At 40.8% G+C, this 106,739-nt stretch overlaps 7 protein-coding genes across 8 annotated transcripts; 2 read left to right on the forward strand and 5 right to left on the reverse strand.

Annotated features, from left to right (window-relative positions):
• The first annotated feature begins 3,017 nt into the window (after positions 1 to 3,017).
• wdr19 (WD repeat domain 19) lies at positions 3,018 to 24,103 on the forward strand. Its single transcript, XM_047365129.1, has 36 exons — positions 3,018 to 3,166; positions 5,157 to 5,248; positions 5,338 to 5,403; positions 5,501 to 5,626; positions 6,848 to 6,966; positions 7,067 to 7,182; positions 7,337 to 7,417; positions 9,255 to 9,367; positions 9,473 to 9,646; positions 9,727 to 9,797; positions 9,884 to 10,056; positions 10,149 to 10,248; positions 10,316 to 10,422; positions 10,503 to 10,619; positions 12,489 to 12,644; positions 13,013 to 13,160; positions 13,242 to 13,455; positions 14,132 to 14,291; positions 14,400 to 14,510; positions 14,634 to 14,743; positions 14,829 to 14,886; positions 15,534 to 15,680; positions 16,052 to 16,134; positions 16,215 to 16,298; positions 16,386 to 16,532; positions 17,029 to 17,153; positions 17,298 to 17,407; positions 17,490 to 17,558; positions 17,641 to 17,718; positions 19,018 to 19,114; positions 19,217 to 19,341; positions 19,495 to 19,576; positions 19,650 to 19,800; positions 19,946 to 20,069; positions 20,152 to 20,228; positions 22,800 to 24,103. The coding sequence occupies exons 1-36, from the start codon at positions 3,161 to 3,163 to the stop codon at positions 22,912 to 22,914; spliced, it is 4,032 nt and encodes a 1,343-aa protein (XP_047221085.1). The 5' UTR covers positions 3,018 to 3,160; the 3' UTR covers positions 22,915 to 24,103.
• Positions 24,104 to 24,339: 236 nt separating this feature from the next.
• On the reverse strand, positions 24,340 to 35,823 carry rfc1 (replication factor C (activator 1) 1). Its single transcript, XM_047365130.1, has 23 exons — positions 35,704 to 35,823; positions 35,189 to 35,320; positions 35,023 to 35,098; positions 33,838 to 33,945; positions 33,425 to 33,726; positions 33,232 to 33,306; positions 32,154 to 32,231; positions 31,742 to 32,074; positions 31,526 to 31,639; positions 31,253 to 31,432; positions 30,650 to 30,754; positions 29,769 to 30,192; positions 29,568 to 29,683; positions 29,373 to 29,487; positions 28,778 to 28,866; positions 28,474 to 28,611; positions 28,159 to 28,254; positions 27,831 to 28,084; positions 27,625 to 27,742; positions 25,519 to 25,664; positions 25,237 to 25,450; positions 24,955 to 25,134; positions 24,340 to 24,882 (listed from the first exon to the last, which is right to left on the reverse strand). The coding sequence occupies exons 1-23, from the start codon at positions 35,704 to 35,706 to the stop codon at positions 24,787 to 24,789; spliced, it is 3,492 nt and encodes a 1,163-aa protein (XP_047221086.1). The 5' UTR covers positions 35,707 to 35,823; the 3' UTR covers positions 24,340 to 24,786.
• Positions 35,824 to 40,230: 4,407 nt separating this feature from the next.
• On the reverse strand, positions 40,231 to 44,182 carry rpl9 (ribosomal protein L9). Its single transcript, XM_047364537.1, has 7 exons — positions 44,025 to 44,182; positions 43,829 to 43,944; positions 42,728 to 42,823; positions 42,453 to 42,585; positions 41,168 to 41,248; positions 40,753 to 40,882; positions 40,231 to 40,388 (listed from the first exon to the last, which is right to left on the reverse strand). The coding sequence occupies exons 1-6, from the start codon at positions 44,068 to 44,070 to the stop codon at positions 40,776 to 40,778; spliced, it is 579 nt and encodes a 192-aa protein (XP_047220493.1). The 5' UTR covers positions 44,071 to 44,182; the 3' UTR covers positions 40,231 to 40,388; positions 40,753 to 40,775.
• Positions 44,183 to 50,645: 6,463 nt separating this feature from the next.
• Positions 50,646 to 63,596, forward strand: lias (lipoic acid synthetase). Its single transcript, XM_047365892.1, has 11 exons — positions 50,646 to 50,806; positions 51,066 to 51,241; positions 51,783 to 51,876; positions 53,778 to 53,858; positions 57,342 to 57,498; positions 59,636 to 59,693; positions 59,788 to 59,916; positions 60,272 to 60,417; positions 60,497 to 60,567; positions 60,671 to 60,782; positions 62,732 to 63,596. The coding sequence occupies exons 1-11, from the start codon at positions 50,669 to 50,671 to the stop codon at positions 62,800 to 62,802; spliced, it is 1,233 nt and encodes a 410-aa protein (XP_047221848.1). The 5' UTR covers positions 50,646 to 50,668; the 3' UTR covers positions 62,803 to 63,596.
• Positions 63,337 to 73,478, reverse strand: ugdh (UDP-glucose 6-dehydrogenase). The gene is made up of 12 exons (XM_047365891.1): positions 73,259 to 73,478; positions 70,810 to 70,971; positions 70,201 to 70,302; positions 69,923 to 70,123; positions 69,645 to 69,842; positions 66,878 to 67,025; positions 66,579 to 66,673; positions 66,364 to 66,494; positions 65,994 to 66,133; positions 65,361 to 65,452; positions 65,155 to 65,265; positions 63,337 to 63,951 (listed from the first exon to the last, which is right to left on the reverse strand). Exons 2-12 carry the CDS (start codon positions 70,969 to 70,971, stop codon positions 63,841 to 63,843), a joined length of 1,491 nt encoding a protein of 496 aa, XP_047221847.1. The 5' UTR covers positions 73,259 to 73,478; the 3' UTR covers positions 63,337 to 63,840.
• A 7,243-nt stretch (positions 73,479 to 80,721) lies between these two features.
• On the reverse strand, positions 80,722 to 93,431 carry map9 (microtubule-associated protein 9). 2 transcript variants are annotated; one of them, XM_047364819.1, is made up of 14 exons: positions 92,978 to 93,025; positions 92,802 to 92,892; positions 89,116 to 89,274; positions 87,510 to 88,010; positions 87,243 to 87,418; positions 85,951 to 86,059; positions 85,802 to 85,869; positions 85,656 to 85,717; positions 85,409 to 85,571; positions 81,764 to 81,850; positions 81,503 to 81,664; positions 81,260 to 81,405; positions 80,977 to 81,112; positions 80,722 to 80,903 (listed from the first exon to the last, which is right to left on the reverse strand). In XM_047364819.1, exons 3-14 carry the CDS (start codon positions 89,168 to 89,170, stop codon positions 80,784 to 80,786), a joined length of 1,785 nt encoding a protein of 594 aa, XP_047220775.1. In that variant the 5' UTR covers positions 89,171 to 89,274; positions 92,802 to 92,892; positions 92,978 to 93,025; the 3' UTR covers positions 80,722 to 80,783. The 2 variants fall into 2 exon arrangements, with proteins under 2 accessions (XP_047220775.1, XP_047220774.1); XM_047364818.1 differs by lacking the exon at positions 89,116 to 89,274 and having other exon boundaries at positions 92,978 to 93,431.
• A 2,243-nt stretch (positions 93,432 to 95,674) lies between these two features.
• smim14 (small integral membrane protein 14) lies at positions 95,675 to 105,426 on the reverse strand. The gene is made up of 5 exons (XM_047366671.1): positions 105,271 to 105,426; positions 100,384 to 100,479; positions 99,696 to 99,744; positions 99,410 to 99,564; positions 95,675 to 97,290 (listed from the first exon to the last, which is right to left on the reverse strand). The coding sequence occupies exons 2-5, from the start codon at positions 100,456 to 100,458 to the stop codon at positions 97,252 to 97,254; spliced, it is 318 nt and encodes a 105-aa protein (XP_047222627.1). The 5' UTR covers positions 100,459 to 100,479; positions 105,271 to 105,426; the 3' UTR covers positions 95,675 to 97,251.
• Positions 105,427 to 106,739: the final 1,313 nt, after the last annotated feature.

Here is a 106,739-nt window from a genome sequence, read left to right on the forward strand (position 1 = left end):
TGCTGTAGTGTGGCTCCGCATTAATTTTCTCTGCCTCCTGGTTAATGGATCCTTGTTACTCTTAAATGTGTCGCGCCTAACTTAAAAGCCTCAGACAGATCAGCAGCAGGTTGAAGTGTTTCCTGAGTGAAACAAGTGTGTGAGGAAGAGGAATGCTCACAATTTATAGGTACTTTAACCTCCGGGTACAGCAACCAGCAGCCAGCTGAGTGGCTCTGTTATTTATTGCAGGAGAAGGTTTAAATCATCAGTGGTTCTGACAAAGGGCTCCCGCTGGCCCTGAGGATCGATGCCACTGACCTTGTCTCATGGCTTTAGCAGCACCTGATTCTATTACACCTGACAGAACCTCGGGGGAGACCAAAAAGTTCTGGATTCTGAGTCTGCATTTTCAATGTACTCAATGTACATCTCTGCTGACACGTCAGATATTCAGCTACATATTTTACCACAAGTGTACTCATCTGTTTTGACGTGCTGCTTAATTCATTTAAGAGGCCAGTTTCTTATCGTTCCAGTGGCACACTGTTGGGAACCTGAAAGTTGCTACAAGGACAAAAACCGAATGATCATAAGGTTAGGCATTAAATATTTGATTAAAGTTTCACATTTTTAAAGAAAATGGATTTGAAAGGCAATAAACATCTAAAAGCTGAAAAAAACAAATTGATTTCGTCAACAGTAGAAATAGAAGGTATAGGCCACCACATGAAACTTTAATGTTGGCAGATGGAATAATCATGCGTCATAACTAATGGTAGGAATGAAGGATAACTGCACTGAAACAAGTTAACATTTTGTATTAAGAATCGTAATGTACTACAATTCAAAAGCCGTTCTCATTTGGAAATGATCGTCTTGTTGCATAAAAGAGTGCTTTTTTATTATTATAATTTCTTTGGTCTATTTTTATCTTTTTGCCTGAAAATCATTCAGCTGCTCCATTCTGTGCATTTTAATGAGATTTGAGTCAGCAGGGTGTATTCTGCTTTGGCTTGCCAGTGCACACAGAGGAATATTTTTGTTACACAGCTGGTTTTTCACCCAGCTGCTTTTTCATCACTCCAGCTACCTGGGTTGTACAGAAGAAAATAAAATACAATCCATCCGTCAAGCTGTGAGAAAGCAGAAAGCATCAACATAGCATTTTCCCGGCTAGAGGTCAGGGATGAAACTGCAAATGTAAGGTATCTGTTGACCTCATTTTGCTTCATATAAACAGAGGGGTGGTTCCCTCAGCTTGTCAAGTAACGAGTAACTCACTTGCTTTCAACGAGCATCAAGGAACACTTACTGGATGATAGAAATAAAAAGATGGGGCAGAACAAGTATCAAGGAGTCTGAAACAGTAGCTTGTAAGTAGCTTCACAAAACTGCCACCTTGTGGCTCAATGGGAAAAGTAGAACAAGGGAGTTTTCTTTCAAATAGTTAATATCTTAACTGCAGTTGATAACTATTGGCATCAGTATTCATTGTAAATCCAGATTAGTCGGTTAAAGCCAATTGCTTGTCCAAGAGGACCCCATATGCCTTGAAACAACCCCTATCTTAAAAAAAAAAAAAAAGAAATCAAAAGAAGGTTTCATGCACATGCTGTTTTATGAACACTTAAACTAGGGGCGGCCTGGCGGTCAGTTGTGGCCCTTTAAATGGTTTTGTATGGCCCCTAACCACAATTCAGGAACATTACAAATTTGGTCCACATGCACTGGCAGTTCATGCATTTTGTATGTTTTAGGGCAAGATTTTCACTGACATTTAAATTGTCCTAACATGGAAATATTAGTTACAGCATAAAGTATTTATCATTTACTAGCCATGTTTGTTGTTTGAATTTCATAGTATGACCTAAAACTTTCTGCGTATTTTGCTAAAAAAAAAAAAAAAAAAAAAAAACTGGGACACATCCCATTCAATAGACATGGCAAAATACAGCAAGCGTTTTTTTTGGGGTTTTTTTTTAAGGAAAATCCTGTTCTTGCTAAGAGTTTCCTAGACAATGTTTTTCTTACCAACAGAATAAATATCAATTGAATTTTTAAATTGCCCACAAGTACTTTCAACTTGGTCATTTTGGCCCACCTTTTGACCCACCTTGGGTGAATGTGAGGTGCATCCTCTGTGGTACATTAGCTTAAGATCCATGTCTACTCTAACTCTCAGTCAGTTTCCCGCCTTTATACCAGACATGAAACAAAACGATGCAAAAACTGTGGACACCCCTGCTTTGAACCATTGGCACGCTTACATTAGAGGGTTGTTTACATGAAAGCTGATATAGAAAAAAGAGGTTGAATGCAGTGCACCATCACTAATCTACCTGTATGAAACATGTACTGATAATGGAACATTTAAAGTGTTTCCTTCAGATAAACCTCTGGAAATTAAAGTAAAGCAGAGAAAACAATATAATGGTGTTTTGAGATTACTCTGGCCTACTTTTATTATACGGTTACTCTGAGCCCACATGCTTTACATGTTTTGTGCTCATTACGTTTCTCGGGAAGATCAATAATGCTGCACTGCCTCCAACCTCCATTTCCCATAAAAATGATTATCTGCTTCTATAAAAATAACTCCCATGCACAGTAGATGGTGGTTGAAAGGTTAATAAAAAATGTTTTATAAACAGATATTTTTGAGATCTTAGTTTTTTCAAGGCAATAGAAGTCTCTTGTTTTTGGCTTCCCTTGGATTACCCGGGTTTACGGATCAATTCATATGGATTTACATTAAATGAAGACACTATGATAGTTAAATAAAGATCCTATGAAAGATATCTACTGCAGATGTAAGAAAACCTTCTCTCTAAAAATGATGTGGTGTCCGTTTAAGGGATGCAATTTTTTTTTCATATTTGTGGATAAACGAGGACTACATTATTATTATTATTATTATTAATTAACCTACATTTTAAAGAAAACAGCTCTAATGGGCTTGTTAAGTCTACAAGATTCACAGCATATGTTTTGAAGAACAAATCTTACGATTATTATTGAACGAAATAAATCAGATTAGAAGTGTGTCGAAACAAGGCCTTGATAGGCTACTCGCTGTTGCTATGACATCGCTGCAACAGACGCCTCAGAGTGAGGCATTGTGGGAAACAAACGGCGCTTTTGTTTTAAAAGAGGATTGGCGTGAATAAACTGAATCAACATGAAGGTTGGTACCGACAGTGAGAACTGCACAAACAGAAGTTTTTCTTGTGATTTTAGGAGTTTCATGTTGGCCTGTGTAACAACGAGCTAGCTACTCAGGCAGTTTCAAGGCTATCGTGTTAGCTCAGGCAACCGTTTCGTTTCTCCGTTTTGTTCTGTCACATTATTCTATTTATGTCAGATGCTAATGACAAGCCAAGTCATTGGGTCTGTTAAAGTAATGTAATTTGACATGTAGCAGCTGCCTTTCGCTGGTAGAAAATACGGTTTTACAGATGAATCCGTCGCCCTCGATTACAGAAGAGGAACATTACAAATTATTGTTATCAATGTGTTGAATAATAGAAACCGTGCGAAAAATTAGAAATGTCTCATAGTTAATTTCCTCATGGAACCTCGGTTAGCAACAAAGAAGGGCCTTCTTTACGACCTTATCATGTCTGAACTAAGTGAGAAACCGATTTGCTTTCTCCAGTTTAGCGCTTTATGATGGGGTTTACAGTACTTTAAACCAGTAATCATCCCCTTACAGATTAGATCTGTCTTTGCTTTTCTGTCACACATCAATATAATAAATATATATGATAAAGATAACAAAGACCCACAGGGTCTACATTAACGTGCAATGATTCGTTTACGTCGCTGTAGAGAAATCTTGGCACCCACTTCTTCCAAGTATTGTTTTAATTCAGTCACATCTGAGGGTTTTAGAGCATGAACGGCCTGTTTCAGCTCATGCTGCAGCAACTCAGTCTGATTTCAGTTTAGACTTCATCTAACCACTCCAAAACCCTTGTTCTTAGGGATTTATAGGTATACCTGCTTGTGTGCTTGATTGTCCTGTTGCATCACCCCAAGTGCACTCAGGATCTTACAAACTGATGGCTGGATTCGTACAGAGTATTCAGGTAGAAATCAGAATTTGTGGTTTCCTCAGTTGCCCCAAGTCCACCATGTCCTGAAGAAGCAAAGCAGTCCCAGACCACCAGACTACAACCATTATGTCATTATGATGTTCTTTTCTTGAAATGCTGTATTAGTTTTTTGTTAGATCTGATGGGATAAATTCTCTCCAAAACATTACATTTTTGTCTCTTCGGTACACAGAATATTTGATCAAAAGCCATTTTTTGGCCAATGTGACACGGGCCTTTGTGTTCTATTTGCTCAGCAGTGGTTTTTGTCTTGGATCTCCATTATAGATTACTGTTCTGGTAGAGAGTGACGTTTGTGTCAGTTTCACCAGGAAGTTTTGTCTCCGCTCGATCGCAGTAGTTTTCCTTGACCAAGTACAGTCATCAAAAATCTGTATTCAAAGAAACTTAATGCTGCCCTCTCTCTCTACTGCACAGTTGCTGATGCAGAGGACATTGTGCTCAGGTCGTGACCTCAGGAAATCGACTTCTTTTGTTTCGTGAATTAAGGATTCAAGTCACCATGCCTTTAAAAAAAAAAAAACAGTATTCAAATGTTTCACCTGAGCCACAAATGTTGTTCAGGCTACTGTATGATAAATTTGCACCACACCATTTCAGCACTGGATATCCATGAAAGCTGTCATAATCCTGCTCTCATTCAATTTCACAAAACAAAACAACATATTAGATATGATAAGTTAAATGACAAATTAAGTAGAGATGCACCAATAAATCAATCAAAAATGAATATCTGAAAAATGTCCCTTAATTGGCAATGCCTGGTGATTGGCAGGTTCATTCGTCCATCCATTTTGAGCTTTTCTTCTCTATTAATTAAATGCATAAAAACTAAAGACATTTCTCTCCATCATAATGTCTTCAAACACATGGACATGCATATATGCTGAACACTTTACTTTACAAAACCACCAACCATAAGTAAAAATGGTCATCAAGCTACGAAGACATACAAACTAAACCTATCTGAATTTTAGCTGATTGTAAACCTGAAGGAGTTAGGTATTCAGAGGTATCAGAAATCATTTTAAAATTAAAAAGTCCTCTTTGTGTCCACAGAGTTTTTTTGTTCTTGCTGACAGAGCCTGGGCAGGTTCTTGTGTTCTGTACAAGTGGCAGAAAAGTCTTGGAAATTACATTGCTGTTGCTGGGTGAGTGACGGTGCTTTCTAAAAGCATGCGACAATCCACTTCTCATAATTCAACATCAGAAAAAAACTGACACATTATTTAAATGACAGACAGGACAACTCAGTGAAAATATTTGATCGACATGGACAGAAGTGGACTGAACTCAACCTTCCGGGGTAAGTGTGAGACTATCTGTGGGACCCACTAAAGCATTTACCTGTTTAAGGTTTTCACAGAAGGTTGACTTCCTCTGTTTCTGTTGCTTCCTGGTAGGCGCTGTGTGGGGATGGACTGGGACAAGGATGGTGACATTCTGGCAGTGATTGCTGCAAAGTCCAGCTCCATCTTCTTCTGGGATGCCAGCATCAATAAAACATTGCAGATAGACAGCGGCATGAGGTGTGACATATAGAGGCGTTGGACAATGAAACTGAAACACCTGGTTTTAGACCACAATAATTTATTAGTATGGTGTAGGGCCTCCTTTTGTGGCCAATACAGCATCAATTCGTCTTGGGAATGACATATACAAGTCCTGCACAGTGGTCAGAGGGATTTTAAGCCATTCTTCTTGCAGGATAGTGGCCAGGTCACTACATGATACTGGTGGAGGAAAACGTTTCCTGACTCACTCCTCCAAAACAACCCAAAGTGTCTCAATAATATTTAGATCTGGTGACTGTGCAGGCCATGGGAGATGTTCAACTTCACTTTCATGTTCATCAAACCAATCTTTCACCAGTCTTGCTGTGTGTATTGGTGCATTGTCATCCTGATACACGGCACCACCTTCAGGATACAATGTTTGAACCATTGGATGCACATGGTCCTCAAGAATGGTTCGGTAGTCCTTGGCAGTGACGCGCCCATCTAGCACAAGTATTGGGCCAAGGGAATGCCATGATATGGCAGCCCAAACCATCACTGATCCACCCCCATGCTTCACTCTGGGCATGCAACAGTCTGGGTGGTACGCTTCTTTGGGGCTTCTCCACACCGTAACTCTCCTGGATGTGGGGAAAACAGTAAAGGTGGACTCATCAGAGAACAATACATGTTTCACATTGTCTACAGCCCAAGATTTGCGCTCCTTGCACCATTGAAACCGACGTTTGAAACAGCCGCTTCCTCCTGCGTCCACAGTTAATCCTGTTGGATGTGGTTCGTCCTTCTTGGTGGTATGCTGACATTACCCTGGATACCGTGGCTCTTGATACATCACAAAGACTTGCTGTCTTGGTCACAGATGCGCCAGCAAGACGTGCACCAACAATTTGTCCTCTTTTGAACTCTGGTATGTCACCCATAATGTTGTGTGCATTTCAATATTTTGAACAAAACTGTGCTCTTACCCTGCTAATTGAACCTTCACACTCTGCTCTTACTGGTGCAATGTGCATTCAATGAAGACTGGTTACCAGGCTGGTCCAATTTAGCCATGAAACCTCCCACACTAAAATGACAGGTGTTTCAGATTCATTGTCCAACCCCTGTAGTTAGTAGAGAGTTAAATCTGGGCATATGAACACGTTCTATTAAATTTACACTAGTGATAATTAATACAAGTGCATTTGACTGCTAAAATTGAATGCTCTGGGTTTGTTTTCTTGTTGGTTTTAGCAAAGATCTGATGACTTTCATCCTGTGGTCAAAAACCGGCCCCCTGTTGGCTGTAGGGACGGCAAAAGGAAACCTGCTGATCTATAATCAACAAACTTCACGCAAGATACCCATCTTGGGTAATATTCACACACCGCAAACACATTTTTTGTTTTGTTCTTCTTTATTCTGTTTCTATTGATTGTGTGTACTTCTCTTTTTCCCTGCTTGGTGCTGAAGGCAAACACACCAAGAAAATCACATGTGGGTGCTGGAGTTCTCAGAATCTGCTGGCTCTGGGAAGTGAAGACAACACTCTTACCATCAGCAATCACGAAGGAGACACAATAAGACAGGTAGTCATGCTGACAATCTGTGTGTTAGCGCTACACCATCCGGACATCATGAAGGTTTCATGATGGCAGTTTGTCATTAAAGATTATGGAAGTAATAAGAAGGATTAGAAGGTTGGAGAAAGTCATCCTGTTGATCTTCCTGATCTTTTGTCAGGCATCGCTTCGGGGTGAGCCTGCTGAAATATTTTTCTCAATGATGAAAATGGATGAAAGGTCCTCTCAAGGGGAGAATACTGTAAGTTATTTTCTGTATATACTTTGGTATTTTTATTGTATTTCGCACTAATCAGAGTTCCATTGTACTTACCTTTCTCTAGTTTAAGTATAAAGAGCAAATCTATCATTTATTTACTGTTTGGTATATTTTTGTCCTCTGCATCTGAACCTTGGTGCGTTCTGGTGTTTCTTGGCTATGATGTAGCCTTTTCTTTGATCCCTAAGTAGCTCTGAGGTTTTTCAGGAACTAACTTCAGTTGGGTTTTTCAGAATGTGGATTTAATTTAAGTTAAATATATAAACTCGTACTCGTCATCTTCCGCTTCATCCGGGACCGGGTCGCGGGGGCAGCAGACTCAGCAGAGACCCCCAGACGTCCCTCTCCCCAGACACCACCTCCAGCTCCTCCGGGGAGAGCCCAAGGCGTTCCCAGGCCAGCCGAGAGACATAGTCCCTCCAGCGTGTCCTGGGCCGTCCCCTGGGCCTCCTTCCGGTGGGACGTGCCTGGAACACCTCCCGAGGAAGGCGTCCAGGAGGCATCCAGTATAGATGCCCGAGCCACCTCAACTGGCTCCTCTCGATGTGGAGGAGCAGCGGCTCTACTCCGAGCTCCTCACCCTATCTCTAAGGGAGTGCCCGGCCACCCTACGGAGGAAGCTCATTTCAGCCGCTTGTATCCGGGATCTCGTTCTTTCGGTCATGACCCAAAGTTCATGGCCATAGGTGAGGGTAGGAATGTAGACCAACCGGTAAATCGAGAGCTTCGCTTTTCAGCTCAGCTCTCTCTTCACCACAACGGACCGGCACAGCGTGCTCAAATCAGGTAAAAGGAAAAAATGCAAAGTGAGAAAGGGTCTATTCCTGAAGTTTATAAATACATAATAATGAACTAACTGTACCTAGATGTGTAAAGACCCTTAGAAAGTATTTTTATCCAACTTATGTTCACTGAGTGAGAATCAAAACTGATCAACACAATTACTGGTTCCCCTGCTGTCAATTATGTGTTGCTAAAATACCCAGTGATGATCCATTTTCAGTTTTCTTTCAGAGGTCACTAGGGTTTTATTTACAATCTCCTGGTAGTTTTATGAGTTCATGATGCCATGCACTCTAACTGGGTTCCCCGAAACAGGCCCACAGCATCACAGATCCTCCACTGTACTTGGCCGTGGGCTTGAGGAGCAATTTCACATATTTATCCTTTGTTTTACACCTGGGGAGTTTGCTTTAAAAAGCTCAAGTCTTCATCTGACCTGCACATGGCACACACTTGTTAGGAGTAATAATAATTGTTCCACCAGTGATTTTGTTAAAAACAGATATTTCTTAAAATCGGGAAATAAAAATTTTATGCAAAACAAAGACTTAATTTTTGTATCAGTGTAAGATTGTGCTACTACAATAATATTGTAAATATTTAAATCTTAAACATTTATTTCCATTTGACATGCACTAATGTTGAATTTAACCTCCAAAGTCTCCCCCATCTCCCTTTCTGTGGCATGTGGGAGGGAAAAGCACTTAGAGCAGACATGAGTGATAAACAATACAAAAGTTTTCAAACCCTAACACTTATATTTTATTTATTTATTTATTTTTTACAGTTATTGACTCAGATTCTTAAAGTATAAAGTTTATTGTTGCCATAATTTAGAGATGCTTTTTTTTTTTTTTTTTTTTATGGTTGCTGTCTCCATGTGGCCCTGCAGTATTCTTTATTCAAACCCACATGCACATGTAGGTTTCTAGTCAAGCTGGTTGGTGTTATCTGGTAAATAAGTTCAAGAGTGTTGATTTTATACTTACACATGATGTCCTGAATAATGTTCAAACTTCAAATGCTGTGCCCTTAGGTGAGTATGTCTGTGGACAAGAAGATACTGACACTTTTCAACATCAACGACCCCCAAAACCCAATTGAGCTGGCCTTTGAGCGCCAGTATGGAAACCTCGTATCCCATCGCTGGTACTGTTCGCCATCCACGCTCTTCTCAACGCTGATGCAACATCAAGGCTACTGTAAATGATGATTATTGAGCTAAAATTCACTACTTCTCGTCCAACTGTGCAGGTTTGGTGATGGGTACATCCTGATTGGCTTTTCCCACGGATACTTTCTGGTTATTTCCACTCACATCAGGGAGATAAGGTCTGAGCTCTACCAGGCTCGCAACCATAAAGATAGTCTATACAGTGTGGCCATCTCAGCTTCACTAAACAAAGCTGCTTCCTGCGGGGACAACTGGTAGGCACATACTTAATTTATATATATATATATATATTTTTTTTTAAGTAAAGAAAGTAATTTTTGTGCCTCTTTTGCAGCATAAAGATCCATGATCTGTCTGATCTCAAAGATATCAGCAGTGTTATTCAGTTAGATGATGAGACCAAAGGTGACCCTGTCCTCTTTTTCCATTCAGTGAGATATTGTAAGGCTCTGTTGAACACATCGCCCAATTTTCTGCCTCTTCTCCTGCAGGTCTGGATCAGCTGAGCTGGACAGATGACGGCCAGCTTCTGGCACTTTCCACTCAGAGAGGCACGATTCACGTCTTCTTGACCAAGCTACCAATGCTTGGGGACAGCTTTGGTACCCGGCTGGCCTACCTCACCTCCCTGCTGGAGGTCACCGTCTCCAACCAGGTGGAGGGGGTGAGAATACTCTCACACACATGCAGCAACCACTGAAAAAGCATTGATTTAAAAGGACATGTGGCCAACACTGTTCCAAAACTGGGTTACAGGAGAGTCCCGTGGCCATTCAGGTGGAGGTAGAGCCCACATTCGTAGCAGTGGGACCGTACCATGTGGCTGTGGGGATGAACAACAGAGCCTGGTTTTATGGTAAAATCACATCAGAAAAGCGTGCCATTGTTTTTACCTGGTTTAAACTCTTTTGTGCATTACTTAGGTTTGTCAAAGATAAAGGACATCGAGTATTTGGGGACCATAGCCAGCATGTGCCTTAACGCTGACTACGCAGCAGCTCTCTTTGAAGGAAAAGTGCAGCTACACATGGTGAGGCTTCTGCTGTTTGGTCTGTGCTTCTCATATCACTCAGCATGCTACATCATAAACACGTCGCATGTCTGTTTTAGATTGAAAGCAGAGATACAGAGGACAGGAAGCAGATGAAGCTTTTCCCAGATGATGACAGAAAAGGACGGATCCTTTGCCACGCCCTTACTCCAGACTTTCTTTATTATGGCACTGATGTAAGGATCATCTGGTTCTTATCCTTGTCGGTTCTGGTTCTTCAAAAGGGTTCTCCATAAAGCTATAAAAGTTATTAAAATATCTTTGCACTTTCGACCACAGTGTGTTACACATTTCACATTTTCTCACACTAAAATCCTACACGATAACTTTTACTGGGTTTTTTAATCTAGGTACGTAACTCCAAGTAACTCCAAGTAGTCCGCATTTGCGAACTGGAGGGTAAAGGATGAATTGTTTTTTGATTATTCTGTTTTTAAATACAAATCACAAAATAATTGTGTAAATTGTAAATGGACTGAACTTATATAGCACCTTTCCAGTCATACAGACCGCTCAAAGCGCTTTACACTAGAGCCACATTCACCCAATTGCACTCACTAACGCTCACACATTCATACACCGATACACAGATTGGTAGGCAACTTGAGGTTAAGTGCCTTGCCCAGGGGCACATCGACATATGGCAGGAGGATGCTGGAATCGAACCCACTACCTTCTGATTGCAAGTGTATTGATATTCAGGCCCCTTGAGTAAATACATTTTATATTGTACATCCACCCTGAACTTTTTCTTGGTATGTCTCTACCTGCTTTTTACCTCTAGAGACTGATTTTTTTGCCATACTCTATTCCTTTTTAATGATTTAAGCTCATTTCAATTGAAAGATTAGCACATGTGAACAGCAGTTTTCAACTCTTGTTATAGGAGTTGAGTCGGAACTTTGACTGGGACATCCTAACGCATTGATCCGCTTTGATCTTCAGAACATTATATTGCCACAATGACTATATCTTACTCTGGGGATGGTGCGTTTAGGGTGATGAACAGAGTTAGTTCTCCTACACACATCACATTTCGCATTTATGCAAAGAAATACCATTTTGTTCCCATCTGACAAGAACATCTTCCTCCACCCGTTTGTTTTGCCCCTTACATGACCTGCTGCAAAGTCCAAACAGAACCATTATGTGGCTGCCGTTCAACAAAGCCTTTCTTCTCGGCACACTTCCGTAAAGGGCAGATTTGCTGAAAGCATAAGTTAAAATATTCTCCATCATGAGCTGTGGATCCCTGTAGATCAGAGTTATCATGATGATCTTTATTTATCATAAAGATCTTGGTTCTTGTGATTATTTATCATTAGAACCAAGGAGCACCTTTCTGCAGTAACTATGCTGTTGGTTCACAAATTTTCTCGGCATACCAGGTGGAGTCTTTTCATTAGTTATGTGACTTTTGGAAGCAATTTAGTATCGGAGTAAAGGGACCTACATACAAAACAACAGTCAACACTGCGCATTACGCTGAGCACATCACCACCACTGTCAAACATGTGAAACATGAGAGTGGATGGGAAGATGGAGGAAGCCTCAAAAGACTTGGGACTGGGATGGAGGTTCAACTTCCAGCAGGACAACAACCCTAAATATCAAGGATCAAAGCAGATAAAAAGACTTGAAAACTGCTGTTCGCAGAAGCCATTCATCCAATCTAACTGAGCTTGGATCCAATAAAGGAATGGAGCTACAATGGAACGGTTTAGATCAAAGCACATTTATGTGTTAAAATGGGCCAGTCAAAGTTCAGACCTACATGTTCCACAGTTTTTAGAATTAATTAAGTAAAATATTTAGGAAAAACATGCATCATTGTCTTTCCACTTCACAATAAGGAACTTCTTTGTTTTGGTCTATCCCATGAGACTGCAATAAAATGCATTGGAGTTTGTGGATATGTGACAAAATGGGAAAAAGTTTCAGGGGTAGGAGTAGCGATGCAAGCCAGTGTGACCAGAAGGTACGATAGTCTTCATTAAGGTATCAGTCCCACCTCCATTTAGTCATGCTAACCTGTTTTTCCTCAGCTGGGTAATGTGGTGTGTGCGCTCCTGGAGGACTGGGAGACTGTGAACAGCTACAGCCATTCAGTCGGCGTGAGGAAGGTGTTCCCTGACCCAAACGGCACATGGTTGATGTTTATCGATGACAAGAATGGAGGGTTCTTGTTCTCCCCTGCAAATGTTAGTATATATTAATGCCTCACACCTTCTAAACTGAATACACATTTGCACAAGATTAAACATGTGCCACTCGTCCAGTGTTTATTTCTTCATATGAATAGACATAACACTTGTCACAATTACTTCAGCTTCTTTACTTTCTGCTTCTATTTTAGTGTGCATTATTTACATATTCATATTATTTCGCACAAAAAACAACAGATCCAAAAGTCTCAAAATTGATTTTCCAGTTCTGGAAAAGTATAAACAATTTAAACAAGAGTGTAAAATATTTCTATTTCCAGAATTTATTCCCTATCCCACTATTCCTTCCTTCCTTCCTTCCTTCCTAAAGTTGTAAAGACTGTTGGTTTATGTGTCATTTCCAGGTAACGGTGTCCTGCTTCGAGCTCCCCAACTTCTCTCCCACCATCACAGGAGTGCTGTGGGACCACTGGCACGCAGACAGAGGTGTATTTGTGGCTTTTGACGATGACAAGGTCTACACGTACGCTTTGCATAAAACGACCATATATGGTAGGAAGATGTCACATTGTGCTCAGACACATGAGCAGTAATGAGAGGATGTTTATTTAACCCCCCTGTCACTCTGCTCAGGTCCCCAGGTGGTGTTAGTGGGGAGCACTGCACTGCTCTACTCTCAAAGGCCTCTGCTGATGTACAACGGCGAGCTGACCTGTCAGACGACAAGCGGGAAGACGAGTGAAATAGTTCTGAGCACACACTCGTTTCTCAAAAGCTCACCTGATACACTGAAAGACCGCCCTGCAGAGCTCAGCAAAGAGCTCTCTCAGGCTCTCAAGCTCAAACGGTTAGTCAGGCTGTCAAAGACTGTAAATACTTTCCTGTTTCTAGTATGTTTACATGTAAGACAGTTTCATTTGATTAAATGTTGCTTTTCAAAAACTTCCTTCCAGCGCATGGGAGAACTTTCTTTCTGACTTTCATGATGTGAAGCGAGACAATAAAAGCACCTTGGAGTGTTGATCAGAAGCATGCTTTTGTTCCAACTTTGAATCTACAAGAATCCCCAAAATACTGATACCTGGGTACAAATATGTCAACTGGTAAACTTAAATAGCTTACTGGTAAGGGGAAGGTGAGGCAGCAAGACAGTACGAGTGGAAGGAAAAAATTCTGTTTTTATACAATAATAGTAATAGTTATTATTGTTTCAAAAAGGGTTCTGGCTTTGGCTTCATACAGTACTGACACACTGATGTCCTTGGTGAGACTCTTGTAATTTTCCTTTCCGGTTTACTGTTCTCTTGTCTGCTTTTATGGCAGAATTTAAACGGAGTAAAATCATATTTTTAGAATCAAAGGGACAGTTCATGTTCCTGCAGTTACGTCCAAGAGAAGCACATAACACTGATTTCCCAGTATCTCTATGACGACACGCCTCCCATCCGTGCACTTTGACCTCCTGTGTCTCAAATTAATAACTGCCCAAAAAACAAATCGAATGATCCGATGTTTGTTTCCAGGTTCCAGGAGTCTTGGAGTCTGTGCAAGTCTGGAGGCAGTGAAGCTGATTGGGCCGAATTAGGCAAAGCCTGTTTGATCCACATGGAAGTGGAGCTGGCCATTCAGATCTACCGTATGAGTGCCAACGTGGGCATGGTCCTGTCATTACAGAGTATACAGGTTATTAGCAGTTACCTTGGTTGTTTTTGTTTTACACACTCTTCATATCAGATGTCACCTTCTTCAGATCTGATCCAACTCTCATGAATCTCACGAAACTCGTTGCAGGGTATAGAAGACAAAAGTTTACTGGCAGGACATTTGGCCATGTTCTTGAACGAGTACAACCTGGCCCAGGACCTTTATCTGTCCTCAAGCTGCCCAGTAGCTGCTCTGGAGGTGTGTTTACATTAATGTGTGATATTGTTAGCTTGTAGCTTTGGTATGTAGTAAAATCTCTGTGTACTAGACGAATAATAGAAACAGTAACGATAACATGGTGATGCACTGTTTGTGTTTAAGATGAGAAGAGACCTGTTGCACTGGGACAGCGCTCTTATGTTGGCCAAGAGGCTTGCAGAGGACCAGATTCCCTTCATATCCAAAGAATACGCAGTCCATCTGGAGTTCATGTAGGTGCAGACACACGTCTCACACACACTGTATGCACCATTTTAAAGGCTGCATCTGAACTGTGGCTAAATCTCTCTCTTCCAGTGGAGATTATGTTAACGCTCTGGCACACTATGAAAAAGGCGTGACGCACAACAATAAAGTAAGTGCGATCACAATTTCAGATGTTAAGGCTGAGGTTTAAATAAATAAAGGAGCACATTAAATGGAAGGTAACAGATTTCTTTAAAGTGCTCCGGGACAAACTGAAGCTGGTCTGTCTTTTTGTATTTTGTTTCTTTTTAACAATGTTTTCTCTGCTGTGAGGAAATGGGGGACGTAGAGAATTGTAGAGCCAAGCTACAACTAATTAGTTTTTGGAAACTTTTAAAAAACCTAAAGTCTAGCTATTCATTAAAATGATGTTGGCACAAGGATGTAAAATGTTACTGTTACAATGCACAAGAGCACAGAACATCAAGTTTTTCTTCCCTAATCCCCTTTTCCTTTTTTAGTTTTCTGAAATTAATGTTTTGTATAACAATCTCTAAGCACAACTACATTTTGGTAAACAATAGCACTTTATTAGTTTATTATTGGTCACAATTCAGACACTAAATAACAAATTCCACAAGATGTATCCTTCTTGAAGTAGATTCCATCATAAAGCACATCTCCTACCCAGCGTTTAACGTCAGTGCCAGGGGTTACAGTCTACACGCATGTGTGAGCCTTGCTGTTTATAGCACAGTGTCATGGTCCGAGACATGTTCTCTGTTCTAACCTCCCTTTTCTCATCCTTCTGTGCAGTTCCAGGAGCATGATGAGGCGTGCCAGGCTGGCGTAGCCAGGATGTCCATCAGGATGGGTGACATACGAAGAGGAGCAGCTCAGGCTATTCAACACCCAAGCAGAGTCCTCAAGAAGGAATGTGGAGCCATACTAGAGAGCATGAAGGTAGAAACAGCTATTCATCCCAAACTCTTGTCTACGGAGTTGGCATTTGCTTCTAATTCTGAAAGGACATGCAAAGGCAGATCTGCTCCTACAATAGCTGTGCTGTGCACGCAGCATCTCTCTGCAACCTTTCGTGTGTCTTGTGTTTCCAAGAAATGCAGCATTGATTTTGCATGCAATGATGGAGTGAAAGAGAAAAGTGATGCCTTTTGTAAGTTGTGTGTGCTTGTTTCCTCTGATTCTCATTTAAACTTCTTACTCGTTAAATGCGACTTCAAAATATCAACTGGGATGTTTTATGTCTGAACTTAACTGAACTTGTTTTTGACGTCTTGATTTCTGTCCTCATGCGAGATTTGTTTTCATTCTAGCAATTCTCTGAAGCCGCTCAGCTGTATGAAAAGGGGCTGTACTATGATAAGGCTGCGTCGGTTTACATTCGCTGCAAGAACTGGTGAGATACACCTCCAGCATTCAGTATTGCTTAGTCTTTTTACTTTAATGTATTTCAGCTATTTCCTTCTCTGTCCTCAGGGCGAAGGTGGGAGAGCTGCTCCCAAATGTCTCTTCTCCAAAGATTCACCTTCAGTACGCAAAGGCCAAGGAGGCGGACGGCAAGTGGGTTGTCACTCTCTGCATCTTATTCTTCTGTTAATACTGAGTGTTAAGAAGAATATCTGATGCTATATGTGCTGTGTGCATCAGATATAAAGAAGCAGCTCAGGCCTATGAGAGTGCAAAAGACTGGGATAACATGATCCGTGTGCTGCTGGACCATCTGAACAATCCAGAGGAAGCAGTTCGCGTTGTCAGGGAGACTCAGAGCATCGACGGAGCAAAAATGGTTGCCAGGTAGGATCAACAAGCCTGAAGATGGATGTACAGTCCAAAGCTGCTCAGTGTTTCCTTATTTATGTAGTAAATCTGCATTTAATTTACATCAACAAATGTTTCCAGAATTTCAACATCAGTCTGTATTTTCATCTTTATAACACTATAGTATAAACCAGCCAAAACGATGTTAGTGGTTTATAGGATGTACAGTTTTTGTAACCTTTTATTTGCTTGTTTAGTTTGTTAGTAGCCATGGTTTTTATTTTCTGAATCGAATCTGGCACAGTTCTAACAAAAAAACTTTCTTTTAATAGCAACAGCAGCTCCAAATGAGAAACTACACATTGGTTTCTCTATCACTGCTGCCTTTATTTCTTAGTTTTACCTTAAAATGACCTCGTGTTTTTTTTAGTGATGAACTTTAAAAAAAAAAAAATCTTGAAAATCTAAACTGCAGTTGATCATTTCTGTCAGCTGTTCTTCTGTTTCCATGATGCTCTTTTACCACATGCAGGTTCTTCCTGCGCCTAAACGACTATGTATCAGCCATCCACTTCCTGGTTCTGTCTCACTGTAATGATGAAGCTTTCCAGCTGGCTCAGCAGCACGGACAGATGGAGGTCTACGCAGACATCATCGGTCAGTTACTCTGTGTCCACACCATCTAGATATTATAACCTATAACTATTGTTTTCTTTTCTGCTGTTTGTGGTCATTGTTTTTCTAATTTGCTGCTCAGTGATTTTAGACTCAGTTGTGCAGAATTTGATTTGTGATCATCAGGCGCTGAAGCGACGCAGGAGGACTATCAGAGCATTGCTCTGTACTTTGAGGGAGAAAAGAAACACCTTCTGGCTGGCAAGTTTTTCCACAAGTGTGGACAGTACAGCAAAGTAAGAGGACCTGATTTATTTTGTTTACTCATTAGTCACTTTATAACCTTCATACAGCATAATGGTCGTGTTCTCCTCTCAGGCTCTAAATCATTTCCTAAAGTGTCCCAAAACTGAAGACAACCAGGCAATTGAGCTGGCCATTGAGACGGTGAGAGCGGCTTGTGCCAAACTATTATATGTATATGTACAAAACAAACTTGTGTTCAACTGGGTGTGTGTTTCCATATCAGGTGGGACAAGCCAAAGACAACTCTTTGACCAATAAGCTGATTGAATATCTCCTGGGAGAATGTGACGGGATGCCTATGGTAATCAATACTGAAATGTAGAATTTGCATATATTTAAATGATGTATATTTTAATTGGTGTTCTTTTTTACTTCTACATGTATGGGAGAGTATAGGGAATCAGGCAGGGTTTACTTAAAAGTAATCTGTGTTTTCACAGTAGATCTCACTGGTTTCTAATCTCACAAGCTCTTATTTTAGTGACTGCACTCTTTTTGGCTACCTTTTTCATATGAAGTGGAAAGTCTTTTTTTTTTTAATTGCACAGATATCTTTCTTCCCCAATGTGTTTTTGTTCCCCAGACAGATGTTTTTACCTCCTTTATACTGGAAATGGTCCTGCTCCTTGACAGATGGCTGCTAATATTAAAAAACTGGCTGGAGATTAGATCCATTAAATGTGTTAAATGCTGCCGGGTTTTTTTAAATAATAAGTCGTCCAATGAGCAAATTTACAGCTGAAACCAGATATTTACATACGGTATGTAACAAGACATATAACTGTTTGACTGAACGTTTCCTGTTTTAGGTGAGTTAGAATTATTAAATCATTTGATTTACTAAATGCCAGAATAATAAGAGAAAAATATTTTTGACTCTTTACTTAAATTCAGAAATGGACAGACATTTCCTTACTTTTTGGTAAAATTGTCTTGAAACATTCTTGGTATCTTTCAACAAGCTTGCTGGAACTTTGGTCCCATTGTTTGACCCTGACCAAACTGCTACCTTTTCAGCTCTGCCCACACATGTTTTTCAGGATTAAGATCTCCAACACATCCACTTGATTATCCTCAAGCTGCTTAGAATCATTGTCCAAATTTTAATTCCTGGCTGATGTTTTGAGATGTTACTTTAATATTTCCATATAGTGTTGTTTCCTCATGCCATGTATTTTTTGAAGTGAACCAGTCCCTCCACGGGGAGAACATGCAAACTCCACGCAGAAAGACCCCCGCCAGGATTTGAACCCAGGACCTTCTTGCTGCAAAGCAACAGTGCTACCAACTGCACCACCATGCAGCCTTCAATTAAATGTTGTAAATTAATCAGGAGCTTACACAGCTGTGATGTCATCATCTGGTCTTTTCCCCAGATTGTTTAAATGCATAAGGATCGTAATGAATGTAGGCATTTTACTGTTTAGAGTTTTGTTTTTTTTTTACGTGTAAATGTCTAGTTGTAACTGCAGAGTATGACGATCATCATATTCTCCAGGTCCATGCCACATCCATCTAGTTTTTTATGTATTTCATGGAACTAGATGGTGTGCTGAAATATATTAAAGGGGGTCATCTGAAATTTGTCGCTTCTTCCCAGGAGGCAAAGTACCTGTTCCGTCTCTACATGGCCCTGCAGAGATACAGCGAGGCTGCTCACACCGCCATCATCATTGCCAGAGAGGAGCAGTCAGCAGGTACAGACATTCACACCGTCCTCACAAATGCTCACCTTCCAGTAGCAACAGAGCGTTCCACGTGTTCATAGAAATGATTTTTGCATGAAAAAAAAACCACAGGGAACTACCGAAATGCCCATGATATGCTGTTCAGCATGTACACGGAGCTGCAGGCTCAGAAGATTAAGATTCCTGCAGAGATGGCGACCAATCTGATGATCCTACACTCGTATCTGCTGGTCAAGGTGAGGATGACAATCATGCTGCTGCTCATGCTGAAGAAGAACAGGAGAAATATCCATGCTTTGCTGTAGTCATTCAATTTGCACTTATATCTGCAAGGCTAACAGTGTAAAGAGAGAAGGCTTGTTCTCATCTTGTCTCTGTTTATCCTGTAGATCCACGTAAAGACAGGAGATCATCTCAAAGGGGCACGGATGCTCATTCGGGTCAGCAACAACATCAGCAAGTTTACTGCACGTGAGTTCATACACACACGTCTGCCTGAACATCTTAATCCTCTCTGCTCACTCATCTTTATATGTGTGTGTAGATGTCGTCCCCATTTTGACATCGGCAGTCATTGAATGCCAACGTGCCGGACTGAAGAACTCAGCCTTCAGCTTTGCAGCCATGCTGATGAGACCGGAGTACCGAAACCAGATCGACCTAAAGTACAGAAAGAAGATCGAGGCTCTGGTTCGGTGAGCAAGAAGTTATTGTTAAAATTGTGTTTTCTTCATCTTTTGCTCTTTCCAGTCTCATAATGTTTAATTATTTGGCTATAGTTTTTACCTCTTTCATCTTCTATGCTGCACAACTTGTAAGTCCCAGTTTTTATGCTCGCAGTCATCCCGACATGTCTGAGTTAGAGGAGGAAACCACACCCTGTCCGTTCTGCGGCTTCCAGCTGCCGCAGAACGACCTGATGTGCATCTCTTGCAAGAACAACATACCCTACTGCATTGTCACGGTACTAAAAACAGCACCCCTCATCTGCATTTCTTTTAACTAAGATAAATCCAACTGTTTTATTTAAATGTTATTTAAATCAGGGCCGTCACATGCTGAAAGAAGACTGGTCCATCTGTCCTCACTGTGAATTCCCTGCACTCTACTCTCAGTTCATTCTGTAAGTAACATATCCATCAAAACTATACTTACAAATGCTCTCGAGTCTCTGCTGATGACTGTTACCAACTGGTATCAATACTGAATTTTAAGTCTCCTCCCTCTTAGTCGAAGTAGTTAGGCTTTTTTCAGTTTGATTGCCTCACAGTGGATTCACCACGTACCATCAGCAGAACAAATGAACTTTACATTTAGTAGCATATTTGGAGTATATGCTATAATAAATATTAAAACATATCAGATTGCTGTTTTAAAGAAACATCTTTTCATTTCCAATGAATGTATGATGGATTTTCTTATATAACCGCCTCAAATATATGCATATGTCTCTTAGCAGGTTGGAGAGAAAGCACATATGTTGTAGACATTAGCAAGGCTTTGGCACAGTATTCTGCCTGAATATTTGACCAGTCTGTGATTAGAACTGGCAGAGCACATCAGAGCTGGTTGGTTTTCTGACACAGACCTAGCATTTATTCATGGGCCATGTATCTTCAATGGCGTCGAGGTCAGAGTCATTTCAGAAGCTGTGGGTAAGACTGCTTTATCCATTCCTGAACTTGTTTTGATGTGTTTGGGATCATTGTTGGAACTCCTAACTCCAAGTTTCCACATCTAGCTGTTGATTTGGGAGAAGTTAAAGGTAGTCCTCCTCCTGTATTATTTGACCAGATTTTGCTGTACCACCAGCACCAAAAACAGCCCCACAGCATAATGCCATCACTACTGTTCCTGACAGCTCAATCTTCATCTGGTCTGACCATCAAACCTTCCCTGTGGCCAGCAATGCACATTCCAGTTTATGATGAGCTTAAGCCTCAATTGTTTTCTTGAACAATTTCCGTTCATTGGAGGTGACAGTTTGTGTCTACGTTCACACCATCTGATGCAATTTGCTGGTGCAGCTGCACAGTGATTTCAAAGAAAGCAGCCTGGCTTTATGCTTCTAGAACAGCCCTGACTTCAAACCTGTAGAAGAAAGCAGGTTTCCAGGTCGGCAACCAGAGAAATTTAAATGAGCTCTTCCATTTCTGATCATTGGTCAGATCTCAAAATCATGCCAGATTTCACTCATGAAGAAAATGTGTCGTTTCTCTGGAACTTGTTAATGGATATTTATCCAAATATTAGTGAAGGTGTATGTATATATTTGAGCCTTTATGTGAAGTGCATCTGGAAATCTTCACGGCATTTCACTTTTTTGTTCGTTACAGCCTTTTACCAAAATGGATTAAATTCAAAACTCTACATACATACAACACCCCATAAGAATGTGACGTTTTTTTAAGGAGTCTGAAGTACATAAGTATTCACAGCCTTTACTCAATACTTTGTTGAAGCACCATTGGCAGCAATTCCAGCTTCAAGTCTTTCTAAAAATGCTGCTACAAACTTTTATGCACGTCCACATATCTCAAATACCTTCACAGAGCTGCAGCAGGTTTTCATCCACGTTGTGTCTGTATATTGCTGCATTCATCATTTCCCTCCACCCTGATTACTCCCCCAGTTCCTGCCATTGAAAAACACCCCCACAGCAAAATGCTGCCACTACCATGCTTTATTGTAGGGATGGTACTGGGCTCACAGTGAGCGGTGCCTGGTTTCCTCCAAACATTGGTACCTGAAATTCATTCCAAAGATTTTTCAATCTTTGTCTTGTCGGACCAGAGAACTTTATTTCTCCTGGTCTGAGACCTTCAGGGGGATTGCCTCAGAGATGGCTTTTCCTTCTGAAAGGATCTGTTCTCCAGAGAATGAAGCTGGAGCTCTGACAGAGTCACCATTGAGTTCCAGGTCTCCCTCCATCATTTAGTATAGGCAACCAGCCAGCTCTAGGAAAAGTCCTGATGGTTCTTAGGGATGATGAAGGCCACTGTGCTCATCGGGACCTTTAAAGCAGCAGCTGGACCCTTCCCCAGATGTGTGCCTTGAGACATCCCTGTCTCAGAGGTCTGCAGACAATTACTTTGACTTCATGCATGGTTTGTGTTCTGACGCACTGACAACTGTGGGAACTTATAGACCTGTGTGTATCTTTCTAAATTCTGTGTAATCAACTGATCCATTTAAGCTGTAGAAACATCTCAAGGATGAGTGGAAAGATAGTCCACCTTAGCTCAATCTTTAGCTTTCATGGTAAAGGCAGTGAATATTTATGTACATATGATTGCTTATTTTATTTCTAATCTATTTTCAAATCTAAAACATCATGTTGTCTTTCATGGGTTTTGTGTGTGCAGTTTTGATGGAAACATTTCATTTAATGTAGTTTAGAGCAGGGCTATAAAAACAAGATGAGGAAATAAGGAAGTGCTGTGAATACTTTCTGGATGCACTGGAAAACCTGGAACCTGTGTGGATTATTGAAAATCTACAATATTTAATAAGCTGTGCATCAACATAGTGTTCTCATTCCACATTAAAACGTTCAGCCCAAATAAATCATTAAAGCTACAAAATGAATCTGACATTCATGGCTATTAATTTCCCACCTCGACTGTAGATCAGACAGTAAACTTTGTTCCACTGTTCGCTCTCTGATCATAATTAATGAGCAACGTTGTTGCAGGCTGCTGGAGACCGACTCAGTGTGTCCCATGTGTTCTGGGAATCTGAGTGCAAAACAGGTGGAGAAGATCTCAGATTGTTCCAGGTACCTGCACAACAATGATCTGGACCAATGACCACACATGTACCCTCACCACCAAACCGGAGGACCAATTTAAAAGGAAAACAAAAAGTGGTTTGTGTCCATTTTTGTTCAGATGACACGCGTTTATTTTACCACCAAAGGGTCACAGTGAGAATTTCTTTAAAACTGTGAATTGTGTCTCTTCTGAACCTCAAATCCCAATAGTTTTAACATTTTAGTTAACTCTTGTATTCTTATGACTGTAGCTGTAAAATGTTCCTGATCAGTGAAAGCTGACCAAGCTGGTTACTGTAATAGACTCCCTGAGTGGAAATGCAGATGTTATTGAAAGAATACCCAAAGGTTGGCCCACTGTGACTCAATGGAAGTTGTGAATCAGTTTCAAATTTGTAAAATATTTTCTTACAATGTAAATAAGAATTCAATTGTTTTTGAAAATAATTGATTAGTTAACTGTTAATGTTCAGATTTGCATTTATCCAATGCCTGATCTAGTAAACTCACTCGTTTCCCTGTGAAGTAGGCAACAAGATCCTCATCTGCATATTGTAGATCGTCTTTGTCTAAAATGGATCAGGACAAATGGGTTGTCATGGTTGGAACGCCTCTTCAATGGCGGTTCATAATTTTAAGAAAGAGGACCAGAGAGTGTGTTCCACCTATCAGACCTCTCAGCAGTACCTGTGCCCACATTCTTGGCACAAAACCGAGCCCGTTTCCATTTGGATTCTGCCGGGGCTTCCCCTTGTCACCGATCCGGTTTGTGGTGTTCCCGGACTGGATCCCAAGGCGTAGTTGTGGAAACCTCGGGGTCACCCCTTTGCTTTTTGCCAAGGATGTGGTTTGCTCCAGTGCTCCTCTACATCTGAGGCCATGGTTCAGATGGATTGGTCCTTTTGGGTTGTGGGTCAGTTTCTAGGTGTCTTGTTCACGAGTGACAGTAGGATGGAGCCGCCTTGGAATCACCCAGAATGAGCTGGAGGTCCATCACTGTGGAGAGATACGTCCAGAGTTTCCCTCCATGACCCGATGCCTCTGTGATCTGATCTCAGATGAGAGGAAACACTGGACGGATAGAACTACGCTAAAACCTTGAACTTGCTAAGGGACATCTACTCAAATTAGCAAGATGTATATTTCACCCTGTATTTATGTTAATAATAATAATCTGTGTGGACTAAAGAAAATCCACAATAAAAAAATCTAACTTGTTTACCAAATTCTTGCTTAAAAATCTGTGAAGTTGTTTGTTGTGTGATTGTTTCAGACCAGACAAAGGAATGCTTGGTTAAAAGTCCGTAATGTAGATAACATTCAAAACTGTACAGCTAAAAAGGCCAAGAATGACCTTTATATTTGATTTTAACCCTTATCCCACAAAGCCATTTTACACAAGGCTATGTTACACCTGGACGGCTATTCCTTCTGTGCGTCTAGAAATAAAACTCCCAACATGTATGAGCAACATATTCCTCTATTAGAAAATTGCAATTTACAAGTAAATAATCTCCAAGGAGTAACTGAGAGACTGTTATCGTTTGCTACAACTGTAACACAGACATTTCTGTGTTACGGTTGTAGCAAACGATAACAGTCTTCCTTGTCATAGTCACGTTATTTACATCTACAATAGCTGGACCAGAACCTGAAGCCAGAAGCGATGCACACTACTGATGAGACACATACCTGCAGATGGACACAGACATGATAATGGGACAACAGGCAGATTACAAGCAGCGTCTGTTCCATATGTAGATGCTGGAAGTTAAAAAAGCAGCAGTCATTGTTGGAGTAAATGATAGATGAACACCAGCTGAGTTTCCCTTCATCCTGATGCTTAACAGATTGATTTAAGTGCAGAGGAGTTGGTCTGTAAAAGGAGTCCAGGACTGTTCTCTCCTCATCACTTCTTAGCTTTGCCTTTCCCCTTGCCTTTGCCCTTCCCAGAATCTTCCTTCTTCTCCTTAGTCGACTCTTTAGTTGTTTTGGTCTTCTTCTGCTGCAGAGAGAAACCAACCAGGTGATTAAACAGTAACCTAACCAGATACTTTCCACGTCTGAATATATTTACTTTGATCATAGCGTCAGTTTTGAGGCCCTCTGCTTCGTCATCAGACTGCTGATCATCTGGGCCCTCCTCTCCTCCCAATTCCAGGTCCCCTCCACCTCTGCGACCTTTCTTCACGGCTTGCAAAGAATACGGCGTCAGGTGGGCCTCTTTGTTGTACGCCCGTGTGAAAGCTGCCTTCACCTAGAAGCAGCAAAATACGGGTCAGACTGGGAGTACATTTAACAACTGTTCCCACAGAATACAAGGATTACAGTGAAGAACAACAACTGCCCCCCAGCTCACCTTGGAGTCTAGTTTGGCGTAAGGGTCAGGCTGCCCGCCCCAGACGCTGGTCTCCATGATGCTGTCCACGTCCTCCTTGAGGAGCTGGTAGTCATCCAGGAGCTTCACGGCCTGGGCGGCGCCCTCAGCTCCATGCCTCTGAAGCGGATGCAGCAGCGCCTGTCGCAGGTAGTGAAGGTAGTCCAGGTTCACAGCCTGTCTGCTGCTCAGGGTCCTGCAGGAGCAGTGAGCATTAAACACCCCATGCAGGTTGGATTTGAAGGAGAGTATGGTGGAACTTACTTTAAGCTCATGTGTGAGGTCAGCTCTTGTACGATGCGGGAATGTTTATTAGTAGAGGAGTTCTTGCCGAGCCAACTGGGGAACACTGGGAACTGAGACATGTAGCCTCTCATTAGCTCGCCTGGTAACACGCTGGCATAGATGGCCTGAAAACACAAACACGTTTCAAATCTTTTGGGTCTAAAAGCATTTGCTTGGATGCATTTTGGTCGACAGGAAGGATTCTGGTCAAACTATGTTAGTGATACAGTGTCTTATAATGTCACCTTCCTACAATAATGGCCAAAGTCACATCATCTCATGATTCTACCCACCTAATTGTCTAAAGCCTCAGTTGAGGTGGTCATGCAAGTCCATGCCTGTTATACACTGGCCTATGTCAAGTGTAGGACATTTTACAGGCTTTTCAAAATGGCGACTGCTTCAGGAAAAACCAAAATCTACTCAGCCACTGAAGCTATTTACATTATCCAGGACTCATCCCCTGTTGGTAAGTGATAAGGATTACTATAATAAAGGCTAAGCATTAAATAAGACATAGGTATTTAGTGTTTTAATTCTGTCTTTCAGTCAGCATTTTTGTCCACAAAGTAGCTACATTCATGAAGCTAGCATTTAGCAAAGAGTGGAAGAGCTCCAGAACCTGCGGTTGTAACAAGTAATCGATTTTTTCCCCAACTCTTTTCTTTCTTTTTAAAGATTACTTTATCAACAGTTTTTCTTTTAATTTTCCACATTATGTGATCTAATGGAGAAACATATGTAGCTCAATAAAAGGACCATAAGAAATAGCTATGTTATTACCTTTTTGGGTGAAATTGTTAATACATTTTATATATATATTTCATGACGTTTTTTGTGTTTGCTGAAAAATATTGAAAAAATGACTCGGGCCCTTATTTTAGGAAGGTGATGATAAACATACTCTAGTTGGGATTTTATGTAACAGACAAACACAAAATAGTGTATAGCAAGTGGAAGCAAAATGATCAATGATTTTCACCGTTTTTAATCAAATAAATGTGTATTTGTATTCAGTGTGCCTCAATTAATGCTTTATAGGATAATCTTTTGCTGTATTTGCTGCAAGACCCGTTCTTCTCTCCAAAGTAGCTTAAGCTCAGCTCACTGAGCTGAAAAATTATTTTATTCCAGACTGGTCCTGAGAAACTTAATAGCTTAGTTTATTTAGATTAATATCAATACATTTTAAACAATGCTCTCTAAAGTTATATTTTTTCTGCCAGTTTAAAACTCGCTCCTGCTAAGAGTTCAGCGCATGTCTCAGACTGACATCTAGAGCTATAGAAGAATCTCTTACTGTCTCTAAAACATAGCTGATGGGTCCAGAGCAGAGAGCCAAGCTGGTTCCGAAAGAGTAAACGACTCTCCGACCAAACTGTAGGTTCTCCTGTCCTATGCAAGGAGATTTTTTGGCGTCACAACCTGTTGGACCTTGAACGCCTTCCTCTTCTGAATCCCTCCATTTCTCTAGCAAACTTACTTCAGACTCCAGTCAGGTATTATGAATCCTCATGTGTGAAAACCTTGACTTGACCTTTAGAGACACATTCCTCTAGGTTTTGATGACGTTACATCAGCTAACGATTCTCCCGGCACTCATTCTCAGTTCCCTTTAAATAGTTGAATTTCACATTTGTGTTATAATCTTTACTTATTTAATCATTGGAAATCATCTCTGTGATTAAGTAAATTACAGATTTTTTTAGTGACTTGATCCAATATAATCATGAATACTTTAAATGAAGTGTGAATAAATAGATTTTTAATAACATTCTTTCTATGAAATGGAAATTAAGGCTCCCTGACTAGGAGAGTTGACTCCTTTTGGTTTCAGTCTGACAAATAATATTTTATTAATGAGACGGATAACGTTTACACAAATAAAAGTAGCCTGTCAGTTACGACAGTAAATGATCCACCATATTATGAGGCGCTGTCTATTCTCTACTTGGTCAACTAATATAACACTGAAGGTTGTGGTTGCAACGCGAAAAATTGAAAAAGGTTGAGCTGTATTTAGCAGGAATTACCTCTGAATGTAACGGTGGACCTCGGCTGAGACAATTCATAGACAGGTGTTACCTGAGTGGGAAGCAGGGACCAGTTTTGTCCCGACCGGATCCGCCTGTCCACCAGGTCGCCGTCAGCGATGGAGTCGGCAGTCTTGCTGAGCAGCACCAGATGGGCCTTCATATCTCCGCTGTGAGAAAAGACGAGTGCAGGAATATTAGCAGGACAGTTCGACAGTAGTCTCAACAGACCTGCACCGCGAGGCGCGCCACCCTCACCGAGCCGCAGCTGGACGAACGTGCGGGTAGTTCTCCTGGACAAACAGCGGCGCCAGTGAGTAGTCGTGGAAGAAGAGGTCGGACTTATCGATGAGGCTCATGTGGGCCGTTTCTTCTCCCGAGGCGAACACCTTCCTGCAGACGTCAAACGGCCCCAGCTTCATGTCCTTGCGGGCGCTGGCTGCGTCAGCCTTGCACTGGTCATACGTCATCACCTTGTCTTTGGCTGACCACATGCTCAGGTTGTGAATCACCTGCAGACGTTGACAATGTGAGGAAACAGAGAAATACCTCAACCTCATAAAGCGTGAAGCTTTGACCTTTTTACCTGTCGCACGTCCTGGTTGGAGGCTAAGATTATTTCATTCAGAGCTGGTGGAGGGATCCTAATTCCTTCCTTATAAGCAATAGACATCATGGCTCCCTGTAAAAAAATGAAAATTAGGTAAAAAAACAAAAGGACAGATCAATACATAAAATACCATGTCTTATGGCTGCTTCCTTCTTATGGCAGCAACAAAATTATAATGAAATTGTTCCTCTAATTTAGGTCATTTGGATGAATTTAACAATAACGACTATCCTTTATTTATGGTCAACCTAAATGAACACGTCCCTGTTTAACAATAGAGAGGATGCATACCTTGATCTGCTCCACCCGCGGCCTCTGGAAGCGCAGATCGAAGCAGTAATTGGCCAACGATCTGATCTTCGGATGGTTGCGGTCGTTGCACATGCAGATGATGGGAATCTTTGAGTTTTTGATCAGACCGATCATTTCCTAAAACAGGCACAAAGTCGCTGTTCAAACAGAAATATTAATACTAATTGCTACTAGTGAATATGGCCAGAGAGCCTTATTTTTTAATTTGAAATTTTCTAATCTAACAAGTCTTAAATGCAACCAGTCAGTCATCGTTAAACCTGAGAGAAAGGAGCTTCTTTACCTGGATTCCTCCACGGTCTTCATTACCAGCCATACCATCCACCTCATCCATGATCAGGACGTGCTTACTGGTCACTGTCTGAGACGTTCCTGTAGGACCAGGAGAAGCAGCTCAAACGAAGAGAATAGGTACAGTAAGGCGTTGATAAATGGCTAGATAAAGGGAAGGATGGACAGATGATGGACAATCAGCAAGATGAATGGAGGGATATACAGACTGATGGATGGATTAGATGTCAGGACAGAGGAAAAGAAAACGTCTTAAAATGTTCATATTTTTCCAGCTCTTCTATTTTCATTCTTATCCAAACCTGGAAAATATTTAAATCCAATTCCAGACTTTTCCAGACTGTGCAGGAGCTCTGCTAGGGGAAGGGGAAGAGCAATGACGCCACTTTCTAATATCTCTACTAGAACAAACCAGGAAAACATTTCAAACCAGGCAGTCCATCTTTCTGAAATAAAATGTATAAAATCAGAAGCTATTTTATAAGGGGAGAAATCAGGCATTACTGCTTTTAGCATAACTAATCATCTTTATGTCGTCTCCGAGTGTAGCAGACGTTTGTGGACCCAAATGGAAAACCGAGAATCACCTTTGTAAAAGTTCTCGATGCTGGTGTTGTTCAGTGACTCTGCTACGACTTCCTTCAGGCTGTTTTTGCTGCGGGTGCAGCTGGCATTCATCTCCACGTAGCTGAAGCCCAGCTCCTTCAAAAACACACACATATTTCATAATAATGCAACCACAGTGGGCTCACTAAATGCCAGTGTGTGCCCCTCAGACTGACCTCACAGACCAGTGCAGCAGTGGTGGTCTTCCCCACTCCCGGAGGTCCAGAGAGCAGAGCAGCTTTGTATCCTGACCCGTCATCTTTCCCTCCTCCAAATTTACTAAACCTTGCTACTGTTGAACAGAAAGCACATCTAGAACCGACAAGTTCTGAACGGCTCAGATTAGCCAATATGAGGTGAGCCGACTTTTCTGCTACCTGCAGGTTTGTCCAGGCCTCCACTGTGGTGTTTGTACCAGTTCTGCAGCCAGCGGAGCAGCTTGTTGGTGCAGCTCTGGTCCCCCTGCTGGCCGATCACAGCCTTCAGACTACGGGGACGATACTTGTCCACCCACAGCAGAGTGGCAGCCTCCCACTGGGGTGATGGGGGTGAGGGTCCTGCAGCTGAAGAAGACGAGGAGGAGGGAAGGTCCAGCTCCCTCCGGGCTGTTTGTCCGCAGCCTCTCCCAGATGGAGTGCTGCTACCGCTGGTCCTGGGTCTGCGACTTTGTGCCTGGCCAGTCTTGGAGGGGCTCGGGGTCTGAGGCGACCGGGAGTTACCCTTGGAGGGGGAGGTCTTCTGAGCTTTGGGGGTGCTCTTCGATCTCTGACTTGGAGGAGACCTAGTTTTTGAGGCTTTGCTCTGAATGATGCAAAGGCAGGAAAACATCCCAAGATAAAGAGAGATCGACTTTATTAAACAGTCCAAGACCAAGAGAACCATTTCCAGGTAGATTAAACATTCTCTTAATGCTGGTCGCTGTAGACTTGGGCACAACAGAGCCTGAGGTCACAATGGGTTAAAGAACACCGCATAGTTTTATTCTTTGTGGTTTGTAATAATAAATCATTTAAAGCTTCATTTTTTGGGGAAAAAATACCTCCTTTTGTGAACCGTTGTGCAGGCTTTGTAGATATTTTGGCAAATTGGAGATCTTTGGTGAGCTTAAGAACTTCCTGGTAAATTTCCATCAAGTTATTTCCATTTTGATTTAGCTGCTATTCTTAAGCCATAGTGGAATACGAGCCATGTCCATGTTTATTACCATTTACATACCGAGTAAAGGCCTTCATGCAGTTAATAGTGTAGAGGTACTGACCTCAGCTTCTGCAGCGATCTCATACTTGGACTTTTTTCCTGGTTTGGTTCTGATCAGCTCCAACAAACCATCCTCATCCAGGATCTTGGTGCCTAAACTCTCAGCCTAAAGAGAGCAAAACACAGTCAGAAGTGGAAAACTCATACCATAAATGTAGCCGAAATATTTCTGTAATTTATGCTTTATGTGCAATCAGAGTCTGAGGATTTCTTTCAGCCACTTTCAACATGAGAAAAACAAGAAAAAAATGCCGTTCAAGTGAGGCAGATATGTGTTGATGAGGAATATCTGCTTTCCCCATGAGGGACACATGATCCCCACGTTTAATAAATGTATAAAAATAAAGAATTTGAGTTTTCTAAAAGTGTGAGATTTTGCAACTGCAATAAAACATGATGTTAATTTTAGGTTTTTTACTAGTTGGTTTGGGTTCTGTATAAGTGTTATGGGATTGTTCCTTTTGAAACAGCAATGATATTGAAAGCGAGATCACCATCATCATTATCAGTATTATTAATATTATCAGTATGTCTGTTTTCTACTCTGGTTGTGTTTAAATAAACCTTCATCACATTACGTGGCAAAGGCTGATGGGAGGTTGACCTTCTCAAGCTTTGACACTCCACTGTCTCTGCCCTGGACCAGGTAGGTGGTCTTCTTGCTGATGTTGCCCGTCACTTTGCCTCCGTAGCGCTCGATGAGAGCTTTGGCATCGTCTCTCTCCATCGACTCGAGGACTCCCGTCAGTACGAACACGCAGTCCTCCAAACAGTTCTCTGCTCCCTGGAAAGAACAAAACAAAATGAAAGGAAATTTGGTTTTAAATAACGAATGAATGAGAAGCAGCCAATTCCTCATGGTGACGTTCCATCTTACCTTCGGGATTTCCTTGGATCCCAGGGCTCGTGGTCCGTCTCTGTTGAGGTAATTCCTGAAAGCTGAAGAGTGCATCTTCTTCTTCTCTGCATCATCAGGACTCGTACTTGTGCTCTGGTTGAGAAACAAGATGCAACTTTAAAGTGGCTCAAATGAATGGGTCAGTGTTGTCCTCTTGCTTAAAGCAGCATTTCCTTGGCACCGGCATGGCATTACCTCGGGCTTCTTAGGAGACGTTGTGGGCGCTGTTGATGTTGTTCCTGTTTTGGGTGTAAACTTCATGTCTGAAATCGATGAAGCACGGGGCTCTTTCTTTGGAGAAATTTTGTTTTTCATCGGCGAAGTGGGCGTTTTACTTTTCACTCCTTCGTCCTTCACCTCATCCCGTTTCTTCATCATAGCCAGCTTGGAGCTAGTTTTGACCGGAGCAGGGCTCTTCTTGGGCGATGGACTAATCATGTCCTCTGAAGCGCTCTGACTGGTCTTCAACGGGCTGCTCTTTCTGGGGGTCGTGGTTTGGCCCACTTTTTCCTCAGAGTTTTTGCGCGCCTGGGGAAGGAAAGGTACAAAAACATCACATTCCCTCTGTAGTGGACATGCCTTTATAAAAAGTATTGGGCTCCATTACTTTTTTGGGCTGTGGCTCTGCGTCCAGCATGGCCAACGTTCTGGCAAACTCCTCGTCCTCATGGACCTGTTTTTCCACCTGCTTGAAGGAAAAAAAATCTAAATCAAGAACAAACTGAGATAATCTTTCTATCTGAACAGTACATAAAAAAGGTTTTACTTGTGGGAGTTTCATAGTTGGTGTCATCCAAAAGTATTCACGCCCCTTAAACCACAAACTTCAGTTTATTCGGTTGTGACCTAAAGACTGACGTTTTCATCCACTCTGTCAACATGACTCAAGTCTATCGACTTTCAGGTCGACACAGGTTCTCAATTGGATTTAGGTCTGGACTTTGACTAGGCCATTCCAACACATGAATATGTTTTAATCTAAACTATTCCATTGTAACTCTGGTTGTGTATTTGGGTCGTGCTGGTAAGTGAACATCAGAACCAGCCTCAAGTGTTTCAACCGGTTTTCATCTAACATCGCCCTGTTTTTAGCTCCATCCATCTTTCCATTAACCCTGACCAGCTTTCCCGTGCTTGCTAAAGAAAAGCATCCCAAAGCGTAATGCTTTGACCTCCATGTTTCAAGTAGGGATACAGTGTAAATTTTCCATCACACATACTGTGATGGAAAATTGGGTCAAAAGGTTCTGATCGGAGCACCTTCCTCCATGCGTTTAAGAAGTCCCCTACATGACCCGTTTCAAGCTGCAAATGGGAGTCTTCTTGTCACTCTTCCATAAAGGCCAGATATGTGGAGTGCAAAACAGATGACCTTGGTTTTCTGGCCTAACCCTGCTTTAAACGTCTCTACAACTTTCTCTCTGACCTGTCTGCTATGTTCTTTGTTCTACATGACCAACTTTATCCAACAAACATCTGATGCCTTCACATATTGTATCAGAGTAAAGGGGGCTGATTATGCCACACTTTTCAGATTTTTATTTGTTTAAAAAAAAAAAATGATGCATCATTTTCCATCCACTTCACAACTCTGCTACGCTACTTTGTACCAGTCTGTTGTTTCTGCAGTTCTAAAAAGATCCCAGATCTATGTGGAAATAACCTGCAGCTGATCACCATCTTACCTCCATGTCCTCTTCCATCTGCAGCTGACGGGCCATTTCCTCATCGCTTATCAGGTCATCCGAGTTTCGAGTTGGCTGAGGGAAAACATGAGTTTTATAAAGTTAGCTTGCGGTTTAAGTCTTTATTCTGCAGAGTAGGGGAAGCATTAGAAAAGACGTCAGGGAGGATTTGAAGAGACGAAAGTCAACTCACAGCCTTTCGTTTGGTGCTGGCTACCAGCTTCTTGTCCGAGCGGTGAATTTCTCCACTGCCAAAGTAGTCGAATACAGAGGTGGGAGTCTGTTTGGCCTGAGGGGGAGGGGGTAGTTTAGGGGTTGTAGGTACTTTAGGGCTCTTGATCCCTGTTTTCTCCTGGCTGGAAGGGGGCTTAGCAGGAGACTTCACCCGCTCTTTGGTCTTTGGACTACAACTCTCTTCTTCTGACTTTTTATCAGTGCAGTTCTGTTTGGACTTGGAGACCTTCTTCAGACTCTGAAAGTTGTCACTATCCGAGTCTGAAAGTTCAAAAGACAAACAGACCTTTCCTTTAAAAACTAAAACACATTAGGTGCAACTGAGAAAATATCTTGAGTTCATGTGAGATTTGCACCAAGATCGTGTCTCACCTGTTTCAGAGACGTACTGCACTGGATCCTTCTTAGGAGGTGGTTTTGCTTTCTCTTTGGAGGATTTCTTAGACTTCATCACTGGCTCTTCCTCCTCCGCTTCAGAATCTGAACAGAACGACAAACAAGGACGACACGTTATTCATTTCTAATCCAATTTTCGGAAAAATCCTAATGATGCAACTCCAAGGGCTCCAAGGTCCCCTCCAGCTTTTTGAAGACTTTACAAATAATCCTAATAAGGTTTTCTGGCATCTTGATGCTTATTGAATGGATTATGAACATCTATCGAAAACCAAGATCTAAAGCTAAAAAAAAAAAAAGGTTTATGTAGCCTGTTGATTATAAGAAAAACTGGGATACCAGGAAGACGTTACCATTTCATACCGATGAAATGTTCCAATGTACCGTTCTAATGGTTTCCTCTTAATGAAACACCAGAAAAAGCTGGAGTGACCGAAGTTTTATCCGCCTGTATATAGTAACGCAGTGCTGCCCCACCTCTACTTGTAGCTGTGCACTGCTGGTCAGCTAATTTAAAAGAAGGCTCCACACTTTTCCCTTTACAACAAATACAGATTCAGCGGTTTGGAAACGTCTGAGGTTGTAAAGCTGCGGCAACGCGCAGTCGTTTCCAAGCGGATAATCCAGCTAACATCTGTTTGTTATATTTATGTCAGTCTGAAGAGTTGATAAACTCATCAACTAACAGGTTCGTTCATGCATTAAAAAGAAAATCAAAAAGGCTAGGGGCATATTTTGATGCAAAAAGAGAAAGAAAAAGAAAAGTGATGTCGATTTAAGCGATCAACATGCTAAAGCTCATGGAAAGGGGTGTGGAGATTGTGATTAAAGGAAAGAAATAAAACAGTGAGGAAAATATGCTTTGATTGCGGTCATTATCGTCAATGGTAATGACTGCACTTTCATGACTTCCTAATGTTGTGCTATTCTGGTTCAAACCTACCACTTCTATATCAACGAGCCTGCAGCACATTATTTCTTTTTAATGATTTATAGTTCAGAGACAAACAAAAGGTAAAATTGCAATAGGTCAAAATCAACAGGTCAGACGTGAAGGACAACCAGAAATCGGTATTGGCCAGAATTGGCCTGATCGGTGCATTTCCAGACTATTAGTCTAGTCATGTGCAACTATGATATAAAAGCCTAAAATTCACAAACCCGATTCTATGACTTGACGTTTCTTTCTTTTCTTCTCGCTGCCTTTCCGATGCTCTTCATTTTTGGAGCTTTTGACCTGAAGAACATGAGTAAAAATAGAGTCTAATGAACAAGAAAAAAGGGGACCCCTGGTCTTTTTACAAGGTGGAGGATAATATCTTATTGCCTTAATGTTTTCCTTCTTCTTCTTCTTCTTCTTTACATCTTCTTCTGAGGAATTCGTCTTTTTCTTATCTGCTTTGCTGTCTCCATTTGTGGCAGGCTTCCCTGATAAAGGACCAAAGAACCGCCTGATGTCCTGCACACAAACAGAGAGATTAATGAAGCAGATTAAAGCCCAGCTCGGTTGTAAACCTTTACAGCTTCTATAGACCAGTCTGTGATTGGAAGCACAAGACTGAGATGCAGAGAAACTACAGAGAAAGAAAGCTGGGGGATTAATTGGTGACCTCAGGTTCAGTATCTTTCACTCCCTCCAGATGTAACCCTGCACGTAAACGCAAACATGTCCACATTTAAATAATGTAATGCTCCTGTTTAGTGTGAAGCTGTCCGTTTTCAAACTGGGGCGGGTTAGCTGCAGCTAAAAATGAGAGCAGGTTCTGACCACACGACACTGAGTAACGTTGGTGTTTCTGCAGCTCCTGGTCTGGACGGACAGAACCTTCAGCTGTTACCTACCATGGTGAACCCGCTTCTCTCGGACCCTGGACGCAGGTTGGTGGCAGAAAAGTCAGAAAATCTTTCAGCTGCTTGGCGCCAAGCAGTGTGGTCGCTAGGAGGTGACGCACCGCTACAGGATTGGCGTGCGTCACTACGTCATCAAACGTGCCGAATTTATTTTGGGAATTCAAAAACGTAATAAACTCCACAAAATTCAATTCAATTCAAAAATACTTTATTAATCCCAAAGGTAAATTAAATATTGTTGTAGCTCATATTATGTAGGTTTCTTCAAAGAGACGTTGTAGATGCTGATGGCTGTGGGCAGGAAGGATCTCTTGTAGCGCTCCGTCTTACAGCAGATCTGAAGAAGCCTCTGACTGAAGACACTCTGTTGTTGAAGGACAGTCTCATGAAGAGGATGCTCAGGGTTCTTCATAATGTTCTTCATTTTATGAAGAATCCTTCTTTCCACAATGATCTCCAGAGGTTCCAGAGGAGTCCCCAGAACAGAGCCAGACTTCTTTATCAGCTTGTTGAGCTTTTTTAAGTCCCTGGCTCTGATGCTGCTTCCCCAGCAGATGATGGCAGAAGAGATCAAACTTTCCATAACAGACTTATAGAAGATATGCAGCATCTTGCTGAAAACACCAAAGGACCTAAGCTTCCTCAAGAAGTACAGTCTGCTCTGTCCCTTCTTATAGATTTCTTCACAGTTGCATCTCCACTCCAGTCTGTTGTCCAGGTGAACACCGAGGTATTTATACTCCTCCACCACCTCCACTTCTTCTCCCATGATAGAAATAGATTTTGACTTATTCCTGTTTCTCTTAAAATCTAAAATCATCTCCTTTGTTTTAGTCACGTTCAAAATGAGATGATTGTTTCCACACCATGCCACAAAGCGGTCACCACCTTCCTGTACTCAGCTTCTTGTCCATCTCTGATCCACCCCACGACTGCAGAATCATCCGAGTATTTCTGCAGATGACAGGAGTCTGTCTTGTACTGGAAGTCTGAGGTGTACAGAGTGAAAAGGAATGGTGAGAGTACAGTCCCCTGTGGTGCTCCTGTGCTGCTGACTACCTGGTTAGACTCACAACCCTTCAGTCTCACAAACTGTGGTCTGTTTGTCAGGTAGTCTTTGATCCAGGAGATTGTTGAGGCCTCCACCTGAGTCTTCTGGAGTTTCTGACAAAGCAAATCAGGTTGGATTGTATTAAATGCACTGGAGAAATCAAAGAACATGATCCTCACAGTGCTGCTGGCTTTGTCCAGATGACAGTGGGTTTGTTGAAGCAGGTGTATGATGGCATCTTCAACTCCAACTCCACAGCGATAAGCAAACTGAAGGTGGACCTGATGGTTTACTGTTTGCTTACCCAGGTGGACCAACAGGAGTCTCTCTAGGACCTTCATGATGTGGGATGTCAGGGCAACAGGTCTATAGTCATTGAGGACTGATGGGTGAGTTTTCTTTGGTACCGGAACAAGACAGGAGGTCTTCCACAACAATGGAACCTTCTTCTGGGCCAGACTAAGGTTGAAGAGGTGCTGCAGAATCCCACAGAGCTGCTCTGCACAGGCCTTCAGGACTCTAGGGCTGACATGATCTGGACCTGCAGCCTTATTCCTATTCAGTCTCTCCAGTTGTCTCTTCACCTGACTTCTTGAGACACACAGGTGGAAGGTGGAGGCAAAGGAAGTATCAGCATCTTCTGATTTGGTTGAAGGCAAACATGTAGAAGCAGAAGGGTCTAGGGCTGAGGTGGAAGATAAAAAATGTGAGGTGTTACTGGACAGCTGTGGGTCCTGTGGGTCAAAGGAGGGTGGGATGTCTGTTTGGCTGTGAGCAGGAGAGGAGGATGCGAAGCTTGTTTCTGAACTGAACCTATTGAAGAATGTGTTCAGTTCATTGGCTCTGTCCAGACCTCCATCGGTCTGATCATCCTTCTGCTTGAAGCCTGTGATCTTCTTCATCCCTGTCCACACATCTCTGATATTGTTTTGCTGGAGCTTGCTCTCCAGCTTCTTCTTGTACATGTCCTTGCTGTCTCTTATCTTGACTTTAAGTTGCTTCTGTAAACTCCTCAATAATTCTCTGTCTCCCTCTCGGAAGGCTCTTTTTTTCTTGTTAAGCAGGTCCTTCAGGTCACTGGTGATCCAAGGTTTGTTATTGGGGAAGCATCTCACGGTTCTGGTAGGGATGATGTTATCCACACAGAAGTTTATAGTTGGTTACACACTCAGTCATGGCATTGATGTCCTCTCCATGTGGCTGGCACAGTGCGTCCCAGTCTGTAGCCTCAAAGTAACCTTGCAGAGCTTCTTCAGCTTCCTGTGACCATTTTCTCAGTCCTCTTTATTACAGGTTGCCTCTGAACAAGGGGCTTATATTTCGAGCAGAGAAAAACAAGATTGTGATCTGATTTGCCTAGAGGAGGTCTTGCTGTAGAGATGTATGAGTCCTTGACATTTGCATAAAACAAATCCAATGTTTTGTTTTCTCTGGTAGAGCAGCTGACAAACTGTTGAAACGTTGGAAGTGTAGCAGAGAGTGAAGCATGGTTAAAATCACCAGAAATTGCCACAAAAGCATTGGGGTTTTGTGTCTGTAGCTTAGCAACAACTGAGCTGATGGCATCACATGCAGTGTCAGCAACAGCGGAAGGTGGAACGTAAACTGTTGCCAAAATAACACTGGTGAACTCTCTGGGTAAATAATATGGATGAAAACTTACTGCCAACAGTTCAATATCTGGACTGCAGAGATGACACTTCACAGTTACATGTCCTGGATTACACCATCTGTTGTTCACAAGTACTGCCAGTCCACCTCCTTTACATTTGCCGCTCCTCTTTAAATCTCTGTCTGCTCGTATGGTTAAAAAGCCCGGCAGAGAGACGCTGGATTCGGGGATATGATCCTGCAGCCATGTCTCAGTAAAACACATGATACTGCATGCCCGGTACTCTGGCTGGGTCCTTTGTAGGGCTTGGAGTTCATCCAACTTGTTTCCCAACGATCTCACATTGCCCATCAAAATCGACGGAAGAGACGGTTTGAACTTCCTCCTTCTCTCTCTCCTCTTAACTCCTGCTCTGCATCCACTGCGTCTCCTTTTCAACTCATCAGGGATTTGGGGTTGTAGCTGAAGTATTATTTGAGCTTTTGAGATATTAATTAGCTGCTCCTGGTTGTAAGAAACAACCCCGTTGCCATGGCAATGCATCATAACAAAATGCGCAATGTTCAACTAAAAATCACAAGAACTGATAATGCTGCGGTGTGATTTCTTATTAATAAACTAGACATATATTAGAAAACGCAGAATAACCAGAATAATGTAAGGTGGGTCTTCTTCCCAGCAGTTCAGCATGTTAACAGCCTGAGACTGAAAGCTGTGGAGCAGTCTGCTGGTTCTGCTTTGTGATGTTAGCTCTTTGCTCCATGGCAGCAGTTTAAAATGTAAGCTGAGTTTCTAACATAATGTTCTGAACCCTGTTCCTGCAGCACCTCTGCTCCAGATGCTGGACCTGAGGTGGAGACACACTAATGACCCTTTCAGCTCCCCTCACTATCCTCTGCAGGGCTCTCAGCACCACGCTGAGATGCAGTAGAACACATCCTTTCACCACTTTCTCCATAAGACTTTCTTTGAACTCCTGTAACTTATTCATCCTTTGCTCCCAAGGGGCCTGACATCCTTCTAAACCTTTTTTACTGGACCTGATCAAAATTCTTCCAGGTTTTTCTTTGAATTTGACTTCAGTACTTTTCTGCCCGGACCTTTAACTTGACCATGACTGCATATGGTGCAGCGCTTAAAATGTGAGGAAGTTAATCAGTGTCAGTAACAGCATTAGACCCAAAATATAACTACAGCAGATGAACTTTATCTGAAGACAAATAATAATAATAATAAAATATGAAGACCTGATTCTGCACCAGACATGACACTATAGCAGGTTTCAGCTAGCAGCTCTATGTGAATATCCTCTTTGAAGCCAAATCATTTTCTGGCAGGCTTCATTTTGGTCTTTCACACAGCTTTGACTCAATGAATGGAAACATATAGTCTGTTTTGTCACTATCTAAAGACACTGAATTATGTCAGATACAGCCTTAGCTCTGAGGTTTGATAGGATATGGTTTAAAATTACATTTACAAATGTAATATTTACAGATTTCAACCTGAAATTGAAGTTTGTGTTTACGGGGGGGGGGGGTCTCTTTTAGATATTTTAGACTGGCCAACAGACCAGTATGTCCGTGCATTTAACTCCCACCCCTAAAATGACCTACCAATGCTACACAGCATACCAAGATTTACCAAATCAGCCATTAATTAGCCTAGTTTACTGTATTTTTTAATATTTAATCCATTAAACCTGGTACTGATCTGTTGTAATTTTCCAAATTCCCTTTATAAGCTGACCCTTTAAATAGTTTGGTGGAAATGTAAGCATTGACCCCGACCTGACTGCATAGCCTTCTAGCTATGCTTATTCTGATTGTAGTTTAATCAAAACAGTAAACAAATGTATAAAGAAGTTTTCTTTTATTGGTCATAACAGGAAAAGTGAATTTCTTCATTCAATATCTTGTTCCACCACGGTGGTTTTCTCACTGACATAAATGCCATCCAGGAATTTTCTGATGTCCTTCTTTCTGACTGTGGTGGCCTGTTGGATTAATGCCGCTGCAAGAAACAGGAGAGTTATGTGAGAGTAGGAACTCACTTTAAAACATGGAAGGAGTTACCGAGATTCATTTCTCTGGGCCTGGGGTATAAAATAAGAAGGAAAGGTTGAACGAAGTGATGGAGAAAGCTGCAGTAAACATACAAAAATGCAGTGAAACTACAGCAAAACATGCACTGGTGGGTAAGAAAGAGCAACAAGGTGCAAAAACAAGTAGACAAATAGTTTGACGAAAAAGGAAAGGCAATATAACTGGCAACATTTAAAATGAAGCATGCAACTGAGACATCTGAGAAAAACACTGAAGAAAAAGAGTAAGGTGGAGAGAAAAAGCAAGACGGACTTCCGGCGGCATCATCTAACCTCCACATCAGTTGATGTTATTTCTACTGGTCTGATTCCACTACTGTTCCCTTCTCAGACACATAAATGCCATCCAAGAACTTTCTGATATCCTTGTTTTTGACTGTGGTGGCTTGCTGGATCAGAGCAGCTGCAATAGAGGAGGTGGTGATGAGCAGCACGACAACATGATCACTTCTGCCCTCACATTCCTGTCATGAACTACCAACATCTCCAAAAAGAAACTAAGCAACACTTTACAGGATTAACCTTAAACGCTACCAAGTTTAACGTCATCACAGTTCATTTCAGGCAGAAAAAATGCATTTTATCTGGCTTTTAAACAAAGTGGTGACAGTAGATAATCTCAACACAATACAACCGGCACCAGAACCTCTTGAAATCGGTTCTGTGATTCACAGAGCAGTTTACCTACCTGAGTTTGAGACCAGTTCGATGTCATTACCCTCCAGGACCAGCTCGTCCTTCTGGGCCGCTGACACTGAACACAAGACTCCTGGAAGCAAAGCAGAAGAGGATTTGTTTTTGTTGCCACTACACAATATTTACAGGAGGATCACAGTTGAATTTTCAAATCTGCGCCGCAGTTTTAAGCAATTTTAATCACTACCAGCAGGTTCAGGCAGAACAAGATAAACTTTAATGCATATTTCTATAATGTATCCTTCCCCTTTACTGCAATACAAACATTTAACATGTTTCATGCAAATTAACATTGGAAGGCAGCAGCATTATGACAGAGTGGGGCTGCAAATAACAATTATTTTGTTAATTAATAATTGATTTTTTACAGGATTTGTACCAGGTGGAGCTAAGACTACACCACTTGAGTCTAGATGGGAGCATATTTCGCAACAAAGAAGGTTTTTCATCAGAAATGCAAAATGTATCTATTTTTTCTACAGTTTTAGCTTAATTACTGCTCTGAGTGGGTTTTTTCAGTAAATGCCATGTTTTAGAGTCTGTACACTCCAGTTAATAAGATTACTAAAGAAGTTGAAAATTATTTCAATAATCGATTTATCGCGATTAATCCGATTCATTGTCTCAGCTTTACAGTAGAGATGTAATATTTCACTAATCTAAGCTTAGCAAGAAATTTTTACGATTATCTTTAGTGTTTTAGCAAATAAAACATCAAATGTTTTAGTTACAGATTTGACATAGAAAAAAAACTGAAAAAGCAGAATTATTATTATTTTAAACAATAGAAAAAAAAAAAAAAAAGAGAGAAACTTGGACTAGATCCGAGTTTGGCAACTCCAGTCCTCTGGGCGGATGTCCTGCGTGTCCCAGCACCAACCCTCCTATCATGAACGCCGCCTCAGCCTGTTGAACGTTTCTAAAAGAGCCTGTTAACAAGGCATTTACTGAAATCATGCAGGACACTAGCCCTTTAAAAGTCAAAACTACCCAACCCTGCACTGTTATAGTTAGAAAGTAATACTTCTGTATGTAACCCACTGAATGCGATCATTTTGACTTTAAACTCAAGCTACATTTTGTTTTTTATACATCCACCATTCGAAAAACTGGCAAACTCTAAACACAGCCAGCCACCATTCCCATCCTTCCCACTTGGTCTCAAACTGTAACAATTTTTATCCACGCTGAAATGAAGTTAAACCCTGGAATACATCAGGAAATTTCCCATGCAACCTTCTCACAGCTCCTGAATCTTTGTAGTGTAGCCGACTCACCAGGCCTCATTCTGACACGGCGGATGTACTTCTCTCCCAGGAAGTTCCTGATTTCCACCAGAGTTCCAGTCTCCTGAATGACCACGTTGATGGGGAAATGGGCGTAGACAGAGCGCATTTTATACCGGAAACCCTGCAGCAAACGACAAGTGTTAAGACACTGAACGATAACACCAACAGAGTCACATTGTTATTTTAGAATAGAGGCAGCCTATAGTGACACAGCCATACAACAGGAATCAACTACTTCTTTCAGAAGCTGAGCAGGACCTCACCAGAGTGACACCCTTGATCATGTTCTGGACGTGGCTGCAGATGGTGCGCACTGTGGCCAGCTCCTTCCTGTTTCCCCACCATTTCTCCACACGAAGCTAAGGGACACAGCACAGGGAGCCTGATCAGTTTCACACAATCGATACCGAAACGGCGTATGATAAAAAGCGATGGCGTATAAATAATCAGGTGCTGGTTATGTCAGCCAGTGGTAATTTTTTAAACAAACTTTTTCAGGCGCAACATCAGTCAAACATGCAACGGAACAAAGGAGGGAGGCTTCTTCATTAGGTTACAAATGTTCAAGTGGCCGGTGACCGTTGACAATATGAGGAAACAAACCAACTTTGTTCCCAATGCAGACAAATGCAGCTCAAATACGACTTTTTTTTATGCTTATGTCCGACTTTTTCGTGGCAGTCTGATTTCGAATACGTATCCAATGGTTTTCAAAACGTCTGCAGCCCAAAAGGTCATGTCTCATTGCATCCGACTTTCACATCGCTGTCCGACCAGGAATCCACACAGATGTCTCTACAGTAGTAGTCGTCACTTCTGTACAAAGGTCACATAAGGCCGCTGGTATAGCTTTGCCCTTTTCTTCAACCATTCTTCGTCTTGACATGATGTGGTCATAATATTGTCCGCTCCCATTGCTCAACAACTTAATAACAGACGCAGAAATCTATTATTACTTCTGTAAACCGTGTGCTGCTATGCGACATCATGCGGGTCGTTCAGACTGAAGTCTTATGCTGATCGCAATTAAATAGTGTAAGCGACCAGCGCAAGAATAAAAATAAATAATAAACCTGATTTCAGCCAAAACAAAAAAAATCTGAATTGAGCACCAAGACCTGCAGTGAAAGAGCAAAGTTGACATGGAGGCCAACAAGACTTTCTCAAACTCATTGACAAACATTTCATTAAATAAATCAAGATTTCAATCTATGATACCATTCACCTAATGTTTCTTAAACCGTTTTTTTTTTTTTTATATATTCTGGTTTCCTGGTCATTGCTAATAATCACCGCTAATAATTAATGTCCAGATGCACAGAGTAAAGCCATCTGAGCAACATGGCTCCTCCATTCATCCTTACCTTCTTCTGTTTCTTGCCCAGCAGGCTGAGCTCCAGGTTGATGTGGTTGAACTCCCTGGTGAGCTTACCACGGGGCCCCTTCACCATCACCGTCCGCCCCTTTAACCTCACCTCCACTACCAAAGCCAAGCGGTCAGATTAAAAGCAGAACCCCCATAAATGTGTTCCAACTGTAGAAAGATCACAAGCTTCTTACCATTGTCAGGGAGGTCGACAGTCTGGCTGCTGAGAATGGTCTTCATTCTACACACACAAAAAGTTATTATTATTATAGGCTTTCAATCTGGTCTCAGCAGTAGACATAAAATAACCAGAAATAAACAAGTCTGGTCATCTAGGTCGTCCAGCGGGAGAGGCCATGTTAATGTAAAGGTTCTGTAAGGTGATTGAAGCTTCAATCAAACCCAGTTGGATGTAGCCACACTGAGCTAATGCTAACACGGAGCTACAGTCACGGTGCTACAACCCAGACAGCGCAATAAAACCTTGGATATTTACCCCTGATCCAGTCACCCAAACTACCAGGAGCTGAACGAAGCCCCACATTTATAATTAAAGCGGTTCAATCCGCTGCCGCCATTAACACAAACAGACCGTCAGGCCGCAGACGGGTGAACTGCGTTCAAACTACTAACATTTCTCCAGCGAAACTTGAAACACAATAAAAATATAGCTAATGTTGTGAAATTTAACATTCTAGTCTTCTGGCTGTTAAAACATATGTAAGAACATGTGTTAATAGACTCAGATGGAGTTAGATGAAAACCCCCGAAACAATTTCGCTGCTATCCTCACCTCGTCGGTAGCAGAGGAAAGGAGGACGTAAGGGCGTCATGACGCAATTGTAGAGCCAATCAACAGTCATTGTAATCGATTACCGAGCAGATTTCGCTTTAGGTTCTGATGACTTGAGATGTGACAGAAACGCGAAAGAACAAAAATAGAGCACATGTTTTTGGAATCTATATTTGCAAGTGTATTTTAGGAAGCTCTGCGGGCACTATCCAATATTCCCCAACTTTATATTTAATAAATGATGTCCTGTGGAGTGAGTGAGTTTCAAGTGTTATTTACACAGAACCAGATGAGATCAAAATTAAATCGGGGTTCAGAATTTGTCACAATAAATATCGTCAATATTTTTCTGTACGGGGATTACTGAGGAAAGAAATGTCATGTAATTTAACAAGAAAACTGAACCAATTTAAACTTTTTTTGGATTAATGTAACTATAACTGGTCATTTCCAAATCCACTTTTAGGTTGTTTCATATATTATTGTTTTTGACATTTACTTTGTTTTTGTCATTGACTCTTGTTGAAAGTCAAACGTTACAGTGTGTGTTTTAAATTGCTATGTTTATTTTACGGCTCGTTTGTAAACCGACCTACTAAGTGTGAATGCGAACAGGGACAGCTAGCACAGTGATTTAAATCTATAATAGAAAACACGTCTTTTTTATTAGTAATATAAGAATCCAATATATTTTATGATTCGTGGTACCGCTGTTTAAATGAAATGCTTTGAAAGCAGATATATCCCATATTTCCCAGTCTGCTGTTGTTTCGGACAGTCGACATTACCACAACAAGGCTGGCGAAACCGAGCCTGGTTGGGTTTGGAGGAAGTGCGTCTCTTTAGCAACAGCCGAACCCGAGTATTGGCCTTTGCAGATTGGTTGAGCCTAAGTGGTTGCTCCCGGGTTATTGAACCATCCAGCTTTCTTTTGGCTTATTGGATAAACTTTTTTTTCATATTGGAAAAAGCGGAATGAGGCATAAACTGGTGAATGGTTCGGATGCAAGTACAGGTAGGAGACGGGGATGGACACCGGTAGGTAGGGAGAGAGGAAGAGGACGTGGGAAAAAAGGAGGAAGGAGGGATGTTTGAAAGTCAGGGTAACAAGCGAGAGCTGGAAGGAAGGAAGGAAGGAAGGAAGCAGCTTGGATGAAGAGAGAATAGTTAGAAGGAAAATACTGAAGGAGGAATTTAAAATAATATTAAAATTAAGGAATGAGGAGAAACACAATAACCTGAGCCCGATAGTGATTTCTAGAGAAATACAAAAGAAAATAGGAGATGTAGAAATGGTGAAAGTGTTAAGAGACGGAAACTTATTAGTGACGTGTAAAAATGAAGAACAAAAAAATGAAAGCTTTACATGTAGAGAGGATTAGCAAAAAAATGGTTGCAGAGAGAAAGAGCTTAGGAGAAAATAAATCAATCCGGGGGATGATTTTTGGTATCCCTCTGGATGAAGATTTAGACAAAATAAAAAGAAGCATTACTGGTGCAAATGTGAACTCGCTGAAGAGATGATCAAAAACTGTTAACGGAGAAAGAGTCTGTCAGTGATGATTGAATTTGCAGAAACAATCTTGCCAGAAAACATAAAAATAGGATTCTTGAGCTTCCAAGTACGACCATACATCCCTCCACCACTTAGATGTTACAAATGCCAGAGATATGGACACATAGCTGCAGTTTGCAAAGGAAAGCAGAGGTGTGCAAAGTGTGGAGAAGATCACAAGATAGAAGACTGTAAAGAAGTGCAAGAAAACAGTTGTAACTGTGGAGGTCAACATAGAGTTACATGTGGAGGATGTGAGGTGAGGAAAACAGCAAAGGAAATCCAACATGTTAAGATGAGCAAAAACACAAGTTATGCAGAAGCAGTCAAAAGTGTAAAAGGACAAAACATAAGAGAGGTGGAACAAAAAGAGACAAATTCCAGCAAAAACAGTAAAGAAGAGAATATCACATTATCGGTAGAAAAACTAATACTATTCATTGCTTATGTCATCAATTGCACTGACCAGGCCAAACATAAAACTGAACAAATTTAAATAATTGTGAGAGGAGCAGAAAAATGTCTGGTTTTCAAAGAGGGATCTTGGAAGAACATCAATAAGAGGTTGGAAACAGAGTGGAGACCAGGAACCTCAGCTGATTATATATGAGAAACTACAATGGAAGGCAGGAAGTCTGATAGCTAATGGACAGGAACTGAAAGGATATATTAATAAACGTGAAGAGAAACCAGAGGTGATTTATGTACAGGAGAAATGGTTAAAACCAACATTAGATTTTGTTATTAAAGGGTATGATAGTATAAGAAGAGATCGACCAGAAGGAAATGGAGGAGGGTGTGCGATATTTATAAAGGAAGGAGTTCAATATCAAATATTAGGAAAAGGTAAAGATTTGGAGTACATAGTTGTTGAAATTTGGGGAAAAGAAGGTAAATGTAAGACTATTGATTTTTATCACCCATGTAAAACATTATCAATGGAGTTGATGGAAGAGATGTTGGAATATCTGGAGGAGAAAGTAATATGGTGCGGGGACTTTAATGCTAGTAGCACAATATGGGGAAAATGTAATGATAAAAACGGACAAGTTATAGAAGAAGTAATAGAAACAAAAAAATTAGTATGTCTTAATGATGGAAGGGTACAAGATTTCATGTAAGAACAGGAACAGAGTCAACAATTGATTTAACCTTGGTATCAAATTCATTAGCTGGTATATGTGAGTGGGATATAGATAAAAACACAACAATAGGTAGTGATCATTATCCCATTAAGATCAGAACAGGATTAACATTAAACATTAAGAATATAAAAATAAATAAATTGAATTTATTAAGGCAGACTGGATTAAATTTCAATATCTCAGTGAAAAGAATCTAGGAAAAATAGATATGACAATGGATGTAAATAATATAAATGAATGTGTTTATAAAACAATTATAGAAGCTGCAGAAAATTCAATAAAGAAAGGAGGAAGATGGTGTGATAAGAAAATGGTACCATGGTGGACAAGTGAATGTAGAGAAGTAATAAAGTTAAGAAATAAAGCATTTAAAGCATTTAAAAGAAATCCAGTATTTCAGAACTTCATTGAATATAAAAGAAAACAAGCAATGGTAAGGAAAATTATTAGGAATGCAAAAAGAGTATATTGGAGGAATTTTTGTAGTACGGTAGGGAGAGAAACAAAAATGTATAAAATATGGAAAACAATTAAAATAATGAATGGTTTTAAGAATATTGATATCCAATATTAAACGTAGAAAACACAACTATAGTAAAAGATGAAGAAAAAGCGGAAATACTAGCTAAAACATTCAATAAAATTCATAGTTCAAGTAACATCAGTGATGAGGGAAGGAAAGGGAGGGAAGCCACAAAACTGAAATACAAATATTTACTACAGAACTGAAGGAACAAATAACTTAATGAATGAACCATTTACAAAAACAGAATTGAACTCTTTACTCAGAAAAATAAAGAATACAGCACCTGGTAAAGATCAGATTTGTTACACAATGATACAACATCTCAGTGAATCATCCAAAGACGTCATATTAGAGCTTTATAATAAAGTCTGGGAGGAGGAGGAGGAGTTGCCTCAGAGCTGGAAGGAATCAATCATTGTACCAATATCTAAACCAGGAAAAGATAATACAAAACCAGAAAATTATAGACCTATTGCTTTAACATCAAATGTATGCAAAATAATGGAAGAAATTATTAATAATAGATTAACATATTATTTGAATAGCAAAGGGTACATTACTAAAGTGCAAAGTGGTTTTAGAAAAGGGAGAAATATTAATGATCCAACGTTATGTTTAGAACATGAAATCAGAAGAGCGCAAGTTAATAAAGAAAGTGTAGTAGCTGTATTTGTTGACATAGAGAAAGCTTATGACATGATGTGGGTTGAAGGATTACTGATTAAATTAAATGCTATGAAAATTACTGGGAAAATGTTTAACTGGATTCAAACCTTTTTAACAAATAGAACTCTTCAAGTTAAAATAGATCAAGAAATATCAAGAAAATATGCTGTAGACAATGGAACACCACAAGGTAGTATTATAAGTCCAATATTGTTCACTATAATGATAAACAACGTATTTACAGAAATGGGAAAAGAAATAGGATGTTCACTTTTTGAAGATGATTGAGTCATATGGAAAAGGGGGAAAAATGTAAAGATAATTAGAAAGAAAATACAGGCGGAGATAAGAAGGATAGAGGAGTGGGCTTTTCAATGGGGATTCAAGTTCTCAGTAGAGAAAACAAAAGTTATGGTATTTACACAGAAAAAAACAAGAGAGGAAATAAAATTAAAATTATATAATCAAGAATTAGAACAAGTTAAATGTATAACGTTTTTAGGAATATGGTTTGATGAGAAAATCCTATGGAATATACATATTCAGAAAATAATAGATAAATGTAAGAAAGTATTAAATATTATGAGATGTTTGGCTGGCAGTGACTGGGGAGCAGACAGGGAAGCGTTAAAACAAATTTATACAGGATTGATCAGATCAAATATAGATTATGGAAGTATTATATATGGTTCAGCAGCAAAGATTAGATATTATACAACATCAAGCATTAAGACTTTGTACAGGAGCTTTTAAAACAACCCCAACAGCAGCACTCGAAGTAGAAATGGGAGAAATGCCGTTAGAACACAATTAACAATAAATTACTGGATACATTTAAGAGGCAATAACCCGGGTCATCCAACATGAGAGATCTTGAAGCCATGCTGGGAAAAAATTAAAAAAGAGACAAGAAGTTTTGGATGGATCTTTAAAAAAATATCAGAAGAGTTTCATATACAAAATATAGTAATAAGTCCAATACTCCCACTAGCCACAGCGCTTTGAGTGTCTCGTTACTGAAAAGCGCTATATAAATAAACTTACCTTACCTTACTAGCTGTTGTACCACCTTGGATCTTACCAGAAACACAGGTAGATATGTCATTAATAGAAAAAAAGAAAACAACATGTATATTAGATTTAAATATAGTACAGGAATATGTTAACAATTATTACCAATATCTTCAGATTTATACAGATGCATCGAAAACAAATGATAAAATAGGAATAGCATTCATAGTACCGGAATTTCAAATAAAAATAGGAAAACTAATTACAAATGGTTTGTCAGTATACATTGGAGAAATATTAGCAATACTTTTAGCAGTACAGTGGGTGGAATACATAAAACCTTTAATTACAATAATTGGTTCAGATTCAAGCTCAGTATTATTGAGTTTAAAATATAACCATTCAGACAGCAGGCCAGACATTCTACTAGAAATACAGCATACTTTATTCAGACTACAAATGATGGGTTTATCAATAGTATTTTTATGGGTTCCAGCACATATTGGGGTTAAAGGAAATGAGATGGCAGATAAGATGGCTAAGAAGACAACACAAAATCATATGAATTTTACTGAACATTTAAGTAAATCAGAAGCAAAGAGCATCATCAAACAAAAATTGAAGGAAGAATGGCAGAAAAGATGGGATGGAGAAAGAAAAGGAAGATGGTTTTGTAGGATCAAAAAGGCAGTCGGTGAAAAAAGAACTGGAAGAAGGAATAGAAAGGAGGAAAGGGTAATAACAAGACTAAGATTAGGACATACAGGACTTAATTATACACTGTTTAAAATACATAAACATAATACAGGACAATGTGACCACTGTGGGATGGATGAAACAATTGAACATGTTTTTAGTGTCAGAAATATGAGCTGGAAAGAAGAGGTATGAAGAGAGAATTTGAAAGGATTAAAGAAAAGTTTAGTATAATATATTTATTATAAAAGAACATAGGGAGCAAACATATACAAATTATTTTAAGATTCCTAAAAAGAACAAAATTATTTAATAGAATTTGATTAAATAAGAAAGATATTAATCCATGATGAACCACTCTCCATACCAGTGGTGGCGGTAATGCACACCTACAGATTCTTGCCAACCGCCATTAAACACCAGAAGAAGAAGAAGCTGTTTCGTGAATGCTAGACCAGAGCAGCTGCTTGCCGAGGTTTGTGTCCAGGAATCTGACTATCATGGCGTTGTTAAAGCAAAGTTGCTATGTAGCAGGTCGCTTTTCCACAGGCCACCTATCGTTAAGTCCCAGATCGACCCCACATGTGAGTATCTGTGAGAACCCGAAGATCTGAATAGTATTCAAAATGTTATCTGTCCGCTAAGGGAGGCCTGCGAACCGCGGTCAGTGACCCTGGAGCTAACATTAGCCAGCAGCGTTTGTTTTGTAACTCCGCTGCTGCGCTTCTGACAGATAAATTAACTTCGCTTGTAGACCCTTAACATTATATCTGGGGAAAAATGATTCTGGACTAAATGTTTGGGGACAGCATCCTAGCTGACCAGCGTGACTTTTGTTCACAGGTGTACACAAGCTGTCTGACCACTGCAGTCAAGTCATCTGCAGACAGGGAGGACAGGAAGAAGGAGCTTCAGAGCCAGGACGGCCCCGCGCTGCAGGACTTTATTTCCGGGGAACTCTCTGAGAAGAGCAAGTGGGCGGAATACAGAGGAAACCTGAAGAGACAGAAGGGGGAGAGGTACATTGTATCAGAGAGCTTCAAAGATCAAGCACAGCAGTTCTAACACAAGAATATGCTTTCACAAAAATCCATTCTATTGTACCTCTTACTATTGCTTTAAGATGGTGTGTTTACGGTCATTTTCCTGCTGGAAGGTGAACCTCTGCATATCAGAGTAAAAGTGGTCAATGTGAATGTAGACCACACTCTTCAGATTTTTATTTCTGTAGCATTTTTAAATTATGTGTAATTTTTTCATTTCTATATTCTAAATTATATTGTGTTGGTCTATCACACAAAATCTCACTAAAATAAGTGAAAGTTTGTGACGAGATGTGGAAGGTTTTTTGCAGGGCACTGTGAGAAAATGCTAAACTACATCTATTTACTTCATCAACATAATTCAGTGGAGTAATTATATTTATTTACAGAAGACTTAAATACAGATGCATGAAACTGATCCATTTAACAAATGGAAGCCTATCAGATACATGTTTATTGAAAGCATCTTTCTGTTACGTCAGTCAAGCCTGTGTGATGAATTCTGCTGTTGTGTTAGGCTGAGGCTCCCTCCCTGGCTGAAGACGGAGATCCCGATTGGAAAGAACTACAACAAACTGAAGAACACGCTGAGAGACCTCAGCCTCCACACGGTCAGCAGCTCACTACCCGCATGCTTTGATATTGGAATAAAACCAAAGCATCAGACCTAATGGGGAAACTCTTCAAATACAGGTCCTTCTCAAAATATTAGCATATTGTGATAAAGTTAATTATTTTCTATAATGTCATGATGAAAATTTAACATTCATATATTTTAGATTCATTGCACACTAACTGAAATATTTCAGGTCTTTTATTGTCTTAATACGGATGATTTTGGCATACAGCTCATGAAAACCCAAAATTCCTATCTCTCAAAATTAGCATATTTCATCCGACCAATAAAAGAAAAGTGTTTTTAATACAAAAACGTCAACCTTCAAATAATCATGTACAGTTATGCACTCAATACTTGGTCGGGAATCCTTTGGCAGAAATGACTGCTTCAATGCGGCGTGGCATGGAGGCAATCAGCCTGTGGCACTGCTGAGGTCTTATGGAGGCCCAGGATGCTTCGATAGCGGCCTTTAGCTCATCCAGAGTGTTGGGTCTTGAGTCTCTCAACGTTCTCTTCACAATATCCCACAGATTCTCTATGGGGTTCAGGTCAGGAGAGTTGGCAGGCCAATTGAGCACAGTGATACCATGGTCAGTAAACCATTTACCAGTGGTATTGGCACTGTGAGCAGATGCCAGGTCGTACTGAAAAATGAAATCTTCATCTCCATAAAGCTTTTCAGCAGATGGAAGCATGAAGTGCTCCAAAATCTCCTGATAGCTAGCTGCATTGACCCTGCCCTTGATAAAACACAGTGGACCAACACCAGCAGCTGACACGGCACCCCAGACCATCACTGACTGTGGGTACTTGACACTGGACTTCTGGCATTTTGGCATTTCCTTCTCCCCAGTCTTCCTCCAGACTCTGGCACCTTGATTTCCGAATGACATGCAGAATTTGCTTTCATCCGAAAAAAGTACTTTGGACCACTGAGCAACAGTCCAGTGCTGCTTCTCTGTAGCCCAGGTCAGGCGCTTCTGCCGCTGTTTCTGGTTCAAAAGTGGCTTGACCTGGGGAATGCGGCACCTGTAGCCCATTTCCTGCACACGCCTGTGCACGGTGGCTCTGGATGTTTCTACTCCAGACTCAGTCCACTGCTTCTGCAGGTCCCCCAAGGTCTGGAATCGGCCCTTCTCCACAATCTTCCTCAGGGTCCGGTCACCTCTTCTCGTTGTGCAGTGTTTTCTGCCACACTTTTTCCTTCCCACAGACGTCCCACTTGAGGTGCCTTGATACAGCACTCTGGGAACAGCCTATTCATTCAGAAATGTCTTTCTGTGTCTTACCCTTCTTGCTTGAGGATGTCAATAGTGGCCTTCTGGACAGCAGTCAGGTCGGCAGTCTTACCCATGATTGGGGTTTTGAGTGATGAACCAGGCTGGGAGTTTTAAAGGCCTCAGGAATCTTTTGCAGGTGTTTAGAGTTAACTCGTTGATTCAGATGATTAGGTTCATAGCTCGTTTAGAGACCTTTTTAATGATATGCTAATTTTGTGAGATAGGAATTTTGGGTTTTCATGAGCTGTATGCCAAAATCATCCGTATTAAGACAATAAAAGACCTGAAATATTTCAGTTAGTGTGCAATGAATCTAAAATATATGAATGTTAAATCTTCATCATGACATTATGGAAAATAATGAACTTTATCACAATATGCTAATATTTTGAGAAGGACCTGTATGTATTTTCAAGGACGCATCTGATTAACGGTGAACGTTGCAGGTCGTACTTGCAACATTTCTGCCGAGTGCAGATAGGAAATTGTTTGTAATATTTTTACACTACCCTTTACTGCCAGTATTTAGTTTTACACCACAAAGACAGGTTTTAAGAATCCTGTGTGCATTCTGGATTTTTTCCCAACAGTGTCTCTCTGTGTGTTTTCCCAGGTGTGTGAGGAGGCCAGGTGTCCAAACATTGGAGAATGTTGGGGTGGAGGAGAGTATGCCACAGCTACAGCCACCATCATGGTGAGCCTCTGCCACTTCATGTCATAAAGAAGGACATTAACTTTTCTCTTTGATGTCTGACGATGCAGTGTATTCATACCTGCTGACAGCATCTATGCTCGGATGTTTGCACGAACGAATTGGACAACACCTTTAAAGATTTTCGATACAAATATATATACCCTAATTTGGGGCAGGTTGCTCTTTTGAATACTGTAACAGCTTCTAATCTTCTTTGGAGGCTTCTAACAAGAGTTTGGAGTGTTTTATTAGAATTGTGCACTATAGTTATTTATCAAATTGATCATTTATGAGTTCAGGCCATAATTCTGAAAGAGGAGGTCTAGCTTGTGTTCTCTGTTCCAGTTCACCAAAAAGAATCTTTGACACTTAACTCATCAAACCTCGTTGTCATGATCCTTGTTTAATGCACTGCGACACAGTGTAGAAGTAGAGCAGAAGGGCATTCTCCAACAAGGGCAGGATAACAAAATGTCCAAAACATCTTGGTATGCTGAAGCTTTTAGATGCTCTATCTCTGCTAATAAGGGGCCCAAACCCTAAAGAACAGGCCCATACCATTATCCCTCCTCCACTAAATGTACAGGAGAGGCAGGCAGGTGATGTTCTTCAGATATCCACCAAACCTGTACTCACGTGGTCTGTTACTCCTAATAAAATCAGCATTGGATGTTTTACATGACTCCATCCAACAACTGTTTGTTCGTCGTCTTCTGCTCCATTCTTCCCTCACTCGTGAACAAGACCCCGAGATACTTGAACTCCTCCACTTGAAGCAGGAACTCCCCTCCAACCTGAAGAGGACAAGCCACCCTTTTCCGGTCGAGTACCATGGCCTCGGACTTGGAGGAGCTGATCCCAGCCGCTTCACAGTCGGCTGCGAACCGCCCCAGTGCATACTGTAGGTCTTGGCTAGTGGGGGCCAGCAGGACCACTTTATCTGCAAAAAGAAGAGACGAAATCCACTGGTCCCCAAACCAGACCCCCTCCGGCCCTTGGCTGCGTCTAGAAATCCTGTCCATAAAAGTATGAACAGGACCGGCGACAAAGGGCAGCCCTGCCGGAGTCCAACATGCACCGGGAACAGGTCCGACTTAGTGCCGGCAATGTGAACCAAACTCCTGCTCCGCTCGTACAGACACCGGATGGCCCCTAATAAAGGGCCCCCGATTCCATACTCCTGGAGCAACCCCCACAGGGCATCACGAGGGACACAGTCAAATGCTTTCTCCAGGTCCACAAAACCCATGTGGACAGGTTGGGCAAACTCCCATGAACCCTCAAGTACCCTGTAGAGGGTATAGAACTGGTCCAGTGTTCCACGGCCGGGACGAAAACCACACTGCTCCTCCTGAAGCCGAGGTTCGACTATCGGTCGGACTCTCCTCTCCAATGCCCTGGCGTAGGCCTTACCAGGGAGGCTGAGGAGTGTGATCCCCCTGTAGTTGGAACACATCCTCCGGTCCCCCTTCTGATGAAGGGGGACCACCACCCCAGTCTGCCAATCCAAAGGCACTGTCCCCGACCGCCACGCAATGTTAAAGAGGCGTGTCAACCATGACAGCCCAACAACATCCAGAGACGTTAGGTACTCAGGGCGGATCTCATCCACCCCCGAAGCCTTGCCACCACGGAGCTTTTTAACCACCTCGGTGACTTCAGCCTGGGTGATGAAAGAGTCCAACCCCGAGTCCCCAGCCTCTGTTTCCACCAGGGAATGCGTGATGGCAGGATTGAGGAGATCCTCGAAGTACTCCTTCCACCGCCCGATAATGTCCTCAGTCGAGGTCAGCAGCTCCCCACCCCCACTGTAAACAGTGTTGGCGAAGCACTGCTTCCTCCTCCTGAGGCGCCGGACGGTTTGCCAGAATCGCTTCAGGGCCAACCGGTAGTCCTTCTCCATGGCCTCACCGAACCTCCTCCCAGGTCCGAGTTTTTGCCTCTGCCACCGCCCGGGCCGCGGCACGCTTGGCCCCACGGTACCCGTCAGCCGCCTCAGGAGTCCCACAAGCCAACCACAGCTGATAGGACTCCTTCTTCAGCTTGACAGCGTCCCTTACTGCCGGTGTCCACCACCGGGTTCTGGGATTGCCGCTGCGACAGGCACCGCAGACTTTACGGCCGCAGCTACGGGCAGCAGCATCGACAATAGATGTGAAGAACATGGTCCCTTCGGACTCTATGTCTCCAACATCCCTCGGAATCTGGTCAAAGCTCTCCCGGAGGTGGGAGTTGAATACATCCCTGGCCAAGGGGTCCGCCAGACGCTCCCAGCAGACCCTCACTATGCCCTTGGGCCTGCCAAGTTTGTCCAGCTTTCTCCTCCTCCAGCGGATCCAACTCACCACCAGGTGGTGATCAGTGGACAGCTCAGCCCCTCTCTTCACCCGAGTGTCCAAAATATGCGGCCGAAGGTCTGATGATACGACAACAAAGTCGATCATCGACCTCCTGCCTAGGGTGTCCTGGTGCCAAGTGCACTGATGGACACCCTTATGTTTGAACATGGTGTTCGTTATGGACAATCCGTGACTAGCACAGAAGTCCAATAACAAAACACCACTCGGATTCAGATCGGGGAGGCCATTCCTCCCGATCACGCCTCTCCAGGTGTCACTGTCGTTCCCCACGTGGGCGTTGAAGTCCCCCAGCAGAATAATGGAGTCCCCAGGAGGGGCACTATCCAGCACCCCCGACAGGGACGCCAAGAAGGCCGGGTACTCTGCACTGCCACTCGGCCCGTAGGCCGAAATGATAGTCAGAGACCTCTCCCCAACCTGAAGGCGCAGGGATGTGACCCTCTTATCCACTGGGGTAAACCCCAACACGAGACAGCTGAGCTGGGGGGCAACAAGCAAACCCACACCAGCCCGCTGCCTCTCCCCGTGGGCCACTCCAGAGTAGAAGAGAATCCAGCCCCTTTAAAGGAGATGGGTTCCAGAGCCCACGCTGTGCGTGGAGGCGAGCCCGACTATTTCTAGTCAATATTTCTTGACCTCCTGCACAAGCTCAGGCTCCTTCCCCCCCAGCGAGGTGACATTCCACGTCCCTAGAGCCAGCCTAAGCATCCGGGGATCGGGCCGCTGAGGTCTCCGCCTTCGTCTGCCGCCCAATCCTCTTTGCATCGGTCCCTTACGGTTCCCCCTGCAGGTGGTGGGCCCACTGGGGGATGGTCTCGCGTTTCTCGTTCGGGCTTGGCCCAACAACTGGATTAGGTGATTTTAATCTTGCATGCATTATGGAAGCCCACACCATGAAGCTCCCCCTACAAAGATTTTCTGCATATATTAAAGTCATTGGAAGCTCGAAACTCTTCAGTCATTGAATCATTTAAAAACAAAAAACAGCTGAATTCAACAAAGTTAACCTTTCTGAGGTTGATGGAGAATCTATAATCGGGTGCTACAGTATGGTGGTTATAACCTGCAGATATAGATTGTTTTCACTGACATCTACGTTATCTTTCTTTCTTTCTGCTGGTAGCTAATGGGAGACACCTGTACCCGGGGATGCAGGTTTTGCTCGGTGAAGACAGCCCGTCAGCCCCCTCCTCTGGACCCAGATGAGCCCAACAACACAGCCAAGGCTATTGCAGCTTGGGGGCTGGACTACGTGGTTCTGACATCAGTTGACAGAGATGGTAAATTTTCTTCCCTCACGTGGTGCAAATTTACCACCACCTCGTGAAATGACGAATTCCACATTTGTCTTGAGTATATACAGGTCCTTCTCAAAATATTAGCATATTGTGATAAAGTTCATTATTTTCCATAATGTCATGATGAAAATTTAACATTCATATATTTTAGATTCATTGCACACTAACTGAAATATTTCAGGTCTTTTATTGTCTTAATACGGATGATTTTGGCATACAGCTCATGAAAACCCAAAATTCCTATCTCACAAAATTAGCATATTTCATCCGACCAATAAAAGAAAAGTGTTTTTAATACAAAAAACGTCAACCTTCAAATAATCATGTACAGTTATGCACTCAATACTTGGTCGGGAATCCTTTTGCAGAAATAACTGCTTCAATGCGGCGTGGCATGGAGGCAATCATCCTGTGGCACTGCTGATGTCTTATGCAGGCCCAGGATGCTTCGATAGCGGCCTTTAGCTCATCCAGAGTGTTGGGTCTTGAGTCTCTCAACGTTCTCTTCACAATATCCCACAGATTCTCTATGGGGTTCAGGTCAGGAGAGTTGGCAGGCCAATTGAGCACAGTGATACCATGGTCAGTAAACCATTTACCAGTGGTTTTGGCACTGTGAGCAGGTGCCAGGTCGTGCTGAAAAATGAAATCTTCATCTCCATAAAGCTTTTCAGCAGATGGAAGCATGAAGTGCTCCAAAATCTCCTGATAGCTAGCTGCATTGACCCTGCCCTTGATAAAACACAGTGGACCAACACCAGCAGCTGACACGGCACCCCGGACCATCACTGACTGTAGGTACTTGACACTGGACTTCTGGCATTTTGGCATTTCCTTCTCCCCAGTCTTCCTCCAGACTCTGGCACCTTGATTTCCGAATGACATGCAGAATTTGCTTTCATCCGAAAAAAGTACTTTGGACCACTGAGCAACAGTCCAGTGCTGCTTCTCTGTAGCCCAGGTCAGGCGCTTCTGCCGCTGTTTCTGGTTCAAAAGTGGCTTGACCTGGGGAATGCTGGCACCTGTAGCCCATTTCCTGCACACGCCTGTGCACGATGCTCTGGATGTTTCTACTCCAGACTCAGTCCACTGCTTCCGCAGGTCCCCCAAGGTCTGGAATCGGCCCTTCTCCACAATCTTCCTCAGGTCACCTCTTCTCGTTGTGCAGTGTTTTCTGCCACACTTTTTCCTTCCCACAGACGTCCCACTGAGGTGCCTTGATACAGCACTCTGGGAACAGCCTATTCGTTCAGAAATTTATTTCTTTGTCTTACCCTCTTGCTTGAGGGTGTCAATAGTGGCCTTCTGGACAGCAGTCAGGTCGGCAGTCTTACCCATGATTGGGGTTTTGAGTGATGAACCAGGCTGGGAGTTTTAAAGGCCTCAGGAATCTTTTGCAGGTGTTTAGAGTTAACTCGTTGATTCAGATGATTAGGTTCATAGCTCGTTTAGAGACCCTTTTAATGATATGCTAATTTTGTGAGATAGGAATTTTGGGTGTTCATGAGCTGTATGCCAAAATCATCCGTATTAAGACAATAAAAGACCTGAAATATTTCAGTTAGTGTGCAATGAATCTAAAATATATGAATGTTACATTTTCATCATGACATTATGGAAAATAATGAACTTTATCACAATATGCTAATATTTTGAGAAGGACCTGTATGTTTTATGGCAGTTTTTCTACAGTAGTTGAGCTGTGAGTACAGCACCTGAAAAAAACACAGACAGAAGGATGGATGGATGTTATCCATCTCCCACCACCCTACACTTTTCCTGGTAGGGTGGTGGGCGGGCTGGTTCCTTTCTCCAGCAATCATTGGGTGACAGGCGGGGTACACCCTGGACAGGCTGCCGGTCCATCACAGAAACTCACAGGACCAGGAACCATATAAACACACACATTGAAGGTATGGGTAGAAAGGAGAGGACATGCAGTCTCCATGTTGAAGGAGCCCAGGCCAGGATTCAAACCCAGCAAGAGTTCGAGGCAACATTGCTAACCACTGTACAGCCCTAATCAAGCTTACAGTTTACATGTCAACAGATTAATCAGAAGTAGTTAAATCATGCTTTAGAATGATCAGTCTGCTCTAATGACATTGTTTATTTGCAGATATTGCTGATGGAGGGGCAGAACACTTTGCCAAAACTGTTTCTAGCCTGAAGGAGAGGTAAAACTCAGATTTGTCATTTGATTTTCTTTTATTTATTAATCTGCATGTGTACATGGTTGATAAGTTAGTGCCTTTTGTCTCTTTCAATCAGAAACCCTAACATCGTGGTCGAATGCCTGACTCCTGATTTCCGCGGTGACCTGGCGTCTGTAGAGAAGATCTCCCTGTCAGGTTTAGATGTTTACGCCCACAATGTGGAGACAGTGCGAGAGCTGCAAAGGTTTGCAGACTTCACATTTAATAAATAAACTTTTTTTCTTTTTAAATCAGAAAAATGTAATTGTTAGTTAGAGGCTAAACAAACAATTTCAGCTGAGTTTTTATATGAGCTCTTTGTTAATTTACTGGCTCCTCACATGGATTTCTTGTATATTTTTATCCAAAACAACCACATTACTATAAACCATCCTGTTTGTATGCCCTTTGTATGATCCGACAACATGTTCACGATTAAATGGAAGACTGCAGAAAGATCTTGGTTAGCTTCAAGTCACAGGGACTTTAATACAGTTTGGGCACCAGGTGGTGGAAGAGATATTTCCTGAACTGAAAAAGTTCTCCATAATCTGTTCCAGGTATGTTCGGGACCCCAGAGCAAACTTCGACCAATCCCTGAGTGTGCTGAAACACGCCAAAAAGGCCAAACCCAGCTTGCTCACTAAGACCTCCATCATGCTGGGACTGGGGGAGAGCGACCAGCAGATAATCAACACTATGACTGGTCAGTAGCAGCTGCTCTTAAACACACAGAGGTCTGCATAAACAGTTGTTTGACTGCTGCTGCTGTGGTGACGTTGCAGAGCTGAGAGCGGCAGGAGTGGACTGTCTAACCCTCGGTCAGTACATGCAACCCACAAAGCGCCATCTAAAGGTAAGTCCTCCACCCTGTTGTCCCACGGGCTGCAGGGACTGTTGTGTTAGATGAAATATTTGCAAACGGATACATGGTTACGAGGATGTGTGATCGGGTTTAGGTGGAGGAATACGTCCCCCCGGAAAAGTTTGCTTACTGGGAGAAAGTTGGGAACGATATGGGCTTTGCGTACACAGCCAGTGGGCCGCTGGTTCGATCTTCCTACAAAGCAGGTGAGCAGTCCTAATACTGTAGTAATAGAAAGTAGAATAAAGTAAGATGCAGAATTGTTCAGAGTAGATGTATTTGAGAATAAGGTTTGAGAGGCAGATTTCTCTGAGGGGTTCTGCCTTTTTATGCTGTTTAATGTTTTTTTACATCATTTACATAAAAAGAAAACAAGGTAGGTCTTTTTTATTGAGTGTTGACCTTCTTCCTCTCAGTAATTTAAGATCTGTCTGGGGTTCCGTTTATCAAATATCTTAGATCAAATTGGCTTATTTTTCATTGTTCTGCACTATAAGCAACATTCAGGTTCAGCGCATCTTTTGATGATTTTAGCAATGGAAGTTAAGGTTAGTCGCGCAACTGATTATCAGCAGGGGTTTTATGACTAATGATACATTAATATGTTGCCTTGCAAAAGTGTTCACACCCTTGGATGTTTTTAAAGTGTGTCGCATTATGGTCACAAACTTCAACGTAACACTTTATTGAGATTTTATTTTACAGACAAACACAGTAGTGGATAATAACAAGATATATGGTTTTCAAGAAAGGTATACATTTGAAAAATGTGGCATGCCTTTATATTTACCCTCCTTTACTTTGACACCCCTTAGTGAAATCCAGTGGTGCACATCACCCTGCACGACACACATTTCAGATTTTATTGGTTAAAAATATATGAAAACTTTGTATGATTATTTTTTTTTTCCTTCCTCTTCACAGGTATGCACTGTGTTGGTCTATCACATAAGATCCTAGAAAAATACTTTGAAGTTAGTTGTTGTAATGGGATAAAATATACCAACGTCCTATGGGTGTGAACACCTATAGAACAGCATCATTTTTGGACGGGATTTTTAATCAGACGTATTGATTAGATATGCATCCTGTACATCTCTTGGCACTTATGTTAAAGATTTGTAAAAAAAAAAAAAAAATAAATGTACCTTTACCTGACAGATCTTCGACCATTCCTTCTTGCAATCAAAATAGTTCAAAATAATTAAAATAACTAAAATGTTTTAGAAATGTTTGTAAATTTATTAAATATGCAAACATTTGAAATAATAATAGTTCAGTATTCGCAACCAAGGGTTGGGTTTAAGCACCTTTTATTGGCAGCAATTACAGCCTCGGGTCTTCCTGGGTGTGTCTCTAGATGCTCGGTAGCCTCCACCTGGTTTTGGGGGATTTTCCACCATTCTTCTCTGCAGATCCTCTGAAGTTCATTCAGGTTGGATGGGCAGTGTCAGTAGACAGCCATGTTTAGGTCCTTCCAGGACATTCATAGATTGCTTCTGGAAACTTATCTTGGCGGCGTGCTACATGTCGGTCATATTGGAAGATGAACCACCACCTTTGAGTCTCAGGGACGTCTGCAGCAGGTCTATTTGTTCGTTGTCATCTTACCCTCTATGCTGACTAATTGACTGACTTCTGGCAGCAGAAAAACAGCCCCACATTATGATGCTGCCACCAGCATGCTTCACTGTAGGGATGGTGTTAGACATGAGATAAGTAGCTCTCGTTTTTCTCCTGATACGAGTTCAGGCCAAACATCGCTAGTTGGCTTCACCAGACCGGAGAATTTTGCTTCTCTTTAATTATTCAGGGTGTAAATGCTACTTCAAATAAGATGGCTTTATTTTAAGGGTTTTTACACTACTTTACCAGAGGTCCCGATAGATGTAAATATCAGGGGTTTACATTTGATATCAAGGAGATTTTGATATTATTTGTGAAACCAGGATTAGAATTTGTCTCCTGCATTATTAAGTAGCTTTACAAATTTAAATGTTACCATAGATCAGATTATATAACAATCACGTTCATTTCCTTGGGTAACTTTAGTCCAAGTTGGAGAATGTTTGAGGGAAACATGCCTGAACAGTACAAGTAAAACTTGTTAATAAAAACACATGGTTACAAAATAAAGACATTTTTCCTCCAACAGGTGAATTCTTCTTGAAGAATCTACTGAAGAAGAGAGCAGAAATCAGTGCAGCAGAACCAGAAGCTTCATAAAACAGCTCAATTACTGTTTTTCTTCTGGTGATATGACACAGCGATCCATTGTTTTCAGCAGGAAATCCACTGATCAGGAGGTATTCAACCTTAGCTAACCTGTGACCTAAAAACTACACCAAAAGGAGCTTAGAGACGGTTTTTTTTTCCCGTTTCTCCTGGGATACGAGTTTTTCCCCGTGTCCAGCTGTAGCCACCCTGAAGGGCTGCCTGGTTTGAGGACGATCAAAGAGAAACAGATGAGCCATAAAAACTCTGCCCGCTGAAAATACAACCTGCTGGGAGCAAAAGCTGCACATTTCCATGCGTGTTCTTCAGAAGCTCCTAAATCACCAGCTGCAGCCTCCACCAACTGGACATGGAGTTTAAAGCTCTTGATGTTTCCTGCTTTATTTCTGAATACAGAAAAATAAGTAGTGTGTGATCAGAGAAATCTCTGTTGTACTCTTGAAGTGTTTTCTGTCTGTCCTTCCAACATGTAGAGGGAAATTAAAATGTCTACTTGATACACTGGAATGAGATGAAACTTACATGTGAGATTTAAGCTGACAAAGGCAGATTTATTGGAATTGTAAAAAGTATATTTGTATCTTCAGTACAAATAAAAGACTTGGATTTTATTGCATTGGCCCTTTAGGTGAACACTGGTGCAGAAGATAAACATACAGCAACATGATTTATAAAAATACCTTTCATAAAACTATGTATTTAATAGTACTTAATTATACAGTAAGTTATGTAAGAAGACTCGTGTTTATAGTGTTGTTCTAAAAAATAAAAAAAACGTTATCTGATGTGTGTGTGCCAACTTTGATTTTGGGTATGTAAAGTTATCTGTGCATATGGAATGATTTAATCGCTAAAAACATAAAAATATTTGATCTGCAGGCACTCAGTCATCCATCCAAGCTGCAGAGAAGCAGCAAGCCTACTATTTGGCCAACAGGGGGGCAGGATGCTGTTCAGGCCCCTCCCTTCTGCTGGTGAGTAAAAGGAAGCAGGAGGTGTTGCCTGCTGCAGGGAGGCCAGAAATCAACTTTAGGATTTTGCCTTCTTGGCAGGAGGCTCGGCAGTAGCGGCGCGAGGACCAACGATGGCAGGGGTGTAAGGGATTCGAGCAGAAGTCACTTTCTTTCCGATGGTCTCGATCTGCAACCAAGGAAATGAAGTTAGCCTTTTGTCTTCTACACACGCATCAAAACTATTTTACCTCTTAAAAGGTGTTACCACTATGTAGAACCACCTGCATTTATGCCTACAAGTATTTTGGGGTAGGTCTCCAACAGCTCTGTTCATCTAGAAACAGATTTTATTTTCCTGTTTTTCTTTGCAAAAAAGCTCCAACTCAGATTAGATTAGAAGGAGAGCTTCTGTGAACATTAATATTCAAGTCTTGCCACAGATTCTCAGTTGGATTTAGATACGGACTTTGATTAGACCATTCTTCAGTAGCTCTAACTATGAGTTAAGGGTTGTTGTGCTACAGGAAGGGGAACCTTGATCCTATTCCCAAGTATTCTGCTGCCGCCAACAGGTTCTTCCAGACCCGTTCAGTATCTGTTTGTGCCTTTGGCAGAGACTTTTATCCAAAGTGACTTGTAAATGAGGATATAACAGTGAGGTTGATATAAGGCTAACAATAAGCTACTTAGAAAGAAAACCACTAGTTGTGTTCTGTCAGAGGTGACCGGGCTGTGAGAGAGAGCAGCCATAGAGGGTGGGGACGGTTATGCTGGGTCTTCAAGAGGTTTTTGTAGCACTCAGTATTTACCTCAACCCATCACTCAACTGACCAGCTTTCCTGTCCCTGCTGAAGAGAAGCATCTCTACGGCTGATACCTTTCACAGTGGGGGATGGTGTGGTCATGGTAGAGTACAGTCAGTGTCCTCTGACCAGAGCACCTTCTTCCACATGCTTGCTTTCTTCTCACCACTGTTCAATAAAGGCCAGATTTGTGGAGTGCTGGACTTATAGTTGTCAAGTCAACAGATACCCACCACCTGATCTCTGGGTCTCTGCAGCTCCTCCAGAGTTCCCACAGGTGTCTTTGATGCTTCTCTGATTACTACTGAGCCTTTCAGTATGTGCCACATTAATTTCACTGGATTTGTTACGGGCATCAGAGAAAAGGGGACTGAAAACTGCAAAACTAGACACTTCAGATTTTTACAACAAGAAATTTTTAGCATGTACCATTTTCCTGTCCACTTTTAAAGTAAGTTCAATTTTGTGAAGGTTTACCACGTAAAATCCAAATAAAATACTGTCAGGTTTGTGGTGGTAACGCGATGAAATGTAGAAGATCAAGGTGAAAAAATAGTTTTAAAAAGGCGCTGTATTTGGCTGCTCACCTGGAAGCCGATGCTCTGCAGGTCGGCGTGGAGGTGGTCGAGCACTCTGCGACCATCGAATATGAAGGCCGGCTTCAGCATCTTCTTGTAAATCTTTTCGTAATCCAGTTCCTGTGGTGGTACCAGAATGACATCATGAAACCTCAAGCTCATATGGTTGCCAAATAAGAAGCAATATATTAGACGGGTAAACAGGCGATCGTGACCCTGAACATGTCCCACTCCGTGCAGATGACCAAGGCATGTGCGCTCTGGCAGGCCTCATAAGGGTCTGAGGTCACGGTCACCAGATCGGACACTGAAGAGCGACAAAACACGATTTATTAGGTTGTCTTTGCTGAACCACAAAAACCACAAAGAAATGCTACCGATCCCTAATGAATGGTTTTAAGTTGGAAAAAAAAAAAAAAAGTTTCAGTTTTCACTGTATGTTAATAATCCTTAATAATACAGTGTTTCATAGAGGAATGTTCCCACCATAGAAAGGGAAGGTTTAAGACTCAAATTAATTCAACAAGATGCTCCATAAAGTTGCCTGTAGGGAGGTTTTTCAAGTTCAAACCTGTATGTGACTTTATATTTCCAGACTGATTCATTAAACCTGTGTGGCAGTCGGAGTATTTAGGGCAAAGTTTTTATGAAGGCCTTCTCCAAACATTACTCATGATTTCAAATTCATCAAACAAAGCTGTAAATATTTTAAAGCTCAAGCTCTCAACGAGGTTACCCGAGTTCAATGTTTATTAATCTTTACCATTAAATCACACAGTGCTGCAGGCATGGTCAAACAAAGCAATGAACTCTCTCTCTCTCTCACACACACACACACACACACACACCTCTCTCTGGGTTGTCCTCAGAGATGCTGGGCTGGGAGAGGTCATGAATGATTTGCTCTTTAAGAACTTTGGGGTCATAGATAAACAGCTTGGCTCCCTCATCCATCAGATACTTCGATATGTAGATGCTGGACGACTCTCTGCAGTTGTAATACACAGAAGAAGACAGGCATCAACATTGATTGGGGGTAAAGTTCACTGCAGAGAGCTCTGGCAAGCTTCCAAGTGGAGAAAAAGGACCGGAAGTGACTCTGCATATTTATAACAATGATTATCCCTGGTGCTTTAAGCCCTCTCTACTGTACCTAGTTCAAGTTCACACTTGCAAAATGTTCTTAAATCCTAAACCCGTGGAAACGAAGAGACTGACCTTGTGTCACCTGTGTCTTTTTTGAAGGAGAACCCCAGCAGGGCGATCTTTTTTCCGGTAACAGTGTTGAAGAGGCAGTCAATGATCCGACAAGCAAACCGTCGTCTTTGGTACTCGTTCATGTCTATGACCTGAGGGGAATCATGTTCACAACAATAAAAACAAATACGGAGAACTAAACCCTCCGATGTAGAGCAGCACATTGCAGTTCTCACCTGCTGCCAGTAGGACGCCACCTCCGGCAGGTTGAGGGCCTCGCACAGATACACCAGATTGAGCACATCCTTCTGGAAGCAGCTCCCACCAAAACCTGAACAGGGTATCCGTGAATGCGTGTTTAAAATAATGATTAAAAACCCCCAGATTATAAAGCTGCATGGTGTCTTGTTCAGATAATCCTCCAGCAGAGATTTCCCCCCCAACCACCAGAGAAGACATCTGATCAGCAGGGCCTCAGGGTGGCCTGCTTCACACACCCTGCACCTTTGAAAGGTTTTGCTGTTGTGGTTCTTACCAATGCTGGCTTTGAGGAACTTGCTGCCAATCCTCTGGTCCATGCCAATCGCCTTGGCCACCTCCTCCACGTCAGCTCCTGTGGCCTCACACAAAGCACTGATACTGTTGATGCTGCTGATTCGCTGTGCCAGGAAAGCATTGGCTGCCTGTGAATCCATCACACACATTTCATTCAACATTCGGTCACAAAAACAAGAATGACTGTGATCATTTTTTCTATTTCTCGTCATTGCAAACAAATAATGGATTCCGGCTTCTGAAACAGTAGTGTCTAGTTTTCATTTCTATATAAAATGTATTCGACAACAGATAATCAGCCTGGAAATTAGATTTATATCGCATTCCAGTCGGCATTGCATGTCAATAATATGTTAGGCCCCCTGAATGGACTCTTGAAATAAATCTTAGATACAGAGATGCTGAAGGACAAGACAAATGTAGGTTTGTTGCAACCGATTTTAAAATGGCAGTAGTTAAAGATAATGTTGCAATTGAGTGTTTTCCTAATATTGTTTAGGTCATTAAGGGTTTTTTTTGGCTTTCACATAATCAAACGAGTCATTTTTCTCCTCTGACGCTGTTTGAATTCTTGATTGTGGCTAAAAACAGTACCTGAAAACATATACTGTTACTATTTAAAAACAAGTAAATTGATCTTCTTTGGGGTATTTACTATAACATTTAGCTTTAAAGTGCCTGTAACATCAAATTTGTATGATAAATCCAATTACATTTATGGAAAGCAAACGATACGTTTAAAAAGTAAATTCATGCCACTGAAATGAACAGTTGTTGAGATATATGGTGATAAATTTCACTAAAAAGACATTTCCAGACTACTCCTTTGTGATTTTGTTGCGCTCTTTTATGACATCAGAGGGGAACCGCTGCAGGTAAACTGACTGCTGCTACAATGGCAGCAACACCGACAGCAGCGAAGAATCCGATATTACTTTAGATATATTTCAGTCACCATCGCAGAGAGACGCAGTAGTCAGGAGAAGAAAGTCAGCTGTCATCACATGGCAGAGCACTAGTGCTCGGACAACTAATTCGATCGCAGTCTATTTGTGGAGGATGCCAGAGCACAGCAGGAGTCAATATGCATGAATCATACCGCACCACCAGGAAACAGAACCAGCACAACATCCGGATTTTCAAAAATAATTCACTAAAGACATATTAATAAATACACACACATATTTATATATGTACGTGTATATATTAGCAGTTGTTAACATTAAATCAATTAGATCAGTTATTGGGTTAACTAGGGTATTATAAACTGAGCAATTAAAAATGTTATGCACCAAACTAAGCAACAAATATAGCTTTGCTGTAAAATGCATGAAAATATGCGGATGCATAAATCAAAAATTGAAGCAGTTTAACTGGTTTAACTTTCACAGAATGACTTGTTTCAGACTTGCTACCGGATTTATCTCTGCGATCTGCGTATGGTTCTTAGAGCTCCTCCAGGTTTTACAGTGGACCGGAGTGGAGTAGATACAGTGTAAATCCAGGGTTACAGTAAATACGACACTGAGTGAATCAACCGGAGACGAAGTGAGCAGCAGCAGCAGACACAAGGGACGATTCAAGATTTGGAAACACTACCTGGTGGGTCATTTTTAACTTTATATTAGAATCTTTAGATAGATATGCATTTAAATACATCATATTTGCATGTAATTTATCTTATTTTAAGAATATAATAATTTCGCATTAATATTAATAATAATAATAATAATAATTTCGGATTTTGAATTATCAACAATTATTAATATCTAGATGTACTTTTGTGACAAAGTGTTCTTATCTGCTGAACCTTGATCCATTTAGCAACAGCAACAACAACCTTTTCTTTGACAATCTTTTCCCATCACATGCTCTGAACAGCGTGGCTATAGACTCTGCTCCAACATTCTCCTTCTTCTGTCAGATATCCCGACCTCTCACACAATTTTTCTTGTGAATTCAGGTTTCTTGTTCGGAGCAGTTTGCAGAGAAGTTCTCCGATCACAGATGGCTGTGCTTGGTGGGACCAGACCATCTGTCCCTCATCAGTTTTCCAGCTCTGATCCAGGCAGCTCTGATCCTCTTTGTTTCAGGAAAGTAGTGCAGACTAATGGCTGCTGTCGTAGTATTGCTGCCACCACCAGCAATGCACCGTTTCATCATATTAATGCTGTTTTAACGCACTTTGGCTTCTTACTGAATTATTTAGGTATTATCATTTACACTCACACAATGAATGACCGGAGACTTCCCCTTTGACGTCATTTCCAGGTGACTTGCAAAATTTAACATTGAAATATGTTTATATTCTGTCACAATTGTCTTTTATCGTGTCTTTAATCCTGATATGTCAATTACTGCCCAATCCATTCAATATTGAGATGTTTTCTTTCAATTTGTGGGAAAAGTGTGTCACAGGTACTCATTACAGCTTCTCTGATTACAAAAAGGTTACATTAATGTCCTGTAAATCATAACAAGTACAGCGTATTTTGTGCTATAAAACAGAATTGCATTGAACTGCAGGTACCAGAATCTGACTGGATTTTATTTGAATGAACTGGACTGATTTAGACCTTTGTAACTGGTTTTGAATTAGACCAGTTTCTTTTGCAAAGTGCCTTGAGATGACATTTGTTGTAATTCGGCGCTCTAAATTAAAACTGAGTAAACTGTCTAATTAGGAGGTTTTAGGACATAATGCCAACATTATTATTATTATTGTATAGTCTATATTGTCCACTCACCAGTTTGGAGAGCTCAGATGACCATGTGTTTGTAGTAATGATTCGGGATTTGGGGACCCAGTGTTCATACACAGCACAAAGGGCTCTGATTGCCCTCTGACCCTCCGGTGTCTCATCCCCACCGATCAGGACACGATCTGGCTCCTTTAGATCCCGCACTGCGGTTCCCTCTGCGAGGAACTCTGGGTTCGACAGAACCTAAAACAATAGGGTCGCTTTCAGAAGCAAGAAACAACAATGGAGATACCACAGAGTCGTGTGTATGTAAAAGTGCACACCTGCAGGTTGAGGCTGGGTTTGGTGTTGGCGTCAAATATCCGCCTGATGCTCTCGGCAGCTCGCACAGGGACGGTGCTCTTCTCCGTGACGATCTTGTAGCCGTCAGACACCTCCACAATCTGCCGAGCGCACGACTCGATGAACTTCAGGTCAGCTGCACGACCCTTCCCCATTCCATAGGTCTTGGTTGGGGTGTTGACCTGCGGAGGAGGCAGAGCTATGAGGCAAGCAGTACAGCTGATGCGCGATGAGACTGAGATTGTACTGTGTGACTCACAGAGATGAAGACGAGGTCAGCATCCTTGATGGCTGAGGGTATGTCTGTGGAAAAGAACAAATTTTTCCCTCTGCATGATTCAACCACCTCTTTTAGTCCTGGCTGAAACGAGAGGAAGAGGGAGGTTCAGTGGGGGTTTCACAAACATATGAGAAGTTCACAATCACCACCACTAGTCATGATGATGTAATACTTTGTGGTCGCCGTTGACGTGTAGTAACATTGCAAAACAGTCTGGAACTAATTAACGTCTAGCTTGGCTCATGAGGTGGATCCGTGTTTTTACGGAAACACTGACTGGAGCAGTTACTTAGGAACATGTAAAACAACACGGCAATCAAGCCTTACTTCTGGAAGGGTCAAGCCTCTCGAGAGATGAGGTGGAGCTTATACGAAAGTTAAGCTGAACTTTCACAGTAAACTACAATCAGCCACAACTTATAACTGCATGTCAAAGGTGAGATAGCAAATAAAGACACGTTCAGCAATATTACTGCTGTTAATACAGCATGACCCGCTGACCTTTGTTCAGGTTTCAGCAGAAAGCCATGTTAATCTTGTCCCACCTTCAGCATATCTCTGTGCTTTGAGAAAATGCTGATATTCTACCTCGTAAATGGGCAGAGGGTCAGAGTTCCAGGCTTTAATGCGGGATTCGTTGACGTCCACCACAGTCACCGTGATCTCTGGGCACATCTGAGCGATCACGCTGCATGTTGGTCCTCCAACGTACCCGGCCCCAATGCAACAGATCCGCTTTATCTTAAACATCTGTTCAAAAAAAAAAACACACGCAAAAGAAATAATAAGAAAATACGAAGTACTTTCCATTGCATACTCCCAGTCTAACAAATCACGTTTTCTTCTGTGTCTCAGTGGAGACCACTTAAAGACACATTTTGTTCTGCAGAAAAGAGGGACAATCTATGTATGTAAAGGTACCAGTATAGGGACGTGAATGTCAGAGACATTCAGCATATGGTTCCAGCTTCTGGACCAGATGCTTAAATGTCTACTTCAGTAGCGTGATCAAACACATCTATACAATGAAGTAGAATATGGAGCATCAGCATGAAGTGCAACAACTGTGGTAATAAAAGTTGAAACGCACCAATCAATTTTCCAGAGATTGGAATAGACCAATCTTCCCTTCAACAACAACCAACAAACAAGAAACAGAGAAAGGTTAGGCACATATACTTTGACGAAAGAGGATCATCTTGTAATTCCTTTATTTTCGGTTGGATTCAAAAGTACCAAATCTATAAAATAAGCTGCTGAATATGTTTGACCTTTTATGCTTTATAGTCCTTCAACAACAAAGAATTGTAATCACCACGTTTTCCATTGATTGACACAAATAAGTGATTGTCAGTTTCAATTGAAACCTCTTTAATTAACAGTATTATAATTTAAAAGCAGATGTAGATTACTTCTCATTTTAGTTCTAAAATTTGTTGGAGATGGTTGATGTTTTAACCTAAGAAGCCTCTCTTTATAAGTTGAATTTATAATGATTAAAACCAGACCTTCTGACCCAAGAACTGAGTTGGCCAATTTTCCCTTGATGTTCTCTGATTGGTGGGAGCCAACACTGAAAAATCTGAATTCATTAAACTAATCAAAACAAAGAGGCCCCACCATTTTCAATCAATAAATAAAGTCAGTCATTTTCTACCGTTCCTTCCATAGTGGGTCGCGGGGGAGCTGGTGCCTATCTCCAGCAGTCTATGGGCGGGAGGCGGGGTACACCCTGGACAGGTCGCCAGTCCATCGCAGGGCAACACACAAACAACCACGCACACACTCATTCACACACCTAAGGGCAATTTAGAATGACCAATTAACCTAACAGGCATGTCTTTGGACTGTGGGAGGAAGCCAGAGAACTTGTTACGGAGAACCCATGCATGCACGGGGAGAACATGCAAACTCCATGCAGAAAGACCCCCGGCCGGGAATCGAACCCAGGACCTTCTTGCTGCAAGGCAACAGTGCTACCAACTGCGCCACTGTGCAGCCCTCAATAAATAAATCAGGAAAAACAATAAACTTACAAAATGGATTGAGGCATAAATTTGAAAATCTTATAATTCCTTGTTTTATTCAAAACGATCTATAAAATATCTTGAAGCCCATTTTCTGTGTATTATAATAGAAAAAAAATGGCATTGGCAGTTCAAACTTCTTACAAGAAATTGGAACAGGTATAACAGGTGTAACAGGTATAACAGGTGTAACAAGTGTAACAGGTATAACAGGTGTAACAGGTATAACAGGTGTAACAAGTGTAACAGGTATAACAGGTGTAACAGGTATAACAGGTGTAGTAACAGGTGTAACAGGTATAACAGGTGTAACAGGTATAACAGGTGTAACAAGTGTAACAGGTATAACAGGTGTAACAGGTATAACAGGTGTAACAGGTATAACAGGTGTCCATGGACCGCCTGATTGGTGCATTCCTACTAGTAATTATAGTGTAGGTAAATTTAAAGGCCGATGTGGATACAATTATCATTCTGCTGCTACTATTTGATGTTTTAAATATGAGAAACCTATTTTTATCAATAAACCACGGTAAGACTTGAATAATGTGTTGCAGATATGTGCATCATGAAAGTGGCATTTCTAATTAAACAGAAACAACTAATTACTACAGATGAAATCCCCCCTATTTTACAAACTCCCAACCATCTGTTTGTTCTTGACGGCTGCTTAAAAATCCCCCTGAAAATAGAGCCATTCAGCGGCCCAACAGTGAGTTCCCATCCGAACCATCTCAGCCTGGGAGGAAATAAAGAAGCCGTTATCATCGCAGCGAAGCCACGTCTGCTGCTGGAGGAGAAAAAATGGCTCCTTTATCAGACACACCTTTGAGTTTTATCCTGACCGCTACCTTTCCGAGAAAGCTCATATTCTGCAGAGTAACGGAACATTTTACAGGAATAAACTAGTTTACTGCTGCTCTCCTAACGCAGAGGGAGCGATTTAAACCCCCCACCAGCCGTAAATGAATTGACTTTTCGGGCTAGGAACCCAGCTAACAGATCGGTACCTCTGCCTGCGCGATAATCTCTGAACTTCAGCAGTGCGGTGATTCAGCTCCGTTGTCCGTTAGGTGAGTCTTCGGGTCCAAACAGCCGCGAGTTCCGGTCCTCCGGTTCTGTGGGAGTCGAAGGTCCGTAAACCTGGACTGAAGCAGTGGGCTGCAGGGAAACAGTGGAGCAACGTTTCTCTGAAAACTTTCTTAATTCTTCTTCTTCTTCTGGTGTTTAATGGCGGTTGGCAAGAATCTGTAGGTGTGCATTACCGCCACCACTGGTATGGAGTGTGGTTCATCATGGATTAATATCTTTCTTATTTAATCAAATTCTATTAAATAATTTTGTTCTTTTTAGGAATCTTAAAATAATTTGTATATATTTGCTCCCTATGTTCTTTTGTAATAAATCTATTATACTAAACTTTTTTTTAATCCTTTCAAATTCTCTCTTCATACCTCTTCTTTCCAGCTCATATTTCTGACACTAAAAACATGTTCAATTGTTTCATCCATCCCACAGTGGTCACATTGTCCTGTATTATGTTTATGTATTTTAAACAGTGTATAATTAAGTCCTGTATGTCCTAATCTTAGTCTTGTTATTACCCTTTCCTCCTTTCTGCTCCTTCTTCCAGTTCTTTTTTCACCGACTGCCTTTTTGATCCTATAAAACCATCTTCCTTTTCTTTCTCCATCCCATCTTTTCTGCCATTCTTCCTTCAATTTTGTTTGATGATGCTCTTTGCTTCTGATTTACTTAAATGTTCAGTAAAATTCATATGATTTTGTGTTGTCTTCTTAGCCATCTTATCTGCCATCTCATTTCCTTTAACCCCAATATGTGCTGGAACCCATAAAAATACTATTGATAAACCCATCATTTGTAGTCTGAATAAAGTATGCTGTATTTCTAGTAGAATGTCTGGCCTGCTGTCTGAATGGTTATATTTTAAACTCAATAATACTGAGCTTGAATCTGAACCAATTATTGTAATTAAAGGTTTTATGTATTCCACCCACTGTACTGCTAAAAGTATTGCTAATATTTCTCCAATGTATACTGACAAACCATTTGTAATTAGTTTTCCTATTTTTATTTGAAATTCCGGTACTATGAATGCTATTCCTATTTTATCATTTGTTTTCGATGCATCTGTATAAATCTGAAGATATTGGTAATAATTGTTAACATATTCCTGTACTATATTTAAATCTAATATACATGTTGTTTTCTTTTTTTCTATTAATGACATATCTACCTGTGTTTCTGGTAAGATCCAAGGTGGTACAACAGCTAGTAAGGTAAGGTAAGTTTATTTATATAGCGCTTTTCAGTAACGAGACACTCAAAGCGCTGTGGCTAGTGGGAGTATTGGACTTATTACTATATTTTGTATATGAAACTCTTCTGATATTTTTTTAAAGATCCATCCAAAACTTCTTGTCTCTTTTTTAATTTTTTCCCAGCATGGCTTCAAGATCTCTCATGTTGGATGACCCGGGTTATTGCCTCTTAAATGTATCCAGTAATTTATTGTTAATTGTGTTCTAACGGCATTTCTCCCATTTCTATTTCGAGTGCTGCTGTTGGGGTTGTTTTAAAAGCTCCTGTACAAAGTCTTAATGCTTGATGTTGTATAATATCTAATCTTTGCTGCTGAACCATATATAATACTTCCATAATCTATATTTGATCTGATCAATCCTGTATAAATTTGTTTTAACGCTTCCCTGTCTGCTCCCCAGTCACTGCCAGCCAAACATCTCATAATATTTAATACTTTCTTACATTTATCTATTATTTTCTGAATATGTATATTCCATAGGATTTTCTCATCAAACCATATTCCTAAAAACGTTATACATTTAACTTGTTCTAATTCTTGATTATATAATTTTAATTTTATTTCCTCTCGTTTTTTTCTGTGTAAATACCATAACTTTTGTTTTCTCTACTGAGAACTTGAATCCCCATTGAAAAGCCCACTCCTCTATCCTTCTTATCTCCGCCTGTATTTTCTTTCTAATTATCTTTACATTTTTCCCCCTTTTCCATATGACTCCATCATCTTCAAAAAGTGAACATCCTATTTCTTTTCCCATTTCTGTAAATACGTTGTTTCTCATTATAGTGAACAATATTGGACTTATAATACTACCTTGTGGTGTTCCATTGTCTACAGCATATTTTCTTGATATTTCTTGATCTATTTTAACTTGAAGAGTTCTATTTGTTAAAAAGGTTTGAATCCAGTTAAACATTTTCCTTTTCTAAAACCACTTTGCACTTTAGTAATGTACCCTTTGCTATTCAAATAATATGTTAATCAATTATTAATATTTTCTTCCATTATTTTGCATACATTTGATGTTAAAGCAATAGGTCTATAATTTTCTGGTTTTGTATTATCTTTTCCTGGTTTAGATATTGGTACAATGATTGATTCCTTCCAGCTCTGAGGCAACTCCTCCTCCTCCTCCCAGACTTTATTATAAAGCTCTAATATGACGTCTTTGGATGATTCACTGAGATGTTGTATCATTGTGTAACAAATCTGATCTTTACCAGGTGCTGTATTCTTTATTTTTCTGAGTAAAGAGTTCAATTCTGTTTTTGTAAATGGTTCATTCATTAAGTTATTTGTTCCTTCAGTTCTGTAGTAAATATTTGTATTTCAGTTTTTTGGCTTCCCTCCCTTTCCTTCCCTCATCACTGATGTTACTTGAACTATTAATTTTATTGAATGTTTTAGCTAGTATTTCAGCTTTTTCTTCATCTTTTACTATAGTTGTGTTTTCTACGTTTAATATTGGATATCAATATTCTTAAAACCATTCATTATTTTAATTGTTTTCCATATTTTATACATTTTTGTTTCTCTCCCTACCATACTACAAAGATTCCTCCAATATTCTCTTTTTGCATTCCTAATAATTTTCCTTACCATTGCTTGTTTTCTTTTATATTCAATGAAGTTCTGAAATACTGGATTTCTTTTAAATGCTTTAAATGCTTTATTTCTCAACTTTATTACTTCTCTACATTCACTTGTCCACCATGGTACCATTTTCTTATCACACCATCTTCCTCCTTTCTTTATTGAATTTTCTGCAGCTTCTATAATTGTTTTATAAACACATTCATTTATATTATTTACATCCATTGTCATATCTATTTTTCCTAGATTCTTTTCACTGAGATATTGAAATTTAATCCAGTCTGCCTTAATAAATTCAATTTATTTATTTTTATATTCTTAATGTTTAATGTTAATCCTGTTCTGATCTTAATGGGATAATGATCACTACCTATTGTTGTGTTTTTATCTATATCCTACTCACATATACCAGCTAATGAATTTGATACCAAGGTTAAATCAATTGTTGACTCTGTTCCTGTTCTTACATGAAATCTTGTACCCTTCCATCATTAAGACATACTAATTTTTTTGTTTCTATTACTTCTTCTATAACTTGTCCGTTTTTATCATTACATTTTCCCCATATTGTGCTACTAGCATTAAAGTCCCCGCACCATATTACTTTCTCCTCCAGATATTCCAACATCTCTTCCATCAACTCCATTGATAATGTTTTACATGGGTGATAAAAATCAATAATCTTACATTTACCTTCTTTTCCCCAAATTTCAACAACTATGTACTCCAAATCTTTACCTTTTCCTAATATTTGATATTGAACCCCTTCCTTTATAAATATCGCACACCCTCCTCCATTTCCTTCTGGTCGATCTCTTCTTATACTATCATACCCTTTAATAACAAAATCTAATGTTGGTTTTAACCATTTCTCCTGTACATAAATCACCTCTGGTTTCTCTTCACGTTTATTAATATATCCTTTCAGTTCCTGTCCATTAGCTATCAGACTTCCTGCCTTCCATTGTAGTTTCTCATATATAATCAGCTGAGGTTCCTGGTCTCCACTCTGTTTCCAACCTCTTATTGATGTTCTTCCAAGATCCCTCTTTGAAAACCAGACATTTTTCTGCTCCTCTCACAATTATTTAAATTTGTTCAGTTTTATGTTTGGCCTGGTCAGTGCAATTGATGACATAAGCAATGAATAGTATTAGTTTTTCTACCGATAATGTGATATTCTCTTCTTTACTGTTTTTGCTGGAATTTGTCTCTTTTTGTTCCACCTCTCTTATGTTTTGTCCTTTTACACTTTTGACTGCTTCTGCATAACTTGTGTTTTTGCTCATCTTAACATGTTGGATTTCCTTTGCTGTTTTCCTCACCTCACATCCTCCACATGTAACTCTATGTTGACCTCCACAGTTACAACTGTTTTCTTGCACTTCTTTACAGTCTTCTATCTTGTGATCTTCTCCACACTTTGCACACCTCTGCTTTCCTTTGCAAACTGCAGCTATGTGTCCATATCTCTGGCATTTGTAACATCTAAGTGGTGGAGGGATGTATGGTCATACTTGGAAGCTCAAGAATCCTATTTTTATGTTTTCTGGCAAGATTGTTTCTGCAAATTCAATCATCACTGACAGACTCTTTCTCCGTTAACAGTTTTTGATCATCTCTTCAGCGAGTTCACATTTGCACCAGTAATGCTTCTTTTTATTTTGTCTAAATCTTCATCCAGAGGGATACCAAAAATCATCCCCCGGATTGATTTCTTTTCTCCTAAGCTCTTTCTCTCTACAACCATTTTTTTGCTAATCCTCTCTACATGTAAAGCTTTCATTTTTTTGTTCTTCATTTTTACACGTCACTAATAAGTTTCCGTCTCTTAACACTTTCACCATTTCTACATCTCCTATTTTCTTTTGTATTTCTCTAGAAATCACTATCGGGCTCAGGTTATTGTGTTCATCCTCATTCCTTAATTTTAATATTAATTTAAATTCCTCCTTCAGTATTTTCCTTCTAACTATTCTCTCTTCATCCGAGCTGCTTCCTTCCTTCCTTCCTTCCTTCCAGCTCTCGCTTGTTACCCTGACTTTCAAACATCCCTCCTTCCTCCTTTTTTCCCACGTCCTCTTCCTCTCTCCCTACCTACCGGTGTCCATCCCCATCTCCTACCTGTACTTGCATCCGAACCATTCACCAGTTTATGCCTCATTCCGCCTTTTCCAATATGAAAAACAAGTTTATCCAAGAAGCCAAAAGGAAGCTGGATGGTTCAATAACTCGGGAGCAACCACTTAGGCTCTCCACCGCTGCCCCCAGAGACTCTTGTTTTGCTTTCCTTCTTCTTCCACAGAGAAATGTAGAAACGTTTCCGAATACAGCCTCAAACCGCGTCACGCCACTGTCAGAAAGTCCCTGATAACTTTTTGCGCTGAAGCCTGAACTTTTAACCGATGGAGGCTCTTCTCCTCTGCCTCCTCACTCACCACGCCCCTCGCTCCAGGAAGAACCTTTAATGTACAGGGGTTGGACAATGAAACTGAAACACCTGTCATTTTAGTGTGGGAGGTTTCATGGCTAAATTGGACCAGCCTGGTAGTCAGTCTTCATTGATTGCACATTGCACCAGTAAGAGCAGAGTGTGAAGGTTCAATTAGCAGGGTAAGAGCACAGTTTTGGTCAAAATATTGAAATGCACACAACATTATGGATGACATACCAGAGTTCAAAAGAGGATAAATTGTTGGTGCACGTCTTGCTGGCGCATCTGTGACCAAGACAGCAAGTCTTTGTGATGTATCAAGAGCCACTGTATCCAGGGTAATGTCAGCATACCATCAAGAAGGACGAACCACATCCAACAGGATTAACTGTGGACGCAAGAGGAAGCTGTCTGAAAGGGATGTTCGGGTGCTAACCCGGATTGTATCCAAAAAACATAAAACCACGGCTGCCCAAATCACGGCAGAATTAAATGTGCACCTCAACTCTCCTGTTTCCACCAGAACTGTCCATCAGGAGCTCCACAGGGTCAATATACACGGCCGGGCTGCTATAGCCAAACCTTTGGTCACTCATGCCAATGCCAAATGTCGGTTTCAATGGTGCAAGGAGCACAAATCTTGGGCTGTGGACAATGTGAAACATGTATTGTTGTCTGATGAGTCCACCTTTACTGTTTTCCCCACATCCAGGAGAGCTAAGGTGTGAAGAAGCCCCAAAGAAGCGTACCACCCAGACTGTTGCATGCCCAGAGTGAAGCATGGGGGTGGATCAGTGATGGTTTGGGCTTCCATATCATGGCATTCCCTTGGCCCGATACTTGTGCTAGATGGGCGCGTCACTGCCAAGGACTACCGGACCATTCTTGAGGACCAAGTGCATCCAATGGTTCAAACATTGTATCCTGAAGGCGGTGCCGTGTACCAGGATGACAATGCACCAATACACACAGCAAGACTGGTGAAAGATTGGTTTGATGAACATGAAAGTGAAGTTAAACATCTCCCATGGCCTGCACAGTCACCAGATCTAAATATTATTGAGCCACTTTGGGGTGTTTTGGAGGAACGAGTCAGGAAACGTTTTCCTCCACCAGTATCACGTAGTGACCTGGCCACTATCCTGCAAGAAGAATGGCTTAAAATCCCTCTGACCACTGTGCAGGACTTGTATATGTCATTCCCAAGACAAATTGACGCTGTATTGGCCGCAAAAGGAGGCCCTACACCATACTAATAAATTATTGTGGTCAGTTTCATTGTCCAACCCCTGTAATTAATATTGTTTATTATATTTCATTTGGGATTTTATTGGGTAGAAAAACAAAGGAGCACACAATTGTCGTGTTGCAGAAAAATGATTCATGATTTCACTTTTTTTTACAACAGCATGTAGTTTGTAGCCAGCCCCTTTACTCTGACACCACTGAATGAAACCAATGCTCTAACTGTAGTTACTGTATTCTCAGTATAAATCCAGCTCTTTACGAAGGTCGTAGAGGTTAGTTAGAGAACATTGGTGAACACAGCAGACAGATCAGGGAGAAAGTTGTGGAGAAGTTTAAAGCAGCTTATCTCACGTATAAGTAATTGAGAAATTAAAATAACTGAAAGTGATAAACAAGACGGGCAAGCACCTGGCCTCCAACCCCATTAAGGATGGAGGTTACGAAGGTAGACAAATCTCCATAAATCACTATAAGAGAATGGCAAAAGAATGTTCCTGGGTAGGATTTTGCTCCAGCAGTAAAAGGTCATCAATATAAGGATTTTTACATATTTAACAATGGTTCCGATCATTGTGGAGACAGCTGTAAGTTTAGATGACCCTGTATGAAACTACTACCTTGTTGCAGAAATAAGTTGGATCACAACAGTATGTAATGCAAGCTCTAAAAGGAATATTATCTGATTACTTCAAAAGAAATGACAGAATTTAGTGTGTTTAAGTACTAAGTGCTATAATGCGCTAAAACGTGTCCCAAGTGTCACTGGTACCTCAAAACTGTGAAAGAAAAGTAACATTAAGAACAAATTTATTTTAAAATGTATTATTTTAGTTCTTTAAAAAAGTCATAAAACATTTATGTCCAAACAGACTTTTATTTAAAAAATAAATATAAAAGATAATAGCACTGTAGAACGTTACTTTCCAAATGGGACGGTTTTATTTGGAGGGCTCCAGGGTGGAGGAGGACTGTCCCGAAGTATTGCTTGTATCCGCCTTTCATCTTTTCTTCTCCTCTCCTCTCGATCCTTTCTTATCTGTTTGAAAAGCAAAAACTAATGAATAATTCTGTACTTCATCCACTTTGATTTGCTTCAGCATTGCACTTACCAGCCAGTTCTCATAGGTCTCTAAAGCCATCTTTTCTCTGTCTTCCTTCATGTATTGCTCTTCCTCTGCTTTCGTTTTCATTTCTTCGAGCTCCCTCTTGAACTTCTCATGAAGAACATCTTTCTTTTTGTCACACCTTATTTGGGTGAAGAGGAGAGGTGAAACAGATTGAGGGGAGATTTATCTCATTGCAGAGGGTTTAGAAGGGGTTGAAACAGGAACATCCAACTGAGTGCGCCACCTGGTGGTTGGTGATTTTCAGACAATATTAATTTACACTCACCAGTCAGAAAAGGCAGACTTGCTGTCTCTTTGCCTTTCCTCTTCTTTCTCCTGCTTCTGAAACTTCTGTTTACTTTCAGCCAGTTTCTGCTTTGTGTTTTTGTCTTTCAGCAGCTGATCATGCTCACGCTTCCAGTTCTCAAACACCTTTAAACATCATTATAGAAACGCAACTCAGCACCAACCTTAAACATTCATGTCCATTGTAGTTTTCAAATGAATTCACAACAATTTGGCTCTTTACCTGTTTGGCAGATTGTCTTTTTTCCTCCTTCTCCTCACATTCTCTTTGCTCTTTTCTAACCATATCTTGTCTTTCTTTTGCTTTAGCTTTGAGGCTTTCTGCCTTCTTTTCTTTCCAGGCTTCATAAGAGGCAATGGCATCTTCCTTTTTAGACTTCCTTTCCTGTTTGTGAGCAGACAGGTGGCCAGCAGTGTTCATGTAATGTTAAAAACCACGTGTCTTTGTTTGCTCTAGAGATGTGAGAAATAAGCTGAGATTCACCTTTTTCTGTTTTTCCTTTATAAGCTCTTCTTTCTTCTTCAGCTGCATGTTCTCTCTTGACTTTTCATTTTTCTTTTTGAGCCATTCCTGTTGTGACCAAAGAAGGTTTTAACTCAATTAAATAATTATTGTAAATACTTAATTAGTGGTAACATCCAAAAAGTGTCAAAAAGTAGTGGAGTACACGGGAAATTATTTAGTAAACAATACATTCCCATTGCTTTTGAACTATACAATTCTACATTCCTATTGTGTATTCTGCATACCCTCCCTCTAATTAAACTAAGGATCCACTAAGCGATGCCAGTGTTCCCATAACAACAACAACGCTTATCTGCAAAGTTAGCCACAGCAGCGTTAGCCAACTGAAGTGAAATCAAGGTGCAAAAAGGGTGGAAAAAGAAGAACATGCAACACCACTGAGTCTGCATCGTCTCTTCTTAAAGGAGACAACGCAGGAAAACTGTTTTTACATGTCTCACCTAAATAACATATGCATGAGTTTTTATGTGATAGACCAACACAAAGTAGTGCATATAGAGGAAAACAGATACATGGTTTTAATATTTTACAAATAAAAATCTGAAGAGTGTCATTTGTACTCAACCCCTCTTCAATCTGATAACCCTAACTCAAATCTGGACCCTTCAAAGTCACCTAATAAGTAAAAAGAGTCCATATCTGTGTGTAATTTAATCTAAGTATAACTACAAATACTCTGTAAAGGCCTCAGATGTTTGTTCGAGAACATTGGCGAACAAATAGCATTATGAAGACTGAGAAACACAGCAGACAGGTCAGGAAAAAGTACTGGAATAGTTTAAAGTAGGGTTAAGTTTGATAACAGCATCCCAAGCTCTGGACATCCCACACATCTCTGTTTAAGCGATCATCTGAAAACAAAAAGCGTATGGTGCATATTTAAGGTAAAGTAAGGTCAGGTAAGTTTATTTATATAGCGATTTTCAGTAATAAGACATTCAAAGCGCTGTACATGAGGAAGAACAATTACAATACAATCACAAAGAAAATAAACACAGAAAAACAAATCAAATGACACTTATAATCATTGGGAGTAATAACAATTAATAATCCTTCCAAGTTTACTGGTAGAAATTGGTTCCAAGCCACTCTTAATAATAAAGGATCTTATGCTAAAAGAAGATGATAATATTGATAGTCTCATCATTCCACTGAATTTTAACTAGTGAAGCTGAGTCACTGGTACAAAACAGCTTTAATCCACATTTTCAGGTGCTAATAATATATTGCTTTTACTGGTACTGAAGTTGAACTAAGTAATAACAGTCCATTGAAGTCTAATTAAGAAACCTGGGTCATTGGGGTAAGAGCAGCTAAAGTCCAAATTACTAATAATATTTGGTTTTCGCTGGTAATCCTTCTGATAAAACTAAAAATCAATGAAAAAATAATTAAATACTAACAATAATTGGCTTTTGCTGGTAATCCTTCTGAGAAATCTGAAAATCTATGAAAAGTAATGAAATCACATATTTAGGTAAAGTAAGATAGGAGGGAAAAAAATCATATTTCAGACTCTATTCTTAGCAGAATAGTCTGAAATAGTACAAAAAAACCTCTGCATGGGTAAGCAACACACACATAAGTAAAGATTTAGCAAGGTATGGTGGGATCTTGAGGGTGCGAATGTAAGTCTGAGTTTGTTTGCAAGAATTAGACTGTCAACACTGATAGAAGCGCCATAGTCCTTGAGAAGAAAGGTGGAAGTTTTATCAATCGGGCTCATAGTCCTATCAGCACACAGTTGGTAGGGGAGTGCTGGGGAAGAGTGTCGTGTTTCTATAACATCCAGGAGATATTTTGTCGATAACCAGTTAGCAGAAGTTGCCAAGGCCATGTTGGGGAGCCAGATTTAAAAAAAAAACACAATAAATGTTGTGATTCAGGCAGTTGTGAATTTCCAACTACCTTAAGAGTTTTACTGGTGTGTCTCAATTGCGAATCCAAATAGCCAAATTTCTGGTACTTTCCGCAGATCTGGAGCATATAACTTCTCCAAGATTATATCTTTTAACCTCTGAGTCCAACCGCTGCCAGGCTGCGATTCTGTTCAAGAATCGTATCCAGCTTGTGATTCTGCTCTCTTAACATTTCAGTCTGAGTGTTGATCGATCTACAGACTCCATCTAACATCGCAGGCAGCTTTGGAACGCTTTGAACAGCCGCCCACGTTTGGCGAATCACTCGATAAGCCAGGTAACCACCAACTCCAAAAAGCAGAAATCCTGTTATCAAAAGTCCAAATATGTCCACATCTTCTACTTCCTCGACCGACATCATAGTCAGGCACACAATCTTCCATTGTGTTTCCAGAGAAGAACGTCCCACCTGGACAAGAGGGTCTCCTTTACCCTGTCTTTCCGTAGGAAAAAAAAAATTTGACCAATTACGTTGAGAGTCCAGCTGACCAAATCCATAATTTACAAGTTTGGAGGATATGCAAAGCGAGGCTCTGAGAAAAATACAGACAAAAGGCAGAAGCAGGGATCAGCAGGGAGGGAGGGAGAGAAAATGCGTGTGTCTTCCACCGAGAGCCAGAGAAAAGTCTTTAAGCTGAAGAGTGACAAGAAGAAACCCCTTCTTAAATGAAAGCAATAAGAAATCATGTTTGTTTGTGGGGCGCAGCGCTGGTGGTGTGGGGGTTTAGCGCGCAACCACATATAGAGGCTATAGTCCTCAAAGTGGCCGTCCCAGGTTCAAGTCCCGGACCCGGTGACCTTTGCCGAATGTCTCCCCCTCTCTTTGCCCCTCCTTCCTGTCTACCAACTATCAAAAAAAATAAAGGCCTCTAGTGCCGAACAAATTCTTAAAAAAAAAAAAGGAAACCCTGTAGGGGATACAGCAAACATGTGGATGAAGGTGCTCTGGTCACATGAGATCAAAACATTTGGTGTTTTCGTCCAATACACGGTATCTGGCGAAAAAGCCAATGGCGCGCCTCACACAGTGGTGGCAGCATCATGCTGTGGGAGGCATTTTTGTCAGCAGGGACATGGTAGCTGTTCATAATAAATGGATGATGTGTGAAGCTCACCGCAGGGAAATTCTGGAGTCCCAGGGGGAAATGTGGGTTTGCAAAGTATTGGTTCAGTGGCCTGAATATAAATGCATGCAAGATGTGCAGATTTTTTTAAAACCTTCTTAAAACCATGTATCCTTTACCTTCTATGTCTGCTTAATGTTGGTCGTTCACATAAAATTTAAATAAAGTACATTAAAGAGTGTGGGTGTAATGTGACATAGTAATAATAAAAATAAAATGAAGGATTGTGAGCACTTCTGTAAGGAACTGTAATAAGCTGCAGACACTGAAAAATGCAATTTGTTTCATGATTTAAGCTGGTGCTGTAATTGACAGACATTGTAAGCCCCAAAAACAAAGAAAAAATTTAATTTAGAAACATGAGTCTTAAAATCACCTGGTAAGAAAAGATAACCAGCAAGGTAAATGTTTTGACCTTTCAGTGCAGGGGGGCGACCTCTGACTCAACGTTCTCCTTCACCACATGACAAAAAAACCCACTTCAAACACTGTGGTGCCTTACGACTACATAAAGCTAGGCTCCTGCGGTGCCAGAAAAGAAAGCACAGACTCATTCTGACCTGGTAAACTGCAGCTCTGATAGATTCTGCTGCTTGTGGAGAAGACTCCTGTAAGGATAGTTTCCGGTCCAGAACTTTGAGGGTCCCCAAATACTTTGATTCCACTTTCCTGGAGCATGCACTCTGAGACCTCTGAGTCATCTTAGAGTGAGAACTGGGTGTCCTAACACCAGAAAAAAAAACAATGATGCGCATTTATTTTTCAATTTCCTTCATGTGGCACAATCAGTGAATTCTTCTTACTCACCCGACATCAAAGGACTGTTTAGGGGTGTGAGAGCTTTGATCTGAGGGATCTCCTGGGTGTCCCTGAGAGGGAAATTCAAGGCAAATGTATGTGTTACAAAACACAAGCCATCACAGCCGTGCTAGCTAATGCACAGACTGACTTACGTTGAATTCTTCAAATGACGAAGAATAGTGTCTCCCTTGCTCTTTGCTGTCATCAGACATAAAGCCATCTGAAACAGTAAATCAAATGTCAGCTGGAAGAATGAGCTGTTTCACTGACTTTTTATACTACAGAGCATTTCTGTTTTTACCTCTGGAACCAGTATCAAACGTAGATGTGGTGACGAGGTGTGACTGTTCGCTCCAGTTTGAGCATGATTTGTTAGGGCTGCATGAAGCAGTCTGATCTCCATCTGTCCACTGCAATCAACAACACAATAAACATGTTCAGTTTGCAACGTACATTTGACAAAGTAAAGAGAAAATAGATTTTTTATAAATAAAATTGTAAAAAACATGTCTACTTTTAGAGTGCACCTTTATGCAGATGACACAATGCTTTGTTCAGGTGCCTTCACTCTGAGGCAGAGTCCTTCGGAAAATGCAGCCCTTGAATTTGGACTAAGCTTTAGGTGTCTGGTGCATTTTTGGTTAAAGCCTGTTTGTTTTTCATTCACTGAAGTAACTCAAGGTGGGTAGAGTAGCCAGAAACTGTACTCAAGTAAGAGTAGTGTTACAAAGTAGTTACTCAAGTAAATGTAACTGAGTGAATGTAACTAGTTAGTACCCACCTCTGACTTCAAGAGAGAAATACGGACCTTGACTTCTATGCTGCCTAACTGAGAGCCTGAGATCCAGAGAGAAAGAAGCTGATGTTACCAAATGGACCTGAGGCTGGACAATTCTGTGCCTCTCTGGTATCTGGAACTGGATAAGAGTGGATGTGGAAGGGAGAACTTCCAGCCCTTTTCTTTTAGATCAGGTAAGAAATCTGTCTGAGTGGAGATGTTTTCATACAAATGTTTCAATTTAAACTCTTTATTTTTTTAAATAGTAAACATTCCCCTGGAAAGGTTAAAGAATTGACATCAGACTGACATGTAGGTAGATTGATAAATATACAAGACTGACTGATTAATTATAGGATACTATAATTTAATATAGCACTATTTTCTGCTACATATTCATGCTGCTTCCTAGACGCTTTGCAGATTAGATTCTGTGCCTCACCCCTCTTCATGTTTTATTACAAATTCAATGCACAAAACGTATCACTGTTTACTCTATAATCAGGTTTCTTGGCCCTCTTTAAGTTTATTGAGACAAAAACTCTGCTATTTTTGATGTAAAAAGCAAAACTGGGTAAACTTCACTTTTGTCTGAGTGTTTAAAGCTCTTTAAAGACTTTCTGTTACTGAAGGGTGTAGCTGCTATTCTTGTGCTGACTCTGACTCTGTTTTATTTTATTTATGTGCTTTGATATTCCTTTCAAAAGTTCGGCTTCTTGAGCGGCTCTCACTTAAAATAGAGATGTTAATTTCAAGGGACTTCCTGATGAAATAAAAGATACATAAATGAAAAAGTAGTTGATGTGGGTTCTCACTGCTATGTTGCTGGATGCATCAGTTGAGAGGGGGATGGACACAGAAGACGTTTGGGGTCTGCTGAAATCCCGAGATGCACTTTCCTCCTCCGCTTTCTTCTGTGAAACCTGTGACTTTAGTCCAAGGGTCCTTTGCCGAGGTTTGGGTCTAGGTGGCTCCCTCTCTGGAATACTGTCTGAATAATCACAACAAAGTGGAAATAAGAGGATAACTTTTTCCAACCTTGTATGATTTAATAACAGTAAAAAGAGCTAATGTTAACAGACCAGCTGCAACAGTGTTGTTAAGGTGAGGTGCAGATACTGGTGGCGTCTGGGAGGTTTCTTCCATCACAGAATTCCTTGTTTTTTCTTCTGGACCTGGAGTCTCCACCACACTGCCGTCAGATGGTAATGGGAAAGAAAGAGCATCATCTGATGTTTGATACGACAGACTGGAGGTCTGTTTTGTGATCAGACAATTGGTAGGTTCTTCACCAGATGGATTAATGTGTGAGTTCTCATCATTGACATTTGTGGAGCTCTGGGAGGACAGAGAGCCATCATTATTGACATTTCCATCATTAGATGACTCATGAGGCTCAGAAGCTGATGTGTCTTTTGACATAGAGCTGCTTCGTTGGGCTTTTAGGAATGAAACCTTCTTTGGCTTGCTATGTTTGTCTTCTTCATCTGAAAGGTCAAAGGTGTTAAATGTCGCTTTACTCCTCCCGGCCTTGAAGGCATCAATCCTCTTTTTTCGTGATTTTAGGAGATTGTTCAAAAAATCTGAAAAACAAGAAGTAAAAGGCAACTTCAGTCATTAGACTAAATGATTTTATCCTGAAGATACTACCAAGTGGTGTATTTGTTTTTACTAACAAATGTGTTCGGAGAGTAAAAACACAACTGAATAATTAAGGATGTATTTCCAGACCAGGATTTCACAAAGCTGGAGAGAAGCACACTGGGTCGATGACGTTACAACAGGCTCAACGATTGAGCTGTTCAGCTAACGTCAGCGACTGTGACTCTTTAGGATGAGTAGTTGTCCTGCAGCTGGAAAGTTGTGGGTTAGAATACAACTTCCTCCCCCGCCACATGTCGATGTGCCTACGGGCAAGGCACATAACCATAAGTTGCCAACTAATCTATGTATTAGACTGTAAATATATTTGAGTGCGGTTTGAATGTGACTCTAGTGTAAAAGTGTTTCGGGTGATCTTTATGACTAGAAAATTGCCATATAAGTTTAGTCCATTTACTATTAGTACACACTGTGGTGGACTAACAATGTTTGACAGATATCAAAATGGATCCTGAAGCATTAAACTTGCATGAGGTTCAACTTTAGGTGTTCGACCCAGAATAGAAGTCTGATAATGCCCAAGCCATGATGGATGCTGCTGCATATGGTAAAGCTAAGCAGTGGTGCATCTAGAAACTTTTACATGCACAAAGGAGGCGCAAAAGGTCTGGGCAGGGTGGCAATGTTCATTGATCTAAAATAATATATAGTAACAATTAGAATAATCTAATACAATTATGCACTGTGTTTCAGTGTTGTAGGATTTGCTTTTATTATTACATAAAATATAACATAAATTGACTACACCTATAAAGCTTGGACTATGTAACTTCATAACATTCCTGTAGACTTGTGCAGATATGTTATTCATTGAAACATCTAATATCTCTGCACTTGAATTTATACCCAGAATAAATCTGTACCAGGTGGTCCAGCTGGATAGGCTGGATTCCCCGACTATGTCGTCCTTCTCTCCTTCATTAGTTTCCTCTGTACCCTCTTCTTTCTCTCTCTCTGATTCTGAAATCTTCTCATTTTCACCGCTTATGCTAACATCATTTTCCTTATCTTCACTCATTTCTTCACCTGTTGCACTTTTAGTGGCCTCCTTCACCTGTGACATTCCTGGTCTCTCTATCATTCATCCTTTCTCAAATCTCACAGTCTCTTCTTCCTCATCATCCCTCACTTTTTGCCAAAGAAACTGGAAATATCTCCACTTTTAAATTTCCATTTCATTGTGATCTGCAAGCATCAGGATTTGGAAAAATTAGCCCATTTATTACCACAAGATGTCTAAAACAATGTGAAACCAGAAATGATCACATTCAGACAGGTAACACCAGCTGTTATATTTAGAAATCTTATTCTCATGGTAGCCAATTTATTATTTTCCTGATCTGACCGAACGGACGTAACGTGGTTTAATGATCATTGATATTGATCAGTGAAACTGCAGCCCCCTAAAAAAAACAAATCAGAAATTTTTTTCATAGCTAAACGTTTCATTAACTGTTATCGTGCTTATTGTAAGCTAAACTAAGAAGGGAAATTTGCTAACGCTCTTACAAATCACACGTAAGTGAGTCACTGTTGTCAAACGATTAATAAACGTATTACACAGTGAATACGGTCACTTCAGCAGACATTTCATTGATTGCAAACTTAAATTGCCTTTACGGTTGTGTGTTAAAACATCACCTGGACAAACTGACTTTAACTGCAGAAACTTGGACCGCTCAGTCAGGGGCAGAGCCAGGGGGTGGCCTGGGGTGGCAATGGCCACCATATAAACAGCCTCAGAACTAACCTATGTGGAAGGGACCTCTTTTCTCTCCTTTTTCTTTTGAAAGAGAAATTATGTTCCCAAGTTCTCTGCTCCATTATTTATTTTTTTTATTTTTATTTAAGGTGTTTTCCATGAAAGCTGTAAACATGGTGTAATTATGACACATGGTGTGACGGCTGTTTGGAGGAACAAAATGCAGTTTTATTATTATAAGTTGAATTAAGGTGAATTATCCACATTGATGATATACTAACATGAAAGATGACTTGTTGGAACTAGTTTTGCTAGTTCTGCAAGAGAGAGCGACCACCACTGCTTAAACCACAAAAAAAAGGGCACGGTGTGTGGCGCAACCCATATACAGGTCCTTCTCAAAATATTAGCATATTGTGATAAAGTTCATTATTTCCCATAATGTCATGATGAAAATTTAACATTCATATATTTTAGATTCATTGCACACTAACTGAAATATTTCAGGTCTTTTATTGTCTTAATACGGATGATTTTGGCATACAGCTCATGAAAACCCAAAATTCCTATCTCACAAAATTAGCATATCATTAAAAGGGTCTCTAAACGAGCTATGAACCTAATCATCTGAATCAACGAGTTAACTCTAAACACCTGCAAAAGATTCCTGAGGCCTTTAAAACTCCCAGCCTGGTTCATCACTCAAAACCCCAATCATGGGTAAGACTGCCGACCTGACTGCTGTCCAGAAGGCCACTATTGACACCCTCAAGCAAGAGGGTAAGACACAGAAAGAAATTTCTGAACAAATAGGCTGTTCCCAGAGTGCTGTATCAAGGCACCTCAGTGGGAAGTCTGTGGGAAGGAAAAAATGTGGCAGAAAACGCTGCACAACGAGAAGAGGTGACCGGACCCTGAGGAAGATTGTGGAGAAGGGCCGATTCCAGACCTTGGGGGACCTGCGGAAGCAGTGGACTGAGTCTGGAGTAGAAACATCCAGAGCCACCGTGCACAGGCGTGTGCAGGAAATGGGCTACAGGTGCCGCATTCCCCAGACCTGGGCTACAGAGAAGCAGCACTGGACTGTTGCTCAGTGGTCCAAAGTACTTTTTTCGGATGAAAGCAAATTCTGCATGTCATTCGGAAATCAAGGTGCCAGAGTCTGGAGGAAGACTGGGGAGAAGGAAATGCCAAAATGCCAGAAGTCCAGTGTCAAGAACCCACAGTCAGTGATGGTCTGGGGTGCCGTGTCAGCTGCTGGTGTTGGTCCACTGTGTTTTATCAAGGTCAGGGTCAATGTAGCTAGCTATCAGGAGATTTTGGAGCACTTCATGCTTCCATCTGCTGAAAAGCTTTATGGAGATGAAGATTTCATTTTTCAGCACGACCTGGCACCTGCTCACAGTGCCAAAACCACTGGTAAATGGTTTACTGACCATGGTATCACTGTGCTCAATTGGCCTGCCAACTCTCCTGACCTGAACCCCATAGAGAATCTGAGGGATATTGTGAAGAGAACGTTGAGAGACTCAAGACCCAACACTCTGGATGAGCTAAAGGCCGCTATCGAAGCATCCTGGGCCTCCATAAGCCCTCAGCAGTGCCACAGGCTGATTGCCTCCATGCCACGCCGCATTGAAGCAGTCATTTCTGCAAAAGGATTCCCGACCCAAGTATTGAGTGCATAACTGTACATGATTATTTGAAGGTTGACGTTTTTTGTATTAAAAACACTTTTATTTTATTGGTCGGATGAAATATGCTAATTTTGTGAGATAGAAATTTTGGGTTTTCATGAGCTGTATGCCAAAATCATCCGTATTAAGACAATAAAAGACCTGAAATATTTCAGTTAGTGTGCAATGAATCTAAAATATATGAATGTTAAATTTTCATCATGACATTATGGAAAATAATGAACTTTATCACAATATGCTAATATTTTGAGAAGGACCTGTACAGAGGCTCCAGTCCTCAGCGCAGCTGTCTCTGGTTCCTGACCCCGGCAACATGGGCTGCATCTCTTCCCCCTCTCTTTACCCTACTTTTATATAACAATAAAAAAAGACCACTAGTGCAAAAAAAACAACCTAAAATCAGTTTTTGGCCACCCCTCAGTGAGCAATGGTCTCAGTCTGGCCACCCTAATAAAACCTGTCTGGCTTCGCCACTGAGCTCAGTTGTTCCACTCTGCTGTGCTGCAGACAGACTTCCTCGTTAATGTGCCTGTGACACACACACAAGCACCCGCGGTGCGGTAGACAGACTTTGTTAGATGCAGTGCCGTTACTAAATTTTCAGGGACCTCAGATAATATCTAAAATTATATACTCTTTGGTAAATTAATGTTTAATTTGACGGCTGTAAGAGGCTTTTGGGCAAACAACTGATAAACAATTACAAGTATTTTAAGGACATAAAAGTAGGGAGGCAGCTTTAGGGACACAGCTCTACAGCAGGGGGGCTTCTGCCCCCCATGCCCCCCTGTATATCCGCCCCTGAAGCTACCAAGCTTAACAGAGGTTTCAACTGGTTATAGTCCTGTTTGAATTTTTCCATCTCATCTGACATCTGTGTATTGCTGCCCTTGACGTGATTGCAAGAGATTTTTAATATTAAACTTTTGCAATTCCAGTCTGCCCTTTTTTGTTTTCCTAATAAACATCTGTGTATTTATGTACATTTTTGTACCTTGTTGCCAAATTTCCTTTTAGGGAGGAATTTCAGAAAAATTTTCAAATAAAGAAAAAAAAATATACAATTAGATGTAAAATCAGTTACCTCAGATAAGCCTAAGATATTGTTTTTGGGAGGGTAGATTTTACCATGATAAAGCAGTAATTTACAACAACAGAACTGAAAACATAGATAAACTTACAATGACATGTTGTTCTTTAGATTACAATATATACAAAAGGAGCCTGGCTGGCAGCTTTAAAGTCCTAATCCTTTGTTCTAGAGTTATGCTGTCTTTCTTTGATAATACTTGTTTTATGTTTGGACAACTCACCATCTTCCTCTTCGTTAATATCATCACAATAAAAGTGCTGCTGAGATTTTGTCTTGCTTGCCCTGGAAGACACAGCAGCCTGAAGTTCATCCTACAACAGAATGGTTGAAACAGGAGTTTACAGGACTGATACCTTACTGGTTTAAAACCCAAAGTAAATACATAAAAGGTCTTACCTGGAATGTAGTCCTTTTCGATGTTTTCGGACTTTTCGCATACGCAAGTGTCCTCACCTCCTGATCTGTCATCATGTTCTCACACTCATTAGCGTGCTACCATTACCCGTTTGCTAATGCTAATTAGCCTCTTAGCTTCTTCTTGTTGTGCTATACTGAACATTTAACGACAAAGTAAACCTAACGGTAGGTAGAGTGCCGTGTGTTGTAACAGACAACATACAGCTACATGAAAAGGTTATATAACCAAAGCCGAATTAGCATTGCTGCTTGAGCTAACGGAGTTGTTGATGGTAACCCAGGGAGACGGGAAGTAGAGGTCAACATTGCGCATGCTCAAAAGATTACCCATTTTTAGCAGTTTTTTTTTTTTTTTTGATACTTTAAATTACTTTTCACTTACATTGACATCATGTATATCTGGTAGCATAGAGAAAACTATTAACGCAGAATAAATGCTTTTGTTCTGTAGGAGAAAGCCGAGGAGAACAAATAGACTATGGCGTCCAGGTCAGGATTCAAACCAAGAACCTCCGTGCTGCCAGGCAACATTATCACATTACCATCATCAACCCAGTAATTTATGCTTTTATTTCATTGAAATAATTACATCAATATATGTACACTGCTCAAAAAAATAAGGGGAACCCTTAAACAACACAATATAACTCCAAGTAAATCAAACTTCTGTGAAATCAAACTGTCCACTTAGGAAGCAACACTGATTGACAATCAATTTCACAGCTGTTGTTCAAATGAAATAGACAACAGGGGGAAATCTTTGGTGATTAGCAAGACACTCAATAAAGGAGTGGTTCTGCAGGTGGGGACCACAGACCACTTCTCAGTACCTATGCTTTCTGGCTGATGTTTTGGTCACTTTTGAATGTTGGTGGTGCTTTCACACTCGTGGTAGCATGAGACGGACTCTACAACCCACACAAGTGGCTCAGGTAGTGCAGCTCATCCAGGATGGCACATCAATACGAGCTGTGGCAAGAAGGTTTGCTGTGTCTGTCAGCGTAGTGTCCAGAGCCTGGAGGTGCTACCAGGAGACAGGCCAGTACACCAGGAGACATGGAGGAGGCCATAGGAGGGCAACAGCCCAGCAGCAGGACCGCAACCTCCAGCTTTGTGCAAGGAGGAACAGTAGGAGCACTGCCAGAGCCCTGCAAAATGACCTCCAGCAGGCCACAAATGTGCATGTGTCTGCACAAACGGTTAGAAACCGACTCCATGAGGATGGTATGAGGGTCCGACATCCACAAATGGGGGTTGTGCTCACAGTCCAACACCGTGCAGGATGCTTGGCATTTCCCAGAGAACACCAGGATTGGCAAATTCGCCACTGGCGCCCTGTGCTCTTCATAGATGAAAGTAGGTTCACACTGAGCACATGTGACAGACGTGACAGAGTCTGGAGACACCGTGGAGAGCGATCTGCTGCCTGCAACATCCTTCAGCATGACCGGTTTGGCAGTGGGTCAGTAATGGTGTGGGGTGGCATTTCTTTGGAGGGCCGCATGGTCCTCCATGTGCTCACCAGAGGTAGTCTGACTGACATTAGGTACCGAGATGAGATCCTCAGACCCCTTGTGAGACCATATGCTGGTCCGGTTGGCCCTGGGTTCCTCCTAATGCAGGACAATGCTAGACCTCATGTGGCTGGAGTGTGTCAGCAGTTCCTGCAAGATGAAGACATTGAATCCAATTGAGCTCCTCTGGAACATCATGTCTTGCTCCATCCACCAACATCACGTTGCACCACAGACTGTCCAGGAGTTGGCGGATGCTTTAGTTCAGGTCTGGGAGGAGGTCCCTCAGGAGACCATCCACCGTCTCATCAGGAGCATGTCCAGGCGTTGTAGGGAGGTCATACAGGCACGTGGAGGCCACACACAATACTGAGCCTCTTTTTGACTTGTTTTAAGGACATTACATCAAAGTTGGATCAGCCTGTAGTGTGTTTTTCCACTTTAATTTTGTGTGACTCCAAATCCAGGCCTCCATTGGTTAATAAATTTGATTTCCATTGATGATTTTTGTGTGATTTTGTTGTCAGCACATTCAACTTTGTACAGAACAAAGTATTCAATTAAAATATTTCATTCATTCAGATCTAGGATGTGTTATTTGAGTGTTCCCTTTATTTTTTTGAGCAGTGTATACTCTTTTGAATGATCAATGGAAATATCTTTATTGGCACTGCAGCAATCAAATCTTCTCTAGATTTAAGTCAGGACTTCTGTCTGGGATGCTCCAAAGGCATCATTGCTTTGAGACAGAAAAAACTAAACTGATTAGTAAAAGTAACCGATTACTTTAGATCCAAATCTCCCAAGGGTATAAAGAAATCTGGGTTTAAGTGTGAAAACTGCTCCCTTACAGATTTCATCCATTTTTGTTTTTTTGTCACTCAAACATTTTAGATCAACAAACCATATTTATTATCAAGGATAACCTAGGAAAATATAAAAACAGTTTTTAAATGATTTTAGGGAAAAAAACCAAAACTTTATCACCCCACTTGGCTCCATGTAACAATATACACAGAGCTTAATGCAGCTCTCCCTTTTAAATAATGAAGTGACAGTTAATCTTTTTCTGTTAAAGTATTTTGATGAAATAGCCTCTAAGAACTATTTACAAAGAAATTAGCAATTTTATAATAACCCCCCCAAAGAACAAGACAATTAGTTCAGATTTAAATCTTTATTTTGCATTATAGGAAAAGTGCATAGTTGAAGCCCTTCAGTGTATGAATCAGTCATCTGAGGTCTCATTTGATACATAATAGTCGACTTATCGTGTCTTCTGAAGGACCTATGGTTAATATGATTCTTAAAGCTCCTCCCTGCCATCCTGGCAGTTACTCTAGAAAGCTACACAACAAAGAAATTTGCTGGTATTGAAAATAAAGTAGTCACAAACCCAAAGGTTTAACAACCGAAAACCCTTCAATCCTAAAGCTCATGCATGAAGTTTCAGTAACCCAATGCCCAGATAAGAAAGGGGTTCACAAATTATGGTAAAGCTGCAGGATGTCTTGGTTCAGGTAGTGTCTCTGGGGTGATTGTGTTTGTTTAAATGCATGATTGTGAAAAATAGGGTGGAAAAATATGTTTTAGTAAAATAGACTTTGATGCCTCACTAAATATTGTTCTCAATGACAAAAGTGTAAACCTAAAACAAGCATGCATCCCTCTCACAAAATAGCTTTATATTGCAAACATTTTTTGTAAAAAGTACTTCAAATTCATTTTAGGACTGTAAGTTTACATTGGCACTGTTAAACCATAGATATCTTATTTTTTTACATAAGGATTGGCATAATTCAGAAGTTAGAAAAAAAAAAAAAAAAGCTTTAGATTATTCTCACTCATGATAAATAAATCAGTATACCAAAGCCATAAAGAAAACATGTTTTAGTCTGGCTACTATAATAGTTCATGTTTAAAGGGACAGCACTTGTTAAGAACCTGATCTAAGTCCTGGTTGTATACAAAAACAGAAAGAAACAAAATCCTAATTCAAGATTTAAGCTATTCAAATTATTGCAGTGAAGTCTAAGATTAAAGACGATGTAAACTCCTGATATATCTTTACTGGCACGGGTTAAAGTAACAATATTAAACCTGAAAGAGTGGAATGTTTCAGTGAGGTCTCAAGAAAAAACCTGGAAACGGGAATGAAAACCACCCGATGAGGAATTTCCAGCATCTCCGCCCTAATCAGGCAGCACATTCCTTCATTCCGAGCTAATGTCCCGAGTTTCTGGGTCTGTTGGCACCACAGCTGGGATCTGGGACCACATTAAAACTCAAACGCACATTCTGATTTAAGACTTTGTGAATTAACAATACATTGATATTCTATGTAGCTCAGGATCAAAAGATCCTGGCTTGTAGTCAGAATACAAGGCAGGATCAGGGTATTACAATATTTAAAAAAAAAGAGAGGCCAAAGCAGGATTAGACTAACTGCAAATACCATTTATATTTTTTCCAATATGTGTGCAAAAATAATTTTCAATCTCAACAAAAGTTGATTACAGTAACAAATAGATCTGTGGTGATTTTGCTGATTCAGTGTCAGCTGGGTTTAAGTAACAAGGGTCAAAGAACAAAAACTGTGATCAGGTTACGAAAGGAAAAAGAAAAAGATATGTGATTGAAGGCGGACAGGAAGGGGCTGTTGTCCCCGCTCACAGTACTAGCCAACAGAGTATGCCCAGTCTGAGCAGCTGGATGATTTGCTGCTGGTTTGACTCAATGTTAGTCCACTGGTGGTGCTGGGGGCTCCTGTCTTTCACTCTGCAAACCAAGACAAGAACTGATCAACTTTCTGAAGAAGATAAAGGAGCGCATGTCTGATCATATTAAATTAATAACGGTAAACACACCTCTTTACTTTGTTTCATGTGAAAACATTTACATACTGGTTTAAAAATCATGCCATAACGAAGATTTCGTTACAGTGCTCGGAGTATTTACTACAGGACGCAAATACAGTAAACTGTAGCAGAAATATTAATAACCCTGTATGTCCGATTCCATTTTTTCATTTTACAACCTCATACTCCACTTTATTTTAATGAGATTTTATGACACCCCAACACAAAGGTAATAAATGTCATATGGAAGGAAAATTATACATGCTTAAAAAATAGGTGTTTAAAAATGTGGAATGCATTTGTATTCAGCACCTTTTAATATGACACCCCCAACAAAGAGCAGCCAACTGCATTCAGAAGTCACCTAAATAGCAAAGAAAGTTCACCTTAATCTCACCTGAAAGTGTTCTGTTAAGACCTCAGAGGTGTGTTAGAAAACATTACATAACAAACAGCATGAAGACCAAGAAACACACCAAACAGGTCAAGGATGAAGTTGTGGAGAGTTGTAAAGGGCCGGGATTAGCTTGGAAAAATATCTCAAGCTTTGAGTGTCTCCTGGAGCACTCCTCAATCCATCTCCTAAAAACAGAAAAGGTATCGCACAAATTCCAAACTCCCAAAACATGGACATCTACCTAAATTGACAGATTGGGAAAGGAGGGCATTAATCAGGGAGCAATTAAGAAACACACGGTAACTCTAGAGACGCTTCACAGCTCAGGTGGAGAAATCCTTTGACAGACAACTATTATTCACACACTCCACAGATCTGCCAGAAAGAAATTCATGAAAAGTTCAGTTTAAAGTTTGACACAAGTCCTCAAAGGGGAAGCAGCACAGACGTGGCAGAAGGTGCTTTGGCCAGGTGAGACTGAAAGTGAAGTGTTTTCTGCCTAATGTGATGGTGGCAGCTTCATGCTGTGGAAAGGCCTTTATCTGGGACAGGATCTGGTATGGATAGAGACAAACAAAGGCAAACCTGAAAGAAAACCAGTTAGGAGCTGCAAAAGACTTGAGACTGAGGCGGAGGTTCACCTTCCAGCAGGACAATGACCCTAAAAATACAGACAGAGTTACAATTTAGAGCCATGGTTCTCAAACTGTTGAACAAGGACAGCTGATGGTTCCTGTGCTGCTTTTACTGATATTCAGGCGAAATTGAGGAATTAATTATTCGCTAGATTGATAAATATGAATACTAGCAGACAGAAGATGAAGTTGCTCAAGCAGACAGATTTTTGCTTGATTAGAAATTTCTCCAAAAGGAAGTGGAGAGATGAAACTCTCAGAGCCACCTTTAAGTTGAAACCTGGAAATTTCAACTTCAGACTCAAAACTTCTTGTATCCTTCAACCAACAAAGCAGCGTTTTTCTTTGTTTTTTGTCACAACACAAGCTTATAAAAATAAACCCTGTTGAACTACTGTTTCTGTTCTTCTGTCGTTCCTCGACCAATGAAAACACATGAAATCATCTAAATTCTGGGGAGGGATAATTTAGTGCAGTCCTGCACAAAGCACGCAACATACTCTCTCTCTCAATTCTCAGTAGCCAGCAGGGGGCGCCACCTTCCGATTGACTGCCCACATATGCATGTGCTAAAATAACCCAGTCGCAGTCCAGAACTACACCCAATTGAGTAGCTGTGTTCCTAGATGACCTTCATCCATTCTGACTGAGCTTGAGCTATTTCGCATATGTCAGTTTCTAGATGTGCAAAGACTCAAAGATATTACTGCAGCGACAGGTTGTTCTACAAAGTACTGATCCAGGGGCCGTGAATACATATGCATGTCGTGGTTATACATTTGTAGGAAAGAAATTTTGAAGACGGTGTATCATTTTCTCTCCACTTTATGCGCATATTTGTGTTGTTCTATTGCATACAATCCTAATAAAATACACTGAAGTTTCTGGTTGTAACGTGACAAAATATGGACACTTTCCTCTGGGAGAACCATATGCAGGCAGCATACTGTGAAAACTCAAAAGTTAATATCCTATTGTTATGCAACGTGGGTCTGATCAGTACTGACATTGTGAGGTCCAGAGGGTTTCCCTGTAGGACGGGCTCCTCTCATGCTGGATGGGCGCAACAGAAACAGGACCAAGGCCACCACCACCCATCCCATCAGAATCATGGGCAGGGTCAGGTCACCTCCTCCAGCCACCGACCCACTGGGTCCTGGCACTGTGCAGAAATACAACGCATTCAAACATGTGAGCGTATATTTCCTCATTGGTGAACAAGCGTGCTGTCACGTTTTCACTGTCGTGTCATGCAGTCCAACACGGACCACATTAGGTGGTGGGTATACGTACACTCCTGAGGACACTCGATGTCTGTACAGTACGACTGGGACTGCCTGAGCTGAAATTAAAGAACAAACACATTTAATAAATACTCTAAATATGACTGTTTGCCACATGACAATAAGTTATATTCTGTTACATATTGTAGCAGCTCATGATTCCTGAAAGATCTGATTAGTAAATACTATTTAAGATCTTCCCGTAATAAGGACAACACCCTCTAATGTGGTAAGCGAATCAGAAAGCTTAGAGTGGCTTCCAGTTCTCAGCCGACTGCAACCTGCCATGCAAGTTACAGCTGAGCACAAAATGAAAATAAAGTCACATAGAAACTGAACCTGTGCCTAGAGGCATAACGTTTATAACAAATACTAATCTCATCTCTGATAGCTCATCGTTCACTGATTAGAGATAATAAATGATCAAACTTCAAATAAACGTGAGAACAAGACGTCAATGACAGGCAAAGACAAACACACACCAGGAACCAGGATGTGTTGTTCTCGTCTCACTCAGTGACGTCCTGTATCTCTCCTTCTTGGAATACTTTCATTTCCTAACAAGCTGCAGCTGCTCGATTACTTAACATTTTTACCTGACAATACGTACTAACAACATGTTTAACTGTCCCAGCCCTACAGATCACTCTGCCACACTGGAGACAGCAGCGTTAAATCCTCTCAGTTTTCCTGCTTACCAGGTTGATGAGGCGCCTCATGGCATACTCCTGAGTGCAGATACACTCGCACGGGTCGAAGCCTCCCTCGGCCATTTCTCACCAACAAGAATCCACCTTGAAACAGGCACTTTGTGTAAGTAGGGCACACAAGAACAAGTGAAAGAAATCTAATGCTGCTTCTCGCCAGCGCTGTTTTGTTGCTCCGCACAATCACACACAACGAGGGGGAGGAGACTGCTCAGCTGGGGAGGGTCAGCAAGCTCTACGTTATCATCTTGTTGTTTGATAAAGCGAGCAGCAGAGGGTGATGGGAGATCCTGACTGCACTTCTCTGTTTTCTATGACCTTGTATCTTAATTGTGAGTTGTATACATATGAAATAAACTACCAACACTTACTTTATTGGCCTTCCGGATTGACCATCTAACTTTAAGGGTCATTAAGGACCCCTAAACTTGCTGTCATGGAGGCTTGATGACCCAAAGATGCCACTCTTACTTTTTTTTTTTTTTTTTACTTTCCTTACCACCCCTTCCCACTATGCATGGAGATAAGATAAACTTGGGTCCTCATCTGACCTTATCTGTCACAGTTCTAGTTGCTTTAAGATGTTTACTGATGGGTCAGTCTGTAAATAATTGCAGAGTTAGGCGAGCAACCATTTTCTTCTAGTCACTTTTTGACTTAGAAAGATCAACATACATGTGCCTTACTTGAATGGCATGTTCTCTTGTCTTTCTCATATTGAAGAGTGGCTTAGGGAAGAGGACCTCTATGTCATGTCACATTTATAGTATAACCTATATATAAGTCTAGTTTGTACAATCTCTGATACACTTTAAAAAAAGTAAATTATAGATTTAAAAAGTACTTTAGTTATATTTAATCTATACAAATAAGTAGGGGTGCTACCAACTGTGGCACCAGTGATTATGATTAAAAAACTATTTCTGAACAATGTCTTTCTCTTTTTAGCCACTGAATAAATTTACTTAAAGTCTGGATCTTAGACAATCTCTCAATGTGCTGCAATAAAAAGCTGAAGTGATTTAAGGTAGCTACACATATTTACCACTTCTGTTCAGATTATCCAGCCAATAGAGCGCTGTGCAACTTACTCCAGTGACATTTGAATGATCTTAAAGCAATGCATGCCAATTAAAGAAGCCCTGAGCTTTCCCGAGCATCATCCAGTGAACCAATATTAAATCCCAGCGGGTACAAAGCAGCCCGAGTTACAAGAGGTTTGATGCTGCAGCTGGTCTCATGAAGCTGCATCGAATGAGAACCTCCTTTATAAGATGTTAGCCCTGATTTCAGAGCTGATTCACTGCATATAGGGTGTGTTTTCAATGCTGTTGAAATTAAAAACAGCTGTGTTCATACAAAACTCATTCATTTGTATTTAATCTCCTCATTATGACAGCTCTTTTTTCTATGTATACTGTAATCAGTCTCTCCCCACACTGAAAACAGTTATGGAGATACCTTGGACTACCCTCTAAATGTTTTTTTTATTACTGTTTTTGGACTATAATTTGTGAAATTTGAGATGTTCTTACACCAGTGAGATGTGTAACACTAGATCGAAGTATTTACTTATGATCCGCCACTGAAATTACAAACTGATTATGTTGGTTTCAGCTGTATAATGCCCTGCTAAAGTATCCATACTGCTTAATTTGTTCATATTTTTCAGGTTACAACCACAAACTGCAGTATTATATTGGGATTTTAAGTGGAGAACAAATAAAAAGTGCAGTGGAAGGAAAATGATCCATGGTTTCTATAAAAATAAAAAATAAACCAAATCTGAACAATATGGTGTGAATTTACATTCAGCCCCCCTGGGTCAACGTTTTTTTAGAATCACCTTTTTGCTGTAATTAGAGCTGTGAGTCTTTTAGGATATGTCTCCACCAGCTTTGCATAACAAAACTTTTAAGCTCAGTTTGTATATAGATTGTCTATGTCTTCACTTTGAAGAGGCCATTCTAACATATAATCATGCTGTGATCTTTCCATTGTAGGTCTGGCTGTATGTTTAGAGTCGTCGCCCTCTAAGGTCTTAAGTCTTTTGCAGCCCCTTAACTTTTCTTTCAGGATTGCTCGTATTTAGCACAGTCTACCTTCCCCATCAACTCCGACATGCTTCCCTGTCCCTGATGAAGAAGAGCATGCCCACATCAGGATGACGCCACCACCACGTTCCATGCTGGTCTTGATATGCATTAGGTAATGTGCAATGTTAGTTTTTGTTGCCACATGTGATATTTTCCATGTAGACTAAAAAGTTCCATTTTGGTCTTATCTGACCAGAGCGCTTTCTTTCACACGTGGCTCTCTTCGAAAAACACATTTCTAGCCACTCTTCCATAAAGGCCTGGGTCCGTATTCACAAAGAGTGTCAGAGTCCTCTCAGAGAGCTCCTATCTTAGCCTAAAATTTTCTGCCAAGAACTCCTAGCTTAAGAGTGATTCAGTTCTCTGCTGAGAGCGACTCTGAGCGAGGAGACAGCAGAGATTCCTATCTTAGTGAGGAGATGTGGTTGACCCCGTTGCTTGATGTGACTCTGTCTTCTAAGAGCTGTGATTGGTTGTTAAAAGAAACAACAAAAAGGTGCTCGTAGTAATCAATGGAGAGAAATGAACCGATGATAGAAAAATGTGTAAATCAAGATGATAAAACTTAGCAAGATGAAATTATTGTCACACAGCATCAAAATGTTTGAATGTAGTTTATTTACATGCTCATCGATTTTATTTGCTTATTATTATGTTTACTCACCATGCTGGTCTGTTTCATACTACATCTACTTCATATTAATTAAGTTCATTTTAATATTAAAATTCAGCATTTTACTGTGATCTCCTTCTTGTATAATGAGGTTTAGTTTGGTAAAATGACCAAAACAAAAAGGAGAAACACAGGCGGACCAAACTGGACAGAGGAGCAGAACCTGCTGGTGCAGGAGAAGAGTGTTGAAAGGTAGATTTGGTCCTGGGATCCCGGGCCGCACAAACAAGCATTCCCGAGCAGATCAATGAGTCGTTCCCTCTGCTTTCAGCACCAGCCTGGAATGTGGACAGGTCTGGTACCTGCTGGTACCTGCTGCGATCAGAAGCTAGAGAGGAGATTGCAGCAAACCAGAGAGCTTCTCCACAGACGGGGAGTGTTGTAGATGACCAGTTAGAATTTGACTGTCGACATCATCATGTGCAATACAGCAAATACTGATTCAGCTCATTTACATCTTCCTTCTGTGCATATAGTGCTTAGATTATTGTACTTTATCTTGTCTAGAGTTTGTATTTATGGTCTGTAAATATTTAAATAATTCTGTAACATTGTTTGTAATTTTGTTCACTTTTTATTCAAGGTTATTATTGTTTCTATTTATTTATCCGTCCTACTATTACCTTACTAGAGGTGCATCTTTAATCTGTCCTGCCACTGAAATTATTTAATCTCCCCCCAGGGGGATGATAAAGTTTATCTCTATATTAATAAGATCCCTGAGCGATCAAGCTGGTATCGTCTTATTAATTCACCGTTGTTGATTGTACAGAGAATATCTCTTATTTCTCTCAGTCTTTCCACCATTTTCTCTGCATAAGACACTCTTAGAGTCACTAAAAATCCTCTTCACTACTCTTAACATTTCCTCACTTTAGGAGCTCTCTTAAGGCCTAAGATGATTTGTGAATAACTTTTATCTTAGCAAGAGCAAATTCTAGGAAAAATATTTGAGTTCGAGAGATTCTAAGATTTTTCTTAGAATAACGTCACTAGGAGCTACTTTTAGTCCTCGGATTCTTTGTGAATACGAGCCCAGATTTACAGAGGGCACGACTAAAAGCTGTCCTGTAAACAGATTCGCTAACTGGAGCTGTGGATCTCTGCAGCTCCTCCAAAGTTCCCAATGGCCTCTTAAATGCTTATTAATGCTCTCTGTTTGGGTGGACAGCCACGTATTGGTAAGTTTTAAGTTGTGCCATTTCTGGACGATAGATTCAAAACGTTTAGGATTTTATTTTATAACCTAACCTTGCTTTAAACCTCTCCACAGGTTTCTCCATGAGCTGTCAGCTGAGTTTCTTGGTCTTCACAGGGCTGTTTGTTCACTAGTGTTCTCTTATAAACCACGAGCCCTTCACAGTACAGCTTAAGTTATAATGACATTCAATTATACAATATACAAATTAAGTTACAACTTAAGAGTTTTTGGCATTTATTTGCGGGTGTATGTGCAAAGGGAGATAATTGGTATTTTAATGGTATGCATAGATTTGCATGCTCAGAAGTTAGCTATGGCTGAGATGTGCATTTATTTACAGTATAGTCCTTGAGTGGAATTAAAAAATACTAAAGTTTAGAAGAGTTCTTATAAATTTGCACATGCATTTCCAATGTAATCTTTGGACACTTCAATTAAAACTTGATTTATCCAAACGTTTTGTCTGAAAGTTTATATATTTTCACAATAATAAGCTAGTTAAAAACAACCCGATTTTAAATCAACATTTGCGGTCAATTGTTCTAAAACTGTACGCTGGAAAGCAGCGCCTGAATGCAGCCTTAAGTTTTAACACCTAACTTTTAAACAGCGCAGGTGACTAACACCTGTACATCTGCAGAGCAGCCTAGAAACAAACCAACTGGTCTCTTCATCCTATCATTACTGAAACCGTAGCGTTTCAAACCACAGCTTCCACTTTCTTATCAAGACCAGTCTGGTTTTCACCGTCTGTGCTCTTCAACACGTTTAGCAAACTAGCTTCTGCCGAGTCTGGTCAGACGAGCAGGAGAAAACACCCTGCCTTGTTCTCTCTTCCCTTTTTTTCTTTTCACCACTGAATTTTCACAATTAGAGACACATGAAAGAAAGAACCAAAAACGACTTACTTGAGCTTGTTGATAGTCAGGAGCGACTGAGTGCGTTTATCGGGCCTGTGCTGCTCCGCTGCAGCGCCGCTGATGTCAGCTTTCACCGTCAAACCGAGGCGGACATGTCATCCATCGCTTCGTGTTTAGTTTAACACGAAACCTTCCGACCGTACATGCATGGGGTGAGATGCGCCTCTCCCATTGGTCCAGATTTTCGACGGACAGGTCTCTAAGCCAATCACAGAGGCAGAAATCATTTCGCCTAGAAAGTAAACAAACAGTCCAGCTGGCAACATTATATGCCGATCCAGATGCAGTATTTCGAACATTTACGTTACTGTGTAACCAAACATTTGCATATTACATTCACTTCTTCGTCAAAGGCGAATCCAACGCAAGTCACGGTGGACTCCTAAATATCTAATCTATCATATTATCGAATCAGAATCGGCTTTATTGGCTTTATTTTCCTTGCACGCAAACAATATATTTGGCATGGGTTCCACTTTGCTCTCAATGTAAAACCACAAACACAAGTTACAACCTAAAACGTATAGACGGAAGCATATGTTTACGCATTTTTATCAGCTTAAAAAAAAACCAATAGTTTAACAACACAAAACCAACAAGAAATTGAAATAAAATTCAGAAATATCAATGAAATTGAGTCGACCCCTGTCTAAGAAAATGACACCTCCTTATATATGTGTGCAAAGAAGAATAGAAAAAAGTGATGTATTTTACTTTAATTATATAGTCAGATTCAAATCCAACAAAGTGATTTTCAATCCCCATTAATATACAATGCAATCAAAGTCACATCCAAGTGTAATGCTAATTGGTAAAAAGGTAGCTGCTGCAGTCTCTCATCCTATGAAATCGTGTGGAGACAATGGAAATGAACCATTCCTTTAAAGCCTGCAGTCTGTCAGCAAAGTCCTCTGTTGGGAACATATCAAACAATCTAATATGAAATGTCCACAAATTTTCTCTGGGACTGAGCACTGAACTTTGCATTGGACACTCCAAAATATTGACTTTGCTGTCCTTAAGCCACTTTGTAGCTAATCAAGTTGTATGCTTGAGGTTACTATCCAATTTAAAGACCAATTTATGTCCTAGCTTTAACTTCCTGGCTGATTTCTTAAAAACATTACTTAAATATTTCAACATAATGTTCTTTCCTCATGGTCCCATCTATTTTGTGAAGTAAAATACCCACAGGACATGATACTGCCACCTCTGAACTTCACAGTGGCAATGGTGTTCTCAGACTTGCTAGCCTCTCCATTCTCCCTTCAAATTTATTGATGAATTTCAGTTTCATTAGAGAACTGGACATGTCACCAAAAGTTAAGGTCTATGTGCTTTTAAAAACTGTAATCTGGTGTTTCATCTTGCTTTTGGGGTAATGGGTTCTTCTTCTCTGGGTGGCCTTGCAGCTTATGTAAATACGGGATGTTTCTGCTAAATTATACCACAAAGAC

This window comes from Girardinichthys multiradiatus, chromosome 5 (assembly GCF_021462225.1).
Source record: "Girardinichthys multiradiatus isolate DD_20200921_A chromosome 5, DD_fGirMul_XY1, whole genome shotgun sequence".
Lineage (NCBI taxonomy): Eukaryota > Metazoa > Chordata > Actinopteri > Cyprinodontiformes > Goodeidae > Girardinichthys > Girardinichthys multiradiatus.

Coding starts and splice junctions, on each gene's coding strand:
- wdr19 (XM_047365129.1), top strand. Junction 6,967..7,066: donor ACGCAAGATACCCATCTTGG/GTAATATTCACA, acceptor TTGGTGCTGAAG/GCAAACACACCAAGAAAATC. Junction 19,342..19,494: donor ACTCGTATCTGCTGGTCAAG/GTGAGGATGACA, acceptor TTTATCCTGTAG/ATCCACGTAAAGACAGGAGA.
- rfc1 (XM_047365130.1), bottom strand. Junction 31,640..31,741: donor CGTCTCCTAAGAAGCCCGAG/GTAATGCCATGC, acceptor TTTCTCAACCAG/AGCACAAGTACGAGTCCTGA. Junction 27,743..27,830: donor GTTCGTCCAGCTGCGGCTCG/GTGAGGGTGGCG, acceptor CTTTTCTCACAG/CGGAGATATGAAGGCCCATC.
- rpl9 (XM_047364537.1), bottom strand. CDS start 44,070: ATGAAGACCATTCTCAGCAGCCAGACTGTCGACCTCCCTGACAATG. Junction 43,945..44,024: donor TGTCGACCTCCCTGACAATG/GTAAGAAGCTTG, acceptor TGGCTTTGGTAG/TGGAGGTGAGGTTAAAGGGG. Junction 42,824..43,828: donor TGGGCAAGAAACAGAAGAAG/GTAAGGATGAAT, acceptor TGTGTCCCTTAG/CTTCGTGTGGAGAAATGGTG.
- lias (XM_047365892.1), top strand. CDS start 50,669: ATGCTAGACCAGAGCAGCTGCTTGCCGAGGTTTGTGTCCAGGAATCTG. Junction 51,242..51,782: donor AAGAGACAGAAGGGGGAGAG/GTACATTGTATC, acceptor CTGTTGTGTTAG/GCTGAGGCTCCCTCCCTGGC. Junction 60,783..62,731: donor TCGATCTTCCTACAAAGCAG/GTGAGCAGTCCT, acceptor TTCCTCCAACAG/GTGAATTCTTCTTGAAGAAT.
- ugdh (XM_047365891.1), bottom strand. CDS start 70,971: ATGTTTAAGATAAAGCGGATCTGTTGCATTGGGGCCGGGTACGTTGGA. Junction 70,303..70,809: donor ACCCTCTGCCCATTTACGAG/GTAGAATATCAG, acceptor CTCTCGTTTCAG/CCAGGACTAAAAGAGGTGGT. Junction 67,026..69,644: donor CATCTGAGCTCTCCAAACTG/GTGAGTGGACAA, acceptor ATGGATTCACAG/GCAGCCAATGCTTTCCTGGC.
- map9 (XM_047364818.1), bottom strand. CDS start 93,052: ATGATGACAGATCAGGAGGTGAGGACACTTGCGTATGCGAAAAGTCCG. Junction 81,665..81,763: donor TAAAGGAAAAACAGAAAAAG/GTGAATCTCAGC, acceptor GCTCACAAACAG/GAAAGGAAGTCTAAAAAGGA. Junction 81,406..81,502: donor AAAGACAATCTGCCAAACAG/GTAAAGAGCCAA, acceptor TGATGTTTAAAG/GTGTTTGAGAACTGGAAGCG.
- smim14 (XM_047366671.1), bottom strand. CDS start 100,458: ATGGCCGAGGGAGGCTTCGACCCGTGCGAGTGTATCTGCACTCAGGAG. Junction 99,745..100,383: donor TGAGGCGCCTCATCAACCTG/GTAAGCAGGAAA, acceptor CTTTAATTTCAG/CTCAGGCAGTCCCAGTCGTA. Junction 97,291..99,409: donor AACCCTCTGGACCTCACAAT/GTCAGTACTGAT, acceptor CTTGGTTTGCAG/AGTGAAAGACAGGAGCCCCC.